The sequence below is a fragment of the Antechinus flavipes genome, chromosome 6 (genome assembly GCF_016432865.1).
Source record: "Antechinus flavipes isolate AdamAnt ecotype Samford, QLD, Australia chromosome 6, AdamAnt_v2, whole genome shotgun sequence".
Lineage (NCBI taxonomy): Eukaryota > Metazoa > Chordata > Mammalia > Dasyuromorphia > Dasyuridae > Antechinus > Antechinus flavipes.
The window spans coordinates 141,413,915-141,558,093 of record NC_067403.1 but is presented as its reverse complement, the minus strand read 5'-3'; the positions used below and the strand labels follow the sequence as shown (position 1 = coordinate 141,558,093).

General features: G+C 34.3%; 1 protein-coding gene across 1 annotated transcript; it reads right to left on the bottom strand.

Annotated features, from left to right (window-relative positions):
• Positions 1–45,404: 45,404 nt before the first annotated feature.
• TACR3 (tachykinin receptor 3) lies at positions 45,405–122,043 on the bottom strand. The gene is made up of 5 exons (XM_051967723.1): positions 121,472–122,043; positions 98,004–98,192; positions 92,858–93,008; positions 54,252–54,448; positions 45,405–46,536 (listed from the first exon to the last, which is right to left on the bottom strand). The coding sequence occupies exons 1-5, from the start codon at positions 122,041–122,043 to the stop codon at positions 46,224–46,226; spliced, it is 1,422 nt and encodes a 473-aa protein (XP_051823683.1). The 3' UTR covers positions 45,405–46,223.
• Between the last annotated feature and the right edge of the window lie 22,136 nt (positions 122,044–144,179).

The following is a 144,179-nucleotide window of genomic DNA, read 5'->3' as shown; positions in this document are numbered from 1 at the left end:
CAAATCACTTAATCTTGTTTCCCTTAGTTTTTCTCATGTGGAATGAACTGGAGAAGGAAATGGAAAATCATTCCCCAAATGGGGAGTTGGACATGATCAAACACATCAACAATAAAATGATGATGATGATGATGATCATGATCATGAGATAAGGACAGGGTCAAGAATTATGATTTCATTGACTTCCTGGATGAGGGAACTCCCTTTACCAGTTCATATTGGCACCTTTATCTATGGCTTAGAATTTTGGAAAGTTGTCTTGGGGTAAGAAGGGTAGAGAAAACTGACTCTGGAATGTTAGAATCCTAGTGTTAACTCAATGGAACTGATACAATGCTTATTGGTTCACACATTAGAGCAAATCCTTGTAAGGTGTTAAATCACTAATATTGATAGAAACAATGCTTAAGTTAACACCTTTGAGAGTTCACACATTAGCTCACATATTAGTTCACATGCTTGGGAGATTTCAGGGTTCAGTATGAGATATCCAAATTCACACTTCCCACAATCTCACTCTCAGAGGAGTCAACCTTTGAGTTTACATCTCTAAAAGAGCATTAAAACAATTGAGCTCAGTCAGTAGAGTTCAGTTGAAAAGATTGAGAGGGGAGCATCAGTTGGAGATCGAGAAGCCACGAGTTGGAGTTGTGCTAGAGGCAGAAGTTAGATGAGCTAAAAGACAAGCTGCAAGAGCTCTTGGAACCAAGGAGAGAGAGAGGCCTCTAAGAAAGCTTACTGGGCCCAAGGAAAGAGATAAGACTTGGAAGGAGAAAAATAAACATTTGAATTTTATCAGCTGGCTGCATTTGGGGTGATTATTGATTTGAACTGAAACTAAGGCTGCCTCCAGAAAACCTCCCCAAGAAAACTGCTCCCAGAGAACCATCATATTTTGGATAAAAGAAGACTACCACACTGGCATCCAAGGATTTATTTTATTTTCCTTTGATGTTTACTATTTAAAAATTTTCAAGATTGAAGATGAGTTGACTCATCTACAAAGATAAGCACAAGATGACCTCTGAAGTCCTTTTCAATGTCTGGCAATAGTTCTGAAAATGTAGACCCTTTTGGAGGTTTGTGAAATCAAAACCATTTTTATACTAATATTGAGACTAAAATTTCTAATACAATAAATATTGATAATTAGAACCCACATAAATCACCATTCTTTAGGGTCCTCAAAACTTTTTAAGCATGTCAAGAGATACTGAGACAAAATATTTGAGGAACACTGAGCTGGAACAACGATCCTAGGACTTGCACATGGTCAGAGGGCCCATACATAACAGAACTGTCCTCCCTCACAGCCTGCTTCTCAATCATATCTTACTGTTTCTATGTGCTACAATTATGCTGTTGTTGTTTTAGTTGTGTACCACTCTTTGTGACCCATTTGAGGTTTTCTTGACAAAGATTTTGGAGTGATTCGCCATTCCCTTCTCCAACCCATTTACAGTTAAAGAAATTGGGACAAGCAAAATTAAGTGAGTTGCCCAGTGTCACACAACTAGATTTGAACTCAGGTCTTCCTGGCTTCCAACCTGACACTCTATCCATTGGGCTACCTTTCTTTCCGCTGGCCCTATATTGTATGGAGTCTTGAATTTAGGGAAGTAGAAGAAAACATGATCATTCTCCCACTCAGTAGAATAAACACTTTGACTATTTTCCACATCTAATTAGTTACTAAGTTTTGATTCTCTTATACAAATGTACTTTAAATCTCTTCCTTCTTCTGCATTCTCATGGTCCTCCCTCTAATCTTGGTATTGACTACTTGAACCGTGGGTGACTAAGATCATCTCCTAACTGGTTTCCCCACTACTTTTTATTTTATATACCTTGGCTGATGTAATATTTCCCCCCTTCATTAAATCATTTTCACATACAAAGTAGAAGAGAAAAAGAACATTACATGTTAAACTAAAAATCTCTATTCAACATAACTTGCATATATTTATATATGTGTGTGTATGTACATATACAAATATATACATATAAACATCTTCAACATAAATTTCAGCATGTTCTTTTCAACAGGTGTCTACTAATTCCTTCATGTCACTACTTATCCTTGAAATCTGAAATGATTTCTCATTGGCTACCATGTAAAATCAGAACTCCACATTCCAGAATTTTTGCAATGTCATCTACTTCTAACCATTCAGTATTATCTTACATTATTTCCAAACACAAACCTTTTGAGCCAACTCACGGTGGGGATACCAATGGGGATGTTGTCTCCCAAATATGTCATTCTTTTTCTTAATCCCAAGACTTTACTTTTACTCTCCCTTCTGATTAGAGTGTCCTTCTCTCTTTCCTCTATCTGTATGCTTTCATATCTTCATTTTCTAGATTAACAATTCCTTCCAACAATTTTTCTTCATACAATTTTTCTCCATACTTTTCTCCATATTTCTCTGTTGTAGTGTTTCTAAGAGCATTTTTGGAGGGAGAGAATCTAAGGTATAGGGGGAAAAAACATCTCCATAGTGAGAAAAAAAGTCACTTATTACCCATACCATCATAACAGGAAGTAAATCAATTAACAAGTTTCCCCTTACTCTGTTATGGGAAGTAGTAAGCCCAACTTCTAACTTTAGAATTCCAAGAGAAAAGTGAAAGTTGAGCTATGAATTATCCTTTAGAGAAATTCAGACAATCCTAGAGGATTAATCATCATTATATAGTTTTGGAGATTAGAAAGGATTTCAATAGATTTCAGTAGAATAGTACATGTCATTTTATAGATGAGGAAACTGAGTTTCTAAGGTCACCCAGCTTAAAGTGTCAGAGGCAGGAATCAAGCCCAAGTATCTGAGCTAGTGCTTTCCACATTATACTATTTCACCTAGAAATGAACTAAATTCTCAACCAGCTGTTCCTATTTAAACCTTATTATTATTGCCAAAGTTATCTTTAATTGCTTAGCTAGAGAAATCTAGGACTTCTTAACATGACAACTTCTGTCCTTCCTTTTTCTATCTTTTTTTTTTTTACATTGCTTACTCCCTCATTAACTCCTTTTTCTTTTTTTGTTCAAGTGTTGCCGTCAAAAGCATCAGATTTTTTGTCTTTCCTCTATCCAAAATTCCTGCCCCTTCCTGTGTCCAGAGATATGTATGTCATTCTTAACCTTACATGAATTAGTCCCATACAATTCAGGCTAGAATTTGATGTGTCATACTTTGAATGAGATATTTACTGACCAGTATCACCTTCATAATGCCATGGTTGTCTTTGAGAACAAAGGACAAACAGCAACAATACATTTTTATAGCAACTTGTAGATATATCCATCCATTCATCCATCAGTTCATCCATCTGTTCATTTATCTGCTTATACACATATGCATAAACACATGTATGTTTATTTATATGTTCCTTTTAGCTTAAGCAGGATTCTTTGAAAATTGTTATAGTATACTCTATATGTTTTTTGTTTATACAAATTTTTAAAAAAGTCACTGAGATTGAAGGACTTGCTCATGGTCAAATAGGTGTTATCAAGATATTTAAGAGGGGGTAAACAAAAAAAAGTCAGAACCACCTCAAAATTCAAATTTTGTTCAATTTCTGACTCTGGATTTGGCTGGCCTGCTATGACCAGCAAAGTATTGTGGCAAGAGAATTTTATTAAGTTCTTACTAAATACAAAGAAAAGCAAATTGACAATCCCTACTTTCAAAGAATCTAATGAGGATACAACATGAAAACAACTATGGACAAACAAGATTTGTACAGGATAAATTGAAGATAATCCTAGGAAGGTGCTTAATGATCCTCTAGTCCAAATACTTGGTTTTACAGATAAGGAAATTAAGGCCCCCAGAAAGGAAAGGCTTTGATGAAAACACATAACAAATCAGAAGCAGAATGGTCCAAATCTATCTTTCAATGAGAAATGAACTATTCCAGGAAGAAGCCAGCATTATTATATTAAGGGACTTAATCACCAATTATAATAGATCCTTTGACACCAGGATGTCAAATCCTGAAGTGCAAATAAAATATGCGTTATTAAAGACATTAATGTACAGCGGGTACTGCTGAAACCTTTAATAATATCTGGCTTCTTAAAATGTTACATAATAGAATTCTGAATACAGACTAGAGAGAAACTGAACTTCAACATTTCATTAATCTCATTTTATGTTGTTAAACTCATCCATGTAGCATAATTATATGGTAAAAAGGCAGTATGGTACAGTTGAATATATCAAATTTGGAATCTTAGGATCTGAGTTTGAATATTACCTGTGCCACCTAGATGACTTTAGACACAAATAATTTTAGTTCGTTTTGTTATCTGTAAAATGACGGGGTTGAACTCTATGATCACTAAGGTTCTTAGCAATATAGCTTCACTTCTGTTTCATAAGAAGAGTGACCCTTTTTTTGTCAAGGCTACATGCCCAAGTGATCCCCATCCAATCCTATCTTCGTTAGCAGATTTTCTCCTTTGTCATGTGCAAAAAAAAGAAGAGGATTCATGGAAGATATTTTATGACATCATTTCTTATGCATGTATGCCCTAGAGTAATATTTAATTTTATTTTGTTGTTTTGTTTACATTCTGAAGCTAGCTCCTTCAGGTCCAATTGACATTTTCTCTATTTTAATAGTAGTGTGACTTTCATTTCTCTGAATGGAGGGAAAAATTACTTTCCTTCCATTATTATTGAAGTAGAAGCTAATAATAGATAACATTAAGAAGGCATAAGACTTAAGTGCTAATTTTACATTAGAGTCTTCAAAAAGGTCAACTGCAATCAGATAATCAGTAAGAATCACTTATAAGGGAAAAATGGTTTTGAACTAGCAGAGGAGAGAAACCATATGTTTTCTAGTTACAGGCCCTGTTTATATGAATTCTAGAGCACTTGAGTAATTAATTGCAGTTATGGAGAACTATTATATTCTATTACCTGAGGGGAGCTTTTGATGAGGAAAATATAGAGTCCATTTTGAATAAAGCAGAATTGCTAAGCAGTAGTGTAAAGCCTTCCAATCTAATTTTGAAACTCAGAAAAACATTAGAAAAACTTTTGTGTCACTTTTCACATACTCAGATCAAATGGGATCCACATATATAGCTACGACTAAATCATGTTTCTTTTAAAATGGTAATACAGCTGAAAGCATGATTTATAAATCACCAGGTTTGCTATTCTTTGAGAAGTCAACAAATATTAATAACACTAGAAGGACCAAGCACTTCAATTGATGTGAAATTTTTTTTCACACTTGAAACTTGAAAATGCTTCCCTATTTCTGCTTCATACTTCATATTTTTTAATCTTTTATATCTTTGATATTAATATTGTTTATTTAGCATTCGAAAGACATTTCAAAAATGAGAGAAATAAAATGTGCTTTTACCTCTGAGGATCAGATTCTTTCAATGATACATATGCTTAAAATTAGAGATATCCCAGTTGACTCATCTAATAGTAAATTTCCAAATAGTGAGTTCAATAATGGAAATGCTACAATTTCTGTGTATAAGAGAGAACATCCATCATTTTATTCCAGAGACAATTAGTTCATCAGTGAAGTTCTTTCTATAGCTATCTAAAAGTTAATGAGAAATAGTTTTTGTCAGACACAAATTCATGACAAAAGAGGTAAAGAACCACAATGTTTAAAAAGTAAGGTTCTAACTTTAATATCATTTTGATAATGATAAATACCCAAATTAACTATAAAGGATATATGAAGAAAGATGCTACTTGCATCAAGAGAAAGAACTAATAAATGAAATATGTATGGAATGGTAATATATATGTATATATATTTACATACATATACATGTATTTATATATATATACACAGTAGTCTGTTGACTATTCATAAGAATATGTTAATTACTTAAACCAGCAATTAATATGATTTTATCAAACACTATATCCAGGGACTATTTCCCACCTTGCTACTATTTACTACATCAACCCATTTCATAAATTCTCTATCATATGTATATATTTTCCCTTATTCTAATGATGTCAATCACAATAGTGGAATTACAATAATAGAGCAAATTTTGGGGATAAGACAAGAGCAAAATCATATGATAATAAAACAATAGCAGTGATAAGATTTAATGAAGCAAAAATTATAAAATGCACTTGACTTGCCTGCCCCACATCATCTATTTAAGTGAATATTCCTGTGAGCAACTTCTCTCTGAAGCCTTCAGAAAAGTTGTTCCAGGGTTTAGGAACTTTATGGATCTAAACTCTCTTTTAATTATAGTTTAAAAGTCCATATTTTCATTAATGCGAAATCACTTGTTGGCTACAACATTTCAGGATCTTATTAATTATTCAACCTTTTTATTTTCTTTCATTTTGTTTTCTTTAGCATGAAGACATATTTCTAGCTTTTAAGTAAATTATTTTTAATGGCTTGATCTAGAGGGAATGACATTAGTTTTCCTTGGTAAATTCCTAGCTTTTTAGAGAATACCCAGAAAAAATTTCCCCCACCCTCCCATCTTTTAAAGAAAAATGAATCTTTTTGTGTTTATATTTCATTGATTTCCTAATATGCATTTCCCCCTTCCTCTACTAAGTGAACTATCCTTGAAACAGAGATTAAAACAGAAAGGGGGAAAAAAAAGCCCCCAACACTTTAGCAAACCTAATTAGTATGTTGAACATATGTGATAGTATGTACAATATGTCATGCCCATAGTATTCCAATTTTTCAAAGAGAGGGGTATTTTTGCAATTTTTCCCTTTGGTCAAATTTAGTAATCACAATTGTACCACATTCAGTTTTGTTTTATTGTTCTTTCTGTTTAAGAAAAATACAATTACAGATATACAGATTTACTTCTGCATGGGAGACAATTTCTTTTTCCTCCTATCACTTCAGGCTCTAAGGAGGGGAAAATTATTAGTTTCAAAGCTTAGCTCACTTCTTATAGAACACAATTCAAAACCTCCTTCTCCTAGCTCAAACTATATTTATGGCATCTGGCTGCTAACAGCTGGCTAGCTTCCCTATCATCTTTACAATCCTGCCTCTAAGTTCACCATAACTGGAATTCTCAGACTCTCTGTCACCCTGAAACAGAGGACAAACAATACAAACCAGAAACAAACATTTAGGTGGGGACCCAGAGGATAATGTATATGTTGTTGCTTCATTGACTTGAGGAGAGGAAGAGGGAAGAAATTGTTTGGTCATTATAAGAATCAGAGTTCAAGAGATCATTTATTCCAATCTAGGACAAGATTCTGAAGTCATATGCCATACTTTAGAGACTTCTCAAAAGTCCCAACTAGGTGATTAGCCCCAGGTCATACCCAATCATCAGCCTCCTATCTTCTGAGATTTATGTGATGTTGTTCCACTGCCAGACTTTTCCAGGACAAAATCCCTACTTCCTCTTCTACAAGGTCTTCTACAGGATACCTCTCCCTGACTGGCCTCCCATAATTGCTTTTGCTCCATCCTACTGTGAATCAGACCTAGGATCTCTTAAGAAACATCCTTTTATTCTCCCTGTGTTTATGAGTCTGATTTCCCAGCTACTAATGTACAAATCCCATATAGCCCATCTTCAATTGTCTGCTTCTTTACTTCCATTCACATCAACCCAATCCCCACAATGTTACACCCTACATGACTGCCCCTTATGCTATGACCTTTGGCATATTTGCTCATAATGAACAAATTGTCATTTATCTTCCACATCTTTCTTTTTCATTACTTCCTTCTTCTGGCTTCACTGATACTGCTGCTTTCTTGCACTACTTGGCTACATTTTGTAGCTATTATCTACCAATGCCTTAAAATTATTTATATTAAATATTATATATAAATAATTTTATATTATATTTATAATATTGTCCAATATTATTGTTTGTTGGAATCTTTATAAACTGCTAACTAATTAGAATTGATCTGATCTTACAAGAAGATGTTTTGGGCCAGAACCTGAAACAAGGTACTAAGTAGAACTAATTAGTACAATGCTTGTGTTTACACCTTTACTCATCGGAGTTCACAAGTTTGCCAGATTCACAAAGTAAACTTTGTACCTTTGTGAATTCACACCTCCCTTAAAGCTCTTAGGGCCAGAGAGCACCATGGGAGAAAACCCATAATCACATTCTCTCAGAAGAGTCAGATATAAGGCCAGTGAAGAGAGAGCTATTCCAGAATATTTTCCACTTGGCGGGCTGGTGGCAGAAGAGAGTTCAGCTGGATTGGAGAAGAGCACTCTGGTACAGACACAGAGCTTGGGAGATTTCAGCGGAATTACGCCAGAAGCCCTCTCTCTGAGGCAAGAGAGATCTATTCCAGAATATTTTCCATTTGGCTGGCTGGTGGCAGAAGAAGAGTTTTCAGAGGATAAAGCTACAAGTGGAGAGTTCAGTGGACAACCAGATTCATCTTCATCTCACACCACTGTAGTTGGTGGCTGGGCTTCTGCACTTCCCCCACTGAGGCCCAGCTGGTCTGAAAGACGCACCAGAAAGCTAGCTGAGCCCCAAGTGAAGGAGACAAGAGATTCATTCCATCTCTGTGCTTTTTGGAGGCTGAAGAAAGCAGAGGCAGAGGCTAAAGGACAGAACCTTTGGATTTGGAGATATTTGGAGGGCTCTAAGCTAAACCGGCTGTGTTTTGAGAAGAACAAGAACTCCAACATTTGAACCCCAACAATTGTTACCTTCACAACAACTCTCCTATAGATCCTTTTCTCCTTACTTGGCTACCACTATAATTCAGAGTCTTATGTCTAGATTATTAAAATGGCATTTGAAAGCTTTACAATAGCATTACAAAGACTGGGCTCCCAGCTTTAAGTGTCTTTCCATTCCAATCAAGTTCCATTCCAAACCTTTCTAATCCAATCCATTTTCCATTCCAATTCCAATCCAATCAACTTCCAACATAATCTTCCCAAGGTATAAGTCTGATTTTGTCATGCTCTTCTTTTCTCCACAATAGTCAATAAACACTAGAGGTTCCCAATTATCTCCATGATAAAATATAAAGTTCTTTGTTTGCACTTATAAACCAATACTTTTCTATCTTTCCAGCCTTTTTACATTTAACTCTACAATTCAGATACACTTCCATTTGCATTTTCTTTCAAGCTCCTGTTTCTGTGCCTTTGCATTGCCTGTATGAAGATAATTTTGTTATACCTACTCCATTCACTTAGTTAGTTGTGATTTGATGATTGTCAATGATTTTATTAGGGAATCAAACAGAATAGAATGAAGTTTTAATCAGTTATATTAGTTAACTGATCAGGATGAGAATTATAGTCAATTAATCCACTATATATTTATGATCATATAAATTTCATTTATTACATAGATTCACATTGTAATGATTAGATATGTATCTGCCTAAGCATCTAATGTTTAAAATAAGGTTTGCTTACCTCAATAATATTTTCACATCTATGTGATTCACAAGGTTGTGATCTTTGCTGTAAAATTGCAACTTCTTTGCTCCCCTAAGATACTCATGATCAAACAGTGGTATTTGATGGCCTTGAAAAGCCCCTGCTGAGATGGCCTGTAACTAATGATCTGTGAAAGGCCTGATGACTAAATAGTCATGGTTACAGAACATTTTCCTTTACCAAACATAAAACCTTCCATGCTTCTGAAGCGGCCTCCCAAAGATTTCCCAATGTCTATAAAACCCTTCATCTCATGAGCATTGGAGCCCATAATCATGAAGAAGATTTTGGATCCAATTGCTTAAGACCCATCCTATTTACTCCTTGGAGCTCTGCCTCAATGATACTTTATTGTGGATTGAAAATTTTGGTGTTCCCATCTATATCTCATGCTAGGAATGCCATCCAGCTTCATTTCTACCTCTAGTTTCCTTTGTTTGCTTTAAATATCAACTCAAATTATAACATAAGCAGAAAGCCTTTCCTGGCCTTCCAGCAGCTAGTGCCTTCTCATATGAAATCCCCTTCTATCCTGTATGCACCTAGTTACTAGAAACATGTATTATCTCTTCAGTTTGAATGTGAGCTCCTTGAAGATAGGGACCATTTTTATTATGTTTTATTTGTATTCTTAATGCTTGTTACAGTGCCCAGAATATAGTAAGCATTTAGAATACTTTTTGACTGATTTTTAATTGATTCTCACAGGTGGGAAGTAGAAGAGGAGGGATTTAAAAACACTCTTCTGTTAGATAATTCTTCCTGTGCTGCTCTGAATTTACATTTGTTGCTTCTTATAAGGTAAGACATACCATTTCCCCAAAGAACATTCATTTCTGGTTTTTTGAGGCAGTAAAAAGTGTGGCCATGAAAAATTGTCAAGTATGAGATCTTTCAGTCTATACTTATCTTCTAGGAATATATATGTAATAAAACAATCTCTAGGTCAAAATAAATTTTTGCTGATTTCTTTTGTTTTCAGTATTTTCTCCTGAAATCTTTTTTTCCTTTCCAGCTCTGAGAGCCATCACGGTGGTGTTCTCTTCTTTTGTATAATATATGATAGTTCTCTGGGAGCAGGTTTCTTGGGGAGGTTTCCTGGAGGCAGCCTTAGTTTCAGTTTAGATCAATAATCACCTCAAATGCAGCTAGCTGATAAAATCCAAACGTTTATTTCTCCTTCCAAGTCTTGTCTCTTTCCTTGGGCCCGGTTACTTTCTTAGAGGCCTTTCTCCCATCTTGGTTCCAAGAGTTCTTGCAGCTTGTCTTTTAGCTTCTGCTTCTACCTCAACTCTGACCCATGGCTTCTCAATCTCCAACTGATGCTCCCTTCTGTCAGTCTTCTGAACTGACTGACTGATTGAAGCTCTAAGAGCTTCTTATACATGATCTCTTAAAGGTGTGAACCCAAAGGTTGACTCCTCCTCTGAGAGAGTGGGATTGTGGGTTTCTGACTTGTGAATCTCCTAAACTTGTGAACTCCAATGTGTGAGCTAATGTGTGAACTCTCAAAGGCATGAACTCTAATGTGTGAGTTCTAATGTGTGAACTCTCAAAGGTGTCAACTTAAGCATTGTTTCTATCAATATTAGTGACTTAACACCTTGTAAGGATTTGCTCTAATGTGTGAACCAATAAGCATTGTATCCATCCCATTGAGTTAACACGAGGATTCTAACACATCACCAATAATATGTTCTCTTTTTACAGATGAGGAAACTGAGGCAAATAGGTGACTTGCCCAGGATTACTCAGCAAATACATATCTGAGGCCATATCTGAACTTATACCATTGAATTTTTTTTTTTTTTATTGAGGTGATTGGAGTTAAGTGATTTGCTCAGGGGCACATAGTTAGGAAGTGTTAAACATTTGAGGCCAGATTTTAACTCAGGTCCTTCTGACTTCAGGGCTGGTGCTCTATTTACTCCACCACCTAGCTGCCACTATACCATTTCATAAAATCTTCTGGATTTAAATTTTTATGTAACCTGGGTTCCTACTAACTTTTGAGTTCTCCTATATACTCTTTGATTCAGTGACAATGACCTCTTTGTTGTTACTCACATAAGACACTCTATTTCCTGACTCCAGACATTTTCACTGGCTATTTCCCCTTGTCTGAACATTCTCTTCTTCCTCATCTCTGATCCTGTCTTCCTTGTCATTCTTCAAGTCCCATATAAAATCCACCTTCTAAAGGAAGCCTTTCACAGTCCCTCTTAAAGTTAGTGCCTACCTTCTGTTAATTGTTATTATTTTTTCCTGTTTATAAAAGACATTGGACCATTCCTAGAGACTTGACTGATTCAGAGGATTACTAAGGGTTCAGACTGTTACTATTACTTACTCATCAGTGGGGAAAAAAGCAGATAGGAAGAAATAAAGAGCATCTCTGATGCTTGGCTGATGGAGGAAAATGAAAGCTTCTTTCAGCCGAATCACATGAAGAAGTTGCCAATTGTAATATTCTTCTCTAAAATATAAAGTTCTCTGGGAGCAGGTTTCCTGGGGGGCTTCTGGGAGTAGCCTTAGTCAGTTCAATAATCCCTTCCAAATTCAGCCAGGTGTTAAAGTCCAAAGCCTTTATTGTTTCTTTCAAAGTCTTGTCTCTTTTCCTGGGGCTGGTTAGCTTTAATAGAGGCCTATCTCTCTCCTTGGTTCTGAGAGCTCCTACCACTAGTCCTTTGCTGTTGGAATCTTTACTAACTGCTAACTAATTAGAGTTGATCTAATCTTACAAGAAGATGTTTTGGGCAGAACCTGAAACAAGGTACTAAGTAGAACTAATTAATACAAGGCTTGTGTTCACACCTTTACTCATTGGAGTCTACAAGTATGCTAGCTTCACAAAGTACACTTTCTAACTTCAAGGGAGTCCACACCTCTCTTAAAGCTCGTTGGGCCAGAGAGCACTATGGGAGAAAACCCATAATCCCATTCTCTCAGAAGAGTCAGATAAAAGGCCAGCGATGAGGGATCTATGGCAGAATACATTTTTTCCTCTTGGCTGGCTGGTGGCAGACGAGTTTTCAGCTGGACTCGAGAGGAGCGACTCTGGTGGCAGACGAAGGGTTTTCTGAGGATAAAGCTACGAGTGGAGAGTTCAGTGGACAACCAGATTCATCTTCATCTCACACCACTGTAGTTGGTGGCTGGGTTCCCCAGAAGGAGTCAAGAGAGACATTCCATCTCTGTGTTGGTTGGAGGCTGAAGAAGGCAGAGGTAGAGGCTGAAGGACGGAACCTTTGGATTTGGAGACATCCAAAGGGCTCTAAGCCTCTAAATCGGCTGTGCTTCGAGAAGAACAAGAACTCCAACATTTGAACTCTAACACTTTGCCTCTGCCAGCTTCTGTCTCTAGCTCCTTCCGAATTTCTCCAGCAAACACAAAGGTGGAAGATGGAATGAATCTGTCTCCTCCTTCAAGACTTTCTAGTGGGCTTCTCTTCTTTGGCCCTGAGAGCTCCTCCTTATATATGCTCTCTTAAAGGTGTGAATCTTGTGGAATTATAGTAAGTACTAAGTACATATAAATTAGAAAAGCATTATCAATTTCACTGACTTGGCACCTTATAAGAATCATAACATCTCTCGCTTTCTTTTGATTTAGAACATAGGTGGTCATGACCTCCTTGACTTCTTAAGGAGGTGAGAACCCCCCAAAAGAAGGTAATCATGCCTTCTTTGATTCGCTCAAAAAAGGAGTGAAAACACCATAAAAAGAGGTGATCACGCCCTCCCTAATTGCTCAGGAAGGGAGATGAAAACACCAAAGGAAATGAAAAATCAAATCAGATTAGGTGGTTTCTGAAGGAGCTCACTCTTAAAACAGATATACATAAATCCATCAATATGGAAGGTATTACACATAATTACATAAGTTACATAAGCACATAGTAACATAGACTAGTAGTGATGTAACAAATAACATGAATCAAAATGAAGATTTATATATGTCCCTAAGTCCTAGAAATAGTCCAAAAGGAATCTATTGTCCATTATTTCATGTGCCAGGAATCCAATAATTCCTGCAAGTTTTGAAGTCCTGCAATAGTCTCATCAACAATTTTTCATCTCAAGGAATCCAATGATTCCTGCTGGTTTTAAAGTTCTTTAACAGTCTCATTATCAGCCATACTCTTTCAGTGTCAAATGTTTTTAGGTCTTCTTTGTTTCTAGGTTTTTCTTTTTTTCTGTCTCTTTCCAGGTACTCCTTGGCACCCATCTGATTCCTTCTCCATCTGTAGAAATACAAGCAAACCCTTTCTCCCAAGCAGTTAAGCTATCTAGTCCCTTCTATTTACCATTTTCTAGATTTCTCCTCATCACCTGGCAATTACATTGGAGCTGCTTGCACTGGACACTGCCCTTCTTTGGGTTAAAAAAGCCTATATTCTCTCCAATTGTAATCCCTTTCTGCCATCTGATTGCTTCTCTGGTGACTGATCATTTCTAAAGACTCTCTGGGTATAACCTTGGCTGCCATCATGCCTCACCTGCCTCTCATTTCCCTGGGCCAATCTACATTCTGAGGCCCAGTGGAAACCTCGGTTGCATTTTGGACATAGGGTTTTAGGTCTTATTCTCTCGCCCTGTCTTCTTACTCTATCTCCATATCTACACCAAGCTCTTAGATGTCCAGCTTTTCTTCATTGAAAGCATCAATGAGTCATGTTCATCATAGTCTGGGTATAATAAGCATTTGTGCCCACTGTGGCACAGCATCTTATGATCTCCTCTAAAGGAGTATCTTTGTGTAGTCCCCATATAATTCTTTGGCAAACCTCATTGGCATTTTCCTTAGCCAGATGTCTGGTCATTATTTCTGTAGCTGCATTTTCTCCAATGGTTCTTGTTACAGCTGTTTGCATACATCCCACAAAATCTGCAAAGGGTTCATTGGGACCTTGCTCTATTTTTGTGAAGGCTTTACCTTCATCTTTCTGTTTGGGGAGAGAACCCCAAGTTTTTATTGCAGCCTTAGAAATTTGCTCATTCACTGTCATGGGATAATAAATCTGTTCTGAATTCTCTCCATACTGACCTTCACCAGCTAGTTGGTCAAAAGCAATTTGTACATTAACTCCTGTTTGCCTATTTCATTAGGCTTGAATCCTACATAATTCATGATATCCGAAAGCCACAACAAATTTTGTCCAGGTTCTAAACATGTCCTGGATATGGATTTCCAATCATTTGAGGTTAAGATTTCATAAGACAAACTATCTAGTAACATTTTAACATAAGAGGATGTAGCCCCATAAAGAGTGCAACCCTTTTTTAAATTCTTAATTTTTTCCAAATTAAAAGGAGTGTATCTTTTCCTTTGTTGACCTGAAGAGTCAAGATCTTCAATCACAGGATATGCATTTATTAAATCAGATATATGCTGTCCTTTTTTTTTTTTTTTTTTTTTTTTGGCCTTAACCAGTACCTTTTGTAATCTTGTCATAGGCTGCTTCATAAATGGTGCTGATTGTATTACTGCCTCTACCCTTCCTCCTTCTCCTTCTACCTGTGAAGGGTTAATTGAGGGACATAGGTCAGGGGATGGGAAATGCCCTAATTTCTCCTGTTGTGAAGCATCATACTCAGAATTACTTTACTCCATTCTTATCTGATTCTTCATCCTTTTCTGGATCCTCTCCCTCCTGCTGTTTCTTCTTTTTCTTTATTTTATAACATATAATTTCTTAAAGCCAGTTGTATTAAATTTTATATAAATATGTGTGTTGGAATCTTTATAAAGTGATGTCAGTTGCCTAATTTAGCATGGTACTTAGCAAATTCTCTAACTCACTAATGTATTTAAGTACTCATTGGAGTTCACAAGTATGGGAGATTCACAAAGTTAATTTTGTAACTGTAGTTAGAACTCCTTTTCAGTCCACTCAGCAGAACGAATTATATGCAATCATGCTAGCTCTTACTTATTACCTAGGAGATATAAATATAATATCTGATTCAGCCTATTCAGTAGGTGTGGTTCAAAGAATTGCCACAGCCCAAATAAAATTTGCAGCTTCTAATATATATCAGCTCTTTAAGGAACTTCCAAGAACAAGTGAGAAAGCATCCAGGCAAGATTTATATCTTGCATGTCCACTCACATAGTGGACTTCCAGGTCCTATTTTTGATGGAAATTCAAAAGCAGATAGCCTTTTCAACTATGTTAGCCAGTACTCCTTTATATCAGGAAGCCCAGGAATCCCATTCTAAATACCATCAGGCTGCTTGAGCTTTACATTTACAATTTGGGATAATTAAAGAGGAAGCTAGGAGCATAGTAAAAATCTGTACAACTTGCCTTCCTTTCAACCCTCCTACTCTCCCTCCAGGGAATAACCCTTGTGGTTTGAGACCCAATGAAATCTGGCAAATGGATGTGACCCATTATAAATCTTTTGGTTGTTTGTCTTTTATCCACATTGTGATAGATACTGTTTCAGATTCACTTTTGCAATACCAACAGCAAAAGAGACAGCCCAAGTGGTTACTGAATTCCTCATCCAAGCATTCGCAATTATGGGTGTGCCACAAGAAATAAAAACAGATATTGGACCTGCATATACTTCTAAACATTTTGAACACTTCTGTGCATAGTATAAGATTTTACACACCACTAGCATATCCTTTAATCCTCAAGGTCAAGCAATTGTAGAGAGAAGAAACAGAAACATTAAGACACTCCTCCAAAAACAAAAGAAAGAGGGAGCCATGGGTAACCCTAGAGAACTTCTAAATTTAGTTCTCTATATCATAATTTTTAAATTTTTGATAAAGATGCACTAGCTCCAGCAGACAGGTTTTATAACCCACCAGAAGGGCAGTGTCCAGTGCGAGCAGCTCCACTATCTTTAGATAATTGCCAGATAATGTGGAGAAATCCCAAAAGTGGCAAATAGAAGGGAATTAGATAGGTTAACTGCCTGAGAAGAGGGCTTGCTTGTATTTCTACAGATGGAGAAGGAATCAGATGGCTGCTAAAGAGCCGTATTTGCCTTGTCCATCAGAGAGAAACAGAAAAAGAGAAAAAGCTCAAAACAAAGTAGAAGATTTAAGAAACATTTGACACCGAAGGAGCATGGGGACAATGAGGCTGTTAAAATAACTTTGAAATCTAAAGGAATCATTGGATTCCCTAACACAAGATGAGACTGTTTTAGTTCTTGAAAAGCCAGCAAGAATCATTGGATTCCTTGAGATGAAAAATTGTTGATGAGACTATTGCAGTACTTCAGAGCTTACAGGAACTATTGGATTACTGGCACATGAACTAATGGACAATGGATTCCTTTTGTACTATTTCTAGGACTTACGGACATGTATAAATTCTCAAATTGATTCATGTTATTTGTTGCATTACTACTAGCCTGTGTTATATGTGCTTATGTATTGTATGTAATTATGTGTGATGTCTCCCATATTGATGGATTTATGAATACCTGTTTCAATTGAGCCCCTTTGGAAACTCGCTAATCTAATTTGATTTCCCATATCCTTTGGTAAGGAAATTTCCTTCCTAAGATGTCAGGGAGGGCGTGACCATCTTCTTTTTATGTTGTTTTCACTTCTTTTTTGAGCAGTCAGGGAAGGTGTGATCACCTTCTTTTTTGGGGTTTTCACCTCGAGAAGTCAGAGAGGTCATGACCACCTTATGTTCTAAAACAAAAGAAAGTGGGAGATGTTGGAATCTTTACAAACTGATAAGTCAGTTGCCTAATTTAGCATGGTACTTAGCAAATGCTCTAACTTATTTATGTATTTAAGTACTCATTGGAATTTACAAGTATGGGAGATTCACAAAGTTAACTTTATAACTTTGTAACTTTGTGAATTCACACCTCCCTTAATCCCTTCCTTAGAGGAGGAGTCAACCTTTGGGAGATCATATATAAAGAAGCTCTTACAGCTTCAGGTGAGTTAGTTTGGAAGATTGACAGAGAGGAGGGCACTCTGGAAGATTGAGAGCCAGAAGCCCTCTCTAGGAGGCAAGACAGATTCATTCCATCTTTCATCTTTGTGCTGGCTGGAGGCTGAAGAAAGCAGAGGCAGAAGCAAAGGATAAAGCTGCAAGAGCTTTTAGAACCAAGGAGAGAGAGAGGCCTCTAAGAAAACTAATCAGGCTATTTTGGAGGAAGCAATAAAAGATCTGAACTTTTAACACCTGGCTGCATTTGGGGTGATTAATGATCTGAATTGATACTAAGGCTGCCTCCAGAGAATCTCTCCAAGAAACCTGCCCAGAGAGAACCATCATACATTATATTAAAGAAGAAGAACATCACATATATGTGTGTGTGTGTGTGTGTGTGTGTGTGTGTTTCTTTGGAAATTGAGTCAGGTCCATTATCATTGTAGTGTTCACATGCTCTCCTACTAATTTCCACTCTTCTGGGTTTAATTCTTTTTTCTTAGCGAACCAAGGAGATGTGTACTGTACTACTTCTAAAAGTTCAATGATCTGCTCTCAAGTTACAATTAATTTTTATCAGTCTGATGAAGCTTTTGACACATTTTCTTTTCAGTGAAGAAATGTCTTTTCTAAACATTTGATTCCATTTTAGGTGGAATACTACTTCAGCCCTTTACAAAATTTCTGGGTCAGGAAGACATTTCCACTGAAGTCAGGTTTGGAGGCTTTTCCACTGAACTCAGAATCATGTCAGCCCCACGTTTGGATGCCAAAATGTAATGTTTTCTCTAAAATGTAATGTTCTCTGTTGAGGTTTTTTTTGAGGTCTCTGGAGGCAGCCTTTGTTTCAGTTCAGTAATCATCACAAGTACAACCAGGTGTTAAAGTCCAAATCCTTTATTGTCTTTTTCAAAGTCTTGTCTCCTTTCCTGGGGCTCAGTTAGCTTTCTTAAAGGCCTATCTCTCTCCTTGGTTCTGACAGCTTGAGCTCCTGTCACCAGTCCTTTGCCTCTGCCAGCTTCTGCCTTTAGCTTTCTCTGAATGAATCCTGGCTGAGGCTCCTAGCTTATATCTCTACACTGAGTATACACTATATATAGAGAGAGTATATTACGTATATATATATGTGTGTGTGAGAGTATACACACACACACACACACACACACACACACACACACATATATAAAGTATATTATGTTTAAATATATATATATACATACATACATATATTTGGTGACTGTAAACTGGTTTTGAAGGGATACAGAATCATAGATTCTCTTGAACTGGGGTCGGGGATGCTTGTTGTATATATGAATGGAGTACCTCAAAAATTTTATAATAAATGTCTCTCAAATGACTATTTCTTGAGTGTCTTATCAACCTCACTTAGATCAGAGCTTCTTAAATTTTTTCCACTTGTGACCCTTTTTTGCCTAAGGAATTTTTATGCAACTTCAGGTATGTAGGTATATAAAATAGATCGAGAAATCAAATATTTATTGAAAATAAACTATAATTGTATGATTCTCACATTCAGTTACCTGATAAGGAGTCTTGCACTACAATTTAAGAAGTTGGGAATTAGACTATGGATTCCTTAAAGGCAGGGAACACCCCTTATATTTTATTTTTTTATATCTTTTTATTTACAAGATATATGAATGGGTAATTTTTCAGCATTGACAGTTGCAAAATCTTTTGTTCCAATTTTCCCCCTCCTTCCCTCCACCCCCTCTCCCAGATGGCAGATAGACCAATACATGTTAAGTATGTTAAATACAATATATGTATACATGTCCATACAGTTATTTTGCTGCACAAAAAGAATTGGACTTTGAAATAATGTACAATTAACCTGTGAAGGAAATAAAAAATGCAGGTGGACAAAAATAGAGGGATTGGGAATTCTATATACTGGTTCATACTCATTTCCCTGAGTTCTTTTGCTGGGTGTAGCTGGTTCAATTCATTACTGTTCTATTGGAGCTGATTTGTTTCATCGCATTGTTGAAGAGGTCCACGTCCATCAGAATTGATCATCATACAATATTGTTGTGGAAGTATGTAATGATCTCCTGGTCCTGCTTATTTCACTCAACATCATCAGTTCATATAAATTTTTCCAGGCCTTTTTGAAATCATCCTGCTGGTCATTTCTTATAGAACAGTAATATTCCATAACATTCATATACCACAATTAATTCAGCCATTCTCCAAATGAGGGGTATCCACTCAATTTCCAGTTCTGGACACTACAAAGAGGGCCGCCACAAACATTTTTGCACATCCAGTTCCCTTTCCCTTCTTTAAGATCTCTTTGGGATATAAGCCCAGTAGTAACACTGCTGGATCAAAAGTTACGCACAGTTTGATAATTTTTTGAGCATAGTTCCAAATCGCTCTCCAGAATGGCTGTATATGTTCACAATTCCACCAACAATGGATCAGTGTTCTAGTTTTCCCACATCCCCTCCAACATTCCGCATTATCTTTCCCTGTCATTCTAGCCAATCTGACAGGTGTGTAGTGGTATCTCAGTGTTGTCTTAATTTTCATTTCTCTGATTAATAATGACTTGGAGCATCTTTTCATATGGCTAGAAATAGTTTCAGTTTCTTCATCTGAGAATTGAGTGTTCATATCTTTGACTATCCTTTGGACTAGTCCTTTGACTATCATTTGGAGAATGGCTTGATTTCTTATAAATTAGAGTCAATTCTTTATATATTTTGGAAATGAGGCCTTTATCTGAACCTTTGACTGTAGAAATGTTTTCCCAGTTTATTGCTTCCTTTCTAATCTTGTCTGCATTATTTTTATTTGTACAAAAACTTTTCAGTTTGATATAATCAAAATTTTCTATTTTGTGATGAATAATGATCTCTAGTTCTTCTTTGGTCATAAATTCCTTCCTCCTCCAAAGGTCTGAGACGTAAACTATCCAATGTTCTTCAAATTTATTTATAATCTCATTCTTAATGCCTAGGTCATGAACCCATTTTGACCTTATCTTGGTGTAAGGTGTTAAGTGTGTGTCCATGCCTAGTTTGTGGCATACTAATTTCCAATTTTCCCAGGAGTTTTTGTCAAACAGTGAATTCTTATCTCAAAAGCTGGGGTCTTTGGGTTTGTCAAACACTAGATTATTAAAGTTAATATTTTGTCCTTTGAACCTAACTTATTCCACTGATCAACTAATTTATTTCTTAGCCAAAACCAAAAGGTTTTTGGTGACCGCTGCTTTATATTATAATTTTAAATCTGGTATAGCTAGGCCACCTTCATTTAATTTTTTTTTCCACTGGTTCCTTGAAATTCTTGACCTTTTGTTTTTCCATGTGAACTTTGTTGTTATTTTTTTCTAAGTCATGAGCTTTACATCTGCAGTTTGGGATAACGAAAGAGGAAGCTAGGAGCATAGTAAAAGCCTGTACAGCTTGCCTTCCTTTTCATGCTCCTACACTCCCTCCAGGGAAGAACCCTAGTGGTTTAAGACCCAGTGGAATTTGGCAAGTGGATGTGACCCATTATAAATCTTTTGGTCCTTTGTCTTTTAGCCATGTTGTTGTGGACACATTTTCAGAATTTACTTTTGTAGTACCAGCAGCAAAAGAGGCATCCCAGGTGGTCACTGAATTCCTTATACAGGTTTTTGCAATTATGAGTGTGCCACAAGCAATAAAAACAGATAATGGATCTCCATATACTTCTAAACATTTCACACACTTTTGTTTCCAGTTTCAGATTTCACACACTACTAGCATACCCTTTAATCCTTTAGGACAGGTAATTGTAGAGAGGAGTAACTGAGACATCAAAACACTCCTCCAAAAAAACAAAAGAAAGGGGGAGCCATAGGTAATCCTAGAGAACTTTTAAACTTAGCCCTTTATACTATTAATTTTTTGATTTTTGATGGAGATGCATTGGCTCCAGCAGACAGGTTTTATAACCTGCCAGAATGGCAGTGTCCAGTGAGAGCAGCTCCAGTATCTTTAATTAATCACCAGGTGATGTGGAGAGATCCAGAGAGAGGTGAATGGAAGGAATCAAATAGGTTGACTGTTGGGGCAGAGGGTTTGCTTGTGTCTCTACAGATGGAGAAGGAACTTAAGGGTGCCAATGAGCCATATCCACTATATCCATAGGAAAGAGATAGAAAAACACAAAGGAGAAGACCCAAGAAACATCAATTGGTTCTATCTCTATGTCCACCACTGAAAGAGCATGGCAGTTAACTCTACGTGTATGGCAATTGACTTATGAACATCAAAAACTGTTGATAAGACTGATGAAGGACTTCAAAACCTGCAGGAATCATTGCATTCTCTGACACATGAAGTAGTGGATAATAGATTGGCTTTGGGTTATCTCTTGGCTGCTGAAGGAAGTGTATGTGTGGTTGTGAATTGATAGTTATTTTCTATACCTTCCTTCTGGGACTCATGGAAGTCTTTTATAGTATCTTGTTTATTCATATTGTTTCTTATATTACTACTTGCTTGTGTGATATTACTACTTGCTTGTATGATTTCCCCCCCCATGCTGACGGAGTTAACCAGTGATGTATTCCTGCTTCAGTTAAAACAAAAGAAAGGTAGAAATATAGAGGGCCACAGATAGTGGGGGAAGTCTGGGTGAAGTATAAGACCCTTCAGCCCAGAAGGAACCTGTTGACAATGTCTGGTTTGGCTCCCCATCTTCCCTAAAGGTTCTCAGCTTTCCTGAGAAGTCAGGGGGCAGTGATAACCTGTGTTATAGTTAAAGCACAGTGATACCAAATGGCAAAGAGCATGCTCACTATATAGTTTCCTACATGCGCAATATTGTTTTGGTGATGTAAGGATATTAAAGTATAAAAGGCTGTGAGAATTTGGAATAAACATACTCCAAGTTTGACCATCTATATTAGTCTTGCCTCATCACTCCTCTTCTAAGACCAAGGACTTGGGCTGGTACCAAGATCCTCCAGAGAGCTAGTCCGGACACAACACTTCACCAACAATGCCTTAGTGTCACAGTTTTCCCACATCCTCTTCCACATTTATCATTATCTTTTCTTGTCATCTTAGCCAGTCTGAGGGTTGTGAGGTAGTATTTAATTTGCATTTCTTTAATCAGTGATTTAGAGCATTTTTTCATATGACTATAGATGCCTTTAATTTCTTCATCTGAAAATTGTCTATTCATATCCTTTGGCCATTTGTCAATTGGTGAATGACTTGTATTATAAATTTGAGACAGTTCTTTATATATTTTTTAAAAGAGACCTTTATCAGAAACACTGGTGGTAATTTCCCCCTCCCCCCAGCTTTATGCTTCCCTTTTAATATTGTTTGTGTTGGTTTTGTTTGTGCACTAACTTTTAACTTAATATAATCAGAATTGTCCATTTTGCATTTCATAATCTTATCTAGTTCTTCTTTTAATATAAATTATTTCTTTATCCAAAGATCTGATAGATAAACTGTCCCTTGCTCTCCAAATTTGCTTATGGTAGTACCCTTCATGCTCAAATCATATACCCATTTTGGGTTTATCAAATACTAGATTAACATAGTCCTTGATTATTATGTCATGTGTACCTAACCTATTCCACTGACCTACCCCTCTATTTTTTATCTAGTAGCAAATGATTTTATGATTGGTGCTTTACAATATAGTTTAGGCATGTTACTGGTAGGCCATCCTTTGTATTTTTTTATTTCTTTGATGTTCTTGACTTTTTTTGTTCTTCCAAATGAATTTTGCTGTTATTTTTTTTAGCTCTATAAAATCAATTTTTGGCAGTTTGATTGATATGCCACTGAATAGTGGAACAATTTACATAGAATTGTCATTTTTATTATATTAGTTTGGCATATCCATGAGCAATAGATATTTTTCTAACTGTTAAAATCTGACTTTATTTGGGTGAGAAGTGTTTTGTAATTATGTTTATATAGTCCCTGGTTTTTCTTGACAGGTAGATCAGATATTTATTTTGTTTTTTTGTTGTTTATTTTGTTCAGTTATTTTAAAAGAAATTTCTCTTTCTATTTCTTGCTGCAGGGCTTTGTTAGTAATATGTAGAAATGTTTACGATTTGTGTGGATTTATTTTATATCTTGCAACTTTGCTAAAGCTGTTCATTGTTTCAAGTAGTTTTTTTAGATGGTTCTTTAGAATTCTTTAAGTATATCAGCCTATCATCTGCAAAGAGTGATAGCTTTATCTCCTCATTGTCTAATCTAATTTTTTATTTTTTTCTTTTGTTATTGCTAAAGCCAACATGGACAATTTTGAGCAAAAGTGGCATAATGGGCATTTTTGTTTCTCCCCTGATCTTATTGGGAATGCATCTAGCTTCTCTTCATTATAAATATTGTTTGTTGATAGCTTTAGATAGATGCTGTTTAATATTTTAAGAAAAACTCTATTCATGTGCTTTCTAGTGTTTTTAACAGGAATGAGTACTGTATTTTGTCAAAGCTTTTTTGACATCTATTGAGATTATCATATGATTTCTGTTTTGTAATTGATAAGATTAATTATGGTAATAGTTTTCCTGATATTTAACCAGCTCTGCATTCCTTGTATAAATTCCATTTAGTCATAATTAGCCTGTTGATAAGTTATTGTAATCTCTTTGTTAATACTTGATTTACAATTTTTGCATCAATATTTTTAGGGAGATTGGTCTGTAATTTTCTTTTTCTGTTTGAACTCTCCTGGTTTAAGTATCAATACTGTATTTGTTATCACAGAAGGATACTTGACAGGACTCCTTTAGCAATTTTCCAAATAGTTCACATAGTATTGGAATTGTTACTGGCTCTATATATTTATCAGTTTGACTCCATTTCTTATAATTTGAGAAATAAGGCTTTATCAGAAACACTGGCTATTAAAATGGTTTCCTAGACTTTTGTTTTTCTTTAAATCTTCATTGCATTGATTTTGTTTGTACAAAATCTTTTTAGTTTAATGTAATAAAATTATTCACTTTGAATTTCACAATGTTTTCTGTCTTTTGTTTGGTCAGAAATTCTTAGATTTGACAGGTAAATTATTCTTTGTTCTTTTAATTTTCTTATGGTATCATCCTTTACATCAAAATCATGTATCCATTTTTACCTTATTTTGGTGTATAGTATGAGTTGGTTTATGCCTAGTTTTTGCCATATTATTTTACAGTTTTTTTGATCAGCTTTTGTCAAATAGTGTGTTCTCCTAGAAGCTGTAGTTTTTGGGTTTATCAAACAGCAGATTTCTATAGTCACTGATTTCTGTATTTTGTGTACCTAATGTATTCCATTGATCCACTACTCAATTTATTAGCCAGTACCAAATAATTTTGATGATTGCTGCTTTATAATATCATTTAAGATCTGGTATTTTGGGGTCACCTTCTTTGTGATTTTTCCCACTAAGTTTTTGACTTTTTGCTGTTATTATTTTCACCTTTTGCTGAATTTTGTTATTATTTTTTGTAGCTCTATAAAATAATTTATGGTAGTTTGGTATGATATTGATTAAATAAATTACTTTAGGGTAGAATGTCAATGTGAAGAAGGAAGAGAAATAAAATACAAATTAAAAAGAACAAGTGTGATGCCCTGGGAAAGAATTGAGGGACTATAAAGCAGAGAACAAAGAATGAGAAAAGACTACAGAGGAATTTCAGAGTTTATGAACATTAAAATTAAACACTTATGGATGATGAAGGATATGACCATTTCTATGTGTAACTGAGGTAGAGATTAGACTAGATAATGGGAAATAAGTAAGTTGAGAAACAGGGAAGTAAATCAATATTTATGTTGAAGTCCCCTAATCTCAGAGAAAATATTGAGGAGAAAAAGCATATGTAAGCCAGGCATTGTACTGATTAAGGATGAAATGATGTCCTAGAAGTTGGTAAATAAGAGTTACTAGAATCTTTACTGAGTGATAAATATGAATTGAAATGCTCCTCAAAGAAGATGTCATGGTAGAGGAAAGTCTACAAGTTGCAATATGGAGTAAGGAATATTTGAACTTCCCTATTATAGCTATATGACTACTGAGTGGGACATGGAGATATGTACACACACACACACACACACACACACACACACACACACACATCTGTATATCTATATTTATACACACAAATTTAATGCTAGAAAGTATAGTTAGGGATGCAACATTTTCAGGGGGGACCTGAAAGAGTGGTCTCAAAGAGTGCCAAATATGGAAGGAGTGAAAAAAAAAACAACAGTTTAATTATGAACCAGATATTCTAGAGAATTTAATGGAAGATTGTGAGAGGTCAGATTGAGGCAAATGATAATAAGTAAGCAAACACTACAGAATGGGAAACAGGATTTGTACAATGGTGACAAAACTTTCAGAATTACTAGGATGAGGATGGTTGTTCTTGTTTTTTGTTCTTGAAGACTAGCATGGTGTCATGGAAATTATATCAAGGCCAGCAAATTAATTGGATTTAAGTGAGAAAGGTCTGTGCAAAATGTCCAACCTTACTTTCTCTTCTGTTGAACCATCTAGGTCCAGTGGCAAGATATAGATTAGGATGAGTGGACTGAACCTTGGATATGGTGTCCTTTATAAGCTAAGGTTTTTTATCAGGTCTTAGTTTGAGACAAATCATTGTCAATGATTAAGGGTAGGTAAGAAATGGAGCAGAGAAAGGTCTCTTTTTTCAGTCATTGAACTGGCTTTATGAAAGTGGTATGGAAGCAGGAAGGAGGCAAGGCCATCAGTGTGAATTGGATTAATATTCTATGATGAGTCATTCCAAAGAGTCCATAGAAAGTTCTCAGTAGGACAATAGCAGACAGACCTTTTCATTACTACTTTTCAGCTACTGCCGAAGAGATAGCTTAAAGACTCATGAGTATCATCTCATCTTTTCTAACAATGATTTCCAGGTCAGAGTTAGTACAAATATAGCTTTCTTTCCATCTATCTATGGTGCAACACAGTACCATGATTTGCCATTCATTCAATTCACTAATAATATAGCACTAACTAGTTTGTTAAGGAGAATGGATCACAGATTAGTAGATATATCTTTATAAGGAACAAGCATTCCTTTTTCAGAAGTAACAATCTTGTGTGTCTCAAGAAGAAAAAAAACATTTGATGAACTAGGAAAGTTAATTCATTTTTGAAATGAAAATTCTGGAGATCAACTCAGTTGACTGGCAACTGAGTATATGGAAATTAATCCAGTTATCACACTGTAACAGATGCCTTAGATACCGGACTATACTTCTGGCTTACACAGAATCTATTCCTCCACCCAGGTGATTTTTCATATCCCACCATGAGTGTCCATTCCCTTCCACCTCTCTAGAGCAAAACAGTCTTTCCTGATTATTGTGCACTTTTAGAGGTTTTCCTCTTTCTCCCCTATTTGAAAATAAACTTCTAGAGAAATGGAACTGTCTGTTTCTCCCTCCTCTGCCCCACCATCTGTGTATACATACATACACCCATACATATATACTTACATATATAAATACAGGTCAAATATGTATGCATGAATCTATGTATGTCAAACTCTTAGCACAATACTTGTCACTTAGTAAACATTTAACTAAAAAACAAAACAAAACAAGATGAAAAAACCAAACCCTATATTTTGACAAGTGCTTAATAAATGCTTTTATATTCATTCATTTATAAATTCATTCATGGAGGCATGTATATATGCATGAATTAATTATGAGCCAAATTGTTAACCATTTGCTATTCTAATAGTACTTCATATGGGAAAAGAATAGTTACTGATTTTACTGTGTTGTATTTTGATTGATAATTAGTCAATGAAATGTGGAGATCTGTCTCATTTACTTTTTGTAATAATTTAGACTAAATAGTCTTAATTAAGTGGGAAAAAAAAAACATCTTTTGAGAAAGAAGAATATTGTAAAGTAAGATTTTACCAGTTTATCATGCTAGGTAAAGATATAATTTGGTGAATTCGGGACTGAATAAATGACTAAGAGTATTTACTAGTGAATAATATCTTTTAAGAAAGCCTTTAATGGAGAACCCCAGGGATTTTGATCATATATTTCTTTATCAGTGACGTCGATAAAGAGATGTAGGTCATGTTCATCAAATTTGTAGATGACACAAATAGGGGAGGGGTAGCTAACATATCTGATGAATGAGTTTAGTTTAGTTTTTTTTTTTTTTTAATCCTGGGCAGACTAGAACATTGGACCAAATCTAATAAAATGAAAATTAATGAAGTTGTTCCACACTCTTCTACCCTTTTCTTTTTAATCCCTTCCTGTTGACTTTGGTGCACAAGAGATAGAGGTTGGAAAAATAGGTAGGATTATATTCAGCCAAATCCCCTTCATACTTCAATTTTATAGTGGTCAGCACAATTATTATTTTAATTTTAATACCTTAGTGATATGAAACTGTGGTATCTGAGTTCAAGTCAAATTTGAGATATTGATAAAATTTGGTTTTGGGTAATTACTATGATGTTTATATTTTATTCTCACTTTTGGCTACCTTTGGCTTTTTTGTGGATTTCCCCACTATTTTCTTTTTGGTCAGTGCTCAGTGCTGTACACCAGACTGTAAGGGGTTCTTCTATTATATCTGTTTTTTCTTTGTCCTCTTCTTTTTATCTTATAATCTGATACTTTTATAGGGAGGCCTGAAGAGATTTTGACCCACTCCCTGTTGTGGACTAATCTATGATCCACTGCTATGTTCCTTTTGACCTGCCTACTCCCTCCTCCCCATTCCCACAATGAATAATTCTTTTTCCCATATATAAACTACTTCTACACTATATTATCAGGTAACTCATATCTATAAGAAAAATTTGTCATCATTGCTGTTTCATGATATTTGATTCTCAATTCTTCTTTCTAAACTTAATGTTTAGGGCATGGGGGATTGAATGCTGGTTTAATTCTTTACTCTCCCCATTTTCCCATAAATAAGTAAAAAATTAAAGGACACTTTACACTTCTTGGTAATATATCATACTTAAGCAAATCATCCCCAAACTACTAAAAATCCATAGCCTCAAATTGTGAAGGGATCCCAGGTTTCCTGATCTTGACATACATATTAATTTACTACTAATCCTGAGTTCTGAGCTTCCCTATAGTTTTAAACAAAGGTGTGCTGATAAATATTTAATAATCAATCATCAGAAAAAAATATATGCAAACAAAGTTTGATCATTATTAATATTTGATATGGACCCTTAGGAATACATGGATTCCATGTTAATAATCCATGATTTAGAAGAAGACATAATGTTTCAGATATGTTTATTCCTACTATGGTCCTTAAAATGTGACCCTGTACTTTAAAGGCTTCCGAATATAAGCCCAAGAGAGTATCCATTATAATTTTAAAATATAGCTCATTAAACGATGTCTTCACCTTGTATTTATAAAACTCATGACTTTTGATTCATTAGAAGGGTGACAATGTAATTAATGAATTCATTTATGTACGAGAGACTTGATAATCAAAGGAGGTTTAGTGTGTGTATGTGTGTGTATTCTATCTCTGTGATTGTGACATTTCATCTAGTTAGTAATGACTTTAATTATTCTTAATTATCCTATTGTTTGTTCTTACTTGGCCCACACCTTTTAACATTTAAAATTTATGCCCTTTGCTAATCGTGGCATTGTAAGTATCTGTCAACATTATATTTGGAGTTAAGATTAAAATGGTCTTTATTTTTTATTATGTTTTATTGTGGATATTGGTAAAATAGAGTTTAATTCAGAACACAAAGTAGCCTAAAAAGGCAAGTTTAGTATTTTCAAAATAACTTGGCCAAATTCTTGTATTTATTGTGCATATATGTCAGCAGCAAAATCTGAATTCTTTGATACTGTATTTTGGCCACCAGAAATCCCCATTCTCCCTACTTATCCTAAAATGTATAAAACTTCACTCACTTCTTTGTCCCAATTACCTATGACCTTTGTCTTTGTCCCAGGAACATTCTCAATGCACAAGAGACTAAACCTCCCTTTTCCAAACTCACTTCTCACTGCTACTCCCAAGCTCTTGCTTGCTATGAAGTTGAGCCTTGCAGGATACAACACTATTTGTTATAGGGGTTCAACCTTGAGGGATCACCTTGAAGAGTTTAATCATTTGTCTACAAATGATCTCTCTAACTCTAACTCTAATTGGGCTTGTCCTCAATGGTTAGCATCCTACAACTTTTTCACAATCTTTCCAGTTATTTTGAACTCCCGGATGCCAATATGCAAATCCTGTCCCTCATCCCCTGTCTGTTGTGATCTTTTTCTTCTCAAAAAGCAGCCAGGTGATAAAAGTTCAGATCTTTTATTATTTCCAATATAGCCCGGTTAGCTTAGAGGCCTATCTCTCTGCTTGGTTCCAAGAGCTCTCTCCAAATGTCTTTAAATCCAAAGGTCTGGTCCTTCAGCCTCTGCCTCTGCTTTCTTCAGCCTCCAGCCAGCTCCAGTCTTCATGTCATTCCGGTGAAATCTCGACTTGTAGCGTCTTCCTCTCTAGAACTCTCCGACTGGCCCATTGGCCTATTTATGCTCCTTCCAGAGAGAGGGATTATGGGTAGTTCTACTTAGTACCTTGTTTCAGGTTCTGCCCAAAACATCTTTTTGTAAGATTAGATCAACTCTAACTACTTAGCAGTTAGTAAGGATTCCAACATCTCCCCCTTTCTTTTGTTTTAAAACATAGGGGGTTCCTGAGGGGGTACACATAAATCCATCAATATGGGCCAGAACTTTGTAACAGATATACATGGTATACATAAATCCATCAATATGGAGGCATTATACATAATTTACAAAAGCACACAGCAATATAACACAGGCTAGTGGTAATGTAACAAATAACATGAATCAACATGAAAATTTAACTACTGCAAAAGTCTCATCAACAATCTTTCATCTCAAGAAATCCAATGATTCTTGCAATTGCTTAAAATACATAAGCACATAAGTAATATAACACAGGCTAGTAGTAATGTAACAACATAAATCGACCTGAAAATTTACAAATGTCCATAAGTCCTAGAAATAGTCCATAAGGAATCCATTGTTCATTAGTTCATGCGCCAGGAATCTAATAATTCCTGTAAGCTCTGAAGTACTGCAAAAAGTCTCATCAACAATTTTTCATCTCAGGGAATCCAGTGATTCTTGCTGGTTTTTCAGGAACTGAAAGCTGAAGATTTTAAAGTTCTTTTGACAGTCTCATTGTTAGCCATCTGATTCCTTTTCCACCTGTGGAAATATAAGCAGATCCTCTTCCCCAAGCAGTTAACCTATCTAATTCTCTTCTGTTTACCACTTTTGGGATTTCTCCTCATCATCTGGTAATTACATTGGAGCTGTTTGCATTGGATATTGTCTTGTTGTCTTAAAAGGCCTGTATTCTTCCCAACTGTAATCCTGATTGCTTTTCTGTTGGTTGATGACATCAGAGTTCTGAATTTCTAAAGTCTCTCTGGGTGTAACCTCAGCTGCTATCATGCCCCACCTATCCTTTGATTGATACTTTAGAGCTGGGCCCTGCCTCTCATTCCTCTGGGTCAATATACATTTAGAGGCCCAGTGAAAGCCTCGGTTACATTTTGGACATGGGGTTTTGGGTTTTCTCTCACCCTGTCTTCTCACTCTATCTCCATATCTACAATGAGCTCTCAAATGTCCAATTTTTCTGCACTGAAAACATCGACGAGTTTCTCTAGAATTCCTCTGCCAAGAAGGACCTTGTCTTTCCATGTTCATCATAGTCTGGGCATAATAAGCATTTGTGCCCACTGTGGCACAGCATCTTATGATTTCTTCTAAAGGAGCATTTTTGTCTAGCCCCCCTATAATTCTCTTGCAAATCTCATTGGCATTTTCCTTAGCCAAATGTCTAGTCATTATTTCTGTTGCTGCATTGTCTCCAATGGTTCTTATTACAGCTGTTTGTAAACGTCCCACAAAATCTGCAAAAGGTTCATTGGGACCTTGCTCTATTTTTGTGAAAGCATTATTTCCATCTTTCTGTCCAGGGAGAGAATTCTAAGCTTTTATTGCAGCCTTAGAAATTTGCTCATACACTGTTATGGGATAATAAATTTGTTCTGAACTCTCTGCATACTGACCTTCACCAGCTAGTTGGTCAAAAGCAACTTGTACAATAGCTCCTGTTTGCCTATTGCATTGGGCTTGAATCCTACATAATTCATGAAACTCTGAAAGCCACAATAAATTTTGTCCCGGTTCAAGACATGTTTTAGTGATGGATTTCCAGTCATTCGGGGTTAAGATTTCATAAGACAAATTATTCAGTAACATCTTCACATAAGATGATGTAGCCCCATAAAGAGTGCAACCCTTTTTCAAATCTTTAATTTTTCCCAAATTAAAAGGAGTGTATTTTCTCTCTTTTTGACCTGAGGAGTTGAGCTCTTCAATCACAGGATATGCATTTATAAAATCAGATATATCTTCTCCTTCATTTTTTGCTTTAATTAATGCTTTTTCTAATCTTGTCAAATTCTGCTTTACAGGAGAAGCTGACTGTGTTTCTGTCTCTCTCCCTCCCCCTTGTTCCACCCATGAAGGGTTAATTGCGGGGGGAGGGTCATGAGATGTGGAATCACCTAATTCCTCCTGCTGTGAAGTATCATACTCAGAATTGTAATTAACTCCATTCTCATCTGATTCATCCTCCTTTTCACCTAGTAAAGTTGGCAATTCTTCCTCCTGTACTTTCCTTTTCATCATTCTATCACTTAAATAACTTCTTATAGCCAATTGTATTACATTATATGTATTAATTATTGAGTTAGGCCCATTTTTATCATAGAATTGACAAAGATCCTCTCCAACCAATTTCCATTCATTTAGATCTAATTCCTTATCAAGAGAGAAACAAGGACATATGTCCTTTACAGTTTGTAAAAGTTCAGTGATTTGCTGTAAACTTATAATTAAACCTTGGCTTTCCATAATTTTGACAATGCTCTCTAAACATTTTCCTTGAACAGAAACAAGCTGTTTTCTAAATATCTGTCCCATCTTAGCTGAAATTCTACTTTAACTCTTCTAACAATTTCTTTGTTGTACTCACCCTAATTTCTGGGTTGAAGAGTCTTTTCCACTGGATCAGGATCAGAGGCTTTTCCACTTGAATCAGGATCGGAGCTTTTCCACTGAAATCCACTGAGGGGTCTGTTTGCCCCACGTTGGGCGCCAAAATGTTGCGATCTTTTTCTTCTCAAAAAGCAGCCAGGTGATAAAAGTTCAGATCTTTTATTATTTCCAATATAGCCCGGTTAGCTTAGAGGCCTATCTCTCTGCTTGGTTCCAAGAGCTCTCTCCAAATGTCTTTAAATCCAAAGGTCTGGTCCTTCAGCCTCTGCCTCTGCTTTCTTCAGCCTCCAGCCAGCTCCAGTCTTCATGTCATTCCGGTGAAATCTCGACTTGTAGCGTCTTCCTCTCTAGAACTCTCCGACTGGCCCATTGGCCTATTTATGCTCCTTCCAGAGAGAGGGATTATGGGTAGTTCTACTTAGTACCTTGTTTCAGGTTCTGCCCAAAACATCTTTTTGTAAGATTAGATCAACTCTAACTACTTAGCAGTTAGTAAGGATTCCAACACCTGTCCATTCATTTTCATACCCCTTAACTCTACATTCCCTTCTCACTCCTTCTCATTACTCTTTTGCAATGTTCCACTCTAGATCTACCCTAGTCTCTCTCTGTGCTCTTGGGAATATCTGCCCCCAAATTAACAAATTAACAATTTCCTTTATCTTAATTTTTTTCTTTTCTCATTTCTTATATTTTCTGATTCATATCTGATGGTACCTGATTGTCTTGATGCCCTTAAATTCCATGTTAGCCTTTCCAATGCTGATTTCATACTCCCTAATTCACTAGTCATGATGAGAGTATTCTTACTCTTGCTTTCATTGACACTTTCAGATTCTCCCTTTACTACAGTCTTTTAGTAATCTTTCCTCCTTTGAGATTCATTTAACCTATAATTATGACAATCAAGATTCTAGTAGTTGTTATCTATTTATCCAAAGGATAATTTCCTTCCTTTTTCAATGAGCTGAATGCCTGATTCATAAATACTTTTTCTCCTCCCTAACTCCTACTTTTCCTATTCCTTAATCATTCCATTCTTATTATTAATACTCCCATACAAATATTATCATAATATTGTCTTGTCATTTCCTACAAGTAATTCATAAATTCTGAAATTTTTATATCTGATTATAATCTATCATTTCATCTTTTCATAGTCCTTATGATTCCTCACTTTGTTATTCAATTTCACTCTAGCTTCTAATTACTCCCCTCCTTCAGATCTTTCAAAGGCCACATTGGATACATTTTTCTTTCTTCCTTTATCTCCTTTGAGATCCAGTATACTTTATTTTCCTATTAGAGATCACTTCTTGCTAAACCCCAACCTTAGATTATTCTCACCATTCACTTTCTTCATTCCTCTTCACATGATGCTAGAAATAGAGAAAATTATGAAACTGCTGACTAGATTAAATATAAATTAAAGTCATGTAATAACCTCCAAAAAGTCCTCTTTGGTTTGCTCATCATGGTTTGCTAATCAAGGTGATCTCAGCACAAGTGTAGTTAGATTTAAATAGGCCACAAAAACTTCAAGTATGGCTCTGACAAGACTCTGCTTTATGAGGACCAGTGTAACACAGTACATGGCTGACTACTTAGTGATTGGTCTTTGACCATGGCAATTCATGTAACTAAGAAAAATACAAAATGACTCTCAGTCCTGTGTGGTCCCATGATGATTCTGTAGTGACAGAAATAAGAGTGGAAAGAGAAACAGGAAATATACCTAATCACATGGTTTTTAAACTATTTGTTTTGATTGTATTTTGGGTAGCCTAGATATGAGATTCTTATCCAGTTGCCAATAATTTTATACATTAGTAGAGAGTCTGAATTATATTGGCTCTTATTTTGTTATTAATTTAAATAAAAGAATAAAATTGCAGTTAAAGTTACCAGATATCTCATAGGTACTCCTCAGAAAAGCAAAGACTGGATTTATTTTTGTTGTATACTCCAAAGCATAAAACTCCCTTTATTTCATGTGACTTATACATGTACATGCATATATTTACATACATATTTTATTGTGATATTGTATATGTATGATATGTCTTATCTTGCAAACCGATATATTTATAAGAATTTATTTTTAAAAACACCATAAAGATAGTTGCAGCTTATAGATCAACAACAGTTGTTGAAGATGAAGGGTAGAGAAGTTCCCTAAATAATTCAATAAGATTTGTCAAACTGAATTAGTACACATTCTCATAATCAGGAGAAAATCAAAATCAGTAGGAAAAAGTTGCTGTTGTTGATGGTCCTTCATTTTTGGAGAAGACACAAAGGGTAAATCTTGGCTTGTTCATGAAGTGGATTAAAATGTGACAGAGATGTACAAAACCATTAGCCTCAAACAAAAGCAAAAAGAGATAAGGCGGGGGTGGGGAAAGTAGGTGGTGCAGTAGATAGAGCACAAACTCTGAAGTCAAGAGGACCTGAATTCAAATCTGGTCTCAGACACCTAACACTTTCTAGCTGTGTGATCCTGGGCAAGTCACTTAACCCCAATTGCCTCTAGGGAAGGAAAAAAAAAGAGAGAGAGATAAGCAAGGAAGGATTCTACATTTTGCTAAAGGGTTCCACAGATAGTAATAGCAATACTAAATATACATGCACCAAGTGGTATAGCATCCAGAAGTTAAGAGAGCTACAAAAAGAAATAGACAACAAAACTATACTATACTAGTTAACCTTACTTTCTCAGAATTAGATAAATTGAATCACAAAATAAATAAGAAAGAACATATGGAAGTAAATAGATTTAGAAAAGCTGGGTATGGTAGACCTTTGGAGAAAGTTGAATGGAGACAGAAAGGAATATACTTTTTTCTCAGCAGTAATTGGAAACTTCACAAAAATTGACCATATATTAAAACACAAAAACCTCAAAATCAAATGCAGAAAGATGAAAATAATAAATGCATCTTTTTCAGATCATGATGCAGTAAAAGTTACATGTAATAAAGGGCCAAGGAAAAATAGACCAAAAATTATTTGTAAACTGAATAATCTAATCCTAAAGGATGAATGGGTGAAACAACAAATCATATGTACAATCTATAATTACATCAAAGGGAACAACAATAATGAGACAAGATACCAAAATTTATGGGATGGAGTCAAAGTAGTTCCAAAGGGAAGTTTTATATCTCCAGATGCTTACTTACATAAAATAGATAAAAATAAGAAAAACCCCAATAAAGTTCCAAATTTGAAATTCTGAAAATAAGAGGGGAGATTAATAAAATTGAAAGTAAAAAAAATATTAAATTAATAAAACAAAATCGATAAACCTTTAGTAAATTTGATTAGAAAAAGACAAGAAGAAAATAAAATTGTTAGTATCAAAAATGAAAAGAGTGAACTTTCCACCAATGAAAAGTAATTAGAGAAATAATTGAGCTATTTTGCCCAATGATATGCCAATAAATCTGATAATCTAAGTGTAATGGATAAATACTTACTAAAACATAGATTTCCCAGATTAATAGAGAAAGAAATAAATTACATAAATAGTTCCATCTTAGGAAAAAAAATGAACAAGCTATTAATCAACTCTTTCAGAAAAAATCTCCAGTACCAGATGGATTTATATGTGAATTCTGCCAAACATTTCAAGAACAATTAATTCTAATACTATGCAAATTATTTAGAAAAATAAGGATAGAAGGTGTCCTATCAAATTTCTTTTATGACAGATATGGTGATGATACCTAAACCTAAGCAGGATCAAAACAGAGAAATAAATTTACAGACCAATTTCCCTAATAAATATTGATGCAAAAATCTTAAATAAAACATTAGCAAAAAGATTATAGGATAATACACCATGAATAAATGGGATTTATATTAGGAATAGAGGACTGTTCAATATTAGGAAAACTATTAGCATAATTGATTATATCAATAACCAAACTAACAGAAATCATATGACTATCTAAATAGATGCAGAAAAAGCATTTGCCAAACTCCAATATCCATTCCTATTAAAAACACTAAAGGATATAAGAATAAATTGAGTTTTCCTTAAAATGATCAGTAACATCTATTTAAAACCATAAGCAAGCATCATATATAATGGGGATAAACTAGAACCATTCCCAATAAGATCAGGCTAAAATAAGGTTGCCCACCATCACTTATTCAATATTGTATTTGACATGTTAGCTTTAGCAATAAGAGAAGAAAAAAAAATAAAAGATTGAAATAGGTAATGAAGAAATCAAATCATCACTCTTTGCAGTTGTGATGGTATTCTTAGAGAATCATAGAGAATCAACTAAAAATACTACTAGAAACAATTCACAATTTTAGCAAAGTTGCAAGATGCAAAATAAATCCACATAAATTATTAGCATTTCTATATGTCTCTAAGTCCAGCAGCAAGAGATATAAAAAGAAATTCCATTCAAAATAACTGTAGATAATATAAAATATTTGGAAGTCTACCTACCAAGACTAAGTCAGTAACTATATGAACCCAATTACAAAACACTTTCCCCACAAATAAAGTGAAATCTAATCAACTGGAAGGATATCAAGTGCTCATAGGTAAGCTAAGCTAATATAATAAAAATGGCAAATCTACCTAAATTAATCTATTTATTCAGTGCCATACTAATCAAACCCCCAAGAAATTATTTTACAGACCTAGAAAAATTAATAACCCAAGTTCATCTGGAAGAACAAAAGGTCAAGAATTTCAAGGAAATTAGTGAAGAAAATGCAAATTAAGATGGCTAGCTGCACCAGACCTAAAATTATATTATAAAGCAGAGTCATCAAAACAATTTGGTACTAGCTAAGAAATAGAGCAGTTGATCAGTGGAATAGTTTAGGTACACAAGACACAATAGTCAATGTCTATAGTAATCTAGCATTTGATCTATTTGAAGACCCCAGCTTCTGGGATAAGAACTCTCTACTTGACAAAAATTGCTGAGAAAATTGGAAATTAGTCTGGCAGAAACTAGGCATTGACTTACACCTAACACCCTAAACCAAGGTAAAGTCAAAATGGGTTCATGATCTATAAGAACTATAAGAATACTAAAAGAGCAAAGGATAGTCTACCTCTAAGGTCTATTGGAGAAGGAAGGAATTTGTGGCCAAAGAAGAATGAGATTACATTATGAAATGCAAAGTGGATAATTATGATTATATTAAAAAGGTTTTGTACAAACAAAACGAATGCAGACAAGATTAGAAGGGAAGCAAAAAACTGGGAGAAATTTTTTTGTATACAAGGGTTTGGATAAAGGCCTTATTTTAAAAATATATAGAGAATCTCTTAAATCTAGAGAACTCAAATTTATAAGAATAAAGAAAGCCATTTTCCAATTGATAAATGGTCAAATGATATGAACGACAATCTTCAGATAAAGAAATTGAAACCATTTCTAGTCATATGAAAAAAGTGCTCTAAATCACTTTTGATCAGGGAAATGCAAATTAAGATAATTCTGAGGTACCACCACACAGATTGGCTAAGATGACAGGAAAAAATAATGAATGTTAGAGGGGATGTGGGAAAACTGGGACACTAATACATTATTGGTGGAGTGGTGAAATGATCCAACCTTTTGGAGAGCAATATGGAACTATATCCAAAGAGCTATCAAACTATGCCTTCCCTTTGATCCAGCAGTTTCTCTACTAGGTCTGTAACTCAAAGAGATCATACAAAAGGGAAAAGGACCCACATGTACAAAAATGTTTGAAGCAGCCTTTTTTTTTAGTGGTAAGGAACTGGAAATGGAGTGGATACCTATCAGATGGAGAATGGCTGAATAAGTTATAGTATATAAATGTTATTGAATATCATTGTTCTATAAGAAACAATCAGCAGGATGATTTCAGAGAGGCCTGGAAATGCTAAGTGAAGTGAGTAGAACCAAGAGATCATTGTACATGGCAACAACAAGATTATATGATGATTAATTCTGATAGACGTAGCTTTTTTCAACAATAAGATGATTCAAGCCAGTTCCAATGATCTTGTGATGGAGAGAGCCATCTCTACCCAGAGAGAGGACAGTGGGGACTGAGTGTGGATCACAAAATCATATTTTCATCTTTTTTGTTGTTTGCTTGCATTTTGTTTTCTTTTTTGATTTGATTTTTCTTGTGTACAACAAGATAATTTTGGAAATTCATACAGAAGAATTGCAGTTTTGGAAAAATGTATAGAAGAATTGCACGTGTTTAACAAAGAAATCACCAGCTTCATTCTCTTTTTCTGACTCATCAAAGTCTGGTGACAAGAGTAAAGTCATGACTGATACCTTGGAGTCTTTGATATCTGACCTAAGTTCTAAGCCCTTCATAGGTCATATTCCATCACCTTCATAGCCATTGGAACAAATTGTTCTCATTTGCCTATTCTGCTAAGGGAAATCTTCACATGCATTGGGTAGACATTCTATAGTGAAACAAACAAAAGAAAGTGTATATAGGAAAAAGGCATGAGAAGACAATAAACTTATAGACTGAATAAAAGCCTCATATCTTTATATCATGAATACTTGAGAAAAGATTTAGTAGGTATGAGACATTCTTAGCATTAAGAAACATCCCAAATATGAAATAGGTTGTAGGTGAGCAAACTTATTATTGATGTGAGGATTATCAATGAATCAACTATTTATGTACAGTCATTCTTATCAGATCAAAAATCAACAATAAAAGTATGAAATAGAATTCAAACAATTTAATTTTGAACAATTGAAAAAATAATTGACATTGAAACATGATGAAAATAAATGACACATTTTTATTTCATTTTTATAATAAAAGTTTAAGTAATGAACATCAGTTACTAAAATAAGATAACTAATAAGTAACATGTCAGCAAACAATTGATTTGTTTACCAAATGGAGAGAAATGACAGTCCAAGGAAACATTGGGTTTAACTGCAAAGTCATTTATAACATCTCATGAAAAATAATGAAGGATAATTATGATCGGTATTGTCTCATTAAGCTGAGAGAAGTAGCTGAGAATAAATTATTTAAATAAATTTTTTTCAAGTGATCCAACTAGGCAAAGTCAATTCAAGGGGGCATTTGTGGATGAAAAATGGAAAAAAGAAGAAAAAAATAGAAAATATCTACAAAGATTGCTAGAAGAAAAAATATTATTTTCATCATGAAAAATAGCAAACTTGCCTATTTGGATCCATACATCCTACTTCTAGATGTGCTTATAGGGTTGGTAGAAATGATACTAAAGAGAACAAATATGGGAAAACAGTCAGTTTGAAGGAGATTAGTGATAGAGATAATAAGTTGAATATTCTTGGAGAAATAGGCCATGGCTTGCCATGGAAGATTTGCTTTCACTTGATTTCTCATGATCAAATTTCACATATGGGTTTTTTTTTTTTTTGTTTGTTTTTTGGTCCTTTTTCTTTTCTCCTTCGTAAATCTTGTTGAAAACCTTTTGAGTCTGACTTGAGCTGGATGTCCTCTACAGCCAAAGGGAAAAAAGTACAACAAATCTTTCTGACTTGTGCCACAGCCAGGGTATGATCTTGGGTGAAGATTTGGATTTACATTTCTACTTGAAATAAAGAAGACATTTTTTATCTTAGTTCTTCCCAGTAATTTCCAGTGAGCTCTTGGATGATTGAGTCATCTTTCCTTGTGAATGTGTTGATATGAAACATAGGCATTTTAGAATTTTGTGTCCCCAATGCTTCATCTAGTATTTTGCTTTATACTATTTTGGCCACATGTTCATAATATTAAGAAATAATACCTTCATAATTTAGACCTTCAAGAGCAGAGAACCCTCCAATTTTTAAATATTAAATATTTCCCTCCAGATATTACATAGCATAACATATTCTTGTTATATGTTTTATATAATGTTTATAAAACCAATAATATTTCAAAAAGTTATACTAATAAAGCAACTAAAACATTTAAACAGGAATAATAAATTTGTGAAACATGCACATGGATACAGACATCTTTTTTCCTGGGGTCGGGGAACAGCAGTTTTGAAATAACTATATTCTATTATCACAAAATCCTATGCATTAAAACCAATTCTAGAGCAAATATATAACTATTAAAACTCTTTTTAAAAAAATTTCATCATAGTTTCAGCTCATATTGTTCCAAAATTATTTGTGAAATTTTAAAATAAGTTGATGTTCTTGGAGAAATAGGCCATGGCTTGCCATGGAAGACTCGCTTTCACTTTATTTTTCTTAGTCTTATTTTTTGGGAGCCAAGAAGAAGAAAGGGAAAGATTGCACTTTGTTGACATGCTAGAGATAATTATTTTACAAGGACTTCTTCAAAAATCTAATTTAAGGTTTCTTTTATTATTTATTATTATTATTATTTTAATTTAGGATTTATTCATTTAGGATCTCTGAATTAAAACAAACAAACAAACTTGTAATTGGTTTCTTTGATAACCATTGTTGGGAAAAGAGTTCTAGACACCACCAGATTGCCAAAGGAATTCAGGACACAAAAGGGGGTAAAATCTGAAAAAAATTAATTTTTTGGGAAAAACGTCTCAGTTTCAAGTTTCAGCACTACTTTTCAGTAGTTCATATGTTCAGTGTTCTCCATTACCCCATATCTATTTTGCATATGTCTTTATATGTACACATTGTGCTGATATAATGTAAGGCAGGGACTGTTTCACTTTGACTTTGTATTCCTAGTTCCTAGCTCAGTGTCTGTAACATAGTAGGAGTCTACTAAATGCTCACTGATTGATTAAATCATTCTAAATTTTATTTGGTTCCAGTGTATTGCTTTCTTGACAATTCAGTAGTAATGGCAGTGTCCTTTATTAAAATAAAGGAGAATAACAGAATAGATCACATTGATAAATTGTGCTCTTAAAGATTCTTATTGAAAAATTGCCACTGTTTTGTAATGGTTTTCAGAGGAAAAAACCTGAAAATAATATCTTAGCTAAGAAAATATGTGATTCTTAAGGAAATATTCTCCTCTCTGTCAATGGAAATTAGATTGTGTACTAATTCAGTCCTCTAGTAGAGGAAACTCTTCTCTGTATGGTTGAGAGGTTCTGTTTCCTTTTCTCAGTTCTTATTTGCATGCATTCAAGTGGTTAACAAATGTAATCACATTATGGAAATTGCATTCATTTTTACTTAGCTGAGTCCTCTGCTTGTATATGAATATCAACTCTAATATCTTTTAGCTTGACTTTATAATAATTCTTCCTTTCAGCTCCAATAGTATTTGTCTTTGTCAGAGATTGAATATGTATGTATTTTTCATGTGTGTACTATACCATTCCTGGCTCTCAGTCTGTAAACAGAATCTGCTTTTAATCCTTTGTGATGGTGTGTCCATAATTTTTCCCCAAAATTTTTCTCCTTGACAGGAAAAAAAAGTTGTCTTTAAAGATGACATGATACTTTCATGCCTATGGATTGTGAAAGAACTCTGTGGTCCTCCCTCCTTGTCTATCCACTAAGTACTTGTTCTGAGAGACTGATGACACAGTGTTGTTGAATTAAGAGCTGTGACCTAGTCTGAGATGTATTGTGTTCTATAATTCATTCTCATCTTTTGATTAATAGGAAAGCAAAAGGAAAATGATAGGACTACTTTTTAAAATTTCTGTCTTGTATTTTGAATTCCTAATTTTTCATTTTAAGATAATGAAAGAGAGAATAGATTTTTTCCTTCTGAGATTCATTTTCTTTGGGAAAATAGGAAATAATGACATGTAAATTAGATTAGATGTCAAAATAAAGGGATTATTTTTTCCTTTAATTTAAAAGATACTTTTGAATTTTCTTTTTTTTTTTCAATAACTTTTTATTGACAGAACCCATGCCAGGGTAATTTTTTACAGCATTATCCCTTGCACTCATTTCTGTTCCAATTTTTCCCCTCCTCCTTTCACCTCCTCCCCCAGATGGCAAGCAGTCCTTTACATGTTGAATAGATTACAGTATATCCTAGATACAATATATGTGTACAGAACCAAACAGTTTTCTTGTTGCACAGGGAGAATTGGATTCAGAAGGTATAAATAACCCGGGAAGAAAAACAAAAAATGGAAGCAGTTTATATTCATTTCCCAGTGTTCTTTCTTTGGGTGTAGCTGCTTCTGTCCATCCTTGATCAACTGAAACTGGATTAGCTCTCTTTATCGAAGAGATCCACTTCCATCAGAATACATCCTCAAACAGTATCATTGTTGAGGTATATATCTCCTGATTCTGCTCATTTCACTTAGCATCAGTTCATGTAAGACTCTCCAAGCCTCTCTGTATTCATCCTGCTGGTCATTCCTTACAGAACAATAATATTCCATAACGTTCATATACCACAATTTACCCAACCATTCTCCAATTGATGGGCATCCATTCATTTTCCAGCTTCTAGCCACTACAAACAGGGCTGCCACAAACATTTTGGCACATACAGGTCCCTTTCCCTTCTTTAGTATCTCTTAGGGGTATGAACCCAGTAGAAATACTGCTGGATCAAAGGGTATGCACAGTTTGATAACTTTTTGAGCATAGTTCCAAATTGCTCTCCAGAATGGCAGGATGTGTTCACAATTCCACCAACAATGTATCAGTGTCTCTGTTTTCCCACATCCCCTCCAACATTCCGCATTATCTTTCCCTGTCACTCTAGCCAATCTGACAGGTGTGTAGTGGTATCTCAGAGTTGTCTTAATTTGCATTTCTCTGATTAATAATGATTTGGAGCATATTTTCATATGTCTATAAATAGTTTCAATTTCTTCATCTGAGAATTGTCTGTTCATATCTTTTGACCATTTATCAATTGGAGAATGGTTTGATTTCTTATAAATTAGAGTCAATTCTCTATATATTTTGGAAATGAGGCCTTTATCAGAACCTTTGACTGTAAAAATATTTTCCCAGTTTATTGTTTCCTTTCTAATCTTGTCTGCATTTGTTTTGTTTGTACAAAAACTTTTCAATTTGATATAATCAAAATTTTCTATTTTGTGGTCAATAATGACCTCTAGTTCTTCTTTGGTCATAAAATTCCTCCCTCTTCCACAGGTCTGAGAGGTAAACTATCCTATGCTCTTCCAATTCATTTATAATCTCATTCTTAATGCCTAGGTCATGAACCCATTTTGACCTTATCCTGCTGTACGGTGTTACGTGTGGGTCAATGCCTAGTTTCTGCCATACTAATTTCCAATTTTCCCAGCAATTTTTGTCAAATAATGCGTTCTTATCCCAAAAATGGGGTCTTTGGGTTTGTCAAACACTAGATTATTAAAGTTATTGGCTGTTTTGTCCTTTGAACCTAACCTATTCCATTGATCAACTAGTCTATTTCTTAGCCAATACCAGATGGTTTTAGTAACTGCTGCTTTATAATATAATTTTAGATCTGGTACAGGTAGGCCACCTTCATTTGATTTTTTTTTTCATTAAGTCCCTTGAAATTCTTGACCTTTTGTTTTTCCATATGAACTTTGTTGTTATTTTTTCTAGTTCATCAAAGTAGTTTTTTGGGAGTCTGATTGGTATAGCGCTAAATAAATAGATTAGTTTAGGTAGTATTGTCATCTTTATTATATTTGCTCACCCAATCCAAGAGCATTTAATATTTTTCCAGTTGTTTAGATCAGACTTAATTTGTGTGGAAAGTATTTTGTAGTTTTGCTCATAAAGTTTTTGATTTTCCCTTGGCAGATAGATTCCTAAATATTTTATACAATCAGTAGTTACTTTAAATGGAATTTCTTTTTGTAACTCTAACTGTTGCATTTTGTTAGTGATATATAAGAATGCTGATGACTTATGTGGGTTTATTTTGTATCCTGCAACTTTGCTGAAGGTGTGGATTGTTTCTAATAACTTTTTAGTAGAGTCTCTGGGGTTCTCTAAGTATACCATCATATCATCAGCAAAGAGTGATCATTTGGTTTCCTCATTGCCTATTCTTATTCCTTTAACCTCTTTCTCAACTCTTATTGCCAAAGCTAGCATTTCTAATACAATATTAAATAGTAACGGTGATAGTGGGCAACCTTGTTTCACTCCTGATCTTATTGGGAATGGTTGCAGTTTGTCTCTGTTACATATGATGCTTACTGCTGGTTTTAAATAGATGCTACTGATTATTTTAAGGGAAAGTCCATTTATTCCTATACTCTCAAGAGTTTTTAATAGGAATGGATTTTGGATTTTATCAAATGCTTTTTCTGCATCGATTGAGATAATCATGTGGTTTTTGTTAATTTGATTATTAATATGGCCAACTATACTGATAGCTTTCTTAATATTGAACCAGCCCTGCATTCCTGGTATAAATCCTACTTGATTGTGGTGTATTATCCTGGGGATGATTTTCTGGAGTCTTTTTGCTAATATCTTATTTAAGATTTTAGCATCAATATTCATTAGGGAGATTGGTCTATAATTTTCTTTCTCTGTTTTCAACCTACCTGGTTTAGGTAACAGTACATGTCTGTGTCATAAAAGGAATTTGGTAGGACTCCTTCATTCCCTATTTTTCCAAATAGTTTATAGAGCATTGGGGCTAATTGTTCTTTGAATGTTTGGTAGAATTCACATGTAAATCCATCTGGTCCTGGGGATTTTTTTTTTAGGGAGTTGATTAATAGCTTGTGAATTTTCTTAAAGAACTATTTCCAATCATACTATAATATATTAATTAACATTAGATTATCCTTGTTCAGTTTAATATGTGGTATACTAGTAAATATATTAATATAGGGTGGAGATGTCAAACATATGATCCACCCAAATCAGATTTAAATATAATTAAGAGATATTTAACAAAAATAAATAAAATATAATAAAACAGATAATATTGATATATGGTTTTCTAAGCCAATATGCACCAAAGGGGATCTTTATGTATGATTTGGTAGCCCCTCGTTCTTATTTGACCTTGACATCTCTAATTTAGGATGAAAAGATTGGATTTGGGTCATAGTTAAGATAGCAACTATGGCGACTATTTAACCATTCTGAGCCATTACTTTCTCATTTAGAAAAAAAGAGATGATCATTTTTTTTGTCCTGTCTACTTCAAAGAGTTGTTGTAGAGGCAAAGTACTTTGGGGATTTAAAAAATGAGTTGTAGAAGCATCCAATCTACAGAGAACCCATTGCAGTATACACAAAAAAAGAGTAATTTGGAGTTGGAAGGTCTGGGTTTGAATTCTGCCCCTGATGATTGCTATCTGTGTGACTTAGACAAGACATTTAATTCCCTTGAGTTGTCTGTGCAATAACTATGATGACTTCTGGAGGCCTTCTAGTTCATTTAACTTCACCACTTATAAGCTGAATTTGAACAACTTTCATTCCTATTCTGCTATGATAATTTTTAAACCTTTTTGCTTTAAGCTTTAGGAGAGTCAAAAAACCAACAGAATCATGTCATGTTAGGGACATGTAGCAATACTTTAACTTTGCACAAGGTATTTTAAACAGATTAAGTGATGTTCCTGTATGTGAGATAAAGATTGCTGTTTGAAACCTGTTATATGTACAAAAAAATTAGTTCAACCTTTTCCTCACAGGCAATACTGATATGGAATCATATATGATCATGCACCAAAGCATGATTGCCCACAGACACTTTTTTGTTGCTGGGATTGAAGAAATATATGGGTCTAATACACATGACCTTTTTTTTTTTTACTATAATTCTGCCTTTTATGGAATCATTACTAATATCTTAAGGGTTTTAAAAATATTCATCTGCAGACATATAAGGGGAGGTGATGAAACTAGAGGTGGTAGAAGCTGATTTGGAATTCCTGTTTGAACCTCCATCGAAGCTGGTGTCTCTTGAAGCTTCCTTCTTCTTTCGTGTGGATTTAGAATTGGGGTCATCATTGGGGTTAAATACTACATTCATGGACTCCATCCTGGTCACAGTGTACAGGCTGCTTTGTCTGGTAGGGTGAAATCTGGTGACATTGAGCTCTAGCTCATCATAAGAGGATACTTCAATGAAAGGACACCAATGAAAGGCCCTCTTAAAACCAGCTCGGAATCTGAAAAGTATAAAAGCAAGAGGATGAGAAACTTTTTTCTACCCTGATTTCATAAAATTGTGATTAATATATATATATATCTATATCTATATATATTGATCTACTGATGACATTCAAACTTTTTAGAAAGTCTGCTGAGGCCCCTGGAATTTATGACAAAACAATTATTTAATTTTCCTTTCTTATTTTTAAGATATAAGATTTTATATATTAAATTATTAAAATATTAAAGAATGCTTAATATTAATATTTAATAAATAAATATTAAGGTGTTAAATTAAAAATACATATTATATGTAAAATATTTTTAATATATATATTCTAAGAAAGAGATAGGTGTTTCTATCAATGATTTGTGAATTTTTAGTATTATAAAAAATCTGAATTTTAGTGAGGACCCAATGAAGTTACATATGAATAAAAATGAACTGAAATGTAAATGACAAACCACTCCAATATCTTTGCCAAGAAAACTCCAAATAGGATCACATAGAATCAGATGGGACTGAAACAAGTAAACAACAAAAAAATGAAAATTTCTTAAAACCTTTCAGTGATTCTCTATTATTTAAAGGATTCTTAATCTAGGGTCTATGAACTTGTTTTTGAAAGTATTTTTATGATGGATTTTTAATATTTTTTTTCTTATGCAATTAAAAACAGTATTCTGAGAAGGGATATAAGAATTCATCAGCTTGTCAAAAGAGTCCATGATTTAACATGACATTTTTTAAAAAGTTGGACTTAAGGATAAACTAATAATTACCAGTATTTATGTAGCATTTTATGATTTGCAAAGTTCTTTCAAAATATTAACTCATCTCATTTTTACAACAGCCCTAAAAGTTAGGCATTATTATTAACCACATTTTGAAAATAAGGAAATTGAGGTTGAAGAAAATTAAATGGTTTTTCTAGGTAACATAGTATTTTAAACTGGATTTGAAACTCATGTCTTCCTACTCCAAGCCCAATACAATATGGCATTGGCATATAGCATATTTTTTAATATGAGGCAACTTGTTGCACAGTGGATAGAGCAGGGCCTGAAGTCAGGAAGATCTGAGTTAAAATTAAGAATTTAACTGTTGTGTGACCTTGGGCATATTACATAACATCTGTTTAGTTCCATTTTCTCAACTGTACAATGGAGATAATAATAGCACCTACTTCATAATGTTGTTACAAGGATTAAATTAGGTAACAAATGTAGAATGCTTTGAAACTTTTTAAACACTATGTTAATTCTAGCTATTACTACTATTATCTTTATCTTTATTATTATTCCTTTCTTATGTGCTCTGTAACCATTCTGTAAGCAATAAAATCTAGAATAGATGTCAAATCTCATTGGCCTATAGTTTTGAAGATTCTGTTGTTTTCCCCATTGGGGAAAAAAAATCAATATTTTACCTTCTCCAATTCTGAGGTAAATTTCTTGTTCAGTTATTATTGTTAAATAATCACTGTGGCTGGATTATTGACTTTACAATTATATTTACCTATTTTTGTTGTATCCTGAGAAATTAATTTACCAATCCTGGTGACTTGGATTTATCTAGCTCCCCTCTTACCATCTTCTTGGATTGGTTACTGAACTTCTTATTAAGCTGCTTTTCCTTTTCAGGCCAACTCTTATCCTTGGCAAAGGAAATAAGCACAACAACAAACGAGCAGTTCTGACTTTCTTCTGTCATGAGTGATCATTTCATCTACCTGATCTGTAGCCATTTTCCCTCTTTCCTCCAACTGTTTCCTTCCTCCTTTTTGTTATCCTTCCAATGTCCTTACCAGCGTTAGTTCATTCTGTGAGCACTCCTGACACTATACTTATAACCATGTCAAGTTTTTGTAGTCATTTTCTTTTACCCTTCCTTGTTTTCATCTTTCAGTTTAGAAAAAGTTCCTAATTTAGTTGGTCATTTACATATTCTTTCATTGGATCTCTAGAATACAATATACACCTGAAGACAGGAATGATTTCTTTCTTTCTTTCTTTCTTTCTTTCTTTCTTTCTTTCTTTCTTTCTTTCTTTCTTTCTTTCTTTCTTTTTTTCTTTCTTATGTCTCCAGTTTATAGTACAGTGACTGGTATTTAATGTAAGGCATTTAATAACTAATGGAATAATTCAGAATTACAACCTTGAGATTTTCCTTGGCTGAGTTTGCACATAATATTTTAGTCCATGAAGTCCTACCTATCTTTTCTTTGAAGCCTTTAAATTAGCTTTTTAAAAATCTAGTTCTGCATGTCTGGTTATTTTAGGTTTTCTTCTTTTTTGTAACATTTCAAAATGGAATGATTGGTTTTCCCCAAGGTTTCTATCCTCCCTACATGAGAAACATTTTTTTTTCTTTTTTCAGTGGGAATTAGATCTTGACAAAGACTTTCCTTTACTGATTCCTCCATGAAGAATGGAGCTATCATTAAGACAAGACAAATTATTAGCAACTCTGGTTTTCGGCAGAGTGAGGTCCAGCAGATACATGAGTAATTGAAGTCTCCCATCATTATTCTCTGGTCTCCACATAAGACTTGTGATCTCTTTGCTGAGGCTCTCATCTAATTCCCTTTTTTTGGGTCCTGTTCTGGTGGTCAGTAATATGCTCCAGTGATAATTTCCATCTTATTTCAACTCTGTTGGTCTCCCCTCTGACTGCTCTTTGTAGTCAATAAATATTTGTTGAAATAAAATTGAAAAAAATTCCCTAAATTTCACTTAATTTTGATTCCTGAATCTCATTACATAAGTATGTTTTCTTAATATGAAATATTACCCTGCCTCCCTTATTTATCTGTGATGACTATGTATTTTAAAATCAGCTGGAGTTAGGAATTCAGGTTAAGGGAAAATCTTCAATCTTTATTCTCAGTAGAGGTGAAGAAGGATCGGAGGTGAAGGGGGATCGCGATAGCAATGTGAGTAGCTGCTACAAGAAGCCAGCCAGCAGTTTTTCTTTGTGCTTCCTTCTCTGCCCCCCTGCCTCCACCCACCAAAATCATTTCCTATACAACACATCAGGACTTGCACAAAGAGTGGGTGGGGGCCATTCTTTCTCCAAGCATATATATTAATAGAGTATGGTCCAATTACTATTTAGCCTCATGTGCTTGGGACCTCAATGCATCAACTTGAGCCTCAGCCCATTACATTTATCTATCCTATATTTTTGAATAGGGCACTAATATGTATTTTAGACACAGATATGCTTAATTTCAGAAATAATTGTAGGTCAGATCTGATTCTCTTTATAAGGATCATTAATTATGCCTTAAAAAAAAATATACTTTAGGCAGAAATATAGCCACCTGAAGCTGCGGATTTTAGTACTGGTTTCTTTCTTTGATATTGTCTCCTGTGAACATTTGGCTGCTGATTTTAATTTCTACATCATAGCTGCTCTCAATAGTGTCTAGCTTAGTGGATATACATATGCAATTTTCTGTCCTCAACTCTTTCTCAGCTTATAGCCCTTTGATTTGCAAAATTCTATGATCCACAAAAGTAGATCATAGATTTATATACTTAAAATCCCATAACCTCTAGGTTTTAAGGCTAAAATGCTACTAAGGGAATTGACCAATTTTAAGATACTGTTAGAAAATGTAGACATAAACCAATATTGGGGTACTTTTGCTGGAATAATTATTCTAATTTTATCATAAATGTCTTTTCATTTTATTCATAGGATTACCATCTCAGGATGACCAATTAAGTTGCGTTAGAGAAGGAAGGAAAGAAGCATTTACAATGTGCCAGGAATGTTTTGCAAACATTATCTCATTTGATCTTTATGACAATCCTACTGTTATTATTATCATTTTATAGTTTGAGGAAACTGAGGCAAACAAAGTTTAAATGATTTACCCAGGGTCTTCTTGATTCCAGGACTCTATTAATTGTATCACTTAGGTGCCTAGTTAAGAGGGGCACTCTCTTGTTGTATAATAGAATATAATATAATGCAGTCATATATGCTACTACTGCCAATGTCCCTGTAAGGCAGTAGAGTTCAATGGAAAGAATTATGGATCAAGGTTCAGAGGAGTTAGATTTGAAACCTAAGATACTTTACCTATCTAGATCCCAGATTTCTATCCTATAAAATAAGAGGTTTGAATTAAATTATTTCTGAGCTCTCTTCTAGTTTCAAGTAAAGGGTCTTATGATCCTATGAATCTTCCTATGTATCTAAGACCAGAAAATGTGTCTTGTTTAATTTTTGCCTTCCTAATGCCTAGCACAGTGCACTCATGGCAAATGGCATTCAATGAATCAATATTTCTTGGAGGAATAAATTCCAAATGCAAACAATAACAAAAAAATATTCAGTTGTTAAGATTAATTTTTCAAAATGATTAGATCTGACTTGTGCTGTTTCCTCCTATCTGTTTATCTGTGATGAATACTTCTAACCCTTTATATTTTACTGGATCATGCAGCTGCAAACACATTTATATTTTCTTCACAATCACAGATTCTTAAGAAAATTAATGAAAGTCTTTTTTTTTTTTTTGAGTAGTTAGGGTCTAATTTATACCTTAGAAAGGTACAAATGCAGTTCTTTCCTCTGAAAAAAGCTTATGATAGAAAGGACTGGTACAATAAATTTAATTTCTTTTTTTATAATTAAACTTCAATGTCTCTATTAGATTCAATTTTGTCATCTTACAGAAAAAATAAAGATAAGATATGTAAAAAGAATAAAACAATGATGAACATTTTTATATTGCTTTAAAATTACAAAGTGTTTTCCATTCATTATTTCATTTTATTTTCATACTATTCCATGAGGTAGATACTATTTGAGAGAAGTTAAGTGAATGCCTGAGAGCCTCCAGATTGTTTGTCATAAAAACCAATGCTTGGTTATTTTCACTATCTTTGGAAGGCCTTCAATTACATAGTTGTTCTTCAATTGTTTCATGAATCCATTTGGGATTTTCTTGGCAAAGATACTGGAGTGGTTTGCCATTTCCTTCTTCAGTTAATTTTACTGATAAGGAAACTGAGGCAAACAGGGATAAGTGACTTGCCCACACAGTAAGTATCTGAGGCTGGATTTAAACTTAGGTCTTTTTGACTCCAGTTCTAGTGCTCTATTTACTGTGCCAACTAACTTCCCCACGTTTGATTATAACCTGCTTAAGGAAACTGCACTGTTTTTCATCTTTGAATTCCTAGTGCTTAATGCTCTATCTTTCAAATAATTGGCACATATAAAATATGAATTCGAAGATGTATTATCTATTGTATATTCAAGTGAGAACACAGGATATAGAGAATGAATGAATATTACAAGCAGAGAGGTTAACATGCCTAAGTTCATGGTGGATGGCATGGTATTTATAAAATCATATTATTGGATGTAGGAATTACAAGGTAAAACATTCCCCATACAGAGCATCAGCAAGATCCTTATTAGAGTACTATTTTCAAAATTAGGCTTCCATAACTTGAAAGAAAAAATTTGAGAGGATTTGAAAAAAAAAGAGAATAATTAACATTTGAAAAGAAAAAGCTTGATGTCATTTTTTAAATGTTTAAATGGGATTGGAAAATAGGATGGGTGGGAAAAATACATATAAATTTATAGAAAATGGCAAATATTTCTGCTGGGGTCTCAAAAGGATGAAAAAAAATTTTAAATTGTATCATAAAGGGGAAGGGAATGAATATATATAAAGTGCCTATTGTGTGCTACTGCTGGGTAATTTATATCTCGTTTGTTTTTCAAAATAACCCTGCAAGGTAGGGGTTGTTATTTTACTGTTAAGGAAGCATAGACAGTCAAGCAGCAGTTATGGGACTTGTCCAGGGTAACATAGCTCTTTTCAGGCCAAGCTTTCTTTCTTCTAGAACAATGGTTTTTGGAATGATTTCCAAAGAGATCCTATGTGATATCCCAGGGGGATCATAGCAATATCTCAATGGGGATTATTATTCTGCTTTCCTTGTGATAGTTAATTATGAGGCTTATAATCAACAAGTGCACTTAACTTTATTCCACAATTCTCCTTTACTTTGTCCTCCTTTCAGTGATCCTGTTCCTACCTTTCCTGCTTCTACACTTTAAAAAAAAATGTGACTGATTTAGGCAATCACTGCAGCTGGACTGGTACATTATGAAGAGCACCCCATCTCAGCCTCATTAATCACCTCACAATTGAGACAGGGGTCCTTTTGAGGTTGATCTCTGAACTTTGGCAGAAGCTGATAAGAACTTTGCCTTTCACATTTTCTTTTTGAGTGGGGCATAGTTTCATAAAATGAACAAGAATGGGTGACTATTATAATAGCCTGCCAAATGGTCACCTTGCTTCACCTGTCTCTCTCCAACACAATCCATAGGAAGGTAACACCAAAAAGTGAAAAGATTGTCCTACTTAGCTAAATGCCAAAAAGCTATTGGAGCTAGACTAAACTATTATTTCTTCTTTATCTCATTCTTTGAAATCTCTATTTTGTGTAAATTTTATAAAATGCACAATTATTAATACTGTAGTATATACAAAAAATCTATGAGAAGTATGTTTGAGGATGTATTATCAATTTTTTTCCTTAAAGGGATATGATCAAAAAAGCTAGCTTAGAGATTTGTCTGCAATGCTTTATACAAAGGGGGATGACTTTAGTGACTTCTTACTTCAAAGGCTCAGGTTCCAAGATTCAATAAGTAAATTTCATTGAAAGCATATTTCTTTGTGATTATTTTAAAAATATAAGAAATATACTTCCCTTCCCCCTTCTTCCCTCCCCCCCCAGCCTTCTTTGAAGGCTAATTGATTTTGGATTAGTGTTGAGAGGGAAGTAAAATTCCATATAAAGTCATCCATCAGGCTTTAGTTTCTGTAAGGAAAAAAAAATCTTTAAAAAATTCATTTAAATTTTTTTGCTAAGCTTTTTTTTTGAAGCATGCAAATAGCTTATTATAAACAACATGGTTTATTTGAATAGAAGAAAAGAAAAGATAGCAGGAAGTGAGATTTAAATGAACAACTTGACAGAAGTGTATGTTATAGGGACCATTCTGGGCCTGCCAAAGAAGAAAAAAATTACAGATAATGTTGCCAACCTCTTCCTAACTTATCTTGAGATAAGATTCCAAATCACTCTTATAGTTTTAATTTAAACAAAAATTTTCCTCAATACAACTGAAGTTAAGGGGACAAGTGTGGGGGGAGGGAGAAAGGAAGAAAACAAGTGAGCAAAGCTAAAGAAAAAAGAGAATACACATGTTATTTTTGTGTTTAAAAGAATTAATTGAACATATAGTTCTTTGACTGACAAAATTTCCACTGAAGACCAAATTAAGGACTTTAAAAGAAATTTGACCTGTATGAACATCATGTGAATCAGGACATTCCATCTATTTTATGTATACCTATACGTACATGCTGTCTCTTCCCCCTAGATTATAAAGACCATGAGGGTAGAAACTATTTTCATTTTTATCTTTATATTCCCAAAGACTAACATAGGATAAGTACATGCTTAATTAATGCTTGTTCAGTGGATTAAAATGGGATTCTTAAAACAACATATTTCCTTCTAATGCCAAAATGGTAAGAAGTTTCAAAATCATCTACATATCTCTTTACTCTTCTTTTTCTTACTATTTAAATTTACACCAGTTTTGAAGAACACCTTAATATATCTGCATACAAAATTTATAATTAAATTATATCCATACATTTGTTCATTTCATCCTTACCTCTTATTGAGACAGTAGTAGATAATTGGATTGTACATGGTAGAACTCATGGCTAGCCAAAAGATAGCCAAGTAGATTTGCTGGATGTATTTCCATCGATTCAAGTGTTGGTATATTCCAGTAATAATGAAGTATATATGATAGGGCAGCCAGCAGATGGCAAATGTCACCACAACAATAATCATCATTTTTACCACCTACAAAAGAGAGAGGTTATTAAATATATATATACATATATATTTATATATTCATTAAAGTCATCAGACAAGTATATATTATTTCATAGACTTTTTAAGTCATCATACTACTCATATAATACATATTCAGGAAAAATTATTAAATTGAAATGAATATATTTAATAACTGACATCAGTTATTAATACATCAATGACATACAGAATAATTTTTTTTCCTCTAAAAATGAGCTTAAACTTCTCCAGATTTCAATACTGCCTCAGCTAAGATTCTAGAAGATTTCTCTATAATGTTGACTCCTTTCACCAGGTGACAATGTCTGCCCAGAGTCTCCATATTAGTGGAGGATTTCAGGCTGGCTAACCTTCATTCTTCTATCACCTGTACTTCTGATTTTCTGAACTCTGAACTCTCTTTTATTGTAGAGTTGGGGAAACTGATGCCCAGGAATATTAAACAATTTATATAAGATCACACAGGTAATAAGAGGTATGATTCAGTCAACTAGGACACTAAAGAAAATCAAATTGAAGGCAGCTCATCCCTAAGGGATCACTAAACAGATGGCTGACACTGATCTCTTGGAATTTGGTCATTGGCATTGAAAATTCAGGTCAATTGCATAAGTAATGTTAACTACATCCATAAGGAGTAAGGACCTGTGGTTTTATGTTTCAGAGGTGGGAAGGTTTCATTTAAGTTTTCTGTGCATATTAAGCCTTTCCAATTCATGCTCTCAAGTATTTGTGCTCTATCTTCGTTATTTATTAATAGCTCACATTCCCTTATGACTTTCATGTATATTTTTAAAAATATTATTTTTCTTTCATTATATATATTTTTAAATTAATAGTATTTTATTTTTCCAAATACATGTAAAGATAGTTTTCAACATTCATCTTTGCAAAACCTTGTGTTCCAAATTGTCTCTCTCTCCCCCACATATGTTCTATTTCATAATTATAACTCCTCTGGTTGATCTTTTTTATTAATGCTTTTTATTTTCATAACATATACATGGATAATTTTTCAACACTGACCCTTGCAAAATCTTTTGTTCCAATTTCCCCACTCCCTTCTCCCCATCCCCTCTCCTAGATAGCAAGTAAGACAATGTATGTTAAACATGGTAAAAAATGTGTCAAACTCAATATATGCATACATATTAATACAATTATCTTGCTGTACAAGAAAAATCTGATCAAAAAGGAAAAAAAATGAGAAAGAAAATAAAATTCAAGCAAACAACAATAAAAAAAGTGAAAATGCTATGTTGTAATCCACACTCAATTCCACAGTCCTCTCTGTCTGGGTGTAGAAGCCTCTCTTTATCTAATTCAGATCATTGGAAATGGTCTGAATTATCTCACTGTTGAAAAGAGCCACGTCCACCAGAATTGATCATCTTAATTGAATTGATCAATCTGCTTGTTGTTGTGTACAATGATTTCCTGATTCTCCTCATTTCACTTAGCATTAGTTTGTGTAAGTCTCTCCAGGTTTCTCTGAAATCATCCATTGGTCATTTCTTAGAACAACAATATTCCGTAACATTCATATATCATAACTTGCTCAGCCATGTTCCAACTAATGGACAGTTTCAGTTTCTTGCCAGTCCAAAAAGGGTTGCCATAAACATTTTTGCACATGTGAATCCCTTTCCCTCCTTTAAGATCTTTTTGGGATATAAACCCAGCAGAAACACTATTGGATCAAAGGGTACGCACAGTTTGATAGCCCTTTGGGCATAGTACCAAATTGCTCTTCAGAATGGTTGGATCAGTTCACAACTCCACCAACAATGTATTAGGGTCCATTTTGCCCACATCCCCTCCAACATTAGTCATTATCTTTTCCTGTCATCTTAAACTGGCTGATATTTTGAATTAATTGATCATTTAAGTGTTGTCTCCAGCCAAGATTCTATCTTGTTCACTCTATAAGAAGGAAGAGGTAGGAGAGGTCCTAGAATGTCCTGTAAAGTACAAATGACCCTGTTTGTCTATTGTCTAACAAATGACTATTTGTTAAATACTTTTATAATAATCTTTTCCAGACTTACTACTATTCTCCTACATACAATTAATATTTTTATTAAAACTGGCCTATAAGCAGTTCCCTTTCCACTTTCCATGTCTTTGTACAAATTGTTCCACGTGCCTAGAACTTGGAACTTCTTCACTATTCTCTTCAACTTCTTTATGGTTTGATTCAAGTATTACTTCTACTGCAAAGTAGAACCTGATAATCATAGTTTCTAGTGACCCAAATAACTTGGTATTTATTTTTTATGTTTTTATTTGCTTAATTTTATTCATGACCCCTTTCCCGCTACTCCCTATCATGATGTATAGGTATGGTTTTATTTTTATGTCTATATTCTCAGTACTAAATATAATACATAGTAGGTGTCCATTAATAAATACTTGGTGATTTTTGAAAGAATATTGTTTATACATAAGAAAATTTAGGCATATACCAAAATAATTGAAAAAAACAGGATTGAGATAAGGGGAATGGAAATGAAAATCATGCTAAAAGACTATTGAACTAAATGTAATGGCCAATCTTGTCCAGGTTATTGATTTTCCCTTTTCCTCAATAGAATGCACTCTTCCTGAGGGTGAGAGCTTACAGAGTTATAAAATTCACATATAATAATATAGTTCAAGTGCTGGTAGATTACAAAGTACTAACAAATGGATGCAAGTGTTTGATATTCAGCATGGAAATGATGTGCCTGAAGCCCTAATACTTTAGCATTTTCTAGGCAAGTAACTGACAAAAAAAAAAAAGTCAGGTATCTTCAACCCAATACCACTGCAAAATCCTTATTTTCCTCCTCCCTTCTGTTATAGATCAGCTTTCAAATAAAATCCTTATAATGATGCAACAGTCTCTAAGCCAATTCTATATTCATTGTAGCCATAGCTGTCTATGGAAGGAGTTCTCATCCCATATTCTGTATTCACCCAAACACTGTACCTTTGTCATAGAGAGAGTAGAACTAAGCATTGCCACAATATACTCCAGAAACCTAAGAGAACATTCAGGGATACAATTGCTTTCATTTTGTATGGCAATAGCTCTCATTTTATTTTCTTCCAATCTTGGGCACAGAGCTTATTTATTGCTTTGGAAATGTCAAAAGAAATACCAAATCTATAAAAGGGATAGACCTATTTCAAAACTTTATAACACACTCCAACACATACACAAGCAGAAATAATTTGCAGGTCATATCCTGACTAGAATAAGCTGGAGGCACCATTTGCTTGAGAAGCAGGACAAACCTTTGACTGACTCCTAAACAGGTCAGGCTACAATGCTTGTAGCTGTTCCCACCTATCACTTTAAATTAATATGGGTGAATGCTTGAAGTTTAGGTCAAATAAAATAGGCCAGAGAAGTTAAGTAAAGTTCAATAGCTAAATCAAAAAAGACAAGAGATAAATTCTTCCTTTAGAGATCCTAGACCTGCAATGAAAAGGCTCTTTGGAATTATTTTCAGTTTTCTGATCACTGCAATGGGGTGATTATCAATTTCAAAACAGATATAATGAGGGGTGGCATTTGATCCTGGTTGGAATTGAATTGTTGGGTCCTTCTTCCCCTAAACAGCTAAGAGCCTGTGGGAATCTTACTGAGACCTCCTAGAAACCTGATAATCATGAGTAGATTTTATTTCATTGTTATCTTGGTGATTTGGGGGCATTTTGGTACATTTACAGAACAAAAATAAGACTCAAGTGAGCATTGAGAACATGGCTTCCCTAATGTATTTGGTCATTATGTCTTTCCTTGGGCAATGACCAACAGGGAATAGTTAGGGCAGAGTGTGAATCTCTGAATATATCTTTTCTTAGGTGTTTGGAGTGTTGCAACAGGGTTTAGTTTTATCTAGTATAGAATGTGGGATGAGAAGATATTCCAGTGAAAACTATGGTTGCAATAAGTAAAAGACTGGTTTGGAGATTATTTTCCATTACTGTAAAAGTGTTGTTTAAAAGCTCAGTTGTAATAGGAGGGAGTAGAAACTGGAATATTGGAATGGAATTAATTTGAAGATGCACAAAGAGAAATTGGCTTCACTTGATGCCCACCCAAATTATGTCAGTTACTTGAAAACTAGAAAATGTTAAAGTATAACAGCTTTACAGACATGCTAATATCATAACAAAACTGTGCATTTGTTTTACTTTATGATATACACAACAATTGGCTTGTATTGTCTTATAAGAACTTTATAAAAACCCTCTCAGGTGATAAACAAATACTATACTCCCATTTTACAGATGAGGAAGCAAAGGTGCAAAAATAGTCCCTACCCTCAACAAGGCTGTATTTAATTGGAATGGACATAGTTGACCACTGCATTTACCCTGAATTCTGTTGTCTTTTAGTATTGTTTTTGTTTTCATTGTTGTATTCCTAATCTATCTTTGGGGGTTCTGTTTTTTTTTTTTTTTGATTCTCAACAATTCAAACAAATTTCCCCATGTTTGTCTGAATGGCTCATATTTGTCATTTTTGTCACTTGTTCTTCATTTAATTCCAAAACTTTCCAAGGTATGAGGCTGACAAGCTCCAATATATGTTACTCTATCTGGTAACCCTAATCTAGGACTTCCCAAAAGGAATATTTTTGATTTCAAATAAAATTTTCCCTGGTATATTCTGGAACATTTTGGTAACCTCAAGGAGGAGAGGTGGATGACAGAATTATTAAACAGGCAATCAACAAGCATTTAATAAATTCTTACTATGTACCAGGCACTATGTTGAACACTGAATATTCAAATAAAGGCAACCATATGGTCTCTGCTCTCAAGGAGTTCTTGTTCTAGAGAAAAGAAAACAAGATGGAGGGGTACGACTAGAATTATTTGTTTTTATTCACCAAATTATAGGAATTCAAAAATTTTTTAAATTATAGTTTTTTATTTTAAAAATATATACATGGATAATTTTAGATATTCAACACTATAAAACCCTGTGTTCTAATTTTTTCCCTTCTTTCCCCACACCCTGAGTTGGCAAGTGATCCAATACATCTTAAACATATGCAGGAATTCAAATGTTTTAAGGGACATTGGCAGTCCTCTAGTACAATGCACACTTAATAATTTACTAGTTGACCTGAAAGATGGAGGTAAGGTGATTGGATGCAAGGAAAAAGAAAGATGAGAAAGATGACAATTTTGGCCCCTAATGATCTGAAAGGATGTTTGTAATACCTCTTTCCCTATAAATTCTCCTCTGCTGGCATCAGTAAATCACTCTAGCAAAATGAGTATCTATGCAACCTCTCAGAAATAGTCTGTCTAACCCCATGACTATTCTATAAGATTGTGTGTTTTGTGGCAACACAGCTCAGAAGTGTAATTTTCTCTTATATTTCAGGCAGATTAATATGAGATGATCTAAAATGTTCACCTAATAGTCTAACATCCTCCTATCCCTTTCCTCTTCACACACACTCTTTGGCTTTTAATTTTGGAGATATACTTGCATCATTTGCTCCCTGACGTAATATAAGACTATATTATAAGGGATTATTTTTTAAATTATAAAATAGCCAGTAGGAAATAAAAACAATTCCTGAAAATGAAAATAATTATATATGGCAAATGTTCAAAAACATTTAAAAATCCACAATGTTTATGTTACAGTACTTGAAAAAATGACCATATTATGTAATAAAGAAAGGAAAAAAAATCACAAATCATTTTAACCCTTCAGAATTTATGTTCTGAAACATCTATATCTATTTTGAAGTTTTATATTTAATTTACATTTCTTTTTTGAAATTTGAGTTGTATTGGATGATCACATCACTTATTATCATTATGAATAGGAAATATTTTTTATTAGTCTAATTTCAATATTATTATAGTTCAAAATCAGAATTGTCTTTTTTTTTTTTTTTATTCTTTGAAAATGTGACACCTGATTGGAATCAGTATACTTCAAATCATCAAATTGCTAAGTAATGAAGTAGAATTTTTTGGTCTAGTGATCTTCAAGATATTTATTTGTTTGTTCATTTACACAATATATATTTATTAGCTCTCATCTGTGCTAATAGTTAATGATGCAAAAATAGACAGTACATGAGTCTTGCCTGCAAGAACCTTATAATTTAGTTAGGAAGATGGAACATGTACAGAGAACAATGTAACACAAATTATAATAAATGTACAATAGGAATGTGAGTTTGACATTAAATCAAGAGAAAGATGGAGTTCCATCATTAAAGTACCTTTCTAAATAGCTGTTCTTATTTGTTCAAAAATCACTTCCTAGAAAAAATATAATTTGGGAATCTAGTAGAAAAGGATCAAATTTAGATTAATTGATATTCTCAGAGTCTGAGAACTTGGAGATTGAACATTGTTTTGATGTGTATTTTTTAAAAAAAAATCATTCTTGGTCCCTTTTACATTGCTGGTTCCTTTATTTTCTTAATATTTTTCTCCTATTTTTTTTTCTTTTTCTTTTCATTGGACTATTTGCATAATGGTCATGACTCCATTTTGATGAGACTGAAATGCTGAAAGGTTATAAAAATACTGTATGAATAAAGTGTACCTTGAGGGAATCAGATGGCATCAGTTGATAGGATTCATTAGTTTCTGAGGCAAGCCTAGGAATAGGGAAGGCAGCTATCTGCTTAAGGCACAATTTGCAGTGAGACATAACAAGAGATATGTTTTAATATTTCTTTTTATTAATGCACATATTATAATGCTTGAGAACTTTCTATGGCACAGTTATTTATTTTGTGATAAGTCTATTTGCATTTGTTACAGAGTAGACCATATATCAGATGACTTTGGTAACCTTAAAAAATGCAATATTTAACCTTTTTTGGTCACATGTTTTGAGTTGTCTCAGAAATTAAGTAGAGTGTTATAATGCACAATTAGCCAATCAGTCAAAACTTCACCTCTCTTCATTATTAGTTTATATCAAAGAGTAATGATTAGGACACCAAATTCAGCTAAAAAGGAACTAACAACTAAGTCTTGAAAGTTGTTTCCTGGGGCAGCTAGATGGCACAAAGCACCAGCCCTGAAGTCAGGAGGACCTGAATTCAAATTTGACCTCAAACACGTAAGAGGTCATAGCTGTGGGATGCAAGAAAAAAGCTGACTACTTTTTGTTCTTTAGAGAATTTTTGAGAAACTCAAAACTACTTTCCAATTTCCTGTAAAGTCTTCCTCTCCTGTCTAATTTTCAATCCCATTGCCACAATAACTGCTCAGACTCTGCCTTCTATTTTTCAGTGGCTTAATTCAGACCCTCCTAAGGTTTCACTTATGATCAAGTTTCACTTTAAGTAGAATGTAATAATGCATAATTAGCCAGTCAATTAAAACTTCACCTCTCTTTATTATTAGCTTAGATCAAAGAAAAATGACTAGAACCCCAAATTCAGCGAAAAAGGAATGAAGTCTTGAAAGCTGATTACTGTTTGCTCTCCAGAGAATTTTTGAGAAACTCAAAACTACTTTTCAATTCCCTGTAAAGCCTTCCTCTACTATCTAGTCTTCTATCTCATTGCCACAATGACTTCTTAATCTCTGCCTCCTATTTTTCAGTAGCTTAATTCAAACCTTCCTGAGTTTTAACTTATGATTAAGTTTCACTTATGAGGTGCAAATTCATTATATATCTTCAAATGAAATTAACAGTCTTTACTTAATTATCCCATATTCACTTAACAATTTTATGATTTTTCACTTTGTTAGTTTTCCCCTATTGCGTTAAAACAGTTCTATGCAAATTAGTTAAGGGACCATTATCCTTCATCACATTTTGTGTCCTCAAAACTTTTTTCATAATCAATAGTTATGAACTTTCAAATTAATAAAAATTATTTCCTGTCTATTTAAACTATCACATTATTAAAATACAAATGAGATATCTCGTATCCTTAAAAAGTGATCAGAGTCAGTTTATTTTCTATCCCAAACTGTTTAAATCCTGCCTGAAAACTGTTGTTTTTAACACATATTTTAGTACTTTTTTCAGGGATCAAATTGTTCATCTATGAAAGGGGTAATATCTTAAAGCATCCTTTATTTTGCTAATAAAACATTTAAATAAAAACATTTTTTCTGTCCCTTTCATCACAAAATTGCTCCATACGAAGTGGTCAGTATAACTTATTTAGCAACAGTCATCCTTTATTTGTTTCTTCTCTTTTCTCACTAAAAATGCTTTTTGTCATCATTAAATTTTCTTATAGTGCTTCTATTGCCACAGAACCTTCCCACCTTTTTGTATTCAATAACATCTCCTTTTTTCCATTTTCTATATGTGTTTGTTGAAAATTTAAATTGATTAATGAGTTCCCTGTGAATCCTTATAGATATTTTTAGAAATTTTTTTTTACCTTTTCTTTACCATCATCATAATTATTTTGTGACATCAGAATACATTTTTTGCCAAGCTTTCCCTAAATTCTGAAGTCACTCTTTGCAAATTTAGTATTATTCCTTTTTTTTTCCTTTGATACAAATTCTATTTATCACATTCTCCTAAGTCTCATTATTTCTACTCCAGCAACAAATTCCTTGTTCTTGTTCAGAACCTAATTCAGACTAGCAGTTCCTTTTGTTACTTTCTTCACCTCTTGAAGAATGAAATTATCATTAAGATATACCAAAATGTAATTATCTTCTCATCTTTTGGGAAAACTGAAATTCTGCTTCACTGTCTGTTATATTATGCCTAATTTCCATGTTTCCAAAATTCTTCAGCTACTTCATCCTGATGTAGAAAATAATATAAATTCTGTTTGTTTCTCCACTGAGCCTCTGTCAAATGTGCTAACTATTTCCTGACAGAAATGCATTTTCTTAATGTTTCTCCACTACCTCTTTTAATTACCTTATTCTTTGTTAATAAGACATGCATTTCCTTGGCTATATTCTTGTCATGAATTCCATTCTATCAAATTTCAGGAAGATCTGAGATTGATTTTGATTCCTTACATTAGAATTTCTAGTTTACCTTTTTATCAAAATTTATTTTATATGTAAAAGTAGATTGTGAGACAATGACATTTGTTGTTCACTTTATTCTTGGATAATGTCTTGTAAACTATAATTTATTTCTACTGATAGTGTCTAATATTTGCAATTAGTGTGGACTTTCCTAAATAAACAATGAGGGTCAACGGGGATTGGACATGGACATTGGCTAATTAGTGAGGGATAGGCTTTTTACTCTCCTGAGATGATGTGACAATTTCTAACCAGTGCCTTCAGTATTCCCATCACTGGAAATTAGGTCAAAAAGGAAAGACCACTAAGCATCATGACAAATTTACTCTTCTGAAGGAACTTCCCCCCCTGTAGAAAGGTTTTTCCTCTCTTTCTTTGGATTATTCTCTCTTGGGACAGGTACAGTGACTGTTTCCCTTGAACTTCCAAAAGAAAGGGTAGGAAGTGTGTGTGTGTGTGTGTGTGTGTGTGTGTGTGTGTGTGTGTGTGTGTGTGTGTGTGTTTGTGAGTGAGATTCCTTTCTTGGTCCATCCGGGAGCAATAGTAATTATAATTTCAGCAAATGGCAATGAGAAGCTGTTTGCCTCTAGCAATCCTGAGACTGTCCTCACCTGCCTTCTCTGTTTTTGTATTTCTTTCCCTGAGTAGCAGTTCTGAGAAATGAAAATTTCTACTGCTTGTGGTATTCATATGAATTTGAAAGGTCAGGATTCCTAAGGCAGTATTGGCTGCTTGAAAGAATGTGCTTCCTACCATGACACTTTCTCAGAGGGAAATATGATTTAGAGGAGGTTTATCCCAAAGCTGTAAGGTTTGGAAAGAACCCTGAAAATTGCTCAAATACACTGAGTTATATATAAAGCATCAGTTTGGCAGTCCCAATGCATTTTCTCATGGAAAAGTATAATAGTGGTGTTGGATTATCATTTTGCTTAAAGTATTTGTGAGCGTTTATGAATCTTTTGTATGTTCAGCTATCCCTGCACTTCATACTTACTTTGTATACTGAGTTATATAAAAACATAATAAAAGAGTACATTTTCTAAAGTAGGAACCCTGTTAATAATTCCTTTTAGGGAAGACCTTACACATGAACAATGCCAAAACTTTGTTTTAGAAAGTTTTATGGGGTATACTACAACCATTTTTTTTTTCCTGGCTTCTATCATTGCAAATTTTTAGTGTGAGCCTTTATATCTTAGAAATGACCAAAGACAAGTTAGGACTTAATTTATTTTGTTGATTGTTCAGACTAAAGAATATGTTGGAGAAACTGTCAATAATGTAGATATGTCTTTTTTTGGAGAATTGATTGTTAAACATTTATCAGCACATTATTGGAAATTTCTCCTAGATTTCTACTCTGAGGTAGGAGTATAACAAGCCAGAGAATTAAAGAAAGTTTGATCCTCTCTCTTTGAAGTTAAACTCCCTTAGAACAGAAACTATTGCAGATGAGCCCCGAGCAGGAAAAAATGGAGGTCACTGAAAGCATTGTTGTATATCAAGAAAGCAATATATTTCTCTTTTTCTATGGAGGAGTGTGAGATTCTCAAGTCAATGTAAGTAAATTTATTTTCAAAGTCCAAAACTATTACCCTTGTTTTCCAACACACTGTAGAATGTTCTCTCTGGTTTTGTAGTATCTTGGTAATACAATGGGACATAGAATCCTAGTGCTTTCAACTGATGGTCATGCAAGACTGAAAACCCCCAAATACAGAGAAAATAGACAAGAATTGAGAGATGAAGAATGTGTTTCTCATCCTCAAGTGATCATGGAATTCTAATAAAGAAAACATTAGTGTTTATTTTTTCATGAATCTTTCCACTTGCCCATGAAATCTCCTCTTATAAATAAGGCATAAAATCCAGGTTTATTTAGAGTATATGCCATTATGTAGGATTAGAATCAACCTTCAGTTTTCAATTTCCTTTGAAGAACTTTCCTTATAAAGAGAGTTGTTATTCTCCTTTTTGGCTTCCCAATCAGTATAGATAGCTGTAGAAGAGGGGCTTCTAATGATTTTTTCTTTTTTTGCATTGTGAACTCATTTTCAGAATGACATTTATATATGCATGAAATAAGGTATATAGGGTCACATAGGAAAAGAAAACCAGTTATTTAGAAATACAGTTAACGAATTATTTTTAAAAATTCAGATACCAGGTTAAGAACACTTCCTTTAGAAGGGTCTATCTGGTGTTTTCTCTGGTAAAGGTTGGTGTTTCATGTTTATTTTCCTTAATCAGTGGTGCTAGTTGACTTTATTCTGTTAAGAAGTTCCTTCTCTTCCCTAAGAGGGAATGTGGGGCATGAAGACACATGCATGCATTTATTTGCTTTTCACTCAAAATATTGTTTCTTCTTGTAACAGATTATAGAGAGATTGTGGCAAGAGGCTTTGTTATTGTTGTTCAGTTGTGTCTAACTTTTTATTATCCTATGGACCATACCATGCCAGTTAAGATAATCCATTTACTTTTGTTGAAATATGGCTAATACATTCCCATATTATCTAATGCCAATCAGTTGTCCTTGCAAACTAATGAGAAGTTGTTGCATTTTTATGTTTTTAACATATTGGTTTAAAACCCTTTGAGTGTTTTTATAGGTGACATATGGACATCATTTTTAGCAAAAGAGAAGAAAGAGTAAGTATGAATAAGATAGATCTACAGACTGTCAAGAAAGATGAAGACTAAGAAAAGATCATTAGGATTGACAATTAAGAGATTATTGCTAACTGAAATTTTTAACTGAGGAGGCAAGCACAAGAGGAGATTTAAAACTTGGGACACTGAAAAGGATGGTATTACTCTCGATAAAAACATCTAAGTTTGAAAAAAGAGAGAGTTTTTTGGGGGGGAGGATGGAAATAACAATCCTTCATAGGAAAAATGAAAATATAATGAAATAGAGGACTTTCAAGTATTTCTGATGAAAAGACCAGAGCAAATAGAAAGTTTAACTTTCAAATACAAGACTCTAGAGAAGTATAAAAAGGTAAACATGAAAGAGAAAAGAGAAAAGCCATATTAAGGTTAAACTATTTGTATCCTTATATGGTAAGATGAGACTTGTACATTCTAAGAATCTTATCATTATTAGGGAAGTTTAAAAGAAGTATAGAGAAAGCACAGATGTGAGTTGACTATGGTGGGATGATTTCACAAAATTAAAGATTGAGAGAGAGATGTGTTGGGAAAAAGGAAAAGAGAAAGGAAGATTGGAAAAATTATTTTTCACAAAAGAGGCATACAAGGAAGAGTTTTCATAGAGTGGGAGAAATAGAATGGTGGTAACAGGAAATACTTTAACCTCATTCTGATCAGATTTAGTTCATTTTGGTTCACATTCTCAGTCAGGTGAGGAAAAGGGTTTTAGCTATAGGGAAGTAGGAGGGGAAAAAGATAAGAAAAAGAGGAATTGATAGAAGGGAGATCAAATTGGGAGAGGGATAGCCATATACAAAACACTCTTGAGGAGAGATAAGCAGTGGAGGGGAGAAAGAGAGACAGACAGACATTCAGACAGATGGACACAGAGAGAGGAATAGATAGAAGAAAATATCATGGAGGTAAATACAAAATCATTATAATTGTGAATGTAAATGGAATGAACTCAGGTATAAAATGTAAGCAGATAACTATGAATTAGAAACAAGAATTCAATAACATGTTGTCGCTTTATGAGAAACATGTTTGAAACAGAGATACACAGAATAAAATTAAGACCCGGCAGAGAAGCTATTATGTCACAGCTGAGGGAAAAAAGACAAGGATAGCAATCATGATCTCAGACAAAGCAAAAAATGTAATTAAAAGTGATAAAATGGAAAACTACATTTTACTAAAAATTACCATAGACAATAAAATAATATAAATACTAAATATAGGTGCTCCAAGTCACATAACACCCAAATTCTTAAAAGAAAAGTTAAGTGAGCTAAAGGAGGAAATAGTAAAACTATGCTAGTGGGAGACCTCAGCTTTCTCCTATCAGAGATAAATCTAATCATAAAATAAACAAGAATGAACATAAAATATTCTTTTAGGAAAAAAGTTATCTGTCGTGTTTAAAACAGACCTTTGATTGAATCAAAAACAAAAACATAAACCCAGCAATTTCATGAAAGAGAATGATAACAATAATCCATGTCAAAATTTGTGAGATGCATCCACAGCAGTAAATAGGAGAAAATTTATTCTCCAAACACTTATATCGTTAAAATAGAGAAAGAACAAATGAATTGTATGCAACTAAGAGAAAACTTGAAAAAGAACAAACTAAAAATCCCCAATTAAGTAGCAATTTGGAAATTCTGAAAGTCAGAGAAAATATTTATAAAACTAAAAGTAAAAACAAACAAAAGTGGATTTATAAATAAAATGAGGAGCTGTTTCTATGAAAAAAAAAAGCACCAATAAAATAGCCAAATCTTTGGGAAATTTATTATTTTTTTTTAAAGAAAGAAAAAACTGAGGAAAGAGTACACTTAAATAATAATATTTTAGAAAAGAGAAATCCCATAAATGGGATCTCTAAGTAAAAATTCCTAGGACCAGATGGATTCACAAGTCAATTCTACTAAGCATTTAATGAACAATTAATTTTAATACTTTTCTAATACTGTTTGGAAAAATTAGGAAATTAAGGAATCCTACCAAATTCCTTTTATGATACAAACTTGGTGTTGATATACAAACCAGAAAGAGCAAAAACAGAAAGAAAAGTATAGAATTATTTCTCTCTGAATATTGTTGAAAAATTTTAAATAAAATACTAGCAAGGAGATTACAGCAATATATAACAAAAATTATACACTATAACCAGATAAGACATATCAGGAATGCAAAGCTGGTTCAATATTAGGAAAACTATTAGCACATCAATAACAAAATTAATAAAGATCATACAATTATCTCAACTAATTCAGAAAAAGCTTTTGACAAACTATAACACTCATTCCTATTAAAAACCCTAAGCAGCATTAGAATAAATGAAGCTTTCCTTAAAGTAACATGTATCTGAAATCATCAGAAAGCATTATTTATAACAGGGATAAGCTTATTGTGAAAATTAAATAGGTTAATATAGCATAATGTACTTAATACAGTGACTGGCAATATAGTCATATTCTCTTCCTTTTCCTTTCCCTTTCTTAAAAGATAAAGTTTAAAAGTTTAAAAACTGAAAGACAGGACAATCCAACTCCTTGATTTTATAGATGAAAAACCTGAGTTTTAGAGAGATGAAGTAATTTATCTATCACTATAAAGTAATGGGCAAATAAAGACGATAAAATGATAAATTATATAAAAAATTTATAATTTTGTGCTGATTTTTTTTTTTTTTTTGGTAATCTCTACCTCCTCAATTGATGTAGGAGATAGAGTTTAAGGCCTAGATTCAGTAAGATCTGAGTATAAATCAAATCTTAGAAATTTGTTTGAGCCAGAGCAAGTCAATTAACATATGTTTGCCTCAATTTCTTTATCAGTAAAATGAGGATAATAATAGCCCCTGCTGTCTAGATTCTTGTGAGGATCAAACAAGATAATTGCAAAGTTTATATATCAGTGTTAGCTATTATTTTTTAAAATTAGCTTCATCTAATTTGAGATATAATTGTATGACATTATCATTGCATTTTCCAGTTGATTTCTACTGATATCTTTTTGTGTTTGCATCAACTACGCTTTCCAATTTAGCCCTTTTCCCTTTTCTTTCCAAAGAGCAATCCCTAGTAAAAAAGAAAAAAAAAAGGTTGAGCAAAAGTAACCTGTATGACATGATATGAAATATATGATCTGCATTTTGACAGTGGAATTCATTCTTATGCCTTATCAAAATTATCAAAAGCTAAAAAACTTAACACTTGCCAAGGTCTTGTGGGGTCTCTCAAATGGCAGCAAGGGTGAAGGCAAAACCAATTAACTGACTGACTTTCTCCTCCATCAAAAGCAAAGTTTTCATTTCAGTTGGAGAAAATACATAGTATTTTTATGGTTTCATTGCAACCACAAATAAAATATTATTTTCGAATAGATCATTACTGAATTGGCTTCAATTCATAAACTTGACATTTTCTCCTTGGTTTTCTTTCCAGAAGAGAGAAAAGATTAGCACCAAAACACAACAGATTTGAATGCTCTTGGTTGAATTAGCAAATGTTTCTTTACCTATGGTGATTGCTTAAACTTCAAATTCTTCACTGGGCACTCTATTGTTTGACATAATTATTATTTGGCCTCATTTCAATTCATCTTTCTCCTTCCCTTCCTCATTTCTTATGCTCTCTTGCTTTAGTTAATCCCTGCCCATATTGTCAAGCTTATTTTTTAAATGTCCTTAAATAGAAAATTAAGAAGATTGATTGAAATATCATTCACATATCACAACTCACAAATCAGACAGCTGAAGTGATTTAAACTTATAGTTAAAAAAATAAGAAGTCATTGTGGAAGAGATGAGGACAGGATAACCAGGAGATGAACAGCACAAGATAAATGGATGGCAATTCTTTGAAAAGAGAGAGTGCTCATAGAAATTTCTATCAACAGAAAATTTCTATTTCTATAAAATACTAAAATACATTAAACCTAGCCTGATAGTCATTGTATCAGACTAATAATAGTATCAAAATTTGCTTCAAAGTCTAGGAACAAAGAAGAATAAAAATTCTATGCATAAAAAGAACAATGAGAAGCAATCTTCCAGGATCAGAGCATTTATCAGCAGAGGACTATGAAAATAATTTTGGAAGAATGGGATTTCTCAAGATGTTTAATATGAGAAAGCGCAATGAAAGTACCAGTGAAGCATTCAATGATTAAACCAACTGGGAAGTACTATTACTTTCACTATGGACAACTGAGTTAGAGAGTTTTTTTTTTTTTAATGGAAGAAGAAAACGGCTTCTATTCTTTAAAGACATTATTATACATCAATGGGAAAATGATAAAGAACACTTTTATAACCTATCATCATTCTGCCTATCAAATATGCATAGTAAGACACAAGAGATATACTATCTTTCATTATGTTAGTGTGTTCACTTTATTATCTCCAATTTATGCTGTATCTCATTAGTTTGTTCCTGTTTTCTTTGACCTTCCCTGCCTCCCCCAGACTGAGTTGATTGAAAGCAGGGGACTGTCTTTTGCCTTTCTTAGTATTCCCAGTGGTTAGCACAGTTTTTGAACATAATAGGTGCTTGATAAATACATACTGAGTGACTATCTGTCCAGTAACAACTAAGGGAACATTTGCTCCGCGATATTTATTAATATCAGTAAATGTTTACTCTAGTCTCATATCCTCAACTGTTTAATTCTTAATCTCTTTAAATTTTTTTTTCAATGTTCTTTTGTGGGAAGAGGAAATTGAAGGGAGATACCATGTACACTTGCAAAAATAAATTAAAATAAAATTTAAAAATACATTAGATCAGAAAAAAAGAAATCTCCCAGATGTTTTTCCAGTAAGATATATATTCATTTTTTTTTCTCAACAGTTTAGAAATCTCTGGTTCCCTTTGGTCTCATCGTTTCTCTTATCCCTTCCCTCACTCCATATTCATTTAGTCTGTTATTATTAAGTATTTTCTTTCACTCTTGTCACTTCTATTCTCAAGTATTAGCACTCAAGCCCAAGCACTTAGAACTTCACAACCAAATAAGGATAATAACATTTGAATTGTTTACCTGCTTTTTTTTTTCCTGTCCCCTCTGTAAAATATCCACTATTGGGGTTTAGTAATTTTGATGATGTATATCACAACTATCTATATGTTCTAATTTTGTGTGATCCATGTCCAGATCCTTTCATAAATCTTCATTAGTGTTTCTCTGCAACTGTACTGAAGGACTCCTTCTACTCATAAGCTCTTGATCTCTTAAGATATCTATAAATAGATTTCCAGGTGTTTATGAACTTTAATAAAAAATACCATCTTTACTTTCACTCACTTTTGACTTCTTTTATAATTTTATGCATTTAAATTTTTTATTCTTAAGTGATACATAGACATTCCTAGTCTGCAAAAGAAATCCATAATTCCCCCAAAGTTAAAAAGTCCTATTGGAGGCCTTTTAACATTCTATCAATATCAACTATTAGATATTTAATTCAAAAAGATCAAAGGCAGAGTCAAAGGACTTATATATACAAAATATTTATTACAGTACTTTTTATTGTATTAAAGAATTGAAAACAAAGTATTCAATAACTGGCAAATGGCTGAACAAGTTGAGGCATAATAGAATATCTTTGTTCTCAAGGAAATATGACACATATACAAGGTAACTCCAAAGTCTTACTGTAGTTTTAATCTTGTTAATGTTTAAAACTTCATTATGACTTTTGGCACACCCTATGTTAAATTTAATATACAGCTAAAGAAACAAGCATATAATCTGATGCAGAATGAAATGAATATAATTAGGAAAATAATAAGCACAGTAACCATAATTTAAAGAAAAACACCTTTGAAAAAGAACTTTGATTAATGCATTGATAATCATCATAACTGCAAAAGATTGACAATGAAGTAGGTCTTTTGTCATTTGGCAGAGACATGCTAGATTAGAGGTATAGAATGCAATGCTTTTTTAGACACCCTAATGCAGTGAATCATTTTTCTTAATTTTACTCATGAGATACAAGGAATCACTCATTGTTTGTTCTGCTGGTATATCCCACACCTACCGAAGCCTTGTTATCTGTTCTTCCAATCTTGCCATCTGTCTATTGATGTACCATTTGGAGTTCTATGTCTCTTTACACATACTGAAGCTGAACTGTCTCTTAAATGCTGTCTTTCTCAAAAAGAATGAGTTCCTTGAGAATGGGGACTCTCACTTTTCCATTTTGTACTTAAAGCTTAGTACAATGCTTATATAATAAGCACTTAATAAATATTTTAAAATTATCTCTTTTATTCTACTGAGTAATGTGAGTAATGATAAGGCTAAAATAGAACAATAAAATTTGAAAAATTAACAAAGAAAAATAAAAAGTTCAGAAGGGTATGCGAACAAGGCAATCGTGTTTTGATATTTAATATACACATAAGAAAACAAAAAGCTCATCATGGAGCCTGTTTCACACACAATATAATGTTTTGCTTTTCTTTGTATAACACAAATTTGTATTTGGGCTAAGTTAATAATACAAAATTAAATTAAACATTAAAATATCAGAGCAGATATGTGGCACAGTGGATAGAGCACCAGTCTTGGAGTCAAGAGGACCTGAGTTAAATCTGGCCTCATGCATTTGAAAAGTTACTAGCTATTTAACTAGTGACTTGTCTCTAGTCACACACACACATACATTCAAATTTTGTTTCTTCATGAAAGATTTCAGCTTCTTTGAATTCCTGCTTTTTGTATTGTTTCTATCATGCATTTGACTTTTCACCATTCTGTTTTATAGTGTTATTTATTTTTTCCTCATTTATGTATTATGTTCATAACATTTGTTAAGGTCTTTGAAAGTAAAATTGAAATCATGATGTCTCTCCTCTTCCTAAGATGCCCAGCTCATTTGGCATGCAAGGTGGATACTCAATGTGGATTGATTTTTAACTTGCTTTTATTTATTTTGAATGCCTGTGACATAAGTGACTCTAAAATAATTTCAATATACATAAATGTATGATTTACTTGTGATATATTGCCAAATGTAAAAAAAGGATTTTCTATACATGGGCAAAATATTTATATTTGGTTCCAAATTGGGCATATCTAGGCAACTAGGTGGAGCAGTGACTATAATAATGGGCCTGGAATCAGAAAGAATTGAGGTCAAATCCAGCTTTAAACTCTTTCTACATATATGACCTTGGATAAATTGCTTAGCCTTCATTTACTTTGCTTTCCTCAACTTTAAAATAAAGATAACAATAGCACTTACCTCCCTGGTTGTTGTGAGAATCACATGAAAGAAAAGTTGTAAGTTCTTAGCATATAGTAGGTACTATAAGAATGCTTATTCTTTTCCCTTCTCTTCCTCCATTTTAAGACCTGCCCAGTTCTTTCATTGAAACTTGTGGTTCATTGGTCAAAGCAATGAAATTAGAATCAAATGACATCGATCCTACTCCTGACTGCCACTAAATCATATGTAATTTTGATCTCAGTTTGATCCTCAGTTTCTTTATCTGTAAAATGAAGTGTCATAATACATGATCTCTAAGGTAATTCCAACTTTTAAATTCTATTATGTAAGGAATTATAGGAATGGGTTGTTTTAAATGAAGTAAATCTAACCATACATATATATTTTGTTAATGAGATATCTGTTAAAAAGGAAAAGAAATGATTCTCATTCTACATTTTATTTATAATATCAAAAGAACCTAGAAGCTGCTAAAATACTCAACTTATTGAAAGTGATTTTTTTTTTTTTTTTGCTCTAGAGTTGCAGGGGGCATCAGAGGCCATTTAACTTAGTTCTTATTTTACAGAAAAAGAAACATCTAACTTAGTTCTTATTTTACAGAAAAAGAAACTGAGACTCACAGAGGTTCTGTGGCTAGTTCAAAGTTACACAGGTAATACACATCATAAACAAGATTTAAACCCAGATGTTTTTGGCTCTTGAACCATTATACTATTAGGTCATGCTGTCTTTCTGGTAATCTTTTCATGTTAGGGAAACTAACATGTCTATAAGGAAATTCCCTCTGCCAAGGCAGATTGGCATTTGCTCTGCAATTTATAATTTTAATTTCCTGCAGCACTGAGTGTTTAAGTCATTTGCTCAGGATTACAAGGCCAGTATTCTGACACCAACAATCATATTATTCTTCTGATTCAACAAGTCTTTTCCTTGTATTGTCTTCCCTTCCTTTCCCTTCTCTTCTTCATTTCTCCCTACTTCCATCCCTTACTCCCTCTCTCATTCCCTCCATTTCTCTAGGTTTTTAAGTATATGCCATCTTCAACTTAGAAATAAATTGTGTTATACATGTTAGGTTGGTAATTTAGAAGTGTTGATACATATTCCTATATAATTTATATTATGTAAACTGTGCATTATATAAATTATATTCCTATATAAGTGTCAGAGTGAGATCATTGGGTCATAGATTAAAGATTAAAAGGGACCTTGAAAGTCATTGAGTCTATTCTTTTCATTTCTGAGATGATAAAATTGAGGTTTAGTGGGGGTCATATGACCTGCCCAAACAACTGATCAAACAACTAATAAGTATCAAAGTTATTTATGCAATCTAAGTGATCCAGAATTGTACAATGGAAAGAATACTGGCTTTAGAGTCTGAGGATTTAAGTTTGAATCTTATTTCTGTTCCTTACTATTTATGTGACCATAAGTATATCATAGAAGCTCCTTTATCTGTAAAATGAGGGGTTTGGATTAAATATCCTCTAAAGTCTCTTTCAGCTATAGATCCCAGGACTATATTTTCAGCACTTTATCCACTGAGCTCATAATTCCAATAACAGTAATAAACAAAGTAGAAGGAAAATGACATTGAATAAGAAGTATGAAGAAACATGAAGAGAAATTCAGAGATGTTTGTAAATGTTATGAAGGGAAATTGAGAGCTTCAGAGACTAATGTCAGAAATGCTTTATCATGTGAGCTGTTGTTTCTGACCTTATGCCTTATTTTTCTCTTGGTAAATGCTTAGCACTAAATACTCTCAAGATTTAACATTATGCTCTCACTCCCATGAGAAATAGAGAAGGAAAGAAAAAGCAAGAAGAAAAACAATTTTGTTGAAGCAATTTGCCAAAGGGATAAAAAGGGATTTGTGTGTAACTATGAGTGATAAGCAACTAAATGCATTATGAGTGATGACTAAAGAATAGCAATAGCTAACATTTATATAGCAATTTAGTTTGAAAAGTGCTTTACAAATTTTATATTAAAACTAAAACCTCAGGGGGAAGGTGCTATTATTATATAATTGAAGTAGACAGACATTAGTAAATTTCTGAGACAGGATCAGAATGTGTTCTTCCTCTCTCTAGGTCTAGTAGTGTACCCATCTGCACTGTATAGTTGCCTAGGAAAAAGAATGGAGATAGTTTGTAGAATAAGTTGATAGGTGTGTGGTAGGAGACCTAATTGTTTAGATCATTCCCCATTCTAGTAGTCTGAAGATGTCATCAACCTACAAGAAAAAGATATTGATACTTTCTCCCTTGTAAGATAAAAACTTATTTTCCAAATTATTACCAACTTGGTATCTTATGATTATATATATACAGTATTAATATCTACCCAAATTTTCCCTTTTTTAAATAATATTAGGGATGTTCAAATTGATAAGCTATTCCATATGTTCCTGCCCACTTCACTTCTTCTAATCAGATGTAAAACCTCATAGGTAGCTTTAGCTTTAGGTATCTTCTATCTGGATGAGTTGGTTTCTCCTATATTGCAGGTATGTAGTATGTGTATGTATATAGATATATGTGTGTGTGTGTGTGTGTGTGTGTGTGTGTGTGTGAATGGAATTCAAAGAGTAGTGTTGTGATATGGAGGCCCAGAGATGTAAGAGTTCTTAGAAATCATCCACTCTAGCCTTGGAAGAATCCAGCCTTTTCCTTGTACCAATGAGGAAATTAGGGTTCTGATAATTTAAATGACTTGTGGAAGTTACATGAAACCTTGGTATGAGTCCAGCATTCTATCCTCTATGCCATGTGGGCTCATTGCTTTTACATTCTCACTAGCAATGCAGAAACAACTTTTGTCATCCTGACCTTAGCTATAGTTTAAACTTTTGTCATAAAGCAAGATATATTTAAATATTGGAGGTGGAGAGAAATAGTGCAGCATTTCAATAATATGCACTTTTACTATCTCTCAAGTATTTAGGATTCTGGCATCCTCATATAATCTCTTGCCCAGCACCTAAAAATTTGACAGGAACCTTCCACTTTCAAATATAACTAAAATAGCATCAGATTGTTGAGATTTTGTTTCAGTTTTCAATATCCTCTGTTTTATAGGACATATGAATTATATAATATGTAGAATCCTCCTCAATTTTGAAGGAATAAAAAAAAACTAATTATTGTAACATTCTCCAGTTTCTTCACTGTAATTTTTGCAAATAAATTATATAATATAAAGAGACTGCTAGGTTTTTTTCTTTGCATAATCTAAAGGGATTTAGTCACACAGTTTAAATTTTTTTTTCACGTTAGCATGGTAATGAAAATAGCTAATAAGAACATGCTAAAAGTATTTAGAAAATGTTACGAATTTTAATATTCTGATATTTGGTGTCCTGAAAAAAAGAATTCCATTTTACAGAAATGATAGGAAAAAGAACATACTTATTACACTTTACTTGAAGAAGACACAAAGCTAAAGAATTCTGAGGTATTCTATTTTTCAATTATTTAAGATAGAAATTTGTTATGTAGATATGTGGCAAAATTTTGCATTGGTTTATTCTCTCTTTTGGTCTCTCTGTCTCTGTCTTTGTTTCTGTTTCTCTGAATGTATGACATATATACACATAGAAATATACATGCATGTATAAAAGTTCATAGAGTTCCAGAACCACAGATTGTTCTCTAAAAGTAGTCTTTAAGGACTCAGGTCATTTCCATGCTATGATCTGATATCGGAAAAGGATCTCTATAGGTACATGCTTAAGACTTACTTATATCAGATACAGAGAAAATTACAAAATGAAATAAATGAACCAAAAGATAAATGTGACCATAATTCAATTAATCAAAAAAAAAATGATGCTTTAAAGAAGCAATCCATGATTGGGTAAATAAGCTTGTTTCTGAGAAAGCAGACAGAAAACTTGTTGACTAACATTTATTAGATACTATATATGAGGCACTGTGCTAATCATAGCGGGTACAAAAAAGAGCAAAAAATAAAATTTAAAAACAGTCCTTGCTCTCAAGGAGATCACTTGTCTTAATGAAAGAAACAACATGCAACAACTATGTACAAACAGGATAATTGAGGACAATCTGAAAGAAAAAGTACTAAGATTAAAGAGAATTCAGAAAGGTTTCTTATACAAGATGGGATTTTAGGTTATTTAAAAAACAAACAAACAAACAAGGAAACTAGGAGTTGGAAATGAGAAGGGAGAAAATTCCAGGTATGGAGGATAGTGAAACTGCCATGAGGTCAGGATCATGTGATTGCAAAGTTTCTAAGATGATAAAGACAAGAAAGATCCCAAAATAATTCCATCAAACAAAACAAACAAAAACATATTGTTACTTACCCTACCAAAACCACCAAACTCTATGCCTAGAACTGAGAAAAACTCTGGCTCAGATAAAGATGTGATCCTATGTTGTTAGAGATTCAAATAATTTTACTAGATATATTTCAGATATAGGTCAGGTGATAAGAGAGTATTGAATCCCAAAGTAACCTATTTTATCTCAATAAAAGCAGGGACCAGAATACATCAATAAGAGACAGTGATAACCAATCTAGGGTCACTTAGAAATTCAGAGTTATTACATGATACTAAAATAAAACAGCTAAAAATTTAAGAACTCAGGATAATAATGTTAAAATAATTAAATCAATGATTAGATCTATATAATACACCAAACAAAGTAGGAGAGGCAATTACTCATTGAGCCAAACAATTCTTTAATTGAATATATACATGCAACTACATTTTGCTCTGTTTTATATCATTCTATCCTTTATATCTGTTTTGAATTGTTTATAGAGTTGATATATATGCGTATTATATATATATATACACACAAAGAGACATACACATATAAACTTGTATATACATTTATATGCTTTTTGTGTGTAATTTTCATCATATATATAGGTTATTATATATGTATATGCATACATACATATATAGGTATACAAATATATCCAGAATGTATTATTGCTATAATATATATCATTATATATGTACTGACACAATTGGGAAATCTTAAATATATATATTTATAATACACAATATATATATAAAACATAATAAAAACATTTGTAGTAGGGAAAAGTAAAATACTGTTCCTTTTCTTATGTGGACATTTTACTTACTGAAGAAAACAGAAAAAAGGACATTCTGTGTGGAACACTGAGAAAAACAACGTGTTGAGAGAACCTGAGAGAAAAACAGTTCCTCAAATAAAAATTATGAGAGGACCTGAGACAAATAAAACCCCAGAGGGACAGATAGCAATGAGTGCCATGCATTTTCCCCTAGCAGCTTATCTGAATGAAACTTTGAAGGTTACTGCTGAAAAACTGAATTAGGGCTATGATATATGGGCTATTTCTATCATATCTGACAGAAATGTGGAATTTGGGATTTTTTGACTTTAGCAAAAGATAGATCACTATACATAAAAAGGCTGATTTCAGAAAAGAAAGTAAGTGAAAAATCAGATAAAAAGATGAGAAATCAGAAACAGAAGAACCAAGTGAGGGTAAAAAATAAGTGAAGCAAATGGGAGACTGCATGTGAGAATAAGACATGAGGAGAAAGAACATTGAATCATATGGAGTTGAGAAGCTGTTGGTGCTGACATGCTGACAGTAGCAAAGAACAATTGATTGTACACTCTGCTATTGGTAAAGGAATGGATCTGACCAGAAGAAAGTTCTTTTATTTGAAAGAGCTGATTGTAAGAGGAGAATTCTCTGCAGTATTTAAATAGCTAACTGGGAGGTAAGCTATCTTGCTATCTAGTGCCATCTACAGTCTAAGAGAAGGGAAACCACTCAAAGGTTTTTCCATGTTGACCTTTAATTATCTCTGTGGTTCAAGAAAGGAAATGCATATCAAAGCCTAAATATAGAGTAATGTCTGAATGACTTCAAATCTGAAGATTAAAAGGAAATGATTTTCAATGAAGGAAGTGTCAGGCTGCCTCAGTATAGTCTCAAAGTAGACCTTAGAAACTCTATGAACACGAGTTTGTGCTGTTATTAGCTAAAACATGTTTAACGCTATTTTGACCTTTCTCCCCTTTCTGGAAACTACAATATTGTCTTCATGCAGTTTTCTTGTCTAGATTCTTAGTAGTTCCTGAGTGGTGATAGATAAACTTATTGGATAAATGAGGGCCAGCACCTTCCTTAAAGCATAATGTTATGCCACAGTTTCCTTTGATTGTCCTACCTCAGTTTTCCCAATTGTTCTACCTCAGTTTCCCTGAATTGTTCTCAGTCCACACTGGTTGCAAACTTCCCCCCTCCCCCATCATTAGAACTGATATAACTTAGGACTGGCTACTCTAAGGTTATAAACTGTAAAGGAGAAGATCTTCTATTTTAGACATCATGGCTTCAGATCTTCCCAACTTTTCAGAATGTCCAGTGCTCACTCTGCCTTCCCCTCTTCTGTCTTCTCTCTAATCACTAAAGTCCTATAAAGAATCTCTGGAATCTCAGTTTTGATACTGGATACTTTGAGACGTGAGTCTGATTCAGTCAATTAATTAAGCTCTCCAATAAATAAAATATTAAAACTCTCTAATCTTTATCTTGCCTCAGTTTCACCAGCATTACATTTTGGAGATCCCAGCGAGATATCAGAACTGAGAGCAGGATTAGAGATTAGAGACTTTTGGGTCTCCATCTGGAGCTTTGGGGCGACTGAGGTCTGGGTTCTGTTTGTTCCAAATTTCCACAAAGGACAGCAGTCTTCAACTGCAGCAAGACTCATCGTGGACACCTCCATTTCAGCCACAGGAGAGTATGTTTGGGTATTTTAGGACACAATCTGGTCTGTTTACTTGTACTGTCAGTTTGCTAGCATCTGAATTCTCAGAAAAATAAGACGCCAACAGGCATTAATTTCTGGGAAGAGTATCAGCAGGATGCTGGATGATACCATATGTTTTGAGTATCTTTTAAGATGTATGTAGTCTGAATATTTTTTGGAAATAAATCTGGTGGGTGCTCTGGCACCATCTGGTTCTGGATCTGATTCTGAATGTCTTTTGGCATTATCTGGTTGTGGCTTGTTAAATGTTGTAATTTGCAGGCTATATGACTTGTTAATCTGTTTTGTTGATTAAAGAGTTCTGCTAAGTTTTAAGAACTGTGATTGGGAAATTTGGCAATTGGTCATAAAGAGATAGAAAAGTTTTAGCTATTCTGTCAGAAAAAGCAGTGTTCAAAGATATTAGGAATTCTCTTCTAGTGGTATAAGGCTATCTGTCAACTCAGCCATCTTATAGGGAATTCTGCTTCAAAGACAGGAATAACACCTGATTACCTTCTAAATCATTTTTCTGAAACATTTAAACATCATAATTATGGAATATCATGAAAAAGAATAAACTAAAACTTTTATCAAAAGGAATGGCCTTCCTTTGGGGTGGGATGGCTACTGGAAGGCACATATAATAGAGACATAGCACAAGTGATATACCAGATGGTTACTGGTGAACCTGGCTATCCAGATCCGTATCCCTATATTGATGTCTGTCTGCAAGTTGTCTCCTATCCACCCTTCTTGGCTGAGGGTTGTGACCATGAAAAGTGGTATTTGCATTTTGGTCACCCAATCTGTGAGGACCATCAATAAAGGTTGTAGAGTGTCGGTTGCTCAAGCAAAACCTGAGAAGAAAGTCCTATAGGACTCTTCTAAAGATCCCTTAGAGAATCCTCTTCCCCCGCTATATCTGGATTTGTACCTATATCTACCCTGGCCTGGAAACTTCCCAGTCCCACTTGAATTGCTGCCTGAAGGATTCAAACTTCCTGAGTCTCATTTTTCAGTCCAGCTCCTTTGTCAGCTTCTTTTCCATTCCCTTCCACTTCCCCGACCCCTTTTTCTCCTCCTCCCTGCACACAGGAGCTTTTTAAAGCCAGCATGGAAGTACTGGCTCCTGTCTCATTGCCTCCTACCTCCCCTTTTTCTCCTGCGCCATTTCCCACTTCACCTTCCCCTTTGTCTCCTGTCTCTCTCACCTGTTTTGTACCTGAGGTAGAGTCTCATATGATTTTCTGGGATCTGTTCAGCCATTCTCAGTTCTCCCAAAATCTGTTCTGCCTCTAAAGGAAATGGTGGGCTCGGAGGGAGTCCCCTTCTTAGTTTATATATACATATACATATACATATATATGTATATATATATATATATATATATATATATATACATATATATATATATATATAACTAGAAAAGTCAGAATCCTTTTTTTTTTCTGAGAAATTACAAACTTTGATTAATCTTCTTGAATCTGTTTTTCACACCCACCACAGGTGGGATGACTGTCAGCAACTTCTCACTACTGAGAAGAGAGAGAAGATTAAATGAGAGGCTAGAAAAGCTATAGTTGGACCTAGTGGGGGATCTATAGAAGAAAATTGTAATCAGATAGAAGCTAGTTTTCCTTCTGAAAGGCCTTCCTGGGACCTTAACTCCCATCATGGTCATACTACACTTTCTGCTTATCATAGATACCTTCTTCAGGGTCTTAAAGCTGTAGCCAGGAAGCCTATTAACATGAAAAAGTTTTCTGAAATTATTCAGGGTACAGAAAAATCGGTGCATTTCTAGAACGTTTATAGGAGGCTTACTGAACTTATAGTACTATAGACCCTAAAGCTCCCGTGAATTATAGATCTATGAATATTGCATTTGTTAGTCAGTCTACCCTAGATATAGGTAGGAAGCTACAGAAGCAGGAGGGATTTGAGGGCATGAATATATCTCAACTAGTTGAGATAACTCTGAAAGTTTTTAATACCCGAGACACATCAGCTAAGGAAGCAGGTAAATAGTGTGCCAAGGCAGTAGTGGCAGCCATGAGAGAAACAAACAACATCTCTAAGGGTCCTCCCTAGTACCCCCATGGACGGCAATCATTAGGCTCAGACCAGTGTGCCTGTTGTAAAGAAACAGGCCACTAAAAAAATGAATGTCCGATCTAGAATTATCCCAAGAATATCCTTTTTCTTGAGGGGGCAGATTGAGGTGGTTCTTTCTCTTTCTCTAGATACTGGAGAACCTAGGATATGTTTACAAATTGGGGGTCAGCCTGTCAAGTTTCTGGTTGATACTGAAGCACTACTCTACTCTAGTAAAATCTTTGGGTCCAGTATCTCTAAAATCTACCCCTATACAACATGCTTCTGGTAAAGGTGTTTCTTATCCTTGGACTACTGAATGTATAATCCATCTAGAGTATAGTACTGTCACTCACTCCTTCCTAGTCATGCCAGACTGCCCATATCCCCTTCTTGCTTCAAAAACTTTAGGCAATCATTTCCTTCTCTAAAGACCAGGCTTCTCTGACCCTAAATCCTCCAAGTCCAAGGCATCTTCTTGTCACCCTACCCCTCCAGTTTGAACATTTCTTAGTGGCTTCCCCTGTGTCACCCTTTTCTGATCCCTCCCCTCTTCTCTCTCAGCTGCAGGTAGCTTTCCCTCAGACCTGGCTGCCCATCATGCACTGGTGGTTGAGCAGCTTCTGGTCAATGGCTCTCCTGTATCGTCAGGCAGTACCCCATGCCAAGGGAAGCCCTCCTGGGTATTTCTGTTTACATTAGCTGGTATCTTAGTAACCTAAAAGTCCCCTTGGAACACCCCTTTGCTATCAGTCATGAAGCCTGGGTCTATGTTTCGCCCTGTTCAGAATCTTACAAAACTTAACAAACGGGTTGAAACTATACATCCTACAGTTCCAAATCCATATACCTTACTCAGCTTGCTGCCTCCTACTCATACTGTATATACTTCTCTGGACCTAAAGAATGCTTTCTTTTCAATACCTCTTGTGCTGACTAGTCAACCCCTTTTTGCTTTCCAGTGGATAGTTCCCCAAGGGGAATTCTCAGGGCAGCTTACTTGGACTAGGCTACCACAGGGTTTTAAAAACTCCCCCACCCTGTTTGGAGAAGCTCTCCATCTGGATCTCCAACTCTTCTGCAAGGAATATTCTTATCGTGCTGTGGTCCAATATGTAGATGATCTCCTTTCAGCTCTTGATGAGTCCCTCTGATTGCAGGCAACTATGCCATTTTGTAATCCTTCAATCCTTAGGTTCCACAGTTTCTGCTAAGAAGGCTCAGCTCTGCCTTCTCTAGGTCTCTTATCTATGTTCTCAAATCTGGCCACCTTTCCCTGTTTTCCAATCGTATCCAGGCTATTTTATCTATTCCAGTCTCTCCTACTAAAAAACAATCTGCGAATTCCTGGGGACAGCTGGATACTGTCGCCTTTGGATTCCCTTCTTTGTTGAGATGGTAAAAACCACCTTATTCTGCCACAGCCATTCAGGGTCCCCTTGTCTCGGGCTCCCTTGAACAAGCTGCCTTTGATTGTCTCAGAACCACTCTTACTAAGGCCCCCACCCTAGCTCTCCCCAATGTCACAAAACTCATCTTTTTGTGGCAGAGGCTAGAAATATTGCAAAAGGGGTTCTGCCTTGGTCCCTGGCATGGCTCTGTTGCTTATCTCTCTTAAGTGCTTGGATTTGGTGGTGGGAGGATGGCCTCCCTGAATCCTCCAGGTGAAGGAAGCTGACAAGCTTTCCTTGGGCCATTCTCTCTCTATCTCTGCCCCTCACTCTGTTGCGGCTCTGCTCTGGTCCGCTCCTGACTGGTGGCTCTCTAACGTGACCATCACCCACTATCAGGCCCTGCTTCACAACCATCTTTGCCTCATTTTCTCTAAAACATCTGCCCTGAACCCTGCCACTTTGCTCCCATCTCCTTGTTCTGACCCAGCTCCAGTATATGACTGCTTCTAGCTTCTTGATGAGACCCAGTCAGTGAGTTCTGATCTTTCTGACACCCCACTGGAAAACCATGACCTGATTCTTTTTACAGACAGGAGTAGTTTTGTGAGGGACACCTGTGTTTCAGGGGCAGCAATGGTGGATTAGCCCTCTCTCTCTCTACTTGTGGTCTTCTTCCCTCCCCTCTGGGTCTTCTGCCCAAAAGGCTGTTTGTTGCTTTGACTCATGCCTTGCACGTAACAGAAGGAAAATTGGTTAACATTTTCACTGACAGCCATTATACTTTCTCAACAGCTCATGTAAATACCTCTCTTTATAAAGAAAAGAGCCTGCTGACCAACCTCTGCTGATAGGGAAATTAAGAATAAGGAGGAGATACTTTCCTTACTAAATTCTATCTGGTTACCCCTCACTATTGCTATTATTCACTGTCCAGGCCACTAATCTGGTGAGAAAATGGAAGTGGTAGAAAATAGGGCTGCACCCTGTTTGTAGTGGCTAGAAGCTGGAAAATGAAAGGATCTCCATCAATTGGAGAATGGTTGAGTAAATTGTGGTATATGAACGTTATGGAATATTATTGTTCTGTAAGGAACGACCAGCAGGATGAATACAGAGAGGACTGGCGAGACTTACATGAACTGATGCTGAGTGAAATGAGCAGAACCAGGAAATCATTATATACCTCAACAACGATACTGTTTGAGGATGTATTCTGATGGAAGTGGACCTCTTTGATAAAGAGAGCCTTAATTGATCAAAGATGGACAGAAGCAGCTACACCCAGAGAAAGAACACTGGAAATGAATATAAACTGCTTGCATTTTTGTTTTTCCTCCCAGGTTATTTATACCTTCTGAATTCAATTCTCCCTGTGCAACAAGAAAACTGTTTGGTTCTGCACACATATATTGTATCTAGGATATACTGCAACCCATTCAACATGTAAAGGACTCTTGCCATTTGGGGGAAGGGGTGGAGGGAGGGAGGGGAAAAATCGGAACAGAAATGAATGCAAGGGATAATGCTGTAAAAAATTACCCTGGCATGTGTTCTATCAATAAAAAATTATTAAAAATAAATAAATTAATTAATTTAAAAAAAAAAAAGGAAATAGGGCTGCAGATGCAGCAGTCCAAAGGGCCACCACCTCCCCCTTTATTCCCTGCCTCTGGCAATTCCCTCCCCTGACTTCCTCCTATACCTATACTCTCCTTCAGAAGATTCCTTTGCTTCTCAGAACAGAGGAAAGAGGGAGAATCCCTGGTGGTACATACAGGACAAAATTTTTATTCCACAAGCATTAAGCAGAATGCTAGTGAAGGACTTGCATGGTTTCACTCATTTGGGTGAAAAGAAAATGCATCAATTATTGAACAGATATTACATAAAGGATGTTAGCTTATTGATCAGAAGTTTTATTTATATACATATATATATATATATATAATATTATATATTATATTACCCGAGTAAATATAAAAATAAATATTAAAAAAAATTAAAGACGCCCATGTGGGAATCAGGCTTAAGGGGAATATTCCAAGGGAGAGATGGGAAGTAGATTATACTGAGATACAGCCATCAACAACTGGGTATAAATACCTGTTAATTTTTGTAGCTATCTTCTCAGGATGGACAGAGATCTTCCCCGCAATGAAATTAAATGGCTCTCACAGTGGTCAAAAAGATACTAAATGAATTAATGCTAATTTGGTCTTCTAATAGCCATAAAGTCTGATAATGGCCCTGCCTTTGTTGCAAAAATATCACAAGGTATTAGCAAGATCTTGGGAATAGAGTAGAAACTTCATTGTGCATATAAACCACAGGGCTCTGGGCAAGTGGAAAGAATGAATAGAACACTTAAGGAATTCCTTACAAAGGTTGTCTTAGAGACCCAAAGCTCATAGTTCTCACTGCTATCATTAGCATTACTTAGAAGTAGATGCACTCCCACAGATTGGGTTTAACTCCCTTTGAAACTCTGTTTGGGAGACAACCACCTATACTACTCTTGGTTAGAGAAGACATAATTGCTGAAGTCTCTAACTCCTCCCTTCTCAAGTTTCTACAGGTCCTGCAGAAAACCCAGAAAGACACCCCCACCTTATCTGAGAAACTCTTCCTGTCCTTGTTACTGAGTCCTCTCATCCATTCCAGCCTGGTGACGCAGTTCTGATAAAGAAATTTTCTATCTCTGGCCTGGAACCCAGGTGGAAAGGACCTCATACTGTGATCCTCACCATACCTACAACTATAAAGGTTGAGTCCATCCCTACATGGATTCACTATGGCAGAGTGAAGTCAGCAGTTACCACTGAATAGAAAGTGGAAATTAATGAAGATCCCCTGAAACTGAGACTAATCTATTCCTCTGGTCCTTGATTTCCCCTAAATCTTTGAAAGATATTGAGTGAGAAAATCCTGGGAGGATTAATACTTGTATTCACTGCTTTGTTACTACTATTTGTGACTGCCCTTTTTGTCTGTATAGAGGCAACATCATCTCCTAAGGGTCACTCACCCTCGTCCTTTCTCCAGAAGTGTGATTCCAATGCCACACCATGAGGGTTTCCTTAGCTCTCCTCCTTCCTCTGCTTTCCAAAGCTTCAGGAAACCCACATGCCTTGAAGCCCACATGGACAATGACCTTTAGGGACCTCAAGGGAGGTTCCTCCTTTTCTGCCATCTACTACTCAGGTTTAGAACCCTCTATAACAGTAGAGCCCATCCTGGCTCTCTGCTTCTACTTTAATGCCCCAATGTCCCCTCCAGTTCAACTGTGCCTTGATGCCAGGTAGTGCCCACTCCCAGCAGATGACTCCTTTAAGTTGACCATTCAAACCTTTGATCAGCAGACCCAGACCACACTGCAAACTCCCCTCCCCCCCCATCATCCTAACGATCCAGCAACCATCCTACCAAAAGTGGGAGAGGTCCCAAAGGTTGATCCTTTGTTCCCAGGCAGGTAGTAGTTTTCAATTCAGCCATTACCTCCTAGTTCAACATATAGTTCACTCCCCTCAAAGGGCCCCATGGGGACCTCTGACCACCTTCCTAATCCCTCCTAGAACATCAGTCCTGGCTTATCCTATTTGGCCAATGCTATCCTTGGCACCGCCAGACCTTACCCTGGCCCAAAATCCTCTACCCTTCCTGACTCATCAGTTCCAGTTGACAGCCCCCCTGAATCCTTTACTCCCTACTCCATGCTTGATTTACTGCCAAAAGTGCACTCATATTTGAACTCCACAAATCCCCATAATTGTTGACTCTACTTTAACTCTGAACCCCCTTATTTTGTTAGAATTGCTCTGGCAGATTCCATTCCTGGGACCACTTCTCAATTTAGCTGTCCCTGGGAACAACTTAAATTACCTTTGGGAATCTCCAAGGTATAGGGATCTGTCTTGTAACTGCTTTCATGAGTCTTTCTACCCCTCTCTTCCAGTCCTGTAACCACAGTTCCTTAATTAATATTTCTGCATCTTCAACAGATGTTGCAGTTTGATATAAAGTCCTTGAAGGTTCATGGTTTGTCTGTCATGATGGTCTAAGTGCGCCTGCTCTGATATCCTCCTCAGAAATCTTGATCCTTTCTGTGTCCTGGTAGCAGTGTTTCCCAGTGTTCTTCCAGGAGGGGAGAGATAGAGTCACTTTCAATCCCATTTTTTCCCCCTGGAAACTATCAGACAGAAACGTGCTCTGCCATTCCTTCCTCTCATAGTAGGGCTCAAGCTGGTAGGCACTGCCACCCTTAGCACTATAGGCCTCCTGAAGGGCAGTTCTAGGTATGCTGAGTTAAGTGCACAAATGGGACAGACCTAACTCAGATTGAATCATCCATCTCGAAATTGGAAAGCCAGGTTGACTCCCTGGCTGAGATGATACTCCAAAACCATAGGGAACTTGGTTTACTATTTCTGAAAAGGAGAGGTCTGTGTGCTGCCCTAAATGAGAAATGCTGTTTTCATGCTAATAACTGTGGGGTAATTGGGGAATTTCTGGCCCTGGTTTGTAAGAATCTTAAGTCTAGATGACTGGAGCAGTGTCAGGGAAAGAATTTGTAGCAGTCTCCTCCCCATGGCTAATCACCCTTATTATATTCCTTATGGAACCTTTGCTACTTCTCCTCACCCTAGTCATAAACCCTTGCATCTTTTCTAACCTTGTTCACCTCATTTGCTTCCAGTCAAAATTATGGCGATAAGACCTTCTGGATATCAAGGGGAAGGTGATTCAATGATTTGAATATTCAGAAGAAAGAGTGTGGAATGTTATGCCATACTTTCATTTGCTTGTCCTGCTTCCGTTTCTCTAATTGTTCTACCTCAGTTTTCCTGAATTGTTCTGCCTCAGTACCCCTGGTTACAACCCCATCTCCCTCTTCTCCCTCCACAACCATATATAACTGATATAACTTAGGGCTGGGTACTCGAAAGGTTATAAATTGTAAATGTTTAATCTCAGATAAGGGGAAGATCTTCTATTTTAGACATCATGACTCCAGACCTTCCCAACTTTTCAGAATGTCCAGTGCTCACTCTGTTTCCCCCTCTTCAGTTTTTGTTCTCCCTAATCACTAAGGTCCTATGAAGAATCTCTGGAATCTCATATTCAATACTGGATACTTTGAGAAGCAAGTCTGATCCAGTCAATTAATTAAGCTCTCCAATAAATAAAATTAAAACTCTCTAATCTCTATCTTTCTTCAGTTTCTCCAGCATTACAATAATAGTACCCAGTAGGGTCATTACTGGGTCTGTATCCCAAGGAAATCATAAAGGAGGGGAAAAAAATTCACATGTGCAAAAATGTTTGTAGCAGCTCTCTTTTTGTGGTAGCAAAATGTTGTAAAATGAGTATATGCCCATCAATTGGGGAATAGCTGAATAAATTGTGGTATGTGTTATTATTCTATAAAAAATGATGAACAAGCTGATTTTAGAAAGACCTGGAAAGATTTACATGAACTGATGGTGAGTGAAACAAGCAGAACCAGGAATACACTGTACACAGTAACAGCAAGAATGTGCGGTTATCAACTATGAAAGACTTGACTCTTCTCAGGGGTTCAATCATCCAAGGAAATCCCAATAAATTTTGAATAGAAAGGTCATATACATTCAGAAAAAAAAAAAAAAAACTATGGAGATTGACTGTAAATCAACACATGCTATATTCATTTCTTTTTTTTTTTTTCTGTTTTTTTTTTTTCTCTCCCATGGTTTTTCCCTGTTGTTTTGATTTTTCTCTCCCAATATGATTCATAAATTAATGTGTATTAAATATTAAATAAATAAAGGAATGAGTAAAAGCATAGTAGTGTTAGAATTTCTGAAGTGCATTTTATTGTTTTAAACTCAGCATTTCCTAAGGAGAGGTTTGATGAATATTTGAACCATTTTCAGCTCCTTAAAATGGAGCCACCTAAACCATAAATTCTGAGCAAAGGGTCCACAGTTTTTAAATTGTTTTTAAGATTTAGAACTGTGGGACATTAGATGTTTATGAAGACTAACCTCCTCATTTTACTAATAGCTTTACATTAAATGACCTGCCCAGAGTCACACAGCCAGTAAGTAGAGTCTTCTTGACTTCATGTCCATCATTCTATCCTCTATACCATCTAGGAGAGATTACTGATATAATTCAATTCAGCAAATACTTCTTTGGCAGCTACTGCATGTAAGCAACTATGCTGGCCCTGATGATGCAAAGATGACTGATTAACAACTGTTTCTTAACTGCCAATTGAAGGCAGAAAATTATCTTAGGTTCAGAGAGATTTAGGTAAGATATGTAGCTAGTAAATGTAGAATAAACATCAAAAAACACTTCCCTCATTCGACAAATATTTATTAAGCAGCTACTATGCCCTGTGCTATAATTGTAAAGATTCAATGGCAAAAATAAAACAGTTCATGCTATCAGTTAATTATAATTCACTAGTTAGTATGAATTCAAGAGGGAGAGACTTGATAGTATTAGTGCTTTCAAATAAAACCATGTCCCAAAGACTGTCTTTTGCCTTTAAAAGGATTCCCTAAAAATAGATCCTAATTTTTTATTCTGAAACTTAATGCTCAGAGGAAAATTTGACATAGCATACAAACAAGAGTGTCTGTATAAAAATTAAGTCCATCTCACCATTCCTGTTTGTTTTTTAAAAAATTAAGTCATCAGTGTCTAAAATCTCCATATCCTTTCATCCAGAAATCCTATTTCTAGTTGCATATTCCAAGGAGGTCAAAGGTAGAAAGAAGGATAAATCACTGATTTGAATTGATTAAGCCATTCAATAAAACAATTTTAAATTATATGAACAAGGTGTCAAAATATCCCTTTAGTTAAGGGAACCCTAGTACTAGGTACATATTCCACGGAGGTCAAAGGTAAAAAGGAAAACAAAAAAGGTCTAGCAGCTATTCTTGTAGTCCTGAAAAATTGGATATTAAATAGATGCCCATTGATCGGGGAATGGCTAAATAAATTAAGTACATGACTATAAAAGGAATATTACTGTTTTGTAAGACAGATGACTATGAAAATTCAGGGAATCATGAGAAGACTTATATGAACTGATGCAAAAGGAAATAAGCAGTACCAAGGAAAAAACAAGAACAATAAAGCTAGCATTTATATAGAGCTTTAAGATTTGTAAAGTGCTTTACAAACATCTTATTCTATCCTTACAACAATTTTGAGAGTTAGATGTTATTATTTATTAATCTTCATTTTATAGATGAAGAAATTGAGGCAGACAATTTTAAAGACTTTTCCAGGGTCATTTGTATTCCCTAGGGTTCTTGTGGAGAAAACAGTTTGTGAGATTTAAGGCATTATTTGTTAAAAACAACTATCAATAATAATGACAAAAATCATAAAAAGATGAAATGAATGAGATATCTCATTGTCTAAGTTTGTCTAAGTTTGCAAAGGACTTCCTTTCACCACAACAACCCATGAAGTAGGAAAAAAAGAAAAAAAGAAAGGGTCATGATGAAAATAATAAATAAGAGCTGGGCTAAGCAGTCTGGATTCAAGTTCCGTCTCTGATATTTATCTGCTACAGGACTGATATAGTCTTTCAGTTTTCTAGGCAAACGTTTAAAGCAACAAACTATCAAGCAGCCTGTGATCTTTATTAATAGAGAGTCTTCTTACAGGAAGTTACCTATAGCAATGGAATCATTTGCTATATGTCTGAGCATATACATACTTTCGCATACCTACACATATATGTATGTATATGCACATCTCTAAGGACTAGATAACACTTAAAAACAAACATTGAGCATAATATTGGGTCTCTAAAGTTCATGGGCCTTGTTACCTGGTTTGAGAATAAGCACAATGAGAATGTAGCTCTTAGATTTTATTGAATGATTTCCATATGTAGTAAAAAAAAAAAATGCTGTGTTGTTAGGATTGCTGAATTTTGTAGTATTAAAAAAATAAAAATGTCCATTTAGATTCTCATGTTCTAGACGTATAGACAGCCAGGTGGTATAGTGGAGAGGACACTAGGCTTAGAGTCAGATTTATCTTCCTGAGGTCAAATCTCACTGCACAAACTTACTAGTTGTGTGACCCTGGCTGGGCAAGCCACTTAAGCTGGTTTGCCTCAGTTCCTTAGTTATAAAAGGAGCTAGAGAAGGAAATGGCAACTACTCTAATATGTTTGCCAAGAAAAGCCTCATGTGGTGTTATAAAGTGTAGGATATGACTGGAACTAACTTACAGTTAAAAGGTAGGGGGAATGGAATAATCGCATTTAGCATGAAGCATATGATCCTTGGTCAGCCTTCTCTAAGATGCCTTTAGGGTTGTTGTTGTTGTTGTTGTTGTTGTTGTTGTTGTTTGTCCTTTGTTCTCAAAGAGGACCATGATCTCAGGGAGGTGCTGCCATGATATCCAAATGAATTGTATTTAAGAGAGGGAGGGCTGGGCAAAGTCACCTGCCTCACTTTTCCCTCCAGAGCCTTCTGAGTCCAGTGGCCAGATACAATTCAGGACAACTGGAGATGGTCCTGGATGAATGGAAAACCTTGGTTTTTTTAAACTAGGTTCTTCAATAGGTGACTGGGCTGCACCCATTCAGTGAATAAGGCTAGGTAGCAATTGAGGCAAAGAATCTCTTTTTTATCCAGTCAACAACAACAACAAAAAACAACTCTCTAAACAAACAAACAAACAAACAAACAAACAAATAAATCTCAGAGGGGAAGATCCTCAGGGTTTCTGGCCAAAGCAGAAAAAACTGCTATTTACATTCAACTTGAGTCAATCAAGACTCAATGACCAAATGGGATTTGGCCTGGGACCCATTGGTGCCAATCAATGAGAATCAGAATGATTGGGGTTTAAGGCATGATGAATCAGGCTTAAGGTAGAAAAAACCCAAATAACTGGGAGTCCTGCTCTGGGAGTCCAAGAAAATCTTCAGTTTCTGAATAATCTGAGCCAAGAATGTTCCTTCTTGAGATATTTTTAACTAATTAAAAACCTACTGACTAGAAACAAATCTAGGAGAAGGTATTTTTGGAAGGAGATATTTTCATCAATATATTTTTTTCCCGTTCAATCTAACTACCACAATGAAATTTTGACATGAAGCTTATTGGCTAATTCATCTTAATCACAGGGAAATGGGGAAGAGGAAATTAATGTGCAATTAGGAACAGTGGTACCTTTCTTTTGGCTTTGAGCTGCTCATGGTACCTGTCTGATGTATCACCTGGGATCTCTCCTCCCCAAAGGGTAGTTCCAACAATGGTATAGGTGATGCCCATGACGAGTAATGGAAAGCAATACACCAGTACAGTCACAACAATATGGTACCTGCAATGGAAAAGACAAAGCTTGTAAGAGGACCCTAAGACAAGACTTAGGTTGAAATGATTCTGGTTATGTATCAAACATAAAAACTTAAAAAAATGTTGCCTTATCCTCTGAATGTTCTTTTTACATTTAAAAACAGAAAACAAAACACATATATACATTGAAGTAGTCTTGACAGGGTGAACCCTGAAACTTTCCCCCTTGACTTTTGGGGGGAAGCAATGGGAGTGGACTCTGAAACTCTCCTCTGACAGAGACCCACCCTTCAAGGCAATTAAGTGGTTTCATTCTGTTGGAAATCTCAGCGGGGGGCTAGCTGTACCCTCCATTGAGTAGCTGCACCCTCCATTGAGTTGAAGATTAGCCCAGGACCCCTACCAGTAGTTCAAACTTAAGTGGTCTCAGTCATTTGGAGATCTGGGCCTGATATTCCTATTGAGTGTCTTGAAACTACAAGATAAGTATTGTCTTTTCAACTGGAAATCTAGACCTGGGGGCATTGACAACATTGAAGAAATCTCATTCAATAGAAGCCCCAGCCTAAATTATCCTAAAAAGACAGTTTTGAACTCATTCTCTACAGAAGTCTGAAGCAGGATTATGCTTTGCCAAGGGACCTCTCTTTTTGCCTACCAGAACTCTTGCCTGATGTGAAGACATTCTCTTCTCAGCGATAACCTTTGTTATTTTGCTGACAGGACCTTTTGACACTAAGAAGTCTGTCTTCCTAGCAAAGATGGCTTCTCAGTGCCAATAAAAATTCCTTTGGCCATTCAGACTTTTCAGTTTGTAAATTCTTTCTCATTGGACCTGTTTGCCGACCAGAGAGGATTCTCACAACTCAATTCTCTGCCACTAGACCCGCATCAGTCTAAAAAGTGTTTTTATTATTATTGAGTCATTTTTCAATCAAGTCTTATGACCTCATTTGGGTTTTTTGGGGGCAAGCATACTGAAGTGATTTGCCAATTAATTCTTCAGCTCATTTTAAAGATGAAGAACTAAGACAAGAGATTTGCTCAGAGTCACACAGTTAATAAGTGTTTGAAGCAGGAGTTGAACTCATGAAGAAGAGACTTCTTGATTCCAGAACCAATGATCTATCTATTCATGATGCTACTATACAGTGTATGGTGATTAAAACTTGAAGATATCAAATTGTTTTCTGTTCCTCATTTATGGAATTCCTACTACCACCTCCATGCCTTGTACAGGCCATACCTGGAATTTACTTGCTCTTACCTCTTTCTCCCAGCTTCCTTCAAAGCTCAGTTTGTATCTACTACCATCTCATTAGAAGAAACTTTCTGTTTTGTCTTTATCTTTTCATGCATGTGATGCTATCCCTTACCACTTGAATAGAATTAAATTTTCTTGAGAACAAAGTCTGTTTTATTTTTTCTTTGTATTCCCAGTGACTAAAGCTGAGTCTAGAACATAATAAATGCCATGATAAATGGCAAAATTAGTCCCCGGATTTAGATGAACAATACAACTAATTTTTAGTAGGCCTATTTGATACAAGAGGAATTATCTGTTACATTTCCTTTTGGAAGTGGGTTGAGCATTTGCTCTTTCTGCCACCTATCCTGAAACAGATATTATAAATAGATTCTTAATTATAAGTAATATAATTGAATACATAATTATATAAATACATATTTTATAAATAGATATTATAAATATGTTCAAATATTATATATAGATTCATCAGTCTTCATTTTTTATTAGCTGAAACAATTTTGAACTAATTGTTTATACCTCTTGTTAAGGTCAAAGTATAACTGATATCTTTTAGCAGGCAGCAGAACTACATTCTTAAGTTGTCAAAGTAAATACACTTGTTACTTTCATAAAGGTAATGGGGCAGCACAAATTGTTTTAAAAAAAAATATATATATATATAATTTAGTGCTATACCAATCAGACTTCCAAGAAAATATTTTAATGATCTAGAAAAAATAACAACAAAATTCATATGGAACAATAAAAAGTCGAGAATCTCAAGGGAATTAATGAAAAAAAAAAATCAAATGAAGGCGGCCTAGCTGTACCTGATCTAAAATTATATTATAAAGCAGCAGTCACCAAAACCATTTGGTATTGGCTAAGAAATAGATTAGTGGATCAGTGGAAAAGGTTAGGTTCACAAGACAGAATAGTCAACTATAGCAATCTAGTGTTTGACAAACCCAAAGCCCCTAACTCCTGGGAAAAGAATTCATTATTTGATAAAAACTGCTGGGATAATTGGAAATTAGTATGGCAGAAATTAGGCATGGACCCACACCTAACACCATATACCAAGATAAGATCAAAATGGGTCCATGACCTAGGCATAAAGAACGAGATTATAAATATATTAGAGGAACATAGAATAGTTTATCTCTCAGACTTGTGGAGGAGAAAGAAATTTGTGACCAAAGATGAACTAGAGACCATTACTGATCACAAAATAGAAAATTTTGATTACATCAAATTAAAAAGCCTTTGGACAAATAAAACTAATGCAAACAAGATTAGAAGGGAAGCAACAAACTGGGAAAACATCTTCACAGTTAAAGGTTCTGATAAAGGCCTCATTTCTAAAATATATAGAGAACTGACTCAAATTTATAAGAAATCAAGCCATTCTCCAATTGATAAATGGTCAAAGGATATGAACAGACAATTTTCAGAGGATGAGATTGAAGCTATTACCACTCATATGAAAGAGTGTTCCAAATCATTATTGATCAGAGAAATGCAAATTAAGACAACTCTGAGATACCACTACACACCTGTCAGATTGGCTAAGATGACAGGAAAAAATAATGATGAATGTTGGAGGGAATGCGGGAAAACTGGGACACTAATGCATTGTTGGTGGAGTTGTGAACGAATCCAACCATTCTGGAGAGCAATCTGGAATTATGCCCAAAAAATTATCAAATTGTGCATACCCTTTGATCCAGCAGTGTTTCTATTGGGCTTATATCCCAAAGAAATACTAAAGAAGGGAAAGGGACCTGTATGTGCCAAAATGTTTGTAGCAGCCCTATTTGTAGTGGCTAGAAACTGGAAAATGAATGGATGCCCATCAATTGGAGAATGGCTGGGTAAATTGTGGTATATGAATGTTATGGAATATTATTGTTCTGTAAGAAATGACCAGCAGGATGAATACAGAGAGGACTGGCGAGACTTACATGAACTGATGCTAAGTGAAATGAGCAGAACCAGGAGATCATTATACACTTCGACAACGATATTGTATGAGGACATATTTTGATGGAAGTGGATTTCTTTGACAAAGAGACCTAACTAAGTTTCAATTGATAAATGACGGACATAAGCAGCTACACCCAAAGAATGAACACTGGGAAACAAATGTGAACTATCTGCATTTTAGTTTTTCTTCCCGGGTTATTTATACCTTCTGAATCCAATTCTCCCTATGCAACAAGAGAACTGTTCGGTTCTGCAAACATATATTGTATCTAGGATATACTGCAACATATCTAACATATAAAGGACTGCTTGCCATCTAGGAGAGGGGGTGGAGGGAGGGAGGGGGAAAAAATCGGAAAAGAAACGAGTGCAAGGAATAATGTTGTCATTATAAAGTAATCATTAAATAAAAAAAAATAAAGATAGAGATAATCATAAAAAATATATATATGTATGTGTATATATATATGTATATATATAAAGAAATTCATAGCAATTACAAACAATATATCAAAGTTACATGGGTAATTCCTAAGAGAAAGTCCTAGACTTTAGAGTCCAGACTTTAAAATCTGGACTATAGAGTCCAGAAGTCTGAGATGCCATCTTTCTAAATTTGTTTGAGTCTCAAACCTTTACTAGATGTTAAAGAAAGAAAGAAAGATCCTTAATTATTCTGGGACCTTAAAAAAAAAAGGCAAACAACCTCATAAATAGATTGTTGAGTATGGTGGGAGAAAATTCAAACTGTTAGTTTCTATTTTCTTATTTTGCTATATGTGGATTTAGGATTACCTGATAAAATAATCCTGTTGACATGTAGATGACAATTAAAAAATTGAAGGGCTAACATTATTAAAGCAAAGATTCTGAAGGTTGGTGTATTGAATATGAATTCTTATCATCTTATTTTTCTTAAGATCTCCCTTACATTTTTTTCTTCATATTTTTTCATCTTTTGGTGACCTAAGATTGACAGGATTATTATTTTTTAAATTGCAATTTACTTTTAAAAAATATTTTATTTTTTCCTAATTACATGTCAAAAATTTTTAAACTTTCATTTTTAAAAAATTAGAGTTCCAAATTCTCTCTTCTTCCCTTCTCACCCTCCTCACTGAGAAGGCAACCAATTTGGTATAGGTTATTGGTTATGCATATGTAATTATGCAAAACTTATTTTCATATTATTCATGTTGTAAAAGAAAACTCAGATCCCTCTTCCTCTCCAGAAAGCCAAGAAAAATAAAATTTAGAAAAGTAAATCTCCATCTTTATTCAGGAGACAGCATTATTGTAAATAGAGGGCAATCATAGTTGAATAATTTGTTATTTCTAAAGGGAAAAATCAATCTGGTAGAGAAAATACTGAAATCCCAGTTGAAATTAAGTGATATATAATTGTGTATTGTACATACTCACATGTCTTTTATTATATATAACATTTAATGTTAGCATAGGAACAGTAGAAGCAAATAGCAATACAAAATAAAACATCTCTAGATCTCCTTATAGGTTCAAACATAGGATTAAAATAAATCTGAGATTGCCAGGACATGCATAATTGAATATTTTCATTCCTCTCATCATTCAATAGGGCATATTGTCCAAAACTGAAGTTCTTGTAAAAGAATGTTTCCCTTTTTGTTTTTCTTCTTCAACATACACCCCAAATATAATCATAGTAGAGAAATGCAAAGCCCTTCCTATTATTCCATGTCTTTCATGATTCTTTCCTGCCCTGATTTTATTTATAAGGAGGAAAAAAGATGAAATTAAACTCACGTAAAATTCTGTTTTGGACCTTTTGGCCATTGTACATAGCAAAGTGTTCGACCAGGCATCACTTTGGTTTTGGAGTAAAGACACTGGGGAAAGGCAAGAAGGAAAGCCAGAATCCAAATACTTCCAATGATGACTTTAGTAGCAGTTGCAGATAGTCTGGGTTTCAGAGGATGTATAATGGCCATGTACCTGTTTGGAAAACAGAATAATAATTCAAATTCTTGTTAGGAGAATGAATTTCATATTGAAAAAGTTCAAGGTTCAGTTCCTAAATTTGTCCTGAAAAGCAAAGTGAAGATAGGTAAACATTTTAAAAATTGTATTTGTTTTATTCTGAACTTAATAAAACAAGCATTTTCATAACATAATAGTCAATTATATAGGAAACTGCAAATCTGTTATGCAAATATGTCTTGCTATTCTTTTAAAATATATGATAAAGTTATCATGTGACTTTTTTTCTCCTCTCCCCAAGATGGCTACTATTAGATGCAAATATGTATGCTTATGTAAAACCATTCTATATATTCTTCTAGTTATCAATTCTTTTTTCCTTCATCTCTGTCTTTTATAATTAATTTGGGGATTTATAGTAGTCAAAATAGCTTTGGTCACTCAAAGTTGCTTTTAAAAGCATTTTGCTATTGCTGTATGTAATGTTCTCTTAGTTTTTTCTCCTTTTCTCTTCATTATTTCATGTAACTCTGTGCATGTTTTTCCTAAGATCATTGAGCTCATCATTTTTTATAACATTAGTAGTATTCCATTACAATTACATAGCACAACTTGTTCAGTTATTCTGACTGGCATTCCCTCAATTTCCACTTTTGTAATTACAAAGAGAATGTTGTCAATATTTTCGTACATATAGGTTCTTTTTTCTTTTAAATATTACATTTCAAGAGCAATTCTATATTGCATGTACTTCTGAAAAAAGGTAGATGGCACCTATTCATTTTCTAAATGACAGATTTTGACAACAGAGAACTGAGAATAAAATATATTAAGGATCCAAGTTTGTATCATGAATCACAAATTATATACTTGAGTAAAATATGATTTCCTTTCTTTTATGGATTATTTCTTGAACCTGGACATTTTACTCTTGATATTTTTACAATCAGATTGAATATAAGAGACAATCTTTAAGTACTAGATCAAATGGTAAGGACATCACAAGAATTACAGAATTTTTATAGTTAAAAGGGGAGCCCACTATAAACTACCTCAATATTTGTCACCTAACCTTTGACTGAAGACCTTTAATAAGAGAGATTTTATTACTTCTCGAGTCAGCCCATTCTACTTTTGGATCCGTCTAATCATTACCAGTTTTTTCCTAACATCAAGGGCAGGTTTGCCTCTTTCAACTTTTGATTATTTTGCCTTCTTAGCACAAATAGAACAATATTGAATTCAAATATTTGAATAAATAAATTCAAATTCTTAAAGATATTTGTTAAGGACCATGCCTGGGTGAAGGGGCAGGTCAATTCTCCAAGAGCCTCCGCAGCTGAGAATCAAGACATTTGAGGGAGTTGTGGGGCAGCCTTTGCTGATGCAGGTGTTCCTTTGGATTGGGAAACAAATTGGAGGCAAGAGGGAAGAAGAGAGAGGTCAGACAATGCAATTACCTACTACCTCTCAGTCGGGAGGTCAGAGAACAGCAACTGCCTTTCAGGTTCCTTGTATCATCATCCTCTCACATGAAGAGATCCATTCTACAGGTCTGAGTTAGACCTCCAGCAGCCAGGTGGCTCCCATATCACAACAGATAATCATCATGAGTTTTCTCTAAGCAAAACATCTGTATTTCTATCTTCATGTGAAGCATTTCATTATTCTAGATTTGCTGTAATTTATCAATGTTCTTTGTAAAATGTAGTTCTGTGAATTGAACAAAAACACTAGGTATAATCTGAACATGGCAGAAAAGAGCAGTATTCTCATCTCTTCATTTCTAAAAACTGTGCTCTCCTCAATTCAGCTGTAAATTATTTCTGGCTAACATATTCTATAGTTGAATTTTCAATCCACTAAAATCCCCATATCTTTAAAGACAAAATATTTTGTACTTGGGAAGTTGAAGTTTATACTAGGTATAAAAATGCCCATTTATTACTACTAAATTTCATCTTTTTAGATTTAGTCAAATGTGTTAACCTATTCTGTCATTCACTAGGTTAGCTAGTCCTCTCAGTTTTGTGTCATATGAAAATTGGATTAGTTTATACCAGTATGCCTTTATTCAACTTGTTGATTAAAATGTTGAAAAGCACCAGGTCAAATACAGATATCTGGAGGTTAATATCAAAACCTCAGTGACTATTTCTTGAGTTAAGACATTCAACCAAAGAAGGAGAAAAGAATGGGAAGACAAGTATTTATTAAACATCTACTATAAGCCAGATACTGTGCTATGTGTTTTATACATTTAATCTTCTCCGCAAACATGAGAGATAGGTGTTATTTTGATTCTCATTTTAGGTTGAGGAAACCGAGGCAGAAATTGAGTGCTTGCAAAAAGTCACTGAGCTAATCAATGTCTCAGATTAGATTTGAACTTAATTCTTTCTGACTACAAATCCAGACTTTATCCCCTGTGTCACCCAACTACCTCAGAATCCATTTAATTATAGTATTGTCTAGCCCACATCACTCCACCTTTTCCACAATTTGAGTTCGAAAAATTTATTAAGTTCTTTGCTTAAGTTTAGGCAAACTATATTTGCACATTTTTCTGAGTAATCAATTTAGAAAACTGTTAAAAAAAAAAAAGAGGACTTGACTAGTTTGGCATGACCTGTTATTATTGAAGTCCCTTTGTTATGGCTGATACATTTTTTTTTATTTGTCTTGTTTGTCTGCCTGACTGCCTGTCTATCTATCGATCTACCTGCCTGTCTATCTATCGATCTATCTATCCATCTATCACAGCCTTTTATTTTCCAAAATATATGCAGAGATAGTTTACATTCACTTTTGCAAAACCTTGTGTTTCAAATTTTTCTTGCTCCCTCTCTCCTACCCCTCTCCCATAGATAGCAAGCAATCCAATATAGGTTAAACATGTAAAATTATTCTAAACATATTTCCATAATCATCATAATTTTCAATAAAAATCAGATCAAAAGGGAAAAAAAGAAAAAAAAAACAAGGAAACAACTATATAAAAACTGAAAATACTATACTTTGATCCACATTCAGTCTCCATTGTTCTCTCATCTGCATCACTGCAGATGGCTTTTTCCATCACAAGTCTGTTAGAACTGCCTTGATTCTACTCATTGTTGAAAAGAGCTAAGAACAACTAATTCCTTTTGTAGACATTCACCAAATCACAGTCAAGCTTGACAATTGTCAAATCTCTAGGTTTTTTTCCTTTTATGAAAACTGAGACATATGCCTAGTCACATGGCATTTCCCCCAATCTCCATGACCTTTCAAGTATTCCTGACAGTAGTTAAACAATCAGGAATGATAAATCTGTTGGTATCAAATGGAGCTAAGAGCTTTCTTACTCTTTCCTTATTTATATTGGATATCACTTCTTCATTAGATATTTTTGCTCTATCCTTTTTAATCCAAAGGCAATTTTCCTTGCCTGAGAAATAAGGAAATTAGCAGCTGAACAGATATGCCTTTACTTGATATTAGTTATTGCCATTTCATATACTATGGTCAGTGATTCTCCTTTCCCCCAAATTAATTTTTTTAAAAAATATATTATTTTTCTTGACATATTTGTTTATACTTTAATTTCAAGGGATTTTTATATTTTATATTTTAAGTTTTCACACTCTTTGCATGTTATAATTTGTCTTTCTTTTTCTCTCTCATTAATCATTTATAGACATTTTCTCATCACCAGTATTCTTCAGTTCTTAACTAAGATAGTAACTCTATATTCAGTAAAATTATTTTAATAAGTAATATCTAAAACTATATAGTAATATCTAATTTGCTTAAATGTTTATGTTTCTGTTCATTTATTTATATGTTTTTTGAGACTGGGTCTCCCCATCTCTCCTGGAATGGAAATACAGGGACCATTCACAAGATCTTGATGATGCAATACTGATTTGCTGATTTGTAGAGAAGTTAAAACTTGTTCCATTTTACACTGCATTTTACCATCTCTTTTAAGGAAGCTTAGTGGTCCTCCACTCTCCAAAGATTTGCTCTAAGTTTCCAGGTGGAGTGCTGAGTTTAGAGCAGGAAGATCTGAGTTCATATCTGGCCTCAAAAACTTATTAGCTATGTGATTCTTGACAAGTTACTTAACATCTGTTTGCCTCAGTTCCCTCAACCATTAAATGGAGATAATAATAGTACTAACCTCCCAGAGTTGATGAAATGAGTGTAGATGAAATAAGATAATATTTACAAAGTGCTTAATATAAAATTTGGCATTTAGCAGGTGTTAAATAATTCTTATTCTTATTCCTTGTTCAGTATGGATGGAATGAGATAATATTTACATGTTACTATATGCTTATTTTTATTTTCTTCTCATTCATTGGATGAAATAAGATGATACTTACAAAGTGCTTACTTAGAGCTTGACATTTAGTAGGTGTTTAATAAATGTTTATTCTTTATTAATACTATAGACTCCCCGTGGAAATACAATCAACTCTAGACTTACTCAGACTTTCCATGGCAATTATAAGTGTATAATAAAACAACAATCTTAAACATTCAAACTGAATTCCTCACTCTCCAAACAAATGCTGTGAAAAATATTTTAAAGTATTTGTTCATTTTCTTTCATGAAGATAGATTAAAAAAAAGTTAAAACTCATCTGTGTAGTATTCATAGAAAGACTCAATTTTCATTTAACTTGTTCCCTTCCTTGATCTCCTTGAAAATTACTTTTAGTTTCCCTATAAGATATTATGATATCTTTTTAAAAATGTCTTTTTGAGGGGCAGCTAGGATTTGTGATGGATAGAGCTCAGTTCTGGGCTCTGAACTTGAATTCTAATCTAGTTTTAGATATTTATTTGCTTCGTTATGCAGGACAAGTCATGTAATCCCACTCTACCTCATTTCCTCATCTGTAAAAATGAGAATGATAATAGAATGCTATTATTATTATCTTACAGGATACTTGTGAGGATCAAATGAGAAAATAATTGTAAAGCATTTAGCACAGAATCTTGGTACACAGTAAGTACTGTATAAATCTCAGTTATTATTATTATTAACTATCTCCTTCTATCTGAAACTGTTTTTTCTGTGCGATTTTTGTCATCCTCCTCATTGTTAAGTCAACTTTAGCTTACTTGATGCCTTTAGTGTATGGATGTCTGGGCATCCTGTAGGTGAGATTATTGTAATATATTTTCTTTGGCTGTTCATCAGTTTCTCTAAAGTCATGATCCATTTTCAGACACTTGCTTGGTAGAGCTAACCAGAACACATTTGTTTGTATTATAGTACCTGACTATATTTCCATTTGCTTCTGACTTCTGTACAAAATATTTTAATCTGTGAAGCCCAATGTTGAATGAAGCCTGGCAATTCCTCTTGTCATCATAAAGATTAGTGGCTGCTGCTGTAGCTGCCCATGGTCCATGAAATTTGAATTCATCAGATTTGATGTGAAGGCTTTTTTTTTTTTTTTTTTTTTTGGCTTTCATTTAACAACTGAAAAATAAACTGCCTTTTTCTATCTCTTGGGATAAAAAAAAGTTGTTTTTGTTTTCCAGACCACTTGATCTACAAACTATGATAAATCAATTAACTTTTCAAGCCATGAACCGAACTAAAATATTGTTTTTTGACCTACAATCAGGTCCAAATTTTGCTTGTTTAAAAAAGAAAACAAAACAAACAAAACAAAATCCAACCTCAAACCTTATTAAATGGTTCAAATCCAAATAAGATTTAGATATTTTTTAAAATTACTGAATCTAAACAAAGAAGGTATATTAAATAAACTCTAACCAGAAATGGAATAAAACTATGATCACTTTATCAACGGAAAGATCATAATCCCATTAGAAGGTGAAGACATCAATTTCCAATAAAATTACAGCAGAATCTGCATAGACTCTTACAGTTTACTATAATGGAATTAATTTGCATAACAACTTTAAATTAAGCCATGAAGCTGAGAGGAATAGCAACCCCAAAGAGGAAATTTAAAACTTTCCTTAAATTGTAATTAGCAATAGTAATCACAAATGACTTTGTAAAAATGCCAATAAATTTATTTTAAGTATGATAATGTATAATGCAGTTGAAATTCTACTGTAAGATATTTTTATATTCCTTAAATTTCTGAAGTCATTAGTTGATTTTTTAAATATGTCCCTTTCACATGAGTGCATTTTCTAATAAGAGACTAATGTTTTCTTCAATGCCAAGCATCATTTCTGGAAAAAAGTTTAAATTTAGCAATCATCTTTCTTCATTTGAGTGCTTTTTATACACTCATGCATCTTAAAAATAGTGAAAATATTTTGTATATCTAATTTGCATTTGTGCCACATAAAGATTTAATATTGTTTAGCTTATGTTTAATTGTATTACAAAATTAGTTTATTTAAGAACTCAGGCTTTCATTTACTCCATTGTGATTTGTTATTCATTCAGAGAGATTGAGCCTTAGGGAGAATTAGGAATAACTGAGGGTGAGTTGTAAAGACATCATGTTCCTCCAAATTCAAAAATTAGGAAAGAAGAGAGAAGAATATGGTATAGAATCAAAAAGAACTAGAGTTATTCAGAAACTAAAATATAATTGAGCCCAGGAGAACTTGAGGCAGCATTAACATGGTAATTCTATATAATTATTTTACTTAATATTTTACTTTTCATACAATATGCTTTTTAACTTTGTACTCATGATATATATTATATATACATATATATATGTTTATATATATTTCAATTTACTTGTCTCTCCTGCTAGAACATGAGCTTCTTATGAGGAAGAATTGTTTCATTTGTTGTCCTTGTAGTCATATTATCTAACACAGTGCATAGCATACAGTAAACATTTAATAAACGATTGATTGAACAAGTGATATTATATTAAGATAAATATCATCAAAACTACAAAAGTTATGGTTAACTTTTAGGTAACTGTAGGACAAAGAAAGTGGTTATAGATAAACTTTATGCTTCATCATATTGAGTGATGAAGTATGTCATGCAAATTTAGGAAACAGTTTAAAGTGAATGACATACAGTCATTGTGTTAGAAGGGGGAAGGATGATTGTGTCAAAGGTAGAGTCACATACATCCTCCCTGACCACTGGATAGTATAAAGGATGGTTGGTCCTGAGGAGCAGCTGGATATGCCCTTCTTTTAAAAACCTAGAAAAATGTTGGCGAACAAACTCTTTTGTTTGTAAAGAGTTTTCAGACAAAGGTCCATCTATGATGTTGCACTCTAGGGACATGGCTCAGTGGAAGTGGATGTGCTTATTATTTCACTGATCACTAGCAGCAGTAGAAATAAGAAGATGTCCCTGCAGTCTTGTTAGCAATCCTGGTTTAAGACAAGACTTTTGCATGCTTGCATAGCAGAGTATTGTAAATTCCTGACCCTAAATTTTACCTTGCTCTCATAATTATCTGCCACCCAGAGGGTGAATTAGTTGACTCTACATAACCTGAAAATAATGTCACATTTTATTATCAACATAGCCAAACCCTGTAAAACCTTAGATTTACAAGGGACCTTACAGATACCTCCTTTTCATTTTATAGATAAAATAAATTAAATGCAGAGAGGTTAAGTGATTTGCCAAAATTTTACAGTTAAGAACCAAGATACAATTGACTCTAGGAACTCTAACTCAAAATGCCTATTACTAATTTTATGGTTATTAGATAGTTATCAATATCATCATTGTTCAAGAATCCCCTGATCTTAACATCCAACCTTCTAGTCCAGTTGAACTAGGTATTCATCTTTATCAAGTTTAATTTAAGGGCATCATTCAACTTCATCTGTGTTAACTTAAACTAATTAAGTGAGAAGTTATACTGTCTGGATTGTTGAGTGACCTTGAAATATTATGACAATTCACGAATACTCACCATCCTCTAAGACTTGATACACTGTGAAAATAATGCATTAATTTACTTACGAAAACTTGACTAGCATGCTTGACTTTGTGCTCCAACTTATAGCACAAGCACAATGAAAAAAAAAAACCCTATTTTTAAAAAACTAGACAATGAGTCACAGTCCAAGTTCATGAACAAGGTATAGCAAGAAGATATTTGGTTGCACTAAAAGAAGCATAGTGTCTGGACAGGGTCCTCAAACTTTTAAAATAGGGGGCCATTTCACTGTCCCTCAGACTGTTGGAGGGCCGGAGTATAATAAAAACAAAAACTTTGTTTTGTGGGCTTTTAAATAAAGAAACTTCATAGTCCTGGGTGAGAGGGATAAACATCCTCAGCTGCCGCATCTGGCCTGCGGGCCATACTTTGAGGATCCCTGGGAGCAATAAAGTTGATAATTCCTCCATATTCTGCCTTAATCAGTTGCCATCTTGAATAGCTGGTCTTCAATTGTAGGAGTGAAGGGATTGGGAATCCTGTTATAGGTGGAACAAATGAATTGTCTACTAATATTTATTTCTAGAAGAAAAACTTTATCAGAGATAAAATAGCCATCTTCAAATATTTGAAAGGTTTTCATGGGAAAATGCCATTATTATTTTCCAGTCAATCTTAAGGGATAAAATTGGTACTAATGGCTAGAAGTTTTTAGGATTTGGGCTTAACAAAAGGTAGAAAAAAACTGCTAAAAATTAGGTCTGCCTAAAAATGGAATAAGTAACTTTTGTATGTAGTAAGTTTCTTGTAACTGGAAATCTCCAAATAAATGGATGGATAAAGTATCCATCCACCCTCCTTTTGGAGACTTTCAATTATAAGAAATTAATTGTAGATGCTACTTAGGATCTGGGCTATGAATTGATCTAGATTAGGGATTTTTAACCTGGTATATAAAAACTCCTTAAATATCTCTGGATATTCAAAGGGCTCATGAACTTAAATTGGGGAAAAACAGTCATTTTGGCCATCTGTTTTGTTGCTGCTCCACTGAAATATTACTTTCATGCTTATGCCATCAATTCCTATGGGAATTCATACATTCAGTTTTGGAACTGTATTGAATATGATCTAGCTGGATAATATACCAAATCTAGTCCCAAACCAGGTCAGTTGGGTCTTATGGATCCAACTTACCAATTCCTCTGGCTCACTATCTATCTATGTATCTATGTATCTATGTATCTATCTACTTTACCTCTACCTTTTAGAATACAGTCTCATTGTATCACTTAATAAATATGTAATAAATACCTTTTTGTTCATTTGTTAATTGTTATTTCTTATGACACAATAATATTCATGATATTTATATACTACATTTTTACTTAATCATTCCCAATTATAGGTAAATGTTCTTTCCAAAATTATTGTTATTTTTTGTTACCATGAAAAAAAAATCAAGAATATAGTAAGAACTTTATATTATGAGGTTACAATTGCTAGAGAGGTCCTCAGCTTATTTCTGGTTGATGAGTTTGGAAAGATCTGGTTGAGTCTGTGTTGCAACACAATTATTAAGCCCATCTTCTGGATTTCATCATAATAAATTAGTTGTTTGGTTGCTGCCTCTCAGAAAATAGAAGACAAAAGTCTAATCTAGTTGAAGAGAATGCCCAGAAAATCTGCTATTGATAAAGAAATAGATTTGACTCAACATAAGGGTAAAAAACTGCTAAAAATTAAATTGTCTAAAAATTGAATGAACAATTATTTCAGCAGTGAGTTACTTGTAACCAGAAGTTTTCATATGGATGGATGGATAGATGACCTATCCACTCTACATTTGGAGACTTTTAGTTATAAGAAATTCACTGGTAGATGCTACTCAGAATGATTATACAGTCTGGAAGCAATAAATGATAACAGGTTCTTTCAAATGTATTTTAAGATTCAAATGTTGCCTTAAAATAATAAAATTTTAATATCTTGAAGGAATATCAGATAGTATTCATAGCAGTGATTCTTATATCTGCCTATTTTACCTTTTGCCAGTCCAGTGAAATCTATGGACCCCTTTTCAGAATAATGTTTGTTGCTACATTAATAAATACAAGAAATGATAAATTTTAGTTGGAAGTTAGTAAAAATAAAACTGTTTTCCCCCCGATTAAGTTCACGAGCTCTTTGAAATCTATCCATAGATACTTAAGGAGTTTTTAAATACCAGGTTAAAAATCCCTAATCTAGATCAATTCATAACCCAGATCCTAAGTAGCATCTACAATTAATTTCTTATAATTGGAAGTCTCCAAAAGGAGGGTGGTTGGATATTTTATCCATCCATTTATTTGGAAATTTCCAGTTACAAGAAACTACCTACAAAAGTTACTTAATCCATTTTTAGACAGACTAATTTGTAGCAGTTTTTTCTACCTTTTGTTAAGTCCAAATCCTAAAAACTTCTAGTCATTAGTACTAGTTTTATCCCTTAAGGTTGACTGGGAAAATAATAATGGCATGTTCCCATGAAAACCTTTCAAATATTTGAAGATGGCTATTTTATCCCTGATAAAGTTTTTCTTCTAGAAATAAATATCAGTAGACAATTCATTTGCTCCACCTATAACAGGATTCCCAATCCCTTCACTCTTTGGCTACATCCTAGCTAAAATGTAGCACCTACAATTGAAGACAGCTATTCAGGATGGCAACTGATTAAGGCAGAATATGGAGGAATTATCACCTTTATTGCTCCCAGGGGTCCTCAAAGTATGGCCCACGGGCCAGATGTGGCAGCTGAGGACGTATATCCCCCTCACCCAGGGCTATAAAGTTTCTTTATTTAAAAGCCCACAAAACAAAGTTTTTGTTTTTACTACAGTCCGGCCCTCCAACAGTCTGAGAAACAATGAATTGGTCCCCCATTTAAAAAGTTTGAGGACCCTGTCTAGAAACTATGCTTCTTTTAGTGCAACCAAATACCTTCTTGCTATATCTTGTTCATGAACTTGGACTGTGACCCATTGTCTAATTTTTAAAAAATAGAAAGCTTTTTTTTTTTCATTGTGCTTGTGCTATAAGTTGGAGCACAAAGTCAAGCATGCTAGTCAAGTTTTCGTAAGTAAATTAATGTTTTATTTTCACAGTGCATCAAGTCTTAGAGGATGGTAAGTATTCTTGAATTGTCATACTATTTCAAGGTCACTGAACAATCCAGACAGTATAACTTCTCACTCTTATACTCTGACAAAAACAAAAGTAGTTATTTCTATGATATTTGGAATATGATTATTCATCTGTGTCTGAAAATTGAAAACTCTTTTCATCTTTGAGATTTATGCTCCATTTATGAGTTGCTGCAGCTTAACATGCAGTTTTGATTTGTGTCAAAGGAGTCTTGTCCAATTCTTTATTAACTACTGATCTTTATCTTCTGGGCTCTTAAGGCTGTGGAATACTGGCTGTCTCTAGTTGCTTACAGTGGAAAGCTATTCATTTTAATCCTTTCTTTTGTAGCTAAAATTGGATTACTTTAATCCCTTTTGATAAAAAAAAAATTATAGTCTTTGCTCTGAATGTTAGATAATCTAAATCTTTTTTTGATGAAAACTTTAAAATATCTGTATTTAATTCAGTTAAGGATAAAAGGTAAATATAATGAAGGTTTAAGGCTTAAGCATCCTTAGGCTAGTGTCATTTTGTTGCAGTCCCTCTTGTATATACATAAATTTAAAAATGGTGCTATTTTGTAGTCTTGTATTTTTAGAATTTCAAAAGGGTATCTTGATTAAAATTGAGAGGGTCTGTTCAGCATGGAAGCTTAATTCTTTCTTTGAATAGATGGCAGGTTTTTTTTTTTTTTTGGTGGATTAATAACCAGAACTGCTTTCTTCTTTCATTTGAAAATTCAAATTCTTGTTGAAAGAAAATGTTTTTCTTATTCGTAGTCTATCTACTGATAAGATAGTAATATTCAGCTTACTATAAATGTGATGTTCTTGAATTTGTCTTTGAAAGGATTTTTTTTCAAAGCTCTTTTCCCCCATGGAAATGAATATGCGGTATCTAAAATCTGTGGGAAATTCTTCAGTTTCTCTTTTCTTGTGAAAGGGAAAAGGAATAGATTCTCCACACAGTACATTTAGTGGAGCCATTCCTGCTCTAAAATTGTAGGCCTGAGCAAACTCTCAAAATTATTTGGAATAAATGTACTGGTCATCATTAACTGAAGCAGAATCACTCTATGTACTTTGTAATCTGCTTACGGAAGTGGGTATGAGAAAATAAAAATCAAAGTTGACGCTGGAACATGAATGAGAAAATAAATGTCCATTTTGAGAACTAATAGTAGAATTCAAATGATAATAAAAACGCATTTTATTAAAACCTGAACTATCTGGCTACAATAATCAATTAGTAGAAACACTGAACTGGTATTTCTCTCTTTCCCTTCTAATAAATAAGCTTCATTGTAACCACTCTAAGCAGATGTAAGAATTCTAAAGTTTCCCCAGAAGGAGATTCAAAACTTTTCAGTATATCCTGTCATATTGGCAATTTTGCTGTCAGGAAGTTCTTGCTTATGAATAAATTAGTCTTATAAATATCAAAAAAAAAATAAGCTGTATGTGTGAGCTGGCCAGCCTTAAGAGAAGTCAGGATAGCATAGGGTATTGTAAAAGGGTAATCAATGGGGTATTTTTTCCACTTTATTTATTTTTTTTTGCAGCAAATCAAATATCATAGAAATATACTAAAAGAAAAATGTATAGTTCTTTCCTTCAAGAAAATTGTAACCTAGTTTTGGAGAGTTTGGTCATAAATCTATGTTTGAATTAAAGAATCTACATGATTCTGCTCACTAAGAAGAATGTTATCCATACAGATTGTAAGTAAAAAAAGCATAAGCTCATAGAATTTTAGAGTTCAAAGAGACCTCAGTGATGTAATAAAACTCACCTTAAGCATGACCTCCTTCTGCAACATCCCTAAAAATGGGTATCCAGCTTCATTTAGTACAGGAATAGGGGACTCTTTTTTTTTTTTTTTTTGCCAAGGGCCATTTGGATATTTATAACATAATTTGTGGGTCAAACAAAATTATCAACTTATACAACTAAAGCAATGGCAGGTTGTGCTATCTAGTTTTCATCATCTGCAGTTGACACATGACTTTTTAAGGCCTTATACAGCCTATGTGCTGAATATTCCCCATTTCTGATCTAGTAGAATTCATCCAAGAATAGGAAACTGGATTACACAAAAATTCTAAATTGAAATATTTGGAGACAGCAAAAAGGTGTCCCAGTCACCTCTTTCTTGTCCAAAGTAAACATCTTCCATTTTTACAAATGATCCCTGTATAATGTGTAAGAAAGATCTTTAGGAGCTATCTAGTCCAATGAATAAGGGCTATAACCAAGATCTGAACCCAAATCTTCTGATTTAAATTCAATTTAATAAGCAACAATGTTCTATAAATAACCTTCTATGTCAACATTCTTGAATAGATTCTGGGGACAAAAAATTAAAAAAGTAAAACAGCAACAAAACCACAAACCAAAAATACCCTTCAAAGAGCTTGCATTTTATACCAGTGATCTTTCCATTATACTGCATTGCCTCCCATATTGGTTTTTCTTTGCACCCATTTTAGCTTGACTTTCTGTTAGCTTGATATTTTTTATTCTTCTATACTTTTATACTATTAGCATTCTACCAGCATCACCAATTAGCAAAATACCCCAAAGAAAAGGTGCTGAACAAAATACTTAAGTCAATGTTTGTTTTCTTTCCCATATCTTTAAAATCTAGAGGTTGGCTGAGATAAATGTTCAAGAGATTTAAATAATTCAGATCTTGAAAAAACTTGATGACACCTTCCTTTGCTCTTTTCTATTTGCTCCAAGAATACAGATTAAATGTCTCACAGATCCCAACTCAAGATCCTCATTTCTACTTAATGAATACATTTACAGCATTAGCTATAAAGTGAACCAGACTCTTCACCTCTCTTTAGTTCCTTTTTCCTTCTTTTATATCCCTTCAACAAATATGATGTTCAAAAGATCCTAAAATATAGATTCAGATTGGAGTTAATATATAAAATATTGGCTTCCTACCAGGGAAAATGCTGCAAAGACAAAATCTAGATTGAAAAGTGAAGAAAACTGCTAGGAATGTTATAGCCCACACAAAGAAGGTAAGGTTTCTCCTCTGTTTAAGGAAGGGTCAACCTCTCCATCTATTGGCTGCTGCTTTTTTTTCCTTAAATGTGATTCCCAGATATTGGCACTTTTATGAGTATGATAAACAGCAGAATTGTAAGCCATGTTTTTAATTCAAAGTACCCAATGCCTAAATCAATAGCGACCAGTCCATCAATTTTGAACAAAACCAAGAACCTGCCCATTGCACCCTCAAATTTCTTCTTAATAAACTTGGATATAGACATGTATATTTTTGTATGTGGGATGTCATTTCTCCATTTAGTGACTTAAGACAAAGTCATTCATTTAGAAAGCTTTTGTTGCTAAATAGAAGAGAAAGTAGATAGGACAATCTGATTGGCACTCCAGCAAGCCATTTTAAAGTCACAGTATTATTATAGATGATTTTTATCATAGTTGAGTATTGCAGCTATCACTTCTCTTATTCTGTGCTTAATAGAACAGTCTAGCTTTTCTTAGTGCTGTGATATATTTCTGATTTATATTAACCCTGGAATAAACTAAAATCTTAAACATTTTTTCCATCACCTTGGGAAAACTATGAAATAGGGGAAGTTTACTGAAAGATAAGATCAGGAATGTTGATTTCTAAGTTGTGTATATAAAAAAAACAAACTATAGAGTTTGTAATGCTGCCACCCTGTCCTTGACATTGGCTATTTGTCCAGGAACAAATGCTTGAGGTTTCTACCCTATCTGCAATATATACTCTAGTAGAGATAATCTACTTATTTTTGGAGTGAACTTTTACTCAGGAATTAATTATGAAATTTATAGTACCAGGCACAGCTAGGTGGCACAGTGGATAGATCATCAGCCCTGGAGTCAGGAGGACCTGACTTCAAATGTGACCTCAGACACTTAACACTTCTAAGATCTGTGACCTGGGCAAGTCACTTAACCTCAATTGCCTCAGCAAAAAGAGAAAAAAGAAAGAAAGAAAGAAAGAAAGAAAGAAAGAAAGAAAGAAAGAAAGAAAGAAAGAAAGAAAGAAAGAAAGAAAGAAAGAAAGAAAGAAAGAAATTTACAATACCAGTATATTGGTGGTTATGACTATCACCTTGGGCTTCTAGTCAGAATTTTATGATTCCAGAGATGGAGATCTCTGAGTTTTAGGTTGCCTAGGCAGAAGTTCCTTTCCCTAATAAATACTTGCTACTTCTTCTTGACCACTGATCCCTTCTGTGTCCCTCTCCATTGTGTTCTATCATTCCACTGTGCTCCATGAAATCTCTATTTCACTATTAATAAATTTCCTTTCATATTTGACTCAGTCATCCCCCTAGAAATCATTTAATTTTTTCAGCATATGCTTGTCTCCTTCAAAAGAATGATAATTTCTTGAGATCAGGGACAGTTCTATATTTGATATTGTATTATGAAGCTCCACCACAATACTGACATCTAGCAGAAAATTAATACATTTTTATTAAATTTACCTGAGTGATGGAAAGAAGACCTGGAAGCAATAAAACTACTATAAGAAAAGATTTGTCCATACTTTAGGGAAAATGTGAAGGAATAAATGAGCAAAATAGGAACTGCAAATTATAAAAATTTGTTTTGGTTGAGGAGAGTTAGGATTGAAAAGCTTTCATAGATAAGGTTAAATGAGTATGATACCGTCAAATGAGGAAATCTCTTGATTTTTCATTATCCTTCACCTTAAATACCCAATCTGTTTGCCAAATTAATCGCCTCATTTCTCACCCTTGATCCCTTATCTCTACTTACACAGTTTAAGTAAGTAAGGCTCTAAGACTATTGCAAAGATCTCCTAATTGGTCTCCATCCTTTAAGTCACTTATCCACTTGAATAGATCTTCTGTATAGATAGTAGAGTCATTTGTTTCCCCTTAAGTGAAGATTTGACTGTTATTCCCCTACTCAATTAAATGTAGCAGCTCTTTACTGTGTCTGGGGCAAAATTTAAATTTGTCTGTTTGGTTTTTAAAGCCCTTAAAAATTTTGTCCTCAATTTCTTTTTCTACCCCATTATATTTTACTCTCTTTTCATAATTTTATAGCCCAGCCAAACTGGTGTTCTCTCTGTTACTTAAACACAACTCTATATGCCTTATCTCTGTGTCTTTGAATTATTTGACCCTCATACTTGGATTTCACTCATTCCCCAGTTCTACTCATAGCATCAGCCACTTCTTTCAAAACTCTTTCCAAATATCACTTGCTCTATAAAGTACTGTGAAATTAAAAATTGAAACCTCATTTTATTATTATTTATTTGTTATTGCAATTGTATATAATCACTGGAATCAATATTTATGTATCAGATTTGGACTTGATAGTATAAATCTTAGTGGCAGAATTTGTTTAATTTCCCTATTCCTATGTACTAAGTCAAACCATCAAGACTTGAATCTGTTAGCTTATGCAGACTATGGTGGGTGTGAGTCAACCTTGTAATAAGATATTTGCTCAACATAAAACTTTCCAGAGCATATTAGTAAATCCTGTGCTTTTCCTGTTCTGGGTTCTGGAAATCCACCCTCACCCGAGTAAAGCCAAGAAAAGCCCATTCTCCATTTTTATGTTAGGTCATAGTCCTAGTTTAGTTTATATTAGCCAACTACTTTTGGCATATAGATATATACCCAATCACATTCAAAACTTTTGGCCTCAGTTTCTCTTTATCATGTTTTTTTTTTTAATTTGTATTTTTTTAAAAATTTATTTTGCCTATGCTTAACATTTACATGTGATTCTCAAAGTGATATAAGCATCTTGAAAACAAGAATTATTTCATTGTTTTGGGTTTTACATCCCTAGAACCTAACAGAATGTGTGGTACATGCTAATTGCTCAATAAGTACTTACTGATTAATAGAATTTAAAACTATGGAACTTGAATACCATCTAACACAGAAATGAAAGCCATTGTAAATGACATAACAGCATAGGTGATAACAGATAGGTGAAAAGTGTTTCAAAACAAGTAGTACCTAAGAAATGTCCAGGTAATACAGGAATGAAGAAATATTAGATATAAGGAAACCAAGGGGAAAGTCAGTAATCAAATGACTATGCAATAAAGGAAATGTATGAAGGATTTGGTGACTGGTAAAAGAGAGGGAGGAGTCAAAATTTTCAAAATTGTACTTCAAGTTTGACTAAAAATATGACTCTTCAAGATACTTGGAAATTCCTCCTTTTCCCTAAATTAAGCTCATTCCTCTCTACTCTGTCTTTAACTGAGATGAAGAAGAGATAATAACTGTGTTTGTTTGTTTTTGAATCTAGGTCTCCCTATTGTGCCCAGATTGAAAGTGCAAAGGCCATTTATGTGCCTGTTCTGATCTAATCTCCATTGATAATCTGGGTCAGTTAGCCTACTTCTCAGGCAGCTTTGGGCACCCTTTCTGGAGTGGCGATGGGGGATTATTACTGTATTGGTTCTGAATTAGGGTAAATATTCAATCTTCTTAGGCCATTACAATGTACAACTCCTGAGCTCAAGTGATCTATATGTTACTTTATTCTGTCTGCCTTGATTTTCTCCACTATAAAATGGGAAAAATAATAATATTTATCTCATAAGTTTGTTGTTAGGATCAAATAAGATGTTTATAACACATATGGATTTTTGTCCATGGGGTTTTCCTGGCAAAGATATTGCACTGGTTTACCATCTTCTGCTCCCATTTTATAAATGAGAAACTGAGGCATAAGAAGTTACTGTATCCTGATTGCTGATTTGAAGCATTTCTGTGCATGCAGTGTTATGCCATCATTTCTTCCCCATATCCCTTGACCATCTCCATTCCAATTTGAACTTTGTTGAATATGTCCTTCTATGTTAGGCCCAACTTTCCCTATAATTACATATTTTATATATATCTTGTTCAGATCTTTGCATCTAATAAGAATTTAGTAGCTCTACATCTACATCTACCTCTCTGTCTGTATATCTATCTATCTAGACATATCTATAAATATATACATATATATCTATAATGGAACATTAGATTGTAGATAAATCATGAGATTGTGTAGTGTACATGACTATCTTTCCATTTAAAATGTCAGATAAATGTCTTGCATTTCTGATTCTATGAGTGGAGAGATTTCTTATTGTTGAAGACATTCTTATTGTTGTAACCTGCAACTTTTTCTTGTTGCTATAACTTCTGAAAGTCAAGGAGAATGCTTGAAGAGAAACAGTTAATATAGAATTTAAGTAGTGATAAATATTTAATTTAGATATTTTAAGTACTGATAGATTTCTTAAAAGCTTAAATATATGCATAATGTTTTCCATTAAATATAAACTTATATTTATATATAAATAAAACTGCTAATTTGTCTTTCATGTGATTTGGAGCTATTAGCCCAAATTATTCTAGGGTCTAAATAAAGACATTCATTAAATAAGTTATTCATTAAATACCATTCAAGAAAGCCATTCATTTAATTTGAATCTGAATTTACTAACAGGCAAGTAAGTATATTTTCTTCTATATCACATTTCTTGATCATCAAATAAATCTTTTGGATTGGTTCAGTTCAGGATTTTAGATTTGAGGAATGTCCTGGAAGAATTGTTGTACTTTTCACTTTTCTTATTCACTTATCAGGAAAAAAATGTATTATAATTACTTGTGAGTCAGTCTTATTTCCTTTAAGGTCTTTGGGAAGAAGGAGCTCTTTTTTTGTTTTTTGTATACACAAATAAATATAGGTGAATAGATGAATATCTATGCATATAAAAGATGTATTTGTATTTAATACATATATTTAATATATATATGTACACAAAAGAATACACATATCTATATTTATGTGTGTAATATGTATACATACATAGTCTATATTTATATCTATCTATTTATACACACACATACAGAGCACCTGAGCCTAATCATGTACTGTATATAGGTAATTAATAAGTATTTACCAAATAAAAGACTTTATAAATGCAAAGTCTATAACTGCTTTGCACAACAGAACAAAAAAGTAAATCTAATGTGGAATTTTCTGGTTTATTATATAATCTGTTAATTTTCATAATATCTCAAAAATTTTTTTTCAATCTATCCTGCCTTACCCAGTTTTCCAAAATAACATCCCTTCTCTTCTCTAAATAAACTTTTAGCCTCAGAACCATTCAAAAGGTACTATACCATCATGGAAAGTACACAGGATTTGAAGTCATAATCCTTGGATTTAAATCTTAGTTCTGTTTTATAGCTTTCTGCTTGGATTTTCTGGATGTAAAAGAGGTCCCTGAAACAAATCCTAAATTATAAGGTGCGCTTGGTATGTCTAGGACCCTTGGACTGACACAAGGATTTCCATTTGGATTTAACATCAAATTATGAAATATACAGCAATGCTCAAGTATCCTGTCTGGCTTCCTCTTTGTCCAAGGAAATCTAAAATGAGGGTTCTGCAAACTTTTTGAGAAGCTATAGGTAAGAACTAATGAGATCTAGAATTCCCAAATTCCCCAAAATTTCTGAGAAATTCATGTTCTCAAAGGTGAGCATTTCTCAACCATTTAAATTGTGAAATCCATTTGTAGATTTCTAAATTTACTATCATACTCAAGGTGAAATCAATATTTCTCATATAATTACATTTGTTTTTCTTTAGTTATAATAATGGGGGAAGTCACAAAACTTAAGATATTGCATATTTAATATTCTGATATTAAATATGCAATACCTTAAATTCCATGCTAGTGAATCACCTCACTTTTCTGAACCCAACGTCAAATCTGGCCTCATACTTACTTCTTTGTAATTCTGGGCATGTCACTTTACCACTCTGTTTATCAGTTTCCTTAACTATAAAATGAGATTAATAATAGCACCTACTTCCTTGGGTAGTTATGAAGATAAAATGGAATAATATTTTCATAGCACTTAATAAAACTTTAATGATATAAATGCTATTATTGTTGGCATATAAAATGCTCTAAGTCTGAAAATAGAGGTGGGGATAGTGGATGTTTAGCCTTTATTACATGACAAGGTTGGTTTTATATAATGGTATCTTTATCATAATGGATGACCAATGGGTAGGAAAGGGGGAAGAATATATTAAAAAATGAATTGATACAACAAAAGGCATTAATAAAAAATTAAAATTAACTGTCACAGATCATACTGCTACTACATCACCTCCCAAAAAAGTAATTAAAAATGAACAAATAGAATTCTATGAATTCTTTGTAAGAATGATCTTTTCATGAATCAAGGATATCCTTAATAAAACCATGTGATTGAAAGAGACACATATGTATATGTATATGTATACACACACACACACACACACACACACACACACACACACACAGCCTAAAGATGATCTATACCATTTCCCAAGGAACTGTATAGGTATTTAGGCTCCTTCTAATGAGACATGACCTGTGGCAAAAAGCCAGAGTCTATGTCCAAGAAGAAGAAAGAGAGAAGATGGAAAGGAGTAAAAGAAGGAGGAGGGGAGGAGGAAAAAGAGGAGGTGAAGGAGAAGAAGGAAAAGGAGGGAAGAAGGGGGGAGAAAGAATGAGGGGAGGAGAAGGAGAAGGAGGAGGAAGATCAAAGGAAGAGGAGGAGAAAAATGAGGGGAGGAGGAAAAAGAGGAAGAGGAGGAGGAGGAGGAGAAGGGGAAGAGGAGGAGAAGGAAAAGGAGAAGGAGAAGGAGGGGGGGAGAAGAAGAAGGAGAAGGAGAAAAAGAAGGAGGGGAGGAAGAGGAGAAGAGACAGATTCAGGAAAACTGACTAAAGGAATAAAACTCTCCCCTTCCCCCTCCCTCCCAGTCCAGTATCATGAGGAATAACTTCTTATTGTAACAATTGTAACAGTAATATACTACTTCATTAAGTTGGAATGCTTTAAGATATGCAACAAATACCCAAAGGCCAATACATGTTATCTTGTAACAGGGCAGAAATTGTTTATGGGCAATTAACATTCAGACCAAGCTCAGGGGATGGAGGTGGATAGGAAGGAAATAAAAAAAAAGAAGGGGTAGGGAAGAGGCAATTATAGGATTAAATTTGTAAATGCTGATTCATTATCCTCATCCCAGCCAGTGGCAAGCAGTCCCTGTTCCTCTAGTTTAATTATTTGTCATTTCTGTTGATTGATATTAAACCAAACCCAAAGTGGTTATTATTTCAGCACAGATAGAAATATGGATGAATGTTAAAGTTCTTTCATTTCAAAAAGGCTAGAGAGGTAGATAGATGAAAGATGAATATTAGAGTTATTTCAATTAAAATGATATATCTGCATTTATGTATATTTATATGTTACATTGAGAGATAACATCACCATAGTGATCTAAGCACTGTTTTCCAAAGTGGAAAGACCTTAGTTCAAATCTCACCTCTGGCACCCTGGGCAAGTTATTGTTCTTAGTGCTTTAAGTAACTCTCTAAAACAATAAGTAAATTGTAAAGAAAATCCTGACTTGCATTGGTAGAATCTCCTAAATCAAAGAAATCACAAAAGCAGTTCCTATCTCTATTATACATGTATATATCCATACATATATCCACATATTTGCCTAATACAGATTGAACCAAATGTTTGTGCAAGCAACTTTCATGATAGATAAGGATTTCACAGTTGTTTTTCCTTGGATGTGCTTCAATATGTTCATACCGAGAATGGAGATTCAACAAAGTTATTTTTATATTGTGGATGTTTTGAAAGGGCACAGTATCTATGTAACACTAATAATTTGGGCATCTTGGGAAAGGGCATTACCTCCCCTAAAATGAGGTTATGATGTGAAAGGATTTTGAAAAGTTGGAGTTCTTTACAAATATAAGTAATGTAATTTATAAGGAAGCAGTCTTTATGATGGGCAACACATACAATCTAACTCCTTTGGTCCTATTTAAAGGCAGACTTTTGCTGTCCATCTCCTCGGAAAAGGTAAATGATATACCTAGTATTGCACACTAATATGTCAGAGGGAGGACTTGAACCCAATTCTTCCTGACTTGGGCTAGCTCTTTATCCACTATGTCACTGCAAGATTGATAGAAAGAAATAGAGATAAAGAAAGAAAAAGAGACATTAAGATAATAGAAAAAAAAAGATATATAATAGAAAGATAGAGAAGATAATTGATGATCCCAATCCCTGATATCTGGGCAAGATATCGCTTTGCGAAACCGCTAGACCAGTCCCATTAGTGTGCTTTCCTGTTTTATGACAGAAGGAAAGGAGCGGGGCAGGGAGAGAAGCGGTCGGGGAGGTGTTGAGCCCCTCAGTGCCGTTTCTCTCTCTCTGCCTCAGCCTCTGCCTGCAGTTCCGCTGTGGGTCCTGCATCAAACGCAGGAAACTCTGCTGAGGCAGAGAGTCGCCAGTCCCAAACTGGGGTTGGATTGAGGGCTGTGCAAAGGGAACGGGGGCTTTAAAACCTCTAGGCACAAAATGGGATTGTGGGAAGAGGATGGAGAGATTCAGGCAGAGTCCTGGGACTAGAGGAAATAAAGTTTAAGCCAGCAACAGGTAAATGAAATTCCAAGCGGCCGGCCGAAGAATATTAGCCAGATTAATTAGGTTTGAGGTAATAATAATAATTAAGTTTTGGTTCAACTCTATCCATTCCACAAAGGCAGAGAAAGAAGTCAAGGTCATAGTCATTATTCCCCAGACTTCCCTCCCCACCTCAGCCTTTAATAGCCTGATTAAAGGAGAGAGTTTTTTCAAGTAATCCCAAACCAACCTAGCAAAAACGAATTGCTGCATAGGCACGTGGGAGAAAAATGAAATTAAAAGGGAACGTGGTAGAGTAGAATGAGAAATAATCCTGCAATCTAAGGATTTGGGTTCAAAAATTACTTAACATTGCCCCAGATCTCAGTGTCATCTGTAAAATAAAGGGATTGGATTGTATGTTCTTCGAAATCCCAGGTTGAAATTTAAGGTCCTAAGAGCTAGGATTATGAAGAAGAGGGCTATAATTCAGGACTCTTCTCTTTGGCAAAGAAAGAGTAAAAAAGGGGGAATTTTTCTTTCCAGGGAATACAACCTCCTTATATTATCCTTTCAAATTCTTATCTAACCTCTCTTCTCCCTCTTCCCTGCTATTTTCGCTCAGTTCCCAAATTACTGTCTCTTATTGCAAACTGGTTTGAGGATTCTTCCCTGGATGTTTCCTCTTCTCTTTTTAAATTCTCACTCACAGTCCTGCTCACTTCACTCCTGTCCTTTCCCTTCTTCCTTCTTACCTGTCCACCGCAATGGCAGTCATGGAATAGATGCTGGCGAAAACTGCAGTTATCGGGAAAAAGTTGTGAAAACGACAATAATTAGCTCCGAAATACCATTCGTTGTGCAGAGCGTAGATGAAATTGACCAAGGTGTTAAAGGCAGCCATGGAGGCGTCTGAGAAAGCCAGATTTACCAGAAAGTAGTTGGTTACCGTTCGCATGCGTTTGTGGGCCAGGATGATCCAAATTACTATAAGGTTCCCAAAGACAGCCACAGTCACTACCATGCCATAGGCAAGGGACCATAACGTGATACGCCAGGACGGCTGTACGAACTGGTTGGTGAGGTTTGCAGTTGGTTGCAAAGGCCCTGGGGAGGTAGTGGATAATACACCTCCGAGTAAATCCAGCGAAGGCAAGGCTGAAGAGAGGTTCCCTTCCTGGGCCATGAGTTGCATCCACTCACTTCTTGAGATTCCCGCTGCCTCCAGAGCTCCCGGGGTAGCAGAACTCAGATTTTCCCAGTCTGTGGTGCTGCCTCCACCAAAGCCCTCTGTCCAATTCGTAAATCCAGAGATAGATTCCATCATTGCATTTGCTGCTGAAGTCTCTCAAGTTAATCCACTCTCGTGCCACCCAGACCACGGATCCTCTCAGATTTCCCTGACTCCCTCCTTTTCTCTTCTCTCTCCTTCCAACGGAGCAATGCAAACGTCGTTTTCTACCTCTTGGAAAGCAAAGTGATACCCCGAGGATTAAACTGTATGGGTAGCAAAACACACTTCTACAGTCGAGAGAGATTTTGGGGCAGGAAGATGGAGGGACATGAGCAGGAAAGCTCTAGGCTATGGGAAGTATTATTGTCCTCTTGGCGGGGCTGGGATAACAGGGAGTGCAGCTCAAGCCGTCCTTCGCTCTGGGCTTGAAGTAACCGCGCTGCAGCAAACCTGCAAGTCCTTTATAGACTGAGCTGGCTCTCGGCTACGTCAGAGAGAAGCTAGAGTAGGGGCTCTTTAGGCTTAAGCAGAAGCTCTCAATCTCCGCCTTTCATTCATTCATTACCAGCTTTTTGGTAGGATGTGCCCGCCTGCTGGAGAGGCTTTGTCGTCATATACTTAGAAGCCGCCTGAAGCCTCGAGGCTCATTTACTTCCAGCGTTTAGCTGCTTTAGATACTCTTAGATGGTCATTTTGTGCTTATAGCAGATACCTATTCTAAAGCTCTCCGTGCTCCAGGAAATTCTCTTTAATCAAATGACTGTCCAGTTGATTTTTAAAGTATCTTATCGGGGCTATTGAAGGGATTGGGGAGAAAAGTCATAATTCATGCAAACTACAGATTTACATGCTTTTCTGTGACATTTCTGCTTCCAGTCAAATCCTTTTCATCTTTATCTTCCCAAGATTGTTCTTCTATTCACTGTTTCCCAGGCTTGAAATCTATACACTTCTTTCTCCCAACTTCTACTGTCAAGCAGGAAAAACAAAACAAAACAAAAAAAAAAAAAACTGCTCAGTGGAAATACTCTTAAATTAAAGGGGCGGGGGGGGGGTTTAGGGTGGGGGGCGTAAGTGGGGTGGTGGTGCGAAGGTTCCAATTCATCTAGTTTAGCCAACATTAGTGCAAGGGAGCAGAGGCAGCCAGAAGCTCGATTTCGGAAGATGGAATTCCAGGAGTTTAGACTTGGCGTGCCCAATGGTATTTGGCCGGACACCAATGAGGAAACTAGGACATGAAACACATGTAGGTGTGTGAGTTTTGTCAGAAGCCATCATAGGAGAAGTGTTGGATCTCCAGGTGGTCATTCAAATACAGGAGCTCAGGTGCCAGAGCTAGGAGGTGCAATATGAGATTCTCTCAGGATGGAAGAAATAATGGGGAGATACACTCATGCCTTTTACCCATTTTGGGTACTTGAGCAAACAACTTCTGGTGACTCCAAGAGAAGGCTTTCTTCTATTAAAAAAAAAAATTGTTGGAGGATGTTTACCTGTTTGTTTTGACTCTGACCTGGGAGTTCTTTTGTGTGAATTCTCTCTCTCTCTCTCTCTCTCTCTCTCTCTCTCTCTCTCTCTCTCTCTCTCTCTCTCTCTCTCTTTCTCTCTCTCTCTTTCTCTCTTTCTCTTTCTCTCTCTCTCTCTCTTTCTCTCTCTCTTTCTCTCTCTCTCTCTCTCTCTCTCTCTCTCTCTCTCTCTCTCTCTCTCTCTCTCTCTCTGTCTCTCTCTCTCTCTGTGTGTGTGTGTGTGTGTGTGTGTGTGTGTGTGTGTGTGTGTGTGTAGAAATCCATTTGGGAAAAGTCTGTCTGCCAAGGCTAATCAGCATATGCTCTGCAATTTATAGTCGTAGAAGACAGCTTGGTGACACTGAGAGATGAAGAAAATGTAGTTAACAAGCATTTATCAAGCTCTTCAAAAGTGCCAGGCACTATGTTAAACTCTGGAAATACAAATGAAATCTCCTTCTCTGCCCTTAAAATGCTTACATTCTAGTGAAGGAAAACAATGTAGAAAAGGAAGATGAAAAGGTCAGAGAAGAAGAAATGAAGTCCAGGGTGAAGAATAGAGGTTGGGGAGGAACTGAAATTCTAGGAGGAACCAGACAATGAGGAGAAGTCACAGGGAAAGAAGGTACTTCCAGTATTCAAAGTAGTTCAGAAGTGGAGTGAGTTCACAATTTTCTGACATGATAGATCAAGTCAAATGAAGTCAGGAGTACAAACAGAAGAAGAATAAAGACAAAGCAATAAATTCCTAAGAAAACATTTGAATTACTCTCCTGGTTCTCCTCTTTGCACCTTTCATGCCTCCACAAATTTTATCAACAACCAACCAGCAGGATGCTCATTAAAATATACAGATACAATCGATTGATTGTGGCTCTTTACAGGCAATCGACTATTAGTTACTCTAGTGACAAAGATGGAATTTTTCATTTTCTTAGGAAAATACTATTTACCTTAACAACTGATTGCTTTTCACCCCTCCAGTGATAGCATTGGGTTAAGGATAATCTGCCTTTTTCTTTATCTTATATATAAGATTTTCTTTTTTTTAAATATACTTTGTTGAAGTCTCTATATGCTGTCCATAGTTACCTTCGATAGGCCAGTCTAACACACATATATCAAAAAAGAAAGTGTGGTTAATTTTGGACCTTTACTGCATTGCTGAAATTTAGTGAAATTTTATCTTAGCATCTTGTGAACAAGAACAATTTAGTTAAAATAATGTGACCATATGGAGGGACTTCCTGTGATTGAACCCTAGATAGCATTCTTTTGACCAATCTTGTCCTTTTCTATACCTTGCCAGTGCTGTTTTATTCAGAATTGACTTCTTTGTTTCTGAAGTATGTCTTTCAGTGGGGACATTGTCTTGGAGGCCCTCTCCTCTTTCAAAGATGCCCCCTTTCAGGAGATATATAACTTGGAACTATCCTTCTACATTAAAAAGGTGGACATCAAAAGTTCAGCTTGAAATGAAAAATTACTCCCTTTAATCTACCAATGTTTAAGAGAACAGATAAATAATATTCTACTCTGCTGCCTTTTCCCCCAAGGAAAGTAGTTACCTGCTTCTGTATCCAAATTCTTGCTTCCCTTCCTAGCAGGAATTAGTTTCTCTTGGAGAAAGGTCACTAAAAGAGCCTATAGAAATATCTATTTTCTTTCTTTCTCTGAGCAACATCTAGATAGACCTAGGTAGACACACAGCAAAGACAACACATAACACAGTTTTTATATTTAATAAGTGCTTTATCTTTGTCTGTTTATATTTTTCATTTATCTATAATCAAGCCCCCATTTTGCTCAATTATGTACTTTATATTTGAGGAAGCTGAGTCCTACAGAAAGAATAACACAAGATCTTAATAGCTTATTGTAAATAATAACAGCAAGAATATGTGATGATCAGCTATGAAAGGCTTGGTTCTTCACAGTGGTTCAGTGATTCAAAGCAATCCCAATAGACTTTGGACAGAAAATAGCATCTGCATCCAGAAAAAGAACTAAGGAAACTGAATGTAAATCAACACATGCTATGTTCATTTCTTCTTCTTCTTCTTTTTTTTTTTTTCTTTCAAAAAATCTCTCCCATGGTTTGTCCCTTTTGTTCTGATTTTTCTCTTCCAACATGATTCATAAAGTGATGTGTGTTAAAAATGAATAATCTTATTATGATTTTAAAAAAGATCTTATTAGCCAAGAGATGGCTACCTCTGAATACTAGTACACATTCATAATTCTTCTGCACCTTATAATTTTAGGGTTGTTAAATTTAGACTTCTCTAAATAAGATCAATAGTAATTTCTTTAGTTTTATTGAAAAGGTAACAATATTAAAGATGGACTTTTGAAGACATCTGATTGCTATACTCTCCCCTTTTCTTTATTAAGAACAAGATATAATTTATTTTTAAAATTTTTATTATAGCTTTTTATTTACAAGATATATGCATCAATAATTTTTCAGCATTGACAATTGCAAAACCTTTTGTTCCAATTTTTCCTCTTCTTCCCCTCACTCCCTCCCCCAGATAGACCAATACATGCTAAATATGTTAAAGTATATCTATCTTAAATACAATATACATATACATGTTCATACAGTTATTTTGCTGCACAAGAAAAATCGGACTTTGAAATAGTCTACAAAAAAACCCCTAAACCTAGGCTTAGCAGTGCTAACCAGAGGTGATCTTGAGCTGTACTATTGGCTAGAAGGGATAAGCACATGTTTGGTGAATATAGTACTGGTACCACAAGAAGCAAGTACATTTTTAGGACAGTGTGTAAGTGGATCCTAAGTGTGACTTAGAAAAGGAAGAGAGGAGTCCCAGAGGTTGAGCCCCTGGACAGAATTAAAAGAACAATAGTAAGGAGGACCTAAAGATTTGGGCAACATCTTAGAAACTTCCTTATAATAATAGGATTCTTAAAAATAAACAAACAAAAAACAAAATAAAAATGAGTAAGCAAAGGTAAATGAAACCCACCATTGATAACTACTTTGGGTTCATATTCAGATCTGCATACATATTTAGAGGAAGATTAAAAAAAAAAGCACAAACATTTCTTTTTTTTAATTATATATTTTTTATATTTATATATTATATATTTTTTAATTATATATTTTATTTTATTTTATATATTTTATTTTATTTTATAATAACTTTATATTGACAGAATCCATGCCAGGGTAATTTTTTTTGCAACATTATCCCTTGCACTTGCTTCTGTTCCGATTTTTCCCCTCCTTCCCTCCACCCCCTCCCCTAGATGGCAAGCAGTCCTATATATGTTAGATATGTTGCAGTATATCCTAGATACAATATATGTTTGCAGAACCAAACAGTTCTCTTGTTGCACAGGGAGAATTGGATTCAGAAGGTAAAAATAACCTGGGAAGAAAAACAAAAATGCAAATAGTTCACATTCATTTCCCAGTGTTCTTTCTTTGGATGTAGCTGCTTCTGTCCATCATTGATCAATTGAAACTGAATTAGGTCTCTTTGTCAAAGAAATCCACTTCCATCAGAATACATCCTCATACAATATCGTTGTTGAAGTGTATAATGATCTCCTGATTCTGCTCATTTCACTTAGCATTAGTTCATGTAAGTCTCTCCAAGCCTCTCTGTATTCATCCTGCTGGTCATTTCTTACAGAACAATAATATTCCATAACATTCATATACCACAATTTACTCAGCCATTCTCCAATTGATGGGCATCCATTCAATTTCCAGTTTCTAGAAACAAACAGGGCTGCCACAAACATTTTGGCACATACAGGTCCCTTTCCCTTCTTTAGTATGTTTTTGGGATATAAGCCTAGAAGTAACACTGCTGGATCAAAGGGTATGCACAGTGTGATAACTTTTTGGGCATAATTCCAGATTGCTCTTCAGAATGGTTGGATTAGTTCACAACTCCACCAACAATGCATCAGTGTCCCAGTTTTCCCGCATCCCCTCCAACATTTATCATTATTTTTTCCTGTCATCTTAGCCAATCTGACAGGTGAAGCACAAACATTTCTACCCAAAAGATTATCATTAAATGGTTGAAAGTCCCTAAAGAGTTCTTGGTAGAACTTAAAAAGAAATTCAAAAGTAAAATAAAAAAGATTGAGGAAAAATTAGGAAAAACAAAACATAAGCAATGCAAGAAAATTGTGAAAAATAAAATAAGTCAACCAAATGGAAAAAGAGGTACAAGATCTTAAGGAATAAAATGACTCCTTGAAATCTAGAGTTAGACAAGATTACATTCAATCACATTTTAAGAAATAATGAAATTATTGATTATAAGAAATAACCAAAAAATAATAAAACTAAAAAACAAGAAAAGAATCTGAAAACATCTCACAAAAAAAATTGCTCTAGAGAACGGATTAAAAAGAGACAATATACAAATTGTAAGACTAACAGAAAGTTATGATTGAAAAAAGAATCTGGATACAATATTACAAGAAAGTATTAAAGAAAATTGCCCTAAAGTTCTAGAATAAAAAGATAAACTAGAAATAGAAAATACAATCTATTGTTTAATACCTAAAAGAAGTTCCAAGAATAAACTTACAAGAATGTTATAGTCAAGTTTAAAAACTCCCAGTGTAAGGGAAAAATATTGCAAGCAACTAGGAAAAAAACAATTTAAATACTGTGAAAATACAGTCAGGATTTTACATGAGCTAGTAATTTTACTCTAAAGGACTGTAGGCTTTAGAACCTTATATATCAAAGAGCAAAAGATCTGGGGTTACATTTTAGAATAATTTACCCAATAAAGTTGAGTATAATCCTATAAAGGATATTTGAAGAACTTTCAGGGTATTTGTAACAAAGAGACCAGAACTCAGTGGAAAATTTTATATAAAAGATCCAAAAGAAATATAAGAAAAGTCATAAGGTTAATTATAAGATATTGAGGTCAAACTGTTTACTAATTATATATTGGAAACTATTATCAGTATTTTTAAAACTGTCTTCATTACTAGAGTAGTTGGAAAGATAAGTTGGGTCTGAGAGGTGTATGAAATATATAATTTTAACAAAATTGAGTAGGAAAAAGGGACAATTGTTTATAAAAAATAATAATGAAAGGCAGAACTTATACAAAGGAAAAAGGTGAGGGTGGAGGACTTACTAGTCCTATTGGAACCTTACCCTTCTGGGGAGAAGAAGAAACAACATGTATATCTGGATGCATATAGAAATCCTTTGAACATGTAGAGAGGTGAGAGAACAAGGTAAGGAAGGGATTTTTAGAAGGGTGAATGGATCGGGATTTAGAAGGATAGGGGAAGAAAACAGGAGTAATTTTGGAGGTGTATGTGGATTGTGATTAGGGAATAAAGAAACTATAGGAGAGGTTATTGAAGTGAGGGGTGGGAATATAGGGGACAGGATAAGATAATGGAGAATAAAAAGAGAGATTGAGAAAGAAAATAATGAATAAAAATAGGATGGAAGGAAATCCACAATGAATAAATATAACTTTGAATGTAAATGGGATATTTATAGCAACACTTTTTGGTGACAAAGCACTGGCAATTTCAGGGATCCTTATTAATTGGGTAATGACTGAATAACTTGTGATGTATGGTTGTGATGAAGTATTACTGTACTATAGAATATGATGTGTTCAGTCATCTTAGAAAGACTTGAATGAAATGATGAAGAACAAAGTGAGCAGAACTGAGAGAACACTGTATACAGTAACAGCAATATTATTTTAAGAAACACTTTGAGTGACTAATAATTTTTATTATTATAAATACACAAGTTAAAAATAAAGAACATATGAAGAAAGATACATCTGAATCCAGAGAAAGAAATAATAAATAGAAGTATGTGTTTATCTATTTGTGTTCAATGATAGTCATCTTTGGTTTGGGATAGAAAAAAAGAAATTTATACAATAACTTTGTTGTGTATTTGGAAAGAATAGTTGTACCTTGTAGGTTTTTCAGTTTCAGGAGCAATCATCTTTTTTATTGTTCTATTTTATGGAAATGATTATTTTGTTCCAAGAAGTGAAAATAATATAAATTTAAAAAAAAAAAAAAAAAAGAAATGTTTTCTGGGGAATAAACAAAAAGGGAAAAAATAAAAACAAATCTAAAATCCATTCCAGCATCTCTGGATCCTTCTGGATCTGGATTGATACTTCAGCCTGACCTTGGGCAAGTCATTTCACTTTCTTGTACCTTGATTTACTTATCTGTAAAATGATAATGAGCTATCCTACATGGCCTCTGAAGTTTCTTCCATCTTTGAATTTATGATTCCATTATCCTGGTATGTTTAAGAAAATCTTTCCCCTATGAGCATGAACAGTGACATTAATTGTATAACTATGTGTATAGGGAATTACATTTTCTCCACCATGAAAGGAAGTTGACTTAGAGTTTATGGAATTGACATTCCTTTTAGTTCAGGATTTAGAGCTTTATTTTTAATATGGCACTTTAAGAATAGTATTTGGTCCCTCTCTCTACACTCATTATTTAAAAGGATTTTTTAAGACCTTCCTGTGTTGTGGAGCTCTAAACTCATGTGAGCATGGAAAACTAAAAGAATATGGAGATAAACAAATTTTTTTTGAGAAAATAACCTTTTAAAAATAGGTTTTTCCAAAGCTAAATGGAAATTAATATTATTTTATTTAAAAGAATACTGGAAGAAGGAATCTTTCATCCTACCACAATCTTTTTTCTTGCTCTCTCTTCATTGCTGCCATAAATTTTCAAATCCTAGCAGAGGAACAGGAGCTCAGGAATTTTAGATTGGTTAATGGTCTTAGTGGACAGCTAAGGAGACAATGGATAGAGTACTCATCCTGAAATCAAGAAGACTCATTTTTCTGAATTTAAATCTACTCTTAGATACTCACTATGTGACCATAGGCAAGTCATTTAACCCTGCTTGCTTCAGTTTCTTTTCTGTAAAATTATCTAGATAAGGAAATGACAAACAATTCCAGTATTTTTGTCAAGAAAACGTCAAATGGGGTCACAAATAGTTGAGCATGACTGAAAAATGACTGAAGTTGTCATAGCAAACTGTATTCCTTCCTTTCTCTAGTAGTCATTTTTTCCTCAAAAGCTAAAAGGTAGCAATGGAAGCATCTGTCCATGATGAAACCAATCCTTGAGGGATTGTTTCTGTTGTTATTCTACATAAAGGGGTCTCTTTTAAGCAGTATGGTTACACACAGTTAAAGTCAGGAAAAACAGTATCAGGTTATGTGTAACTTTTGGTAAGTCACATAATTTCTCTGGGTCTTCATTTCCTCATCTGTAAAATAATGAGATTTGGATAAGATGATCTTTGAGATTCTTTCTCAGTGGAAAACTTAAAATAAATTTGCAACTAGGAAAATGAAAAAAGTAAAATCAGAGTCTTTGGCAATGAGTGAAAAAATAACATCTGTGGAACTAACTAAACATTCAGCATAAAACCCTCCAGGATATTCTACCTGAGTGAGACAAATTATTATGCATTGCTTGGAACTTCTCTGGCCTCATGGAGTTCTCATTTTAATTGATTTCTTTCTTTGGCCTCTCATTCTGGTTGTTTCTCTGCCTTCCCTTCTTTTTTTCATTGAAAAATTCTTTATGTGTGATTCCCCCTTTCTTTTGAAAAGTTTTGATTAAATATCCATTATACAGAGGCTCTTTACCTCTGGCTCTTGCTATCTTTATTTTGATTGACCTGTGGTTGTCTCCTTCATTAGAGATGAGGCCCCATTCCCTTCCTGGATCTCCTCCTAGAAGCTAGGCTAGACTTGACAGATGGTACCCACAGCTGATGCTGTACACACTAGAGAGTTGGCCTAACATTAAAAATGAATTACAAACAGAGATTAGGAACTCTTTGCCATAATGGAAAGAGTGCTGACTTTGGAGTCAGAGGAAATAATTTGAAATTCCACTTCAGGCACTTAACACATATATAACCTTGGGTGAATCATTTAAACTCCCCAGATCTTACTTTTTTCATCTGTGGAATGAGAAAGGTGGTGTTAAATGACATCTAAATTCTCTTCTGGTTCTAATCTATGAACAATTAAAAACATTCAATTAAATTCAACAAGCTTTTATTAAATGCCTCCTATATTCCAAGCTTTGAAAGTTTAATAAGGAAAGACAAAACACACAATGAAGTTGGAAAGTGGTGATGGTGGAGATCAAGTGGAACCAAATCCAGAGGTATCCAGTGCAGGGCCATCAGAGACATCATGTTTCTCCTTAGAGTTCAAACCAAGAAGAGCTGCAGATGGAAAGTAGAGAATTATTTGGAAAGTCCAGATTCCAGCCCTTTATAAAGGAAAACTTTGGAAGGAGTTTAGTGCTTTACCCTATAGCCCTCCAGAAGAGAGAAGAGACTGAGAGACTTAGATCAATTGCTACATATCTGTACACTTGCTGCTCTACCTTGTTTCAACTACATGGAAAAAGATACCCTTGTACCTGCTCCACCCTGGTATTTCCAGACTTCTTTACTACCTCCTTTTATCTGTTGTATTTTTCTAATAGATTATAAACTACTTGAGGGCAGGGACTATTTTTCTTGTTCTTATTTGTATCCCTAGCAACTGGCACAATGTTCAGCACATAATAGATGCTTAATAAATGTTTATTGGATTGGATTGAAATTTACAAACATTCATTGAATCTATTATGTACTGTGCACTAGATGAACTGATACAAATGAAATCATCTCTGTTCTCAAGTATCATATTCTATCAGAGAAAATATTTAAGTACAAAATATGTATACAAGAAATATAGCATTTTGGGAAATGGAGGCATTAGCAAAGGAGAAATAGTAACATTTTCATCAAAAAAGTTTCACTGATCTTTGAAGGAAACTAGAGATTCTAAGAGGGTTAAATTAAGAGGGAAGTCATTCTAAACAGAAATACAAAAATATGGTTCCAAAAATATTAGTGTGATATAGTATATTTCATCCCCCTCTCTCAGAGAATTTGCTACATCTGTAGCAAACATGTATAATTTTTTAAAAAAATTATGAAAGATTGGGAAGCAAGTACAATATGTGATGGGAGATTTGAATTATGTATCTATAAAAATAAGCAAATATTAGATAATTGTTCACTTAGTCTCTCATGGCTTTATATTAATTAAATGCATTTTTTCAGGTAATTTCTCCTCATTTACCCTCTATCTTCCACTAAAGTCTTCTCTTGATATATCATCTTCATGTACATGTGATCTGAGGTTCTTAAGGCCAATGCTAGTGGAGCTTCAGTTCAAGGCATCTTAGAGTCAGTATTTTGTCTTTTTTATGGCCATAGCTCAAGGTTCCTTCTTCTTCTTCCCTTTCCCCCCACCCCCACCCCCTCACCACTTTCCCATCATTATAGAGGGCCACAAATAGTGGGGGAACTCTGGATGAGATATTCTTATATATCTTATATATAGGGAATTCTTGAGGTTCTAGAAAATAAATTTACTCCATAGGTAAAGGAAAGTGCTGTGTATGAAAGGGGAGTGGCAAAGGATACTGGCACTCAATTTAATATAGTTATGTCAAAAGTCCATGCTCAGTAGCGGCAGTTAGGGAGGATAAAGATGTGGGGATAGTGGGCTAGAAGACAATTGAGACAAAGAATGTTTCTTAAGCCCAGAGGGAGCCAACAGGCAATGCCTAGTTTGGCTCTCATCTTCCTTGGGGGCATCAGCCTTTCTGAGAAGTCAGAGGGCATGACAACCTGTGTTCTTTTTTAGAAGCAGAGATATTTGCAGCAAAGACGCATCTACATAATAACAAGGTGCTTTTGCATCCTATAATTGGTGCATGCCTAGTATAGTTAGCATTATGCTCAGTGTGCTGTAGTGATATAATTGTACTAGGGTGTTTAAGGCTGAGAGAATTTGAAATAAATGGACTCTATGTTTGACCATCCACGTGGGTCCTGCCCCTTCACTCTTCTCTAAGATCAAAGACTCGGGCTGCTATGAAGATCCTCCAGAGAGCTAGTCTAGACAGTACTCCACCCTGCCCCAACTGTTTCCAATACCTCAGAGCCAACTCTACCCTATATCCTCTAGGTCACTCCCTGTTCTTTTTAGCATTCATAACAGATTGTCTGCAAAACCAGAGTTGGATTTAGCCTTTTGAATTTTTGGGGATTTGCTCATCTCCCTTTGTGAAACTCACAAGGTGACAAGCTCCAATCTTTTTTTACCTAAAGACAAAAAAACAAACCTAGAGCCCAAGAACTGGTAGGGCCATATGATCTTGGAGAAGAAGTTATTAAAATCTGTCTCTCATCTGGTGCTGGCCAATCAAAAAACTTTCTATCAACCATATGCTTAGTCAGCATGAATCAGTTGAACACATGCTCCATAGTCTTTCCAACCCAATTAAAAAAAAAAACACAACAGACATTTCCATTATTTTTCCCAAATCAAGCTCTGATCACACACCAGATCTTCATTACTCTGGTATTACAGAATATTTGTAGTTTTTTCAAAGTCCACTGGTGGGTTTTGTTTTTTTCAATTTAAGTAAACAGAAAAAAAATCCTGACAAATATTTTTTTTAAAAGAGAGTATTTTTTCTTCAAATTAACATTTATTAAATTTATTACATGATATATACTTTACTGAAAAATAAGAATGCAAACACAAGTAGAAAAACAATTCCTATCCTCAAAAAACTCACATTCTAATGCGGATGGAAAGTATTACCAATATAGGAAATACAGAGCTGGAATGGAGAGGCTTCTGGAGCAAAGTAGAAATATTGGGAATTAACATTATGATTGTAGTTGGAAGAGGAAAACTGAAATAAAAAGTACTGCATAAAGGATTTTATTAAGACCAAAAAATTAATAGTATATGCTGCATTTTTTTTAGCTGTAGAGTTGTGGGAGAAGGGAATGGGTTGATTTTAAAATAAATATTAGAGTAACAGTTGCTTTTTGAAAAGAATTTTTGACATTGTTTCATTACCCCTTGCTTTCCCTGTGTATATGTGCAAGAAATTAAAAAAGTGACTGATAGGTGGTCCTCTTGACAGGAAAAAAATCAAAACAAAACTTCATAAAATAATAATAATGATGAAAAAAATCATTAGCCTCTTGATAAAATCCATACTGGTCAAGTAGCAGTTTTGAAGAGGTTTGTACTTTTGTCTTTATTTGCTTGTATTACAGATTGTTTTTGTTTTCAGTTCAGTTGGTGTTTCTTAAGTATATTAACATCTCAGGTGAAGTTGCCTATAATACATCAGAAAATTGTATCCAGACTAAAAAGAATAGAAGATGGCAGTATGACACTATGGAGAGAATACAAGCTCTTGAGTAAGAAGATCTGGGTTCAAACTTAAGTTGCTTAATCATAGTGAGTTTTTAATTTTTTTTCCCCATCTATAAAGGAAGGAAATGGAGTAGAGGATTTATGTAGACTGTTCTAGCTCCTGATGTATAATCCTATTAATTTTGAGTTATTTATGGTAAGTCCTCCAAGATATGCTTACATTATTACTAATATCACCTTTTGTATTCCCCACTTCAGTGACTATATTAAACCTTACTTTAATTTTTCCAGGTGACTAATAGCTTTTAAAAACCTAATTTAGAACCTACTTACATTATTAATATTTGCTTATATACTATATATATTTCTGCTAAATCAGAATGCTCATTTGCATTATACAAAAAAGAAGAAGGGAATGATTTTTAGTAGGATTGACAATTCTAAATATTTAATATTTAGATATCCATATTTAAGAATATCTCCATGACAGCTAAACAGGGACTTGGGAGGGAATTCTTGAGGTTCTAGAAAATAAGTTTACTCCATAGGTAAAGGAAAGTGCTGTGGATGAAAGGGGAGTGGCAAAGGATACTGGCACTCAATTTAATACAGTTATGTTAAAAGTCCATGTTCAGTAGCGGCAGGGAGGGAGGATAAAGAGATGCGGGGATAGTGGGCTGGAAGATAATGAAGGAGACAAAGAATGTTTCTTCTCTCAGATGTCAGCACCCTGAGACAAAAGCTGATTTCTCTGCCTTAGTTACAGCTATGAGTGATTTGCTTCTTCACTAAAAGCAATAATAATAACAATAATAAAGAAATATATGAATAAATAAATGAAATTTAACTTTGTTTTATAATACACCTTAAATATTTGAAAAAAAATTAATGTTTCTTCCCCAACTTGTACAAGATATTCATGGGTAGTATGTGATTAAACTCATCTGCTATTCATTTCAATTACTAGGAAAAAAAATTAAAAATCAAAAGCCATTTAATTCCAAATGTTCTTTTAATTTCTTTGTCCTCTTAAGTGGGTGATATAATATAATTACTAATTACAAGAGTCTCTTCAGTTCTTTAGTACCTATAAGACTTCATATAACATATATGAAAATGATGTTGGCCTTTTGAAGTGAAGGATGAAAGCATTAATAATATTAGTGAAAATCACTCTAAACTTTTGTTAAAGCTACAAGGATTTTAGGGGAGATATTTCTTTTTTGAATGCTTTCCAGAAAAAAAGTAACTTAAAAAATGGAGGTTATCAGTTATTATCAAATTTAACATGATTTCAAATATGTGGCACTGTTCCTCTAAAATTTTTTAAAATTTATTTATTTTTAATACTCATTACTTTATAAATCATGTTGGGAGAGAAAAATCAAATCAAAAGGGAAAAACCTTGGGAGAGAAAAAAAAAACAGAAAAATAAGTGAACATAGCATGTGTTGATGTACATTCAATCTCCATAGTTCTTTTTCTGGATGCAGATGACATTTTCTGTTCAAAGTCTATTGATACTACTTTGGATCATTGAACCCCTGAGAAGAACCAAGTCTTTCATAGTTGATCATGTATTCTTATTATTATTGTGTACAATGAATTTCTGGTTCTGCTTATTTTGCTCAGCATCATTAGTTCATGTAAATCTTTCCAGGCTTTTCTAAAATCATTTTTTATGATTTTTTATCAAACAATAATATTCCATTATGTTCATATACAATTTGTTCAGCCATTCTCTAATTGATGGGCATCTATTCATTTTCTAATTCTCTGCTACCACAAAAAGAGCTACTACAAACATTTTTGCACATGTGGGTCCTTTCCCCTTCTTTATGATTTCCTTGAGATACAGACACAGTAATGGCACTGCTGGGTCAAAGCGTATGCACAATTTGATAACCCTTTGGCCATAGTTTCAGATTGCTCTCCAGAATGGTTGGATCATTTCCCAACTCCACCTATACTGCATTAGTGTCCCAGTTTTCCCATATCTCCTCCAACATTTATCATTTTCTTTTCCTGTCATTTTAGCCAATCTGGGAAGTGTGAGGAGGTATCTCAGAGTTGTTTTAATTTGCATTTATCTAATGAATGGTGATTTAGAACATTTTTTTCATATAATTATACATGGTTTTAATTTCATCATCTGAAAATTGTCTGTTCATTATGCTTTGACCATTTGTCAATTGGGTGATGACATGTATTCTTATAAATTTGACACAGTTCTTTATATATTTTAGAAATGAGACCTTTATTAGAAACACTGGCTGTAAAGATTTTTTTCCAATCTTTGTACTTTTTTTTTTACTTTTATTTCTGCTGATTTTATTTGTGCAAAGCCTGTCCATTTTGCCTTTCATAATGTTAGTCCTTCTTTGGTCATAAATTCCTCTCTTCTCCAGAGATCTGATAAGTAAATTATCCCTTGCTCTCCTAATTTGTTTATGGTATCATCCTTTATGCCCAAATCATCTATCCATTTTGACCTTATTTTGGTATGGGCTGTGAGATATAGTTTTATGCTGAGTTTCTGCCATATTGTTTTCCAATTTTTTCATTAATTTTTTTTTCAAATAGTGAATTCTCAATTTAGAAGCTGGAGTTTGTGGGTTTGTCAAATACTAGATTGCTATAGATCTTAATCATTGTGTTGTGTGTATCTAACCTATACTACTGATCTACCACTCTTATTTCTTAGTACCAAATGGTTTTGATGACTGCTGCTTTATAATATAGTTTTAGGTTTGGTATTTCTAAGCCACCATCCTTAGCATTTTTTTCATTAATTCCCTTGAAATTCTTGACATTTTGTTCATTATGTTATTATCTTTTCTACTTCTATAAAATGATTTTTTGGCAGTTTGATTGGTATGGCAAGGAACAAGCAGACCAATTTAAGCAGAATTGTCATTTTTATTATATTGCTCAGCCTATCCATGAGTCCAGTTGTTTAAATCTGACTTTATTTGTGTGAGAAGTGTTTTGTAATTGTGTTCATGGTTCATGTTCTTGGGTTTGTCTTGACAAATGTTTTATATTGTCTATGTAATTTTAAATGAAATTTCTCTTTCTATCTGTTGCCGCTGAGCTTTGTCAACAATATGTAGAAATGCTGATGATTTGTGTGGTTTTATTTTACATTCTGGAACTTTGCTATTTATTATGAGCCTAATACTACACTGGGCATCAGAGAAGGCACAAAGAGAAGTCAACCATAATCTCTGAACTTAAAGAAGTCAATCACTTCATTCTATCCTGCTAATTACCATTCATTTCTTCTCTTCCAAATGGTGGAGCTCATTTATGTTTCATTTTTATTTTTTCTAATCACATTCTTAGGCTGCATTGTAAAAAGTCCCTGATTGTAATGACCTTTATCTGTTATGGGCCAGAACTCTGAACTTGAAACGAAGGATTCTTACAAGATACTAAGTCAGTGGAATTGATAGAGACAATGATTGTTTAGCACGGCGCTTAACAGTTCTCTAGTTCAGTACATGTACTTAGTAATTAATATAATTCCACAAGATTCACACCTATAATAAGAAAGCATATAAGCTCAGACAAACTCAGCCAGAATCAGAACTAGGAAAGACAGAGACTATGGTGGTGGTCCTCCTGCCTCCCCCACAGAAACCAAGACACATTCAGGAAGACCTCAAAAAGCTGGCAAAGGCAGAGAACACAAAGGACTGGGGGCAAGAGCTCAAGCTCTTGGAACCAAGAAAAGAGATAGGCCTTTTGGTTAGATTCTTAGGCCCCAGGAAAGGAGACAAGACTTTGAAAGAGATAATAAAGGATTTGGACTTTAGCTCCTGGCTACTTGTGTGGTGATTACGGAACTGAAAGGAAGGCTACCTCCAGATACCCCAAGAAAACCTTAACAGATAATATTATATTTTAGAGAGAATATTACATTTATCCTCCATGTTTGTTACTTTTGTTAACAAAATTAAGTACAGAGAGATTTAAAGTCAGGAAGATCCAGATTTGGATCCTTCTGGAATTTGTTATCTGTATACTAAAGCTCATCATAAAGTTCTCTGAGCCTCATTTTCTTTATCTATAAAATCTTGATAATAATTCTGTAGCACTTAACTATGGTCAGCTAGATGGATATAGTATTGAGTGAGGAAGAAAGGAACAAGAATTTATTCAGTATCTTAAATATGCCAAGCACTTTACAAACACTATTTCATTTGATCTTTAAAACAAGTCTGAGAGTTAGGTGCTCCATTTTACAATAGAGAAAATTGAAACAGGAGATAAGAGATTTTCCCAATGTCACACAAATAATAAGTTTGTCACACACAAAAAAAATTTGAATCTAGATTTGAACTCACGTCCTCTTGATTCCAATCCCATAGCTCTCTCCACTGTGAAACAAAATACTTTTGAAGTATGATTTTTCAATATGCAAATTTTGTCCATTTATGTCTTACCCTTATAGAAAACCAAAGTAAAAAAAAAATTATCTTTTCAGTTCATAATTTTGAAACTCCAAGACTATGTTTCCCCTATAAAAGATCTTTACTAAGTTCTTTTCAGGGCTAAGACCACTATGAGGTTATTCTCTCTTCTTCCTCAAGGTTCCTTTTCATTAATGGCACCTTTCTCCTTACTTTACCTAACATTGGTTAGCCTGCTAAACTCCTCTATAGATCTAACCTGTCAGTCAATTGCACTGTTAGGCCTCATAACATATTCTTTCAATGAATTCTTCTAAATTCCTTTCCCTTCTTGCTATATGCTCTCCCAACACTATTTCACATTTGCCATACCTGGTGCTAATTTTACTTTTTATTTTGTTTGTAAACTTGTCTTCCAAATAAATCTTTCTTTTGGCAAAGATATTGACCATTGTGAATTTGTCACATATTTATTTTGAACTAAGTATTGCTATCCGGACCTCATGACTTCAAGTATAATCATTTCCACTGTAGCAAAAAATCTCTTTATTTTAAGGAGGTACTTACTGAATTCCAGTAACTTGGTGAATATTCAGTTTTCATGTTTCTCGTCTGTATTGGAAGAATGCATTTGCCAGTGGGAAGTATAGACAGTTCTTATTTCTTTGTGAGTTTGAGGAGAGAGGAGAAGTAAGGTATCTAAATAAAGAGGGAGAATTAAGGTCAAGTGACATTCTTAATTTGGCTTAAAAAGGATAGAAACTTAATCAGAATGGAATAAAAGAGAGAAAATACATTTTAGGCACAATGAATAGTGGCAAGCAAAGGTACAGGAGTGAGTAATAATTTCATTTTCCTTTCTGTGCACTTTTTTGGTTCAAAGACAAAGACTTCATTGCTGTAAGAAGCTCCTCCAGGTTGGAAATGCCCTCTTGTATTATAAATTTGCAGCTTATAGTATTAGAAAGTTGCTTAGGATATTGAGAAGTTAAGTGAATAATAGATGACTCACCTAAATCTTTGAATTTGAAGCTGGTTTCATTAACCACTACCCCAATTCTTTCCACTCTATCTTTTTCTCTAGGTCTGCTTTGATGTTCAGAGTGTCTTATCATCTTATTATGGCATCATCTTTTATGACAAATATATAAAATATAGATTACTCACCCATTCTCTGACTTATGGGAAATACAATGGTATCATTAGTTTACAAATCATCCAAGGTAGAGGGGCCTTTTCTAAATTTTGTGTTTGAGTGTTCCACAATCATTAGTTATAATGTGGCTTACAAGCAAAATAATATACACATTCTTCCTTTATAGTCCTTTTAAGGAGATAAATTGGAAAGCAGATAGATTATTCTGTATTTTACAGAATTTGAAAAGTTCTGGCTACCAACATGAAATGTCATTTACAAAAAGGTAAGCAGAAATCCACAGAAAATCTCTATGTCAAATCCACTGATCGCCACCACAAAAGATCTTACATGGAAAACACATAGAAATATTATTAATTTTGAAATCCCCAGATCAAATAGAAAATTCTACAATAAACAAAACAAAACAAAAGAAAAAAAATCAAATATGCTGGAGCTACAATTAGAATTATACATGATTTATTAGTAGCTACAATATGAAGTTTTGGAATAATATATATTGACAATCAAAATAATTATCTGCTGTGAAAAATATCATTTCTAGCAAAAATACCCACCATAATATTGAACAAAAAAAGGACATTCAATGAATTTGCAGATTTTCAGGACTTTATTTCAACCAAACTTGAACTCAATAGAAAATTTAACATATAAGAGCCAACATCAAAGATTAATTTCAAGGGACACCACAAGGACATTTTTTTTTAAAACATAGAAATGTATATCATATGTTTAAGATTGACATGAACAACTGGATAGCTCAAAAGAAATATTGGGGCAGAGTTGATTATGATCTGATTCCCCCAAAAAGCAAACCTGTCTAGGAAAAGATAAAAATAGTAATTTATATTATACAAATGAGGTACAGAGGAAGAACTGACATAGAGGTACTAGTTCTGTACCTCTATGGTACAGTTCTGAAAATCTACTCACATCAGAAATGGGTTAAATAGGGAAATACATACATATATGTATATGCGTGCAAGTACCTCCCCCTCCCCTCAACACATATGCAACCCTAGAAGTAGGATGGTGTGTTGACTGCTCTTAGGAACTCACTCTTTTTTTTTTTTTTAATTTTTATTTAATAATTACTTTATATTGACACTCGTTTCTGTTCCGATTTTTTTTCCCCTCCCTCCCTCCACCCCCTCCCCTAGATGGCAAGCAGTCCTTTATATGTTGGATATGTTGCAGTATATCCTAGATACAATATATGTTTGCAGAACCGAACAGTTCTCTTGTTGCATAGGGAGAATTGGATTCAGAAGGTATAAATAACCCGGGAAGAAAAACAAAAATGCAGATAGTTCACATTCGTTTCCCAGTGTTCTTTCTTTGGGTGTAGCTGCTTTTGCCCGTCATTTATCAATTGAAACTCAGGTCTCTTTGTCAAAGAAATCCACTTCCACCAAAATATGTCCTCATACAATATCGTTGTCGAAGTGTATAATGATCTCCTGGTTCTGCTCATTTCACTTAGCATCAGTTCATGTAAGTCTCGCCAGTCCTCTCTGTATTCATCCTGCTGGTCATTTCTTACAGAACAATAATATTCCATAACATTCATATACCACAATTTACCCAGCCATTCTTCAATTGATGGGCATCCATTCATTTTCCAGTTTCTAGCCACTACAAACAGGGCTGCTACAAACATTTTGGCACATACAGATCCCTTTCCCTTCTTTAGTATTTCTTTGGGATATAAGCCCAATAGAAACACACAATTTGATAATTTTTTGGGCATAATTCCAGATTGCTCTCCAGAATGGTTGGATTCGTTCACAACTCCACCAACAATGCATTAGTGTCCCAGTTTTCCCGCATCCCCTCCAACATTCATCATTATTTTTTCCTGTCATCTTAGCCAATCTGACAGGTGTGTAGTGATATCTCAGAGTTGTCTTAATTTGCATTTCTCTGATCAATAGTGATTTGGAACACTCTTTCAGATGAGTGGTAATAGTTTCAATTTCATCCTCTGAAAATTGTCTGTTCATATCCTTTGACCATTTATCAATTGGAGAATGGCTTGATTTCTTATAAATTTGAGTCAGTTCTCTATATATTTTGGAAATGAGGCCTTTATCAGAACCTTTAACTGTGAAAATGTTTTCCCAGTTTGTTGCTTCCCTTCTAATCTTGTTTGCATTAGTTTTATTTGTACAAAGGCTTTTTAATTTGATGTAATCAAAATTTTCTATTTTGTGATCAGTAATGGTCTCTAGTTCATCTTTGGTCACAAATTTCTTTCTCCTCCACAAGTCTGAGAGATAAACTATTCTATGTTCCTCTAATTTATTTATAATCTCGTTCTTTATGCCTAGGTCATAGACCCATTTTGATCTTATCTTGGTATATGGTGTTAAGTGTGGGTCCATGCCTAATTTCTGCCATACTAATTTCCAATTATCCCAGCAGTTTTTATCAAATAATGAATTCTTTTCCCAGAAGTTAGGGGCTTTGGGTTTGTCAAACACTAGATTGCTATAGTTGACTATTCTGTCTTGTGAACCTAGCTTTTTCCACTGATTCACTAATCTATTTCTTAGCCAATACCAAATGGTTTTGGTGACTGCTGCTTTATAATATAATTTTAGATCAGGTACAGCTAGGCCACCTTCATTTGATTTTTTTTTCATTAATTCCCTTGAGATTCTCGACTTTTTATTGTTCCATATGAATTTTGTTGTTATTTTTTCTAGATCAATAAAATATTTTCTTGGAAGTCTGATTGGTATAGCACTAAATAAATAGATTAGTTTAGGGAGTATTGTCATCTTTATTATGTTCGCTCGGCCGATCCAAGAGCACTTAATATTTTTCCAATTATTTAAGTCTGACTTTATTTGTGTGGAGACTTTTTTATAATTTTGCTCATATAATTCCTGACTTTCTATTTTATGGTATCAACAGTTATTCTGAATGGAATTTCTCTTTGTATCTCTTGCGGTTGGGTTTTGTTGGTGATGTATAAAAATGCTGAGGATTTATGGGGATTTATTTTGTAGCCAGCTACTTTGCTAAAATTATGAATTATTTCCAATAGCTTTTTAGTAGAATCTCTGGGGTTCTCTAGGTATACCATCATATCATCTGCAAAGAGTGATAGTTTGGTTTCCTCATTGCCTACTCTAATTCCTTTAATATCTTTCTCGACTCTTATTGCCGAGGCTAGTGTTTCTAATACGATATTAAATAATAATGGTGATAGTGGGCAACCTTGCTTCACTCCAGATCTTACTGGGAAAGGTTCCAGTTTTTCCCCATTGCATATGATGCTTACTGATGGTTTTAAATATATGCTCCTGACTATTTTAAGGAAAAGTCCATTTATTCCTATGCTCTCAAGTGTTTTTATTAGGAATGGGTGTTGGATTTTATCAAATGCTTTTTCTGCATCTATTGAGATGATCATATGGTTTTTGTTTGTTTGGTTATTGATATAGTCAATTATGCTAATAGTTTTCCTAATATTGAACCAGCCCTGCATTCCTGGTATAAATCCTACTTGGTCATAGTGTATTATCCTGGTGACGATTTTCTGTAATCTTTTTGCTAATATTTTATTTAAGATTTTAGCATCAATATTCATTAGGGAGATTGGTCTATAATTTTCTTTCTCTGTTTTCAGCCTACCTGGTTTAGGTATCAGTACCATGTCTGTGTCATAAAAGGAGTTTGGTAGGACTCCTTCAATCCCTATTTTTTCAAATAGTTTATATAACATTGGAGTTAATTGTTGTTTAAATGTTTGGTAGAATTCACATGTAAATCCATCTGGTCCTGGGGATTTTTTCTTAGGGAGTTGATTGATAGTTTGTTCTATTTCTTTTTCTGAGATGGGACTGTTTAAGAT

Excerpts from the sequence above, each read along its gene's own strand:
- TACR3 (XM_051967723.1), bottom strand. The coding sequence starts at position 122,043 with ATGATGGAATCTATCTCTGGATTTACGAATTGGACAGAGGGCTTTGGT. Across the intron at positions 93,009-98,003 it reads GGTCCAAAACAGAATTTTAC|GTACCATATTGTTGTGACTG; the intron begins GTGAGTTTAATT and ends TTTCCATTGCAG. Across the intron at positions 46,537-54,251 it reads TACTACTGTCTCAATAAGAG|ATTCCGAGCTGGTTTTAAGA; the intron begins GTAAGGATGAAA and ends TATACTTTTCAG.